Genomic DNA, 138,126 nt, shown 5'->3' with positions numbered 1-138,126 from the left:
AAGCCTGTGCACCACAACTACTGAAGCCGACGCGCCTAGAGCTCGTGCTCTGCAACAAGAGAAGCCACCGCAATGAGAAGCCAACGCACCGCAACGAACAGTAGCCCCCGCTCGCCGCAACTAGAGATAGACTGCACCCAGCAATGAAGACCCAACGCAGACAAAAATGAATAAAATTTATTTAAAAAAAAAAAAGCAGTGGACTGGGGCTACCCTTGCTTGCCACCACTCAGGTGGGTTCTGGTCACATAGGCTTAGAATGACCATATCATTTACTATCCAAACTTGGGGACTTCTAAGAGTGAAAGGGGTGCTCCACACATCTCTCCAGAACCACAAACCAGGTTGGTCTCGGGCAAACCCAGGGTGTATGGTTTCCCTGCTGAGACTCTCCCTTACCTTCAATTTCTTGACCTGCGAGTGGGGATGTGAACACGGTGTCCTAAGAAAGAAGGAATTTTCTGAAATAACTCAATTAGGAAAATGCATCAACATTTGAGCTAATTATGTGAAAACAATAACTAGTTGTGTAAAGGAAGGGAAAATAAAGCAGCACATTTTGAACTGGTGATGTCATTCACACCTGTCAAAGAGGCCCTAATCCAATGCCCTGGGGAGAGGTACAGTTTGTATTCAAGGGACAGGGTAGATTATCTTTTGTGAGGTTCACCAGAAAATCAAGCAGAGTGAGTGAGTTTGATCATTTACTAGAGTAACAGTAAATGAGGACCAAGAGAATAATAGGTATTAATTAGCACAAAACGTGGTAGAGTTTTAGGTACACATATACACACATAGATTGCATATTCTGGAACATTGCTAGAATCCACTTTTACAGCATAGAAATAGTGAGAAAGGGCTCCCTCTTGGCTAAGAAAGTTTTATGACTTAAGTACCCATAAATTGCTGAAGACAGATGCCGTGGCTCACACCAAGGTGAGGGTCTCCTTTGTAACTATGCGTGCACATGTAGGTGCTGGATCAGATTTTAGTATGAAAGACAAAAGACATCAGATGAAAGCTGGACACAGAGCAGGAGACAGCCTGAATTCAGGCAGGCATCGTGCCTAAATGTCCTGTAGCTCCACCCCTCCCTTTAGTCCTGAGTGAAAATGAGAGAGCCAGCCAAGTTATGCTAGAATGCCAGGTCTTTTCCTTAATAAGAACTTAAATAAACTGCAGAGCCCTGCTGGGAAAACAGACAGCTCAACATGCCCTAATGAAATACTCTTGCAGAAAGCTTCTGTGTCTCCCATTCCTTTCCCGAATTGGATCCAAACTATGACTAAAGTTCCTTCGACGGAGGGCAACCAGGGCTATTTGGGAAAGAGTGATGGAAAGTTTTCTTCTTTTTTCCAGAAAGGTCTGTCCCTTCTGTGAAGACTACAGCTAGCAGAGTGCCAGACTCTCAATGTCAAGGAACAAAAGTGGGTCTTGGTGAACTGGCTGGTGTCCAGAGCAGAAGATGCGCTGATAGTGAGAGCCTTCTCTCTCTTTTGCTGAGCCCTTCCATGAACTCCCTGCAGAAGCCATCTGCAGCCGAGGCCTCCTGTAAATATCCCTGCTCATCCTCAAACATCCTCAAAGCCAAGTGTTTCAGAATCAACCTTTTCTTCTGTGAAAATAAAAGTTCCTCTTTCTTCCATGTCACCTAACTTGTTTTTGTTGTTATTGTTGATTTGGGTATGTAATAAACCATCACGGAATTCATTTGTTCATGTATTCAGCAGGTATTTATTGAGAGTGTAGTGTGTGTCAGACACTGTTCTAAGAACTGGGCCACACTGGTGGATAATACAGCTGTGGTCACTGTTTTCAATGGTATTTGAGGTCCTGGAGAAGAAAGGGGAGAGAGAAGCAAATAAATGTAAAATTATACATTCTGTTAAGTCAAACAGGAAAAGAACAGGGTGACATGAGAGAATAATGGGGGGAGGAGAGCAGAGGAGGATTGTGGCAGAGACAACAGAGGCCTGAGTAGAATTTAGTCGCTCCTGGGCTCCAGTATCGAGGCCATCTCAAACACAGCAGTGCGCTTAATAGGCAAAAAAAACTAGTTTATTCTAAGACAACTGCTGGTTTCCCTTCCAACCAGATGGTCATCGCTGAGCCCCTTCTTTATAGAAATTCTGGACTGCGAATTGTCCTCAGCCCCAGAAGGTGACAGGGTCTTAAAAAGGCTGATGGACTGAGTCATATATTTTGGGCACCTTTTACTTGGCTGTTACAAGGAGGCAAAGAATAAGACAGACATGAAGCTTGTGTTGCTCTTCACCCAAATGAGCCTCTCCCACCAATTTTAGGCCATTTCTTCTGGTCCCCAGAGGCCCACCTCCCTCCCCATTAACAGAAGGTAAATCCTGTGTTATACCCCAGCAAAAAGAGGGTGACAAAAACATAGTCTGAAAAACACCTCACAAACACAAGGAAGTTACACTTGATAAAACCCTCTGCTAATTTCAGTTCCAAATAGTGAAAAGCAGACTTCAGTGCCACTGCCTAATTTTTATTTTATTATTGTTTGGTATTGCTTAATTATCGGTTGGTGTGAAACATATATAGTTCTGCCAGGCGTTGTTCTAAGCACTTTATAAATATCAACTCATTTAATTCTCAGAACAACCCCATGAGATGGATTCCATTGTCACCCCCATTTTACAGATGAGGATACTGAGGCACAGAGAGAGAAGGAGATTGCCGGGGTCACACAGCTAGTAAATGGCAGGGCACAACTTTGAACCAGCAATCTGGCTCCCGAGCCCATCTGCCTAACCACCACGTTGCGTGGCCTCTGAGTAGCATAGCTAGTATATTTAAGTAGTTACGTAAGTATTCGTAATATACTTTAAAAGAGCACACAAATTATATATATATATATATCTGTCATATATATATATATGACCAACATCTTTTCTTTTATAAATTGGCATCTCTCTCATGGTTAAATAAGTGATTTCAGGACGGGAGCATTTAAGGATCTTAATGCTGTCTGGTGCTTTTGGCAAGGAAAAAGGATCAAATAAGCAAGCTATAAAGAGAAGTGAAAACCTTCCGTTACAATGTTGCCATGTAGCTCCTAATTTTACCTCTGTTAGGGCAGGTACATACCTTATCATGCTGAAAGCCAGAGGGCCCAGAAGAGAAGCCCCTAATTCCCTACATTTAATTCTAAGCCTGTTTGTCTCCCCTTTTCTGTTACTCTGGGCTGTATTTCTATGAAGACAATATTCCATGTGTTTTACAAATGGTGCTTGAAAAAGTGTACTTTGCCTGTTTTGGATCCTTGGTGTGGGTTGAGTCAGGGATTTCCATTCAACTTTGGAAAAGACTGAAAAGCTGTCTTGCTGGAAAATTTCCACTGTCCCATTTTCCTTGGCTGTGTCTTTGCTGCCTGTTAGCAGCAAGATTAACTCATCCTGAAGTTTTGCATGAAAACTAATTTTGAGTTTCTTTTGCTCTTGTCATTTGCTTCTTGCCCCAGACCAGAATTCTCTAGTGGTCTCAGTCCCAACACCAAGGCACTGTCCTCTGTAATTTAACAGCAGAGGGTGCTGTGAGCCTGTGGTTGCCCAGGCCTCCGCCAGAAAAAGAAGATAAAAGAGCCTCCGCTGATTCAGCCAGCCTGAAAGAGGGCTTCTCATTGTCTTGGCCCCTTGTGGCTACTGAAGATCTTGCCTGGGAGACGTGGAGTAGTGAGACGTTTCTCGAAAAGCCAGCAGGGAATGAAGAGACAAGGTGTGGCCTTCTGGAAATGATTTGTCATTTGTGTTTTTGAGTTTTAACCCTTCTCTGGTCAAATTGATGCTTGATATTTTATGCCCTTACCTTCATGAAGACCAGAGATTCTGAATAGTGCTGAATCCTAACTTAATTCAGAAAACAGCATCCACTTTCTGGGCTCAGCCTTAGTTTGGAACGACAAGGCTAAATGCACTAAGAAGGTCAGAATCATCAGTAAATATGGGACCTGTTTTGATGCCTCCCTCAGGAGAATGGTGAAGAAAATTGAAATCCGCCAGCACGCCAAGTACACTTGTTCCTTCTGAGGTGAAACCAAAATGAAGAGCTAAGTTGTGGGGACCAGGCACTGGGGTTCCTGCGTGAAAATTGTAGCTGGTGGTGCCGGAACCTCCCAGCCCACTTCTGCAGTCACAGTAATGTCTGCCCTCAGAAGACTGAAGGCATGCAAAGGCCAGTAGAAGCTCCACCATTTGAAACATTGCTAGCCCATAATAAATAGCTTGATTTATGTAACAAACACACAAAACAGAAAACAGCATTCATTATTCCCATTTTCCAGGACCCCCTGGAAACTCCCCCTGAATTCCTCTATACTGATGCTATCAATGGCTGTAGTAAGACAACGGGGAACATTTTTTCATCTTTTTGTAAGCTGAATGCTACCTCCAGGTTATCTCTCAATTTTTTTCAGTCTTCCTGAAATTCTGCATCTTTAACTCTTTTTTTTTTTTTTTTCCAGCTTCTTGACTTCCTACAACGTTTTTCATGTCTTGATTATTGACAGAAAGCAATAGCAACGTTTTGTATTTCTGGCTATTTCAGTTACCTTTGCTCTAAGCAAATTTGCTTTATAAGATATATTTTTATAAAATCCTTCACACCAGGCTTTCATGGCAAGATAGGCTAAGTTCATAAAATAACCTGATGGACACACTCAATTTGCTATTTCTGACAAGTGTAGAATATATCTATCTCGGAGAGCTGGCTTCAACTGTTTCTATGTGATTTCACAACCACAGTGAGAGAAGGGGCTATGGGGATGCGGAGGGAACTTGGGCAATGTGTGAGAAAAGTTGTGGTGGCAGACTGGCCTCTGATGACATCAGCAGTCACCCACAATATAAACTTGTCAAGATTCTAGACCTGAACAAAGCAAAGATACTGCTAGACAGACAAGGACTCAGAAAGGTTATTGCCTGTGCTCCCTTTCCGGACAAACAAACAATATTTGATTTGATGTGTTGGATAAACTCCAGCCAAACAAGAGAAGAATTCAACAGAGAGGAAAACATAGGATATAAGAAACTGAAACTGAGAACTGCAGGGAAAGAAAAGCTGCTTTAAGGGGAAACGAACATTGAAGAGCTGATTAGAAACATCTAAACAATCACAAAAGGCACACTGTTCAAGAAAGTCACGATCTGAAAATAAAGCAAACTATAGATTTTAAATGAATCTGAGAACTGAAGAAGCAAAAGGAGCAGCATTTTCCAAACTACGAAGGCCGTGCCTCCTTTAGCTAGGTAATTCGGGGTGGGAGTGGGGAGTGGGGAGTGGGACTGACGGATGCTCTAATTTTGTGAACCATCATTTTGGATTTATAATAGTTGCTAACCACAATTGTTTCCCCATGATGCACTTTGTTGTTTCTTATAACTTTGACTGCCTTTTATAGGATAGTTTTATAGGATCTTTTTAGGTGATGTATTCAAATTATTTACCAATTGCTATGGCATGAGCCCTGACCAATTTCAACAAATATTTATTGAGTGCCTCCATGTGCCAGACATTATTCTAGGTGCTTGGAATACATCAGTGAACAAAACAATTCCTGCCCAAGCAGAGCTTAACTTATAGTGATGCAGACACATCAGAAACAATAAATCAGTAAGAGAAGACAAAAGAAAGGGAGCAGGAAAGAGAAGGAGGATTGGGAATGCAGAGGGTAGGAACAGGGAGAGGAAAGTAGTAGCGTGGATGGAAATTTAAAATCAGGTGGTCATGGAAGGCTTCATTGAGAAGATGAGACTCAAGCAAAGACTTGACAGAGATGAGGACATCAGGCAAGCGGGTATCTGAGGGCAGAGCGTGGGGGCAGAGGAGCAGCTGGTGCCAAGCCCTCAGGCTGGAGTGCGCCTAGTCTGCTGCAGGGACCGCAAGGAGCCACGGAGCCTGGAGTGGGGGCTGCAGTGGAAGGAGAGGAGCGAGGTAAGTGTCCTTGTCCCTCCATCCCTCCACCAACCCGGGAGGAGTGCAGCTCTTACTCTGAATGACATCTCACCCACTGAAGCATCTTAAGCACAAAGGCCAGGGTCTGACTTTCACTTTAAAATGATCACAATGGTTGTGCTGATGAAAAAAGACTGTAGGAGGCATGGGAGGAAGCAGGGCATCTGTCAGGAGGCTGATGCTGCCATCCAGGTGAGAGAAGATGGCACCTTGGATCCAGATGGGCAGTGGTGCGTTCTGGATATACTTGAAAGTTAGAGCCGTTGGGATTTCCTGACCAACTGGATGTGGGAGTGAGGGGGGGAGAGGGGTGAAGGACCACTCCTGGGCTTGGAGGATGGTGTCGATCCAGGAGGGGCTGGAGCAGGACCCTGGGAGCCCCTTGCTGGCCCTTCAATGCTGTGGCAGTGTTAGGGGAGTCCCCCGGGAGGCAGGAGGCGCCAGGACAGCAGGGGCGCTTGGGGAGTTCTGCACAGCATGTCTGTTTCCGTGCTTACCCGCTGTTGGCAGCCCTGGATGTTGTGCTCATGGCTCAGCTTTTCCTCATTCTTTTCTCTTGGAGAATGAACCTAAAAGTAGGCTTAGCTCTTAAACTTATTTTAAATTAAAAAATAGGTTTTTGATTCTCCAGTCAGATATCAGCGAGGTCTTCTGATTTTTAGGGGACAGTTGACTAAGTTTAACTACCTGAAAACAAATGTTACTCATTAAGAGACATTAGTTAATTAAAAAAAAATACCGAAAGTATACTAAACAAAAAAGAAAAAGATTAGGGAAAGCCTGAAACCTTTGGACACCACAGTTTTCTTTTTTTTTAATTTTTGAATTTTATTTATTTTTTTATACAGCAGGTTCTTATTAGTTATCTATTTTATACATATTAGTTTATTTTTGTCAGTCCCAATCTCCCAATTCATCCCCCCCGCCCCCCCACCCCGCCCCGCCACTTCCCCCCCTTGGTGGACACCACAGTTTTTATCCTGACATTTTGACTGGAAGGGTGTTGTAACTCAGGAGACATTTTCTCATAAAAGTACATACTTTGGGACTTCCCTGGTGGTGCAGTTGTTAAGAATCCGCCTACCAATGCAGGGGACACGGGTTCAAGCCCTGGTCCAGGAAGATCCCACATGCCGCGGAGCAACTGAGCCCGTGCGCCACAACTACTGAGCCTGCGCTCTAGAGCCCTCGAGCCGCAACTACTGAGCCCTCGTGCCACAACTACTGAAGCCCGTGAGCCTAGAGCCCATGCTCCAAAACAAAGAGTAGCCCCTGCTCACCGCAACTAGAGAAAGCCTGCACGCAGCAACGAAGACCCAACACAGCCAAAAATAAATTTAAAAAAAAAAAAAAAAAAAAAAAAAAAAGGATGGCTGGCTTCAGGAGGCTGCCTCCAACAAGAATTCTGGCCCTGGCCAGTGAATGCACACGCTCATGTGCGCATGTGTGTGCGTGTGTGTGCGTTGGGAGGTTGTGTTTCCTGCTGTTAATGGAAAGAGGACAGGTTGATCAACTAGAACAAAGAGACCAACCCAATGGACATCATTGTCAACAAAGAGACAGCATGACGGTAGTTGCCAAGGAATATGAGGAATAAAAAGAAGAAGGAAGTACGATTATATTGTGGGTGAAGGAATAAAACTTTAAGCAGAAATATTGTAGGTAAAATAAAATAAGATAAAAGATTTTATATTAGAAAAAAATGTAATTTTAATTGGAAAAATCATTGTGAACTCATGACCTTTAACAGAAATATGTTTTTCTGACTGCAGCCCATTAATATCAGCACTTCTGCCAACCCCTGACTCTCACTGAAAGGAATTGAGACTTCTTGAAGGAGGATTCTGCATCTTGGAACAAGGAAAATTTAGGATGGGCTTAGAAAACAAGGGTTTCAGACAGGTAATGGTGGAAGGATAAGGAAGCCATGGACCAAAATGCAACAATTTTGACACCAAAAGAGAAAAAACAATTATGATTGACTGAAATGAGTAGAGTGTGTGAAAAACCTCAAGATAAAGAAGTTGATATATGATTTCTTAAAAGGATAAATATACCAAAATATGTTAACTTTAATCAATCGAGTGTCAATAAATCTGGATTTTAAAAATTAAATTAGTAGCCTCATACATTTGTTACTGTGTAATCAGGAAAGTGTGACTACAAGAAATTAATGTGAGACAGATAGTTCTGGAAAAAGGTAGAAATTGTACCAAGAACAGGAAAGACTGATCAAGACTAGTGGTCACACATAATAAACAGAAAGTATATGTGTGGGGGTCTCACAGTGGAGCAACTCCAAAGTTTTCCAAGATGAAGAATTACCCGAATATTCTAAAGGGGAGAGGGGACACTTCCAGAGCTCACTGTTAATCATAATGAGATATGACAAAGCACACATACATTTTAAATATAATTGCAACAGACCCGGTCAGTACTGCATATCATCCAAATGATGAGACAGTGGGATTTGGCTAAGCAAGATTGTAGAATGCACTATTTTGGTGAGAGACACCAGGTTCCAAGGGATGAATTAGTACAATCTATTGATGTAGCAAGTCAAGTTTAAGTAGAAAACGGGATCTTGGGTTGGAAAGTACGACCAGATCCATATCCTGGTCCAGAAGGTTTAGAATGTGGAAACCTAATCTTGGCTGGTCAGAGATAGTATTTTTTTTTTTCTCTTGGTTCTGAAGATTACTGTAACCCTACGAAGACATAAGAAAAAAAATTGCTGTGAACGTATGAGAGTGCCAAATAATCCTAGAAAGGGAACCCAAGAAAGTAAGAATAATATATACAGCGATGATGAAGGTGAACATTGACACCCACAGTATTATGACTTATGTGACCACTTAAGTGTAACTGCCTAATAATGAGTTCTGCTATCTCTGTGGCGTTCTGTGGATGTTTTCTCTGCTTTTATGATATTCAAAGCATCATAAAGGGGACAGGGAACTGGAGTGTCACAGGGGCTGAGGCAATGTGGTGACTGCTGTTAAGACACTAAGAGGTCTGTGACCTTCAATGAAAAGATAAAGTCCCACCCTGAAAGCCCTGGGGTTGAAGCAGGATTCAGTTCACACTTTCTGCCTCACCCTAGAACCTTTGGGAGTCAATCTATCTTGAAAAATAAAGGCAAGTCTTAGTCATGACTTTCTCATCATCAGCTGCTTCAAGAGTTTGTTCCCCGCCTACTGGGGAGTAAACCTCTCCTGGGAACCCAGAGGCCAAAGTTTCTCCATAGCCTACCCTGGCCTTTGGGTTTTCAACCTCTTTCTAATTTTCCGTTGGGAGCCTAAGAATGTCTTTTTATTGAGTCATTTGTGGAACTCGAAGCTACTCGAATTTATAATTTGTTAGCTGGTTTTTCCAACTATTTTCCAGCAAATAGCTGTCTATTTTTCATGTATCAGTCAACAGAGACTTTCGGAGGCCACCTCTGTGTTAGGCCCTGAGGCATGGTGGTGATCAGAGCAGGCACGAGCTGCCCTCACGGGGCTTGTAAGGGTCTAGTGGGGAAGACAGACGTGGCTCAATAAATCACACACCTGACACTTGCTAGAGAGGAAGGGTAAAGGGGGAGCTATGCATGGGCTTATCAGGGGCTCTTGATCTAGCCTGGGGGTGTGGGGTGGTTTCCTTGAGAAACTGATATGGAATGGGAAGGAATTTTCTTGTGAAGTGGGGGAAGAGTGTTCTGAGAATAGGGCTGTGCAAAAGCCCCGAGGAACCAGGCTGTAGTACACAGACCGAGGCGAAGGTGGCGAGGCACCACCCAAGGTGCAGATCAAGCTGACTCCTGGAGGCCATATAAAGATTTTTTTTTTTTTTTTTGTGGTAAGAGCTTTATTGAGATCATTCACATACCATAGAATTTATTTATTTAACTTGTACAGTTCATTGGTTTTTAGTAGATCCACAAAGTTAAATAATCACTACAACCAATTTTAAAACATTTTCATCACCCTCCCGCCACCCCCAAGGAAACTTTATACCCTTTGGCAGTAATCCCCATTCTCCCCATTTGGGTTCTGGACCCAGTTTCAATGTGTGTATGTGGGTGTTTCCCCAAACATCCAACAAGCAATTATGGGGACACAGCCTGGGTGTCCTACAATTCAACTCAATTCTGACACCGTCTACCTGGACATTGAGGTTAAGGGCTCAGTTCTCCAAGACTGCCCTCCCCTCCAACCCTCCATTCAGAGGCCAGTCTTTTTTTTTTTTTTTTTTTTTGGCGGCGCATCATGCAGGATCTTCCCTGACCAGGGCTCGTCGAACCCCTGTCCCCTGCACTGGCGAGCAGATTCTTAACCACTGCACCACCAGGGAAGTCCCCAGAGGGTAGTCTTAAGCCCAGGTTGTCACCTGTGCCTCTGACCCACTGACTATAGATCAGAGGTTCCATCGACCCCCTCCTTGGGTTCGACTAACTTGCTAAGTGGCTCAGAGAACTCAGAGAAACATTTTACTTAACTAAATTACCGATTTATTATAAGAGGATATAAACTCAGAAACAGCCAGACAGAAGAGATGCCTAGGGCAATATATGGGGAAAAGTCATGGAGCTTCCATGCTCTCTCCACACACCCCACTCTCCCCAAATCTCTTTGTGTTCGCCAACCCGGAAGCTCTCCAAACCCCACCCTTCTGGGTTTTAGGGAGGCTTCATTACATAGGCATGACGGATTACATAATTGGCCATTGGCAGTTGATTCAACCTCCAGTCCCTCGCCCCTCCCCGGAGGTCAGGAGGGTGCGACTGAAAGTTCCAACCTTCTCGTCACGTGGTTGGTTCCCTAGCAACCAGCCCCCATCCTTAGGTGCTTTCCAAATGTTACCTCATTAACATAAACTCGGGTGTGGTTGAAAGAGATTTGTTATGAATATCAAGACACCTTTATTGCTCTTATCACTTAGAAACTCCAAGGGTTTTAGGAACTCTGTGCCAAAAACCAGGGACAAACACCACGTATATTTTTTATTACATCATATACTAGGCTGATATGTTTTGAGTTTGAGGCACTGTGAGAAATTCAGGTTAAATGGGTAGTTGAATGAACAGCTCTAGAAAGCCGTGGAGACTGGTCTGGAAGGAGATAATTTGACAGTCACTGGGAGACAGGCAGAGGCCCTGCAGGAAACAGATGTGTGCTCCAACTGCTTGCTTTGAGGAGAGTTTAAGAAAGGGGCTGTTGTAGGGTTGAAGGAAATCAATTAAAAAAGAGAGCAGGGACTTCCCTGGTGGTGCAGTGGTTAAGAATCCTCCTGCCAATGCAGGGGACACGGGCTCGAGCCCTGGTCCGGGAAGATCCCACATGTCGCGGAGCAACTAAGCTTGTGCGTCACAACTACTGAGCCCGTGCGCCTAGAGCCACCGCAATGAGAAGCCCGAGAACCACATCGAAGAGTAGCTCCCACTCGCTGCAATGAAGACCCAATGCAGCCAAAAATAAACAAATAAAAAAAAAATTTAAATGTGGCATGTTTTTAAAAAAAAGTACATAACTGGAGGGATTATATTTGCAGAACAGAAAGTAAATATTTAAAAAAAAAAAGAGAGAATGTCCTTATTCTTAGGAGCTATGTGAAGTACTTAGAAGTGAAGGAGTCCTGATGTCTGAAAATTACTCTTAAATGAATGACCAAAAAATAAGAATATGTATATATATCTAGTGAGAGAGAGTGATAAGGCAGGTAAGACAAAATGTGACTAGTTGGTGATTTAGACACAGGGCATATAAAAGTTCATTGCACTTTATTTTTTATTTTAAAAAATTTTCAAAATAAAAAATAGGGAAAAAACTAACACCTTAGTATAGAACAACTGAGAAAAAATAGAAACACGGAAAGAAGAAAATACCCATGATTCCACCACCTAAAGATAGTCAATGTTGACATTTTGGTGTATTTCCTTTCATTTTTCTTAGGCACTTAAAAACTGTATTTGATGTTAGTATATATACACACAGACCCACTGATAGTTTAAATTTAAATAAGACATGTTTGAATAACACATTGTTTCAACTTAGATGAGTAGAAGGGAACAGAAATAATTCTAAATATTCAGAAGTTTTTAAAAGAACCTAAAATTGGGGACTTCCCTGGTGGTCCACAGGTTGAGACTCTGCACTCCCAATGCAGGGGGCCTGGGTTCGATCCCTGGTCAGGGAACTAGATTCTGCATGCAGCAGCTAAGATCCCACATGCCCCAACTAAAGATCCCGCACGCCACAGCAAAGACCCTGCACGTGGCAACTAAGATCCGACACAGCCAAGTAAATAAATAAATACTAAAAAAAAAAAAAGAACCTAAAAAATTCGATATTCTAGTGCATCATTTAACCATGTATGAGCCATTTTTCTATTGCAGTATCTCAGGCAGTATGGTACGGTGGTCAGAGCCCAGGCATGGTGGTCAATTGCCTGGGTTTGAATCTGGCTCAGACTAGCTCTGTGACCTTGAGGAAGTTTCTTAGCTTTCTGATTCTGCTTCCTCCTCTGTAAAGTGGTGATAATAATTCGTGTTGGGAGGATGAAGCAAGTTATATGTGCAAAGTCTTTAGAAAAGTGACAGGCATCTCACCATCACCACCATCATCACCACCATCATCACCACCACCATTATCATCATCACCACCACCATCACCATCACCACCATCATCATCATCATCATCATCACTATTATTAGCTCGAGGAACCAGGTGGTAAGGATGACTCAGTAAGTTATTTTTTGTTTTGTTTTGGTTTTGATTCTTAAACCAAAGAGACCAAGGTCCTCAAGCATTCACAATCCTTAGAAGTCACCTACAGATAGTGATTAATCTGAATCTCGAAGGCACAGAATCAGCTTATTTCTCTCTCTGCTGGTGCCATCACCCCAAAGGCAGCAATGACAAGAGAGCAAGTCCTTCCTTTTTTTTATTTTTGGCTGCAACCAAGGATCGAACCCATGCCCCTCGCAGTGGAAGAGTGGAGTCCTAAACACTGGACCACCAGGGAATTCCCCTTTTTTTTTTTTTTTTAATTTTTTACCTCCTTTCTTTTTATTTTCCACCTCTCTCCTTATCCTCCTTACCAAGTCTTCCTGATCGCTCGTCACTTGCCAGCTTTAAATTCTCCTCAAAGCTATCTCAGCCTCAGATACCGTCAGCTGACATTACTTCCCAGAACCTTGGTGTCATTTTCTATTCTGCCTGGAATACAGCTGCTTCACTCCAGCACTTGTGGGGTAGCATTCTATCAAGTTAGCCTAAAAGAGCTCGTCTCTGGCTACACAAAGAGTGCTTCCATCCTTATTTTTGTTTTGTTTTGAAATTTTTTAACTGCCCTCCCCTACTGAAGATTATGGAAGAATAAGAGAAGATAAAAGTTAATCTTACTGTATAGCGTGGGAAACCTGGTTAGACATTTGAAATGCCCAAATATACCACAATCTGACTAGAGAATATTCTGGCAGTGGGTAACAACAGCTATGAAACTTTTCAAACCTTTGACCCAGTATTACCAGTTTTGGGAATATACCCCAAAGAAATAAACTAAAAGGGAAAAAATGTAACTCGTGCAAAGATGTTTGTGTGCTGCTATTTTTAAGAGTGAAGAATTGGAAATAATCCAAATGCCAAATAAGGGAATGGCTTGGCAAATTATGGTATAGGGACATAAGGAGAGAGACACCAGGGAACGATTTTCAAGGACAGGAGTATAGCCTCTGCTGGCTCTAGGGAATGCGTAGATTAAATTATTTTAAGTGACAAAGAACAACAAATGAAAAGTTTGCAACTGTGTAAAATGTGTGTTGTGCAGAAAAGTTTGGAAGTGAATTTTGAGGAAAGGAAAATGTAGTTCAGAGTTGAGTGTGATACCTCTGCTGTAAATCTGCGTGTGAATTACTGGTAAGTTGTTAACTGCCGTAAAGTTGCAAACATCTATTGCAGTACCTTCTGGGGTCTGACCCTTTTGACAGCTATAAGAGCACAGCAGGTAGATAATCGTAATATAAATCAACCAGTGGGCTTTGTTTTGCCCCTGCAGTAGAAGCGCGGAGGCAACATCTTCATAGTTCTGTGCCAAGGCCTGGGAAAATATGAACTCTGGCAACAGAAGTCTTTGCTCTAGAATCTAGAGACACCAAGAGCTGCAGAAAAGACATGCTGGGTATTAAAACCTGTTTGGAATCAGACCCCTGGCAGATCAATACTCAGACCTTGCTGAGGGCTCACCAATAACCAGGCAAGTGGCGGGGACCTATTTTTTTAACAGGGAGAGAGGAGAAATTTAGAGTTCAGAGGCCAGAATGTATGAGACATGCCAAAGAAACATTTACCAAAAAGTAACACAGACTCTTCAATTACTATGTACAGACTCAGGCCTACAGTAGACTCCCACTTCTTTTTTTAAAAACTAGGAATGCAAGAGTTCAGAATAGGAAACTGGACAGTCATAGCAAGAAACTAAGAGGACATTAAATCAAGGCGCTGTAAACAACAGGAAGGTGATGGATAGGTGTTTGTGGCAAGTTCAGGGGCATATAGAGTATTTTTTTAATAATATATCTTGGGTATGAGTTAATTTTTAACAACTAGAAAACAAGGAAACACGTTCACTGGAATGAATTGTTGTTAGTTAAAGTTTACACATCATTTTTAAAAATTTTTTATTTTATTTATTTATTTATTTTTGGCGTGTTGGGTCTTCATTGCTGTGTGCGGGCTTTCTCTAGTTGTGGCGAGTGGGGGCTACTCTTCATTTCGGTGCGCAGGCTTCTCATTGCAGTGGCTTCTCTTGTTGTGGAGCAGGGGCTGTAGGCGCACGGGCTCAGTAGTTGTGGCTTGCAGGCCCTAGATTGCAGGCTCAGTAGTTGTGGCACACGGGCTTAGTTGCTCTGTGGCATGTGGGATCTTCCTGGACCAGGGCTCGAACCTGTGTCCCCTGCATTGGCAGGCAGATTCTTAACCACTGCACCACCAGGGAAGCCCTACACATCATTTACAGTCATTTTTTCTAGTGAAGTTTTACCTTATCATCATCCGAAGGCTATTTGGCCTGGGATGGATGTTTTTCTTTCTCAGCCTTAACTTGGGCAGTAAGACACAATCAAACTTGGATTTTTTTTTCCATCAGCCACTAACAGAAATTAAAACAGGAGTTTGTACGAACACTATTGGACACTGAATTTTGTAGCGATGAGACATCAAAGTATCCCATCTCTTCTATCTTCTCCAAAGAAGCCAAGTCCAAGGTCAGCAGAGTTAAGCGCCCGTGTTATGCAGTGTGTCTTAACCAAGCTCTTTGTTCATCTAAGAATGTGTTTTGTTTTACTCATTCCTCTCCCTGGTGATTTAACAACAATGTTAAGTACATCCAGAGCCTTTGGGGCCGGGATGGGGTTTGTCTCCCAAACTCTTGCAATTGGTGGCTCCCTGCCAAGACACCACCCCTCTTTCTGGCTGAAACTCTCAACCCGTCTACACATTTTATCCTGTGTTTAATGATGCCCACATCTATGGATACCTAGAAAGACGTTCAACTTCAGGGTGTCTACAGAAGTCCTGGAGTCAAGAGTAGTTTTACTTATAGGAACCCAGTTGCAACGACTCCTGTTACTTTCACAAGTTGACCTCGCTGGAGGGAAAGGTTTTAGAATTTAGAGTGATAAATCTCCCACCTCGAACAGAACCGAAAGAGGGGCTGCCTGGCACACCAGAATGACCCCTTGGCACAGAGGTACTCTGACGCTGAGCTGAAAAACATTCACTGGAGGAAAGTTCTTTCAAGTAAACTGTGATTGAGCCGCTTCTTCTCTGGTTTGTCATAGTGTTTCTCAATCCTGGCGTTATTAACATTTGGGGCGGAATAATTCTTTGTTGGGTGGGGAGAGAGGGGAGCTGTGCATTGTAGGATGTTTACAACCTGTGTGGCTTCTACGTAGTAGATGCCAGTAGCACCCCCTCCAGTTATGACAACCAAAAACGTCTCCAGGTATCGTCAAATGTCACCTGGGAGGCAAAATCACACCCAGTGGAGAACTATTGGTTGATTAGATATTTTGTGCGGACATGATGGTATTTGGGCAATAGTGTGAGATTCTCCCCCATCTCTGAAAAGAATGGAACATTCCAACTTCATTTACTCTGCCCTTGGCTTCCCCGCTGGCTCAGCCCAAAATAAAACTTGTTTTCATTCCTGACTCTTCCTCTCATCAAGCTCTTCTCCAACACTTTTTTTTAAAAAATTAATCTGTTTATTTATTGGCTGTGTTGGGTCTTCGTTGCCCCACGCAGTCTTTCTCTAGTTGCCGAGAGCGGGGGCCACTCTTCCCGGCGGTGCGCGGGCTTCTCTTGTTGCGGAGCACGGGCTCTAGGCTTGCAGGCTCAGTAGTTGTGGCTCGCGGGCTTCACTGCTCCGCAGCATGTGGGATCCTCCTGCACCAGGGCTCAAACCCGTGTCCCCTTCATTGACAGGCGGATTCTTAAACACTGCGCCACCAGCGAAGTCCCTCCAACACTTTCTTATTCTTCCTCAAATCCATTTCCCCCAGTTAATCTTCCTCAAGGATTGAGTATTATAGGCATTCCTCCCCCCAAAAACCTGTAACTACTTGGAAACCTTGAGCTCTTTCAGGTGAGAGAGCCCAAAGTGAGCAGAATCCTCCCCAGGTCTTTTGTTTTTCTTAAAATGGACTGAGTTCAGCCACCCCCTGCAACCTGAGGAATTAACTCACCAGTCTGACAGTTATTATGTTTGGGGTCACTTGCCCTTTGGAATTTCTTAGAAGCATATCACGCAGCTGTGTGGAGCTTTGTAGGTAGGAAATGAGAAAGGGCAGAGTTCTGGAGATAACTGTTTGGCGGCCACTGTAAGTAGGGAGGCTGCTGACGAAGCTTGGGGAGCCAGATAAAAGCCTGGAGCTGCAGCGTCAGCCTTTCCTGAATCAGCGCTGATACCTGTCAAGAGCCTCACCTAAGGAACCTCACCTAAGGCTCCCCAGAGCAAGGGAGCCCTTTGGAGGCTCTGGTGCAGTGGCCATGGTGGTTTCACTGCAGTCTATAGGGAGACGCGATGCCATTGTCATTTCATTGCAGTCATCGTGTGGGACAAAATGGACTGGTAAGGAGGGCATTGGTAGTCTAAAGACATTGAGGCGGGCTGGGACCTGAGACCCTTTGCTGCAGTGCTACAATGCTTGCACCTGGACAAACGTCTCTTTGAGCAACAAAATACAAGGAAACTGTAAGGGACTAAAAAAACTGCGTGCAGTTGCAGTTGGGGCAAATTCTGGACAACAATATATAAAAGATACAAAAAGTCCAAGAAAACCCAACTGCCACTTCTGAAGAGCGGGGAGCAAAAACAGGGTGTCAGGAGCAAAAGCAGGGTACTGGGCATGACCCCTGTACTCAATACCACCCAAGGGGTGGGCAAACACCTAAGCCGCCCCTCTGGCCCGACCCCTGGAAACATCCCTACCCCTCACCCCATATAAGGAACCAGCTCTCCCCTCTTCTGGGAGTGAGCAAGGGAAACTGTTACTTGTTTTCATTCCCCCCTGCTGCAGCAGGGGCCCCAGTAAAGCCTTGCCTGAATTTCTTGTCGCGCCTCTAGTCAATTTCTATTGCTTGGGGAAAGCCAAGAACCTGGTCCGTTACAACATGATCAAAATAAACAAAAATAATTTATGCCACTTGGACTTCTAAGTTAGTGAAGCCAAATCACACTTGTACAAAAGCTCACTTAAGTTCATTACTAGGGTGGATCAAGTAGGGATCAGTGGCAGGGTTGCCTGTGGGGTGGGGTTGAAGGAGGAGATTAGAGAGAAAGACAGAGGAGCAAAGATGGAATTTTGGTGGCAGTCCTCGGCTAAAGAGTCCAAAATGGTTCACCATGGAGGAGAAGGAATTAGATTTTCATTCTTTTTGCTCTGGAGAGAAGAACTGCAGCTTTTGAAGACTGGAATCCCCAATTCTGTGATGGCACGGAATGAGAGAAGTCTGGCCAGCCTTCAGATGTTGAAGTGCAGTTGAGCTGATCGGAAGGCAATGACCATGGAATGTGAAGATCAAAAGAAGAAAGCCAGAAGACGGCAGAAAAGAAAACATTGAAAATTTGCTGACTGGAAAAATACTCTCATGCTAAAAAAACCCCAAACCCCATAAAAACATCAAGTCGTTTTCATGTTGTTGTCGTTACGCTCCTGCCCTGGAAAGATTTATGAAAGCAAAGGAAGAGAGGAGCACATGACATAATTAGGAACAGGCTACCTAGAACACAGTTATTCTAGCTGTGGCTTAATTTGGTTAACAGACTCTGGTCCTGGTTCAAATAAGCTGGCTCTGCTATTCACTTATGTCTTTCACTTCTGTGTCAACAGCTGCCTGTTGACCCCGCTGCCCAGGTAAATGACGGAGTCAGGCAAAGGGAAGATAGTTCTCTGCTAAGAATCAGGAGACCTGAGGACAGGTTACTCATGTGACTTAAAAGAGCTATTTTACCTCTCTAGGTCTTCATTTTTGTATCTATGAAATGAAAAAAAAATTTTTTGAACAGAATTAATAGTGAACAACTTAAAAAAAAAAAAAGGGGCCAATTCAGGAAAAAGAAAAAATATTAAAAGCTTTATTCTTTTTATTAAGAAGCCAGCAACCCAGAGGCAGCTTTTTTATCTTTCACTCTGAAATTAGATTTTGGACTTTGGGTTGCCCATCATTGGACTAGACTACTGCTAGTTTCTCTTCCAGATAAATTAGGTTCTTGGTTCCCTAATGGAAGTAACTTTTATTGACTGCTACTCATACTGTTTCTAGTCAGTTCTTTCCTTAACAACATCATCAGAAGGCTCTTTGGCCAGAGTGTTTTCTATTCTCAAGAGGCTCTTGAAAAACTCTTGGATACAAATTATATTCTGCTATTTGATTTACACATATAGGCCTTAAAGGCATCTGTCTTAGTTTGGCAATTACTACAGAGTGAAATCAATAAATATTAACAATTTAGCAGCTAACGTAATGATTTTCAGAAAACAACTCAGCAAAGTTTGACAAGTTACAAACAACTAGTCAATTGATAAGGACTGGAACTTCAACTATCCAGGTGTGTCTTCAAATGAAATGTTCTTGGAGCAATAAGGCCATTGCCAACGAAAGAAGGAGGCTCCCACTGATATTTCTTCATGTAAATCTAATCACCTGATCAATCTTGCTTTGAAACTCTTCCAAAGCAAAGAATTAGACAAAATTTTGATATAGGGTATGATCCTAGGAAACCAAAAGAGATGGCAAAACCAAAAACACTGTAAAACTTTTCCTTCCTAACCCCTTGGGAAAACAGTTTGGTAGTTCCTTAAAAGTTTCTAGTAACTTTTTCTAGTTTCTGCTAGTTTCTTAAACATAGAGTTACCATTTGACCCCGCAGTTCCACAACTAGGGATATACTTAAGAGAAATGAAATCATGCATCTACGTGAAAACTTGTACGCAAGTGTCCCTAGCAGTATTGTTCATAATAGCCCCAATGTGGGAACAATCCAAATATCCATCAACTAACGAATGGATAAACAAAATTTATCCATACAATGAAATATTGTTTGGCCATAAGAAGAAATGAAGTACTAATACATGTTACAACATACATGAACCTTGAAAACATCATAAGTGAAAGAAGCCAGACCCAAAAGGTTACATGTTGTGTGATTCCATTCATATGAAATGTCTAGAATAGGCAGATCTATGAGTCAGAAAATAGATTAGTGGCTGCCGAGGGCTGGGTGGGTTGGGGTGAAATGGAGGTAACTTCTAATGAGTGTGGGGTTTCTTTACGGAGTGAGAAAGAATGTTCTAAAATCGATTTGTGGTAATGGTTGTACAATTCTCTGAATATGCTAAAAACCATTGAACTGTTCACTTTATTTTTTTTTAAGATTTTTTTTGATGTGGACCATTTTTTTAAAAGTCATTATTGAATTTATTACAATATTGCTCCTGTTTTATGTTTTGGTTCTTTGGCCTCGAGGCATGTGGGATCTTAGCTCCCCAACCAGGGATCAAACCTGCACCCCACCTCCAGAACTGGAAGGCAAAATCTTAACCACTGTACTGCCAGGGAAGTCCCTGGACTGTTCACTTTAAATAAGTGAATTGTACAGTATGTGAATCATATCTCAATAAAATTGTTGTAAATTTTTAAAGCTATTATAAGTTTTGTTAAAAAAAAGCAAAAACAAAAATTTTATGCCCTTGGTTTCTCTGCAGTGAAGCAGTATTGGCCCAGGCAGCAGACGTTACATTTCCTTTTCTTTTTTTTTAAATAAATAAATTTATTTATTTATTTATTTATGGCTGCGTTGGGTCTTCGTTGCTGCATGGGGCTTTCTATAGTTGCGGGGAGCAGGGGCTACTCTTCCTTGTGGTGCATGGACTTCTCATTACAGTGACTTCCCTTGTTGCAGAGCACGGGCTCTAGGCGCGTGGGCTTCAGTAGTTGTGGCACATGGGCTCTAGAGCACAGGCTTAGTAGTTGTGGCACACGGGCTTAGTTGCTCCACGGCATGTGGGATCTTCCTAGACCAGGGCTCGAACCTGTGTCCCCTGCATTGGCAGGCAGATTCTTAACCACTGCGCCACCAGGGAAGTCCCAGAAGTTGCATTTTCTTAATGGGTCTGTTTTCCTAGGGCAATAATACAATTGTATAGTGTGTGTGTGTGTGTGTGTGTGTGTGTGTGTGTGTGTGTGTGTCATCCTCAAACCTATTTCCCTAAAACGGATAGACTGCTAGACCAATCTATCAAATTGTGCTATAATATAACATGGACCTTGGTTTAAAACGGTCATTGGTCACTTAAACTTACTTCCATCCTGAGGATTCACAAGTCATTTCTAAAGCAAACATACATCTGTAACTTGGGGAAAAGATCTGTGTTCAAAATGTGCTAATACATTGGCTATATTACAAATTGGTCATGGCCTGACACTCTGCTCGGCTTTACCCGTCACAAATTCTTAGCCCTTAGGGCTGTCCATTTCTAGACTTTGCCTGTCCCAGTGAAAGGTAGCAGCCCTGTATTTGTGGAGTCTCTGATCTAAATAATCTTCCACGGTGTCTCTTTACTTTCTACTCCTGTATATGGCTCTATACCAAAAGTTCTTTGTGGTAATTCTACCTTCTCGTGCTATCTCGATTGTAGAAATAAGTTACTTACTGTCTGACCCAGACAGGCTGAGCATGGCTTTTAAGCTCTTTCTTGAAAGAAAGAAAAGAAATAGCTAAGGTTGTTTTAGACACTGCTGTTAATCTAACATGGTCATGCCTGTTCCCATAGTTAGTTTATGAAATTAACTTTGAAATACGGTATCTTCATACTTAGAAACAAATACTAGCTCGCTGGGAGGATCACTCTGTGTTTTGTGTTTTTTTTTAATTGGAGTATAATTGCTTTACAGTGTTGTGTTAGTTTCTGCTGTAGGATGAAGTGAATCCCCTCTTGGACCTCCCTCCCTCCCCTGCCCCCTTCCCACACCTCTAGGTCATCACAGAGCACCGAGCTGAGCTCCCTGTGCTATACAGCAGTTTCCCACTAGCTATCTATTTTACACATGGTAGTGTATTTATGTCAAACCTAATCTCCCAATTCATCCCACCCTCCCCTTCCCCACTGTGTCCACATGTCCATTCTCTACATCTGTGTTTCTATTCCTGCCCTGCAAATAGTTTCATCTGTACCATTTTTCTAGATTCCACATATATGCATTAATATACATTATTTGGGGACTTCCCTGGTGGCACAGTGGTTAAGAATCTGCCTGCCAATGCAGGGAACACGGGTTCGATCCCTGGTCCGGGAAGATCCCACATGCCGCGGAGCAACAAAGCCCGTGTGCCACAACTACTGAGCCTGCACTCTAGAGCCCGCGAGCCACAACTACCGAGCCCATGTGCCACAACTACTGAAGCCCGCACGCCTAGATCCTGTGCTCCACAACAAGAGAAGCCACCGCAATGAGAAGCACGTGCACCACAACAAAGGGTAGCCCCTGCTTGCTGCAACTAGAGAAAGCCTGCACACAGCAAGGAGACCCAACACAGCCAAAAATTTAAGAAAAACAACAACGATATTTGTCCTTTGGCCACAAGAAATCAAAATCTCTGTGGTCTGAATCAAGAGTTGTATCTGGTATTGGAAGGATGGTTTGATGCAGCCATTAGTCTTACTGGCATCTGTGGGGTAGAGGATAGAGGATGAACTTGGAGTCAGACTGCCTAGCTCTTAAACTGGCTCCTCCATTCTGGGCAAGATACCTAATCCTTCCGTGCCTATTCATATGTAATGTGAACATAAATTCTAACACCCACCTCACAGAAACCTTGGGAGAATTAATGGAGTTCACTGTATAAATAAATAAAATACTTAGAACAGAGCCTGGTATATATTAAGCACAAATTTCATCTTTTATTATGTGTCTTTATTAACCTCACCAACTGCTTGGGGGCAGGGACATTATTTACTTTCTGCCAGAATCCTATTGCAAGGAACCTGGACTTGGTCCCTGAGGGCAAATAAATCATCCAGGATGGAGGCCATGCCCAAGCAGTGGGGTTCAATTCAGACAGAACAAGACCATTTCCCTTCATCCTTGGTGAGACCATTAGTGTCTCGGAGGGGCCTGGTGCCACCCCTGAAGACATAAAATTCGATAGGAGGACTCAACTTTCCCTAAAGATTCACATCCCAAAGTTCTGAAGCGAATGATCAGACTCACTCTCAGTAGATCCAGAGATATGCCGATGAGTCAAGGATTCTGGAGGTGGGACCCTGCACCCAGGATGAAATAAATCCTGCAGAAATACTTTCAGTAGCTCCCTTGAGCATCCCTCGGTGCTATCACTTGCCCTGTTCAGATTTTCTTTAACTATAACCCAAAACCTTGCTGACACTGGGTTACTGGATTCCACAGTCTGCTCAGTTTTATTTTGGCCAGGACCAGGGATTGAACCTGTGCCCCTTGAGGTGGAAGCGCAGAGTCCTAACCACTGGACCTCCGGGGAATTCCCTGCTCAGTCTTGTTCTGCTGCTATGACTTACATTCCCTGATTGCTTAGTTTGGTAATGATCTTGCCTGTCTGCCCTCAAGGTGCAGTTTTGTAACAGGAGAGAGCCAATCCTGACTCCACGTTGGATCTGTTTCTTTTATTTTAACCTTTGCTTCTGGTTGCTTTTGTTCATTAAAAGGTTACTGTCTATACACAGTGGCCTGCCTTAGGGAGCCGTGTCCCCTCTGCTTGAATGTTAAACCAAAGTGCCTTTGTTCAGGGAAACATCCTGACCCTGTCCACCTGTGGATGGCAGCAAGAAAGAAGAAATTAACACGTCCCCTCCCCAAGGCTGGCCATTCCAAGGGACATTCGCAAACCTTATGGCCTTTTTACGTTACTTCCTCATCTCCTCCTCCTCTGTTCTATAAAAGAAACTGGCATCCAAACCCTGATAAGATGGTTTTTTTGGAGACATTAGTCTGCCATCTTCTCTGTCTGCCAGCTTTCCGAATAAACTCGTATTCCTTGCCTCAGCACCTCGTCTCCCGATTTATTGGCCTGTCGTGCAGCAAGCAGAGCGAGCTTGGACTCGGTAACAGTTTGATTTCATAGAGCAACCCATGCTGCACTGTGGTCTGGTAAATAATGTTCAGCCTTGGCCAACTAGAATACGATATCGTGACTATGTTGATATGCTCGACTCTACCTGTGCCCCTGTAGACACTTTATAAGTCTCCGCAGCCCTACTGGGACTCCTGGGCAACAGAAGACAAAACACCTTCCTTTTGCAAAAAGGAAACATAAGTATATAGAAACCAAATTATTTGTTTAGTGAAATAGAGAAAGAGCTAGAAATTTAGCTAAGCCAGAATTAGAAACTTCAGAACACATTGCCTCTAAAATATAGTAATCAACAAGACTTCATTCTTAAGTAAAATGTTGTTTTAATAAAATACTGCACGTATATATTTTTCTTTGCAAAGATGTTATGACCAGGATGGTGGGTGTGAATGATACTATATGGTAAGCTATATAATTAGTAGAAAAAACAAGGACTCTCAAATAAATAGGTTTCAACATTTTTTTTAAAGGACATATTCTGCAAATCAGTTGAGACTAGAGAATAGGCAAAGAGGAGGAGTTGGCTTTTCCTCCAAGAATGCACTCTTGATTGGCTTGGGACAGAGAAAGGAGTCATATTTACCTCCAGGAATCAAAAGTAACATTGGAGTGACCTTCTGGAGAGAGAAATCCTGGCCCTCTCCTTGCCATTTTGCCCAAGATTTCAGAGCCTAACTGAAACATACAAAAGCACCACTATAGAGTCACTTTTAGGCATCTGAGGATCCAGCAGGGTGGGTGTGGAATCAGTGGAAAATTCTGGGGAAAGCAGAGCTGGGCTAATAAGAAGAAAGATCGAATGTTATGGAGGAGAAGCTGACTTTGCCTGAATATTCTGACTTAGTACAATATCCAGATCACTGCAGCCATTCAGAAATCCCAGTAAATACAACGACCATGGATATATAATAGAAAAATACAAGAAGCAGAATTACTCCACTAAGGACCTATTCATTGTACTTTAAGTTGGTCCCCCACCGTTGAGAGCCCTTTACCTAAAGATTCGTATATAATCAAAGCCATTAAGATATTGTTTGACATACAATTTGCATGATATGCAAGATATTTAAAAATCCTCCTTAATCAATCCTTCTTTCCCTATCAAATCCACTGCTACTTTCTCCTTTTCTGGGTAAGGATGAGCATGAGTGGAAAATTCAGTGTGATCCCCAGCCTGGCGTTATGAGCTGGCCCTCCCAAGAAGTCTTGCTTTTGTATATTGGACAAAAGAGTAAGTATATCTTTGTGGAAAAAAATCCAGAACAACCCAGCTCCAATAAGGCTTTCTCAAATAGCCTTATTAGCTTTTCAAAAACACATCACCCAATGCAATTAGAATTGCAAAGGGGGAAGGGGGTGTGGCCTGAGCTGACTCTATAGTACCTCTGGCCTCACAATGGGCTGGCAGAAGGCCCTAGCCACCTTCAATCCTTGGTGCAGTCATCGACTTGTAAATTCTGAAGACTCCACATCCCCTTACAAAGTCTTCTTGTTCGGCTGGCCCAGGACCTGGGCCAGGCAGTAGGGGATGAGACTGACAGACGCCAGGGGCACTGCCGCACTCTTGCAGAAGGACAGGACATAGAAGATCAGCTCGATTTGGGATGGGGGTTTCAAAGAGTCAAAGAGATGCAGGAGGACGAGGGAGACCACAATGCAGCTGAGGCGGAACGGGAACCACTTGCTAAGCTTGCCTTTGCAGCTCTCCCTGTACATGCTGGAGTTGAGAGCCAGACCCAGGCCAAAGAGTGTCCCCAGGTTCTTGAGGAGGCTGGCAAAGGGCGTAGTGTCAATGTGGACCCATTCTGGCCGCTCACACCTTCGCTTGGCTTTCTCTAGGGTCCACAGGAGGTCGACCCCCAGCCCCTTTAGCAGCAGGTAAAATCCAATGGCAAAACTGAACAGGAAGAAGGTAATGAGAAAATATTTCTTGAGACTGGCGTTGTAGATGCTCCGGATGTGGCGGAAAGTCTCAGCAACCGCAATGCCTGAGCGGAAGAAAGAATGACCGTGAGGACTGGGGAAGATGCTGGCCCTTCAGTTTGGAGCAATGGGTGACATGCCATCCACCCCACCATTGTGGAGTTAAATCACAGATGCCAGATTAGAGGGTCGTTTGGTTTCTTCCCATATGTCATTACAGCCTGTCCTCAGCCACAGATTCTTTCAGATGGAAGAGTCATGTCGCATACTTCCTCCCTCCACATGCAAGTTTCCTGTGTGTGTGTGTGTGTGTGTGTGTGTGTGTGTGTGTGTGTGTGTGTGTTTGTGGTCCTCCTGTCTCTACTTGAATACCCTCAGGGATGGAGAGCTCACTCCCACTCAGGGAGCCCATTTCATCTTTGCATGGATTTGATCATTAGACAGTTCTTCCTTGTGCTGAGCTAAATAAAACCTCTCTCCTTCTAATGATGTCTATTGGTCTCAGTTTTTTCTGCAGGCGTTAATAAGTGGTAAATCTAGAGCCTCTGTCAGCACATTTAAAGATACTTATTCTCAGCGGTGAGGGATAAATTAGAAGGTTGGGATTAACATGTACACACTATATAAAATAGATAACCAACAAGGACCTACTCTATAGCACAGGGAACTATACTCAATATTTTATAATAACCTATAAGGGAAAAGAATCTGAAAATGAATATATATAGTGCATGTGTATATATATAGGTATATATACCTGTATATATATCTGAATTACTGTGCTGTACACCTGAAACTAACATGATATTGTAAATCAACTATACTTCAATTAAAAAAATAATAAACTGGGGGAAAAAAAGAAGAGACTAAGACAGATTGGGAGCTCAAAAAATAAAATAAAGAAAGATAGTTATTCTCCTCTCTAACTTAAACATTCCCGGGTCATTCATGTAACATGAACTTCCAGGCTCTTTCTCAAACATGGAACCCCGTGCTAAATGCTGTGTTAATTTTGTGGTTGCCATGAAGCCATTATTTCCCTTGTTCTCAACATGCTTCTGTGAATGCTGCCCTGCTCTGCTTTTTCAGGTCTCCAGGGGAAAAATTCTACATTTTCCTTAAGGTCTTATATTCTAGTGCTTCCCACAAAGTCAAGAAATTCTTTCTTACACTTAACCAAAGTCTTTTCTGCCCCTTATTAACTGGATCCAAGAAAACAAAATATTCAAAATTCAGAACCTATAATAAAGACCAGCTGTGGGTATCTGTTAGGTTTGCAAATGAATTTATTTAAATAAAGAGCTTTCCAAGGACATGGTGTTAATTTGTTAAATTTGGTAGCTTTTCTTAAGGCTAAACTAGGGGCCACTTCCAGCTGAAGACCAGTAAGAAATAAAGAATGTAAATATCTTGGAGATTTCAAGCGAATTCAACTGGGTAAGTTAATTTTCTGTATTGCCATGTTTCTGGAACATACTTAATTGTGTACATCTGGGCACTCCTATAGAAATGAGTCATTTCAAATTGCTCACCCTTGACTTTCAACCCACTGAAATGCTAATAGCATTGATTATACACAGAACATGGCAGGAATGCTGGGATTTTGTCCTGATGAGGGAGGAATGGTATAGGTGGGGAGATGGAGGGAGGGAGCCAGAGCAGCTGGTACCTGACAAGACTCCAGCAACAACTTGATGGGGAAAATGAGCAGCAAGGTAGATTCGTGAAAGACAGACATTCAGCTGCACTGCCCAGAATCCCAACCACAAAATGATGTTCAAGCACCTGCAATGGAAGAAGCAGCCATAAGAGAACCCATATATAGATCCTTCAGCAAAGAGAACAGCCTCAGCAGGAATGTTGGAGCCTGGCAAACTCAGGTTTCATCAGTGGAATTTTTGTAAATTGAAGACTGTACTCAAAATTCAAAGATAACCATGGCAAGTGGTGAACCCCTGTGTATGTGAACTTTAACCTCCCTATTTTATGTTTCATAATTAAGGATTTGCACAGTGTCTGCATATCCAGAATTCCCCATAGAAGGAATGTCTTCTGCTTCTTTGTTTATTTTAACTTGGACGGGGCATCTCAATTGTTGGTACAGAAATGGGTTTTTGTTTAAAGCCTGTTTCTAGCTCGCTAGCTGATCTCGAGAAACCCCTCTGCTATGTTAGGCCTTTTTTACTGATCTCTAAAATTAGGTGTTGCCCATTCACAACATTCATTAAGTGGGTCCCTTCCAGCCCTAACATTCTGTGACTCTAATATTCACTCTCAGCAGAAATGCCACAACTCTTATCAGTACCAACCTAAGTCATGGGGTGGGCTGGGGGCATGTGAAGAAGAGCAAGTGGTGTGTCAGCTGCAGAGAGCCACCTCCTGCCCTCCACCACCCACAACCCAGAGCTGAGTTCTTACCGAAATCCGTAGGTTGGCTTTTTCTTTCCCCGAAAGATAGAGAGGGTGGACGTGACCATCACATAGTATACACCTGCCGTACCCATGGCATGGCCAGAGGGACTCCCTAAAGGATAGGAAAGAGATGAATGAATGAACCAAAGGTTAAAAGTCTCCATCTGGGAGATTGCTAGGGGGCATCATCTATCCATCCAACCATCCATCTATCCATCCATCCATCTGTCCATCTTTCCATCCATCCATCCATCCTTCCATCCATCCATCTTTCCATCCATCCATTCATCCATCTATCCATCCATCCATCTATCTTTCCATTCAGGAAATTTAATGGAAAAGCTACAAGATGGTGAAGTAGAAGGACCCTGGGCTCACCTCCTCTCATGAGCATACAAAAATCACAACTAACTGCTGAACAACTATTGATGGAAAAGACTGAAACCTATCTTTCCATCCATCCATCCATCCAATTATCCATCCACCCATCCATCCTTTCATCCATCTACCCATCCTGCCATCCATTCATTTATCCATGTAGTCATTTATTTAACAAATATCTATTGAGCTCCTACTACGTGCCCAGCACCATGCTAGGCTTTGGGAGTACAGTGGTGAGCAAAGTCAGAGAAGGTCATAGCTCTTGTGGTTATATACAATCTAGAGATTACACAAAGAATCAGCATGCTGGATATACAGTCACAAACCGATCTGCCTTCCATTACCTCTCTTCCACTCTCTTTGCTCACTCTGCTCCAGCCATGCTGGCCTCACGGCTCTCCTTTAAACACACTCCCACTTCAGTGTCCCTGTGATGTTGGCCTTTCTAACCAGACACCCTCTTCCTTCAGAAATTTACTGGCTAATTCCCTTGCCTCTTTCAAGCTTTTGCTCAGATCTCACCTTCTCAATGAGTCCTACCCTGACCACCTTATTTAATACTGCATTCAATTCCTATTCCTGATTCCTCTTCCCTGAAAGACGGAGGGTCCTGAGATGTGCCACTCAGATCCCCTTCTGGACTGAAGAGTTTATTTCCCATTTCTCTTGCTGAGAGTGTGGTTGCAGACGGCCCTCAGCTCTCAGACTTCCCTGGAAGTCTTGCCCTGGGCTGAAAAGAGCTGCCTTGATCACAGCTACCCTCTCCCTGGGGGGAACCTGCACCCAATCACTGGTCTCTATTGGGGTATAAGGGCCTGGTCTCCTTGAATCAATTCAGAGCTCCTATGGGGTTGGCTGAGACTGAATCGCAACTAGGTTCCTTCTGCCCAGGTGGCTTCTGTCCCTTTCTTCTATGAATGCTGCTCCCCAGAGTAGCTTACCTCCTGCGTGCTGATCTGCATCTGGGTCTGCTTTCCAGGGAACCGCATAGGTAAAGCCTTGCCTTTCTTTCTTCCTCCTCCTCCTTCTTCTTCCTCTAATATCCTAAATATTTTACTTGTGTATTATGATTTTTTTTTATAACACACACACACACACACACACACACACCCCATTCAAATGTAAGCTCCACAAGAGGGGAATCTTTTTTTTTTTTTTTTTGCCACGCTGCGTGGCTTGCAGGATCTTAGTTCCCTGACCAGGAGTTGAACCCAGGCCACCACAGTGAAGGGACCGAGTCCTAACCACTGGACCACCAGGGAATTCCCACGGGTAGGGATCTTTGTCTGTTTTATTCACTGAGGCATTTCGAGTACCTAGAACAGTGTTTGGCGCAGGTGCTAGATAAATAACATTTTTTTAAAAAAATTATTTATTTATTTATTTATGGCTGTGTTGGGTCTTCGCTTCTGTGCGAGGGCTTTCTCTAGTTGCGGCAAGTGGGGGCCACTCTTCATCGCGGTGCGCGGGCCTCTCACTATCGCGGCTTCTCTTGTTGTGGAGCACAGGCTCCAGACGCGCAGGCTCAGTAGTTGTGGCTCACGGGCCCAGCCGCTCCGCAGCATGTGGGATCTTCCCAGACCAGGGCTCGAACCCGTGTCCCCTGCACTGGCAGGCAGATTCTCAACCACTGCGCCACCAGGGAAGCCCAATAAATAACATTTGAATGAATGGATATGCTCTGAAGTGAATCAAGGATTTGTGAGAACAAATAACTAAGGGCCATGCCCTAGTCTGGGGGTCAGTGATAGGGTCTTTGAGGAAGGGACACTAACACTGAGACCTACGGGTGAGCAATGGGGTTGAGTATTCCTTTCCTTACTGAAAAATGAAATCTATCATGTGGCTGAAAAACGCCTGTCTGGGTGTACCTAGTAAAATACAGACAGGGTGTGGGATTGGACAGCCAGCTCGGGAGGCCACATCTCCCGGGCCAGGCCTCTGGGAAGGATAGCCCGGGGCCCAGGCCTCTACCATGTTCCCTTCCCTGGACAAAGGGCCACGGCGCAGTTACTCTCCTGAGCCCTTTGCCTGTGAGGGAGCCCTTGCCTTTCTGGACTAGCAATTTCAGTTCTGGAAAACATTAGGCAGATTTCCAAAGTGGCAGTCATGGACTATTTGGGAAGGCCTTGCTTAAGTGAATTCAAATGGAGTTGTACCGGACTTCCTTGGTGGTGCAGTGGTTAAGAATCCGCCTGCCAATGCAGGGGACATGGGTTCGAGCCCTGGTCCGGGAAGATCCCACATGCCGCGGGGCAACTAAGCCCGTGCGCCACAGCTACTAAGCCTGTGCTCTAGAGCCTGCAAGCCACAACTACGGAGCCCACGTGCCACAACTACTGAGCCCGTGCGCCTAGAGCCCGTGCTCCACAACAAGAGAAGCCACCGCAATGAGAAGCCCACGCACCACAACGAAGAGTAGCTCCTACTCCTCACAACTAGAGAAAGCCTGTGCGCAGCAACAAAGACCCAACGCAGCCAAAAATAAATAAATAAAATAAAATAAAATAAAATAAAATAAATGGAGTTGTACCAAATCCAAGACCATGACCAAAGCTTGCAAGAGTGGCTCTGCTCATGTCCCCCTCAAAGACAGCTTCATCCAGAACATTGTTACCAGGTGTCCACTGTGAGCAAGGTCCAACCAGTTTCTGTCTGGACAAGGGCTGCGACTCTCACCTGGGCCGGTCTCACAGGTGACCGGGAACTGCTTTATCAGCGGCATGGAGGTGTTGCTGTAGTAGTCGGTGTCCAGGACCCACCAGTATGGGCGCTGTCCAAAGAGAATCCTGTGAAAAAGCAGAACCGATATCTGGAGTTACTGAAGGAACACTTTGTCCCAATGCCACACCTTCGAGAAGAGAGAGTAGCTCAAGGAGAAGACCCATGTGATCCTACACAGAACACTGGTATCACGGGCACCTCCAAGAAGGGGAACTGGATGGCTGGAGAGGGGCAAGGGAGGGAGACTTTTTTTAAAAAAATTTTTTTTTTTTTAATGCATTTTAAATTTATTTATTTATTTATTTATGGCTGTGTTGGGTCTTCGTTTCTGTGCGAGGGCTTTCTCTAGTTGCGGCGAGCGGGGGCCATTCTTCATCGCGGTGCGCGGGCCTCTCACTATCGCGGCCTCTCTTGTTGCGGAGCACAGGCTCCAGACGCGCAGGCTCAGTAGTTGTGGCTCACGGGCCCAGTTGCTCCGCGGCATGTGGGATCTTCCCAGACCAGGGCTCGAACCCGCGTCCCCTGCATTGGCAGGCAGATTCTCAACCACTGCGCCACCAGGGAAACCCGGGAGGGAGACTTTTATGGTGCATCCATTATATATAACTTTTGAATTTTGCACTATTTGAAGGTATTATTTATTCAAACATAAATAAATAAATCCAATATCCTCAAAGCCGTATTAACGGCAACTATGTGACTTTTTTTTTTTAAACCCCAAGAAGAATTTGTCTTGGCAGGATGCATAGGAACTACAGTTTGCAACTTGGGCTTGCATATTCTACGGGTTCTCTTTCTGCTGGCCTCCAGAGTCTTGGGCTTCTTCCGGACACCAGAGAATGAGCCCCAGCCCCAAGGACAAGCCCCACCAGGAGATGTGGTCTCTGTTTCCATCAGAATCACCCTCTGTAAGGACATACATAGCTTCAGGGGCTTGTTCTGTATCCTCTCAGCTTTGAAACAGAATATCTCAGACAAACTGCTTTCCCTTTCAAAGCATGTTTTTCATTGTGGAAACAGGTGTGAAGGGTTGGTCAGGATGCCTCCTTTGCCCTGCAGTGGAGGAAGAGTGATTTCTCACTAAAATTAGCCACTAACTCTGACCTCTACCAACTCAGAGAAAATCCATGGTTCTTTACATGAAATTAGATGTTTGGAATAACGTTTTATCTTTTTATTTTTTAGAGTTATGCTATTGAATACCAGAAGTTACAGACAAAGTCGATTTTTCAACAGGAATTTCAGAATCCCATCAATACGCCTTGGGCTTCTGAGCCCAATAACGATGTTCTTTCCTACCCTAAAGGACTTTTCTTTTTTATGGCCAAAGAAAATTAGAGCTAGAAGAGATCTTAAGAATCACCTGCCAGTGAACAAAGATAATTTTAGGGATGGTAAAGATCTTAGAGGGCAGCTGGTCCAACCTCTGCAGTTTCTAGACGAGGCAATAGAGGCCAAACAAGTAATGTGTTAAGAGTCATCCGGTACTGGCTAACAAATGTAAAATATTCAGGATTTTTGCAAGCTGGACCCAACGGTAGCTTGAAAGTGGGATAATATACACAGTAGAAACTGGCAAATACTAAAATCAGGGCTTTTTACCCCCAAGAGTCAGATTACCAACACTGGATATAACATAGTTCGTAAGAGCCTTGCCTCTGAAACCAGCCTGCCTGGGCTTCAATCCTGCCTCCGACACCACCTGTGTTTTTCTAGTCGTTTAACTCAGTGCCTTAAAGTGTTTAGCACATGGCCTGGCACATACTACATGTTCAATAAATGTTAATAACTGTACTAATAAGGTCCCAGAGATAATCTAAGTTTACAGATTATAAAACAGAAACTCAGAGAGTTGCTATGAGTTGTCCAGGACATACAGCTGGTAGGTGGCTGAAAAAGAGAGTTCCCTGGATTACTTCTCATGACCCCACACAACAAGTTTTGAAATTGCCTATGTGTTTCCTTTCCTCATACCTCATTTTTCTTCCTTCGTACATCTATCTTTATGTCACCTGTGCTGTTTCAAAGTAATAAAACGGTGTTTCTTTGCTTATAGCCTATAATTCACAAGGTCCAGCTGGCCTTCCATCCATATGAAATAGCCTTTCCTGTATCTTCAGCTCACTGACAGGGTTTTCTCTGTCTTCCCTCATTCTGTAGAGGACCAAAGTCAGGAGGGGAGTAACCTGTGGCTTCTTGAATAACATGGAGAAGGCAACTTCTGATGGACAGACATTTCCAGAGAGAATGCCAGCCTCTTTCCTTGCCGAGCTCCTCTTTGTCTGGCTCTTACTTACCACTTAAAGACGAGGTTGAGCCAGTCTCCAATCACAGCTACCCAGAGGAGTTTGATGCCCACAGCTTCTCGAAGATGGAACCAGATGGGGAAGAGGACGTAAAAGGCATTCCTGAGGTCTGCAATCACGGACACCAAGATGAACCAATCCTGGGAGTTCTGGTAATTCACCTGGAGGTAGCGCGTTGACTGGATCCCAAAGTCATGCAGAGCATTCATTCCCTCCTCCATCCTCACTCAGGAAGCCTTTGGCTGTGCCCTTGCAGTTATTTCAGCCTTGGTGGTGATTGCTCTGCTATCAGCCTGTGCCTTGCCTCTGTTTTATACACTTTGTATCCAGCCTGCAGGTCAACCCAACCCTGATCTTTGGACTCAAAAACCACTTTTGTCTAAAATCTATTGATCAAAGGTGCATCACCAGTAGGTTGATGCAAACATGTTCAGCGTGATTTACGTAAAATAGAAAAACAGGCACACAAAAACAACCTGATCGTCCATGGGCTGGCACAGCCAATTATTAACTTTGGCATTGTTGCTTGACAGTGCAAGGGGCTGCCCTCCTGGTTCCGAAACCCGGCCAGAGACACAGGACAGAGTCTAAATCTGCCATGGTTCTTGCAAAGATGCCTGATTTCCTAATTCTGCATCTGCACTTATTTTGGAACAAAGAAAAGTCTTGGTGCTCTAGCTATTCAACTTTTAAATTATTAATTTTAAAATATAGTAAGTTCTATTGTACTGGGAACTGTCATGTTGCTGGGCATTTCTTAACTGCATTAGGGTCTAGGAAATGCCTCTGATTTGCGAGATCAAACCCTCTTCACAGTATTGGCTCTCTCTTAGGGCCAGAAAATAATCATCTTTGAATGCACTGATTAATTTTTTGTTGTTGTTGTTTTGGCAGTGCCACGTGGCTTGTGGGATCTTCGTTCCCCGACCAGGGGTCGAACCTGTGCCCCCTGCCGTGGCAGCGCAGAGCGCTAACCACTGGACAGCCAGGGAATTCCCCCTTTGGGGTTTTAACACATAAGTTTAAGCAACAGAGTGAATGCATGTTCGTGCAAAAACAATATGATGAATATGTGGTTCTAAATAAAAACACCAGCAAACTGGGGACTGGGGACTCTGGAAAGGGCTTTGTATTTTGAGCTTTCTTTCATTTGTACCTGGAGATTAGATATAGATATAGATATAGACATAGATACAGATACAGATACAGATATATCAATATGTACAAATAATCACCAGGAAGTAAATACAATGTTATTATAACCATGGATGTAGACAAGGAATAAAGTAACAAACACCAAGTTATGAGAAGAAATGCTGCCTGCTCACCCCTACAAACAGAAACCATCCTGCAGTAGCCTAGAGCCCAAAACCCCACACTCGGATGACCTAGGACTGTGAAGGGAGCAGGGGCTGACTCAGGTGACAGACTGATGCATTTTCAAGAATAAGAGCCAGTGGGAATAAAACTTGTTAAAACCCACACGAATTCCCCATTAGGAAGTCCATGATTGCTTTGTAAGGGGTAGTCTGGGGACAGGAAAAAGAAATTCAGAGCAAATGAGTTTGTAGCAAATGTTGACCACATTCCATGCTGGAAATGATTAAAACCTCATCCAGGAGGTATGATCTGGAGTCTCATCCCCACCTCCCCCGCTGGGCTCCTCCCCAGCTCAAGCAGAATCCAACTGCCCTTGACCGCATTGTCTCTGCTGCTCCAAGCAACCCTCTCCTGCCATGCCTTACCTGGAGAGCAGGGATGATGGTGGTGGTGGCCTGGTGGGCTGCAAAGGACACGTGTACTCGTAGTGTTGAGCGGGAGGGTGTTCTGTATCGTCGGGACTGCCTGGCCACAGGTAGTGGGCCCCGCAGAAGAGGTGACCCCTTCCCTCTATCCAGATAAGCCTTCCTAGAACGTATTGAGTAACTCCTGTGTGATCCCTGGGGACTGAAGTTTCTATGGTCTGAGGTGAGTCAAGGGCAAATAGGCCAGATGCTCTGACAGAATATTCAAAGGCCACTGTCTGGGTCTCCCCTGGACTGCTAGGAGCCAGCGTGTCTGAGTTGGGCGGGGTGCCATCACGTGCTCAGAATATAGGGAGCCAGGGGAAAACCCTGTCTTCTGGAGGAAACTCAGAGAGCATGCTCGTGTCGATAAGGAGTCCAGATGGAGCTGATATCCCATTCTGGGCACACTGGGCAGTGGGGGAGTCCCTCTGGCAGGCTGCCCGCCAGGCAGGGGGGCTCTCTTCATCAGGGCAATTGCATACATCATGAGACTATTTGCCAGTCCCTAACTTTCTAACTTCCACCCCCTTCCTGCTGCCTCCAGCAAAATTTTATCACGTGTGGAAAGAGGTGAGGCCCCAAAGGACTTGAGCCTACTAGAAAGCTGACTGAAGAGAGAAATTGTAGAGCTCTCAAGTCCTCAGAGGACTTATGGATATTTGTGGCGAATACAGTGGAAGAAGCATTTGAGTTGCTGGAGGTTTTGTTGAGAATTCTCTCATTTAAAGAACTATCTCCAGGACTTCCCTGGTGACGCAGTGGTTAAGAATCCGCCTGCCAATGCAGGGGACACGGGTTTGAGCCCTGGTCTGGGAAGATCCCACATGCCGCGGAGCAACTAAGCCCGTGCACCACAACTACTGAGCCTGCGCTCTAGAGCCTGTGCACCACAACTACTGAAGCCTGAGCGCCTAGAGCCCGTGCTCCGCAACAAGAGAAGCCACCACAATGAGAAGCCTGCACACCACGGCGAAGACCTGCTCACCACAACTAGAGAAAACCCGCGCGCGGCAACAAAGACCCAATGCAGCCAAAAAAAAAAAAAAAAAAAAAAAAAATCTGTCTCCGGAAGGGGGATTCCATCATCTCCCTCCAACTCCTGGCATCTTTCCTTTCAAGAAGTTCTCCAGGGACTTCCCTGGTGGTCCAGCGGTTAAGAATCCGCCTTCCAAAGCAGGGGATGCGGGTTCGATCCCTGGTGGGGGAACTAAGATCCCACATGCTGTGGGGCAACTAAGCCCGTGCGCTGCAAGTAGAGAGAAGCCACGCACCACAACTAGAGAAGCCCGCACACCACAGCGAAGAGTTCGCGCAGCCAAAATAAAATTAAAAAAAAAAAAAAGATTGAAAAAAAAAGAAGTTCCCCAGTTTAATTCAACAAACATTTCTTGAGCAAATCGCCTCGATTGGCTCTCTGAGGAATTCAAAGTTAAATCACAGTTGTCCTTAGGGATTTCCACACCCTCTCTAGTTGGGCAGGGAAGTCATTTACTTAACTATGTGGACTGGGGGATCCTTCAATGGAAACTGAATCCATTTATACAAATATCAGTGAGCTCCCTATTATTTTGTCCTAGTTGTAGATGACTCAAGACTTCTTAATGCCCTCTGGGGAAATGACAGCTGTCTCGGAATCAATGAAGATGGAAAATCATATGGGTCCCTCTTCACCAGGCACATTAGCTGGGCACTCTCTCCACAAACAGAAATTCAGAGGCTTGGGGATCTTGATTTGGGAAGAACATGAAGGCAAGGTTCCAGAAAGTACAGTCTGGTCTGCCATTAACTAAGTGCAGCTGGTTCCAGTGTATCTGGCACCTTCTTCTTCCCAGAGCAAGGTTGACTCATTCAATCAGACAAGCTTCTTTGCTGACAGGAAAGCAAAAGGGAGGGAGCCATAATTGACCATACACCTCATCCAAAAATTACATTTATTACCAAAAAGAAATTGTGACTTTATCTACAGCCAAATCCTCTATTCTGACTGGGGCTCTGGGTTCTATTGAGAGAGGAGCTGCCTTTCTGCTCAGTGATGATCACTAGAAAGAGTCTTGTCTGCACAAGGTAACAGGGAGGCCAAACCCAGCTTCAGTCCAAGGCTTCGTCTGAGTAACAGCATAGATGTCCCTCAAGGGTGACAGGCTGAACTGCAAGATGTATAGTTTTATTTTTTGAAAAATTTATTTTCGGGTGCTTTTTTTTCCTACGAAGTGATCAGTGGTGGGGTGGGGAGGTGGTGTTTAGGGGTAGACAGAAATTGGCTGGATCAGCTGCTGTCACCTTTGACGTGAGTGACCCAGATCATTTTTTACAAAAACATGTTGGTAAAAATAGGTGGAGGGAGAGGTGGATTAATCATTGTTAGCCAGTGAAAATGGCTGATTTATCTCCAGCGTGGTGGGAAAGTTCAGCTGCAGGACCTTGAACTGTGCATCTGTTGACCAGGTGGAAGGAGCGTGGTGCATGTCTCAAGATGAGCTGGACATTTTTTTTAAATTAATTAATTAATTAATTTTTGGCTGCATTGGGTCTTCATTGTTGCACGCGGGCTTTCTCTAGTTGCGGCAAGCAGGGGCTACTCTTTGTTGCTGTGCGCAGGCTTCTCATTGCGGTGGCTTCTCTTGTTGCGGAGCACTGGCTCTAGGTGCTCAGGCTTCAGTAGTTGCGGCATGCAGCCTCAGTAGTTGTGGCTCACATGCTCTAGAGCGCAGGCTCAGTAGTTGTGGTGCACGGGCTTAGTTGCCCGCGGCATGTGGGATCTTCCCGGATCAGGGCTCAAACCCGCGTCTCCTGCATTGGCAGGCAGATTCTTAACCACTGCACCACCAGGGAAGCCTGAGCTGGACATTTTGTCCACAGAAAAATGCTGGAGGGCATTTGCTTCATCATAAACCGTTAAGAATTCTTGGCTCATTACCTTCCTCTTGTCACCCCAGGGTCTGCCTTCTACTAAAATCAAATGAATCATCCAAGCCATTGTGGGAAGCACTGACCGACCATCTTCTTCCTCTCCTCCCTCTTCCTTAACCCCCTTCCCCAAAGAAGCTGTTGTTCCCTCCAGAGATTATCCTCTTTCCACAGGTGGTCAACCAGTTCCCTCACAACCAGAGAGTAGACATTTCTCCCACTCTCCATCAGCCCTTTGGGGGTGCCAAACCACCCTAGCAGCTGGGACACATTCTTGCTGTCAAATTCGATCCTTCCTGCCAGGAGTTAAACTTTGCTGATGGTGCAGGGCAGAGGCAGAGGCAAAGGAAGGAAGCCTCCAAAAACGTGCTTGGGACTGTTTGGAAAAAGCTCATTTTCTTCTTTGTCCTGGTCTGTACTCCAGAGACAAAGAGGCACTGGCTAAGGAGTGACAGGAAGGGTGACTCAAGCTAAGGGTCCAGCCTCGACCTGCTGTTCCTCCTTGCTTCAACTCATGAATTCTTTGGAAGAACTGGCACCAACTAAAGGATGGGAGGAAACTGAGGGGTCATCAGTTGCACAGCGCTAGCTCAGCCTGATGCGGGGGGTGAAGTGAGGTGGGGATTGTTGGGTGGGACTTGGGTGTGGGGCAGGAAGAGCATCTTGGTTTTCCTTAGAAGATTCAGAAACATCCTCAAGCTTCCAGCAGGCAACCCAGGAGACTGTCCCTCCTGCATTGCCATCACTAGGATTAAAAGGAAAAAAAAAAAAGAAGTTAAAGATCTGTGTGACCTTGGCCAAGTCACTAGACTTCTCTGGGTTTTACTCTTGTCAACTGTAAAACTGAGACTTGGTCACCCTCACCCGCCTTTCAGTTTTTTGGTTTTGGGGTTTTTTTTTTTTTTTGAATTTTTGAATTTTATTTTTTTATACAGCAGGTTCTTATTAGTTATCTATTTTATACATATTAGTGTATACATGTCAATCCCAATCTCCCAATTCATCCCACCACCACCACCACCCCCGCCGCTTTCTCCCCTTGGTGTCCATACGTTTGTTCTCTGCATCTGTGTCTCTACTTCTGCCCTGCAGACCGGTTCATCTGTACCATTTTTCTAGGTTCCACATATATGCGCTAATACACAACATTTGTTTTTCTCTTTCTGACTTACTTCACCCTGTATGACAGTCTCTAGATCCATCCACGTCTCTACAAATGACCCAATTTCGTTCCTTTTTATGGCTGAGTAATATTCCATTGTATATACGTACCACATCTTCTTTATCCATTCATCTCTCGATGGACATTTAGGTTGCTTCCCTGCATTGGCAGGCAGATTCTTAACCACTACGCCACCAGGGAAGCCCTGCATGTGTCTTTTTGAATAATGGTTTTGTATGGGTATATGACCAGTAGTGGGATTGCTGGGTCATATGGTAATTCTGTTTTTAGTTTTTTAAGGAACCTCCATACTGTTCTCCATAGTGGCTGTATCAATTTACATTCCCACCAACAGTGCAAGAGGGTTCCCTTTTCTCCACACTCTCTTCAGCATTTGTTGTTTGTAGATTTTCTGATGATGCCCATTCTAACTGGTGTGAGGTGATACCTCATTGTAGTTTTGATTTGCATTTCTCTAAAAATTAGTGATGTTGAGCTGCTTTTCATGTGCTTCTTGACCATCTGTATGTCTTCTTTGGAGAAATGTCTATTTAGGTTTTCTGTCCATTTTTTGATTGGGTTTTTTTTTTTTTAATATTGAGCTGCGTGAGCTGTTTATATATTTTGGAAATTAATCCTTTGTCCATTGATTCGTTTGCAAATATTTTCTCCCATTCTGAGGGTTGTCTTTTCGTCCTGTTTGTAGTTTCCTTTGCTTTGCAAAAACTTTTAAGTTTCATTAGGTCCTATTTGATTATTTTTGTTTTTATTTCCATTACTCTAGGAGGTGGATCAAAAAAGGTCTTGCTGTGATTTATGTCGAAGAGTGTTCTTCCTATGTTTTCCTGTAAGAGTTTTATAGTGTCCGGTCTTACATTTAGGTCTCTAATCCATTTTGAGTTTATTTTTGTGTATGGTGTTAGGGAGTGTTCTAATTTCATTCTTTTACATGTAGCTGTCCAGTTTTCCCAGCATCACTTATTGAAGAGACTGTCTTTTCTCCATTGTATATCTTTGCCTCCTTTGTCATAGATTAGTTGACCATAGGTGCGTGGGTTTATCTCTGGGCTTTCTATCTTGTTCCATTGATCTATATTTCTGTTTTTGTGCCAGTACCCTATTGCCTTGATTACTGTAGCTTTGTAGTATAGTCTGAAGTCAGGGAGTCTGATTCCTCCAGCTCCATTTTTTTCCCTCAAGACTGCTTTGGCTATTCAGGGTCTTTTTTGTCCACATACAAATTTTAAGATTTTTTGTTCTAGTTCTGTAAAAAAATGCCACTGGTAATTTGATAGGGATTGCATTGAATCTGTAGATTGCTTTGGGTAGTATCGTCATTTTCACAATATTGATTCTTCCAAACCAAGAACATGGTATATCTCTCCACCTGTTTGTGTCATCTTTGATTTCTTTCATCAGTGTCTTATAGTTTTCTGAGTACAGGTGTTTTACCTCCTTAGGTAGGTTTATTCCTAGGTATTTTATTCTTTTTGTTGCAATGATGAATGGGATTGTTTCCTTAATTTCTCTTTCTGATCTTTCATTGTTAGTGTATGGGAATGCAAGAAATTTCTGTGCATATATTTTGTATTCTGCAACTTTACCAAATTCATTGATCAGCTCTAGTAGTTTTCTGGTGGCATCTTTAGGATTCTCTATGTATAATATCATGTCATCTGCAAACAGTGACAGTTTTACATCTTCTTTTCCAATTTGTATTCCTTTTATTTCTCTTTCTTCTCTGATTGTTGTGGCTAGGACTTCCAAAACTATGTTGAATAATAGTGGCAAGAGTGGACATCATTGTCTTGCTCCTGATCTTAGAGGAAATGCTTTCAGTTTTTCACCATTGAGAATGATGTTTGCTGTGGGTTTGTCATATATGGCCTTTATTATGTTGAGGTAGGTTCCCTCTATGCCCACTTTCTGGAGAGTTTTTTTTTTGGCTGTGTTGGGTCTTTGTTGCTGCACGCAGGTTTTCTCTAGCTGCGGTGAGCGAGGACCACTCTTCGTTGTGGTGCGTGGGCTTTTCATTGCAGTGGCTTCTCTCGTTGAGGAGCACAGGCTCTAGGTACGCGTGCTCAGTAGTTGTGGCACGCAGGCTTCAGTAGTTGTGGCTCGTGGGCTCTAAAGCACAGGCTCAGTAGTTGTGGTGCACAGGTTTAGTTGCTCCACGGCATTTGAGATCTTGCCAGACCAGGGCTCAAACCCATGTCCCCTGCATTGGCAGGCGGAGTCTTAACCACTGTGCCACCAGGAAAGTCCCTGGAAAGTTTTTATCATAAATGGGTGTTGAATTTTGTCAAAAGCTTTTTCTACATCTATTGAGATGATCATATGGTTTTTATTCTTCAATTTGTTAATATGGTGTATCACATTGACTGATTTGCATATATTGAAGAATCCTTGCATCCCTGGGATAAATCCCACTTGATCATGGTGTATGATCCTTTTAATGTGTTATTGGATTCTGTTTGCCAGTATTTTGTTGAGGATTTTTGCATCTATATTCATCAGTGATATTGGTCTGTAATTTTCTTTTTTTGTAGTATCTTTGTCTGGTTTTGGTATCAGGGTGATGGTGGCCTCATAGAATGAGTTTGGGAGTGTTCCTCCCTCTGCAATTTTTTGGAAGAGTTTGAGAAGGATGGGTGTTAGCTCTTCTCTAAATGTTTGATAGAATTCACCTGTGAAGCCTTCTGGTCCTGGACTTTTGTTTGTTGGAAGATTTTAAATCACAGTTTCAATTTCATTACTTGTGATTGGTCTGTTCATATTTTTTATTTCTTCCTGGTTCAGTCTTGGAAGGTTATACCTTTCTAAGAATATGTCCATTTCTTCCAGGTTGTCCATTTTATTGGCATAGAGTTGCTTGTAGTAGTCTCTTAGGATGCTTTGTATTTTTGCGGTGTCTGTTGTAACTTCTCCTTTTTCATTTCTAATTTTATTGATTTGAGTCCTCTCCCTCTTTTTCTTGAGTCTGGCTAAAGATTTATCAATTTTGTTTATCTTCTCAAAGAACCAGCTTTTAGTTTTATTGAGCTTTGCTATTGTTTTCTTTGTTTCTATTTCATTTATTTCTGCTCTATCTTTATGATTTCTTTCCTTCTACTAACTTTGGGTTTTGTTTGTTCTTCTTCCTCTAGTTCTTTTAGGTGTAAGTTTAGATTGTTTATTTGAGATTTTTCTTGTTTCTTGAGGTAGGCTTGTATTGCTATAAATTTCCCTCTTAGAGCTGCTTTTGCTGCATCCCATAGGTTTTGGATCATCATCTTTTCATTGTAATTTGTCTCTAGGTATTTTTTGATTTCCTCTTTGATTTCTTCAGTGATCTCTTGGTTATTTAGTAACATATTGTTTAGCCTCCATGTGTTTGTGTTTTTTACGTTTTTTTCCCCCTGTAATTGATTTCTAATCTCATAGCATTGTGGTCGGAAAAGATGCTTGATATGATTTCAATTTTCTTAAATTTACCGAGACTTGATTTGTGACCCAAGATGTGATCTATCCTGGAGAATGTTCTGTGTGCACTTGAGAAGAAAGTGTAATCTGCTCTTTTTGGGTGGAATGTCCTATAAATATCAATTAAATCTATCTGCTCTATTGTGTCATTTAAAGCTTGTGTTTCCTTATTAATTTTCTGTCTGGATGATTTGTCCATTGGTGTAAGTGAGGTGTTAAAGTCCCCCACTATTATTGTGTTACTGTCGATTTCCTCTTTTATAGCTGTTAGCAGTTGCCTTATGTATTGAGGGGTTCCTATGTTGGGTGCATATATATTTATAATTGTATCTTCTTCTTGGATTGATCTTGATCATTATGTAATGTCCTTCCTTGTCTCTTGTAACATTCTTTATTTTAAAGTCTATTTTATCTGATATGAGTATTGCTACTCCAGCTTTCTTTTGATTTCCATTTGCATGGAATATCTTTTCCCATCCCCTCACTTTCAGTCTGTATGTGTCCCTAGGTCTGAAGTGGGTCTCTTGTAGACAGCATATATATGGGTCTTGTTTTTGTATCCATTCAGCAAGCCTGTGTCTTTTGGTTGGAGCATTTAATCCATTCACGTTTAAGGTAATTATCAATATGTATGTTTCTATTACCATTTTCTTAATTGTTATGGGTTGGTTTTTGTAGGTCCTTTTCTTCTCTTGTGTTTCCCACTTAGAGAAGTTCCTTTAGCATTTGTTGTAGAGCTGGTTGGGTGGTGCTGAATTCTCTTAACTTTTGCTTCTCTGTAAAGCTTTTGATTTCTCTGTTGAATCTGAATGAGATCCTTGCTGGGTAGAGTAATCTTGGTTGTAGGTTCTTCCCTTTCATCACTTTAAGTATATCATGCCACTCCTTTCTGGCTTGTAGAGTTTCTGCTGAGAAATCAGCTGTTAACCTTATGGGAGTTCCCTTGTATGTTATTTGTCGTTTTTCCCTTGTTGCTTTCAATAATTTTTCCTTGTCTTTAATTTTTGCCACTTTGATTACTATGTGTCTCAGCGTGTTTCTCCTTGGGTTTATCCTGCCTGGGACTCTCTGCGCTTCCTGGACTTGGGTGGCTATTTCCTTTCCCATGTTAGGGAAGTTTTCGACTATAATCTCTTCAAATATTTTCTCGGGTCCTTTCTCTCTCTCTTCTCCTTCTGGCACCCCTATAAGGTGAATGTTGTTGAGTTTAATGTTGTTCCAGAGGTCTCTAAGGCTGTCTTCATTTCTTTTCATTCTTTTTTCTTTATTCTGTTCTGTGGCAGTGAATTCCACCATTCTGTCCTCCAGGTCACTTATCCATTCTTCTGCCTCAGTTATTCTGCTACTGATTCCTTCTAGTGTATTTTTCGTTTCAGTTATTGTATTGTTCATCTCTGTCTGTTTGTTCTTTAATTCTTCTAGGTCTTTGTTAAACATTTCTTGCATCTTCTCGATCTTTGCCTCCATTCTTTTTCCGAGGTCCTGGATCATCTTCACTATCATTATTCTGAATTCTTTTTCTGGAAGGTTGCCTATCTCCACTTCATTTAGTTGTTTTTCTGGGGTTTTATCTTTTTCCTTCATCTGGTACAAAGTCCTCTGCCTTTTCATTTTATCTATCTTTCTGTGAATGTGGTTTTCCTTCCACAGGCTGTAGAATTGTAGTTCTTCTTGCTTCTGCTGTCTGCCCTTTCCTGCCTTTCAGTTTTAACATTGTTTAAGTTTTTGGGTGCTCCTTTGAAAGTAGCTCCAATGATGTGGTGCCTGACTTTTAATGATTTAATAGAAGTAAATGATTCATTATTGCCAGAAGGAAAAAGATAAATGTGTTCATATCTTTCTTTTTAATTAAAAAATTTTTTTAAATTGAAGTACAGTTGATTTATAATGTTTCAGGTGTACAGCAAAGTGATTCAGTTAAGAATACATATATATTCTTTTTCAGATTCTCTTCCATTATAGCTTATTACCAGATATTGAATATAGTTCCCTGTGCTATACAGTAGGTCCTTGTTGTTTACCTATTTTGTATACAGTAGTGTGTATCTGCATATCTTTTTTTAAAATAAATTTATTTATTTTATTTATTTATTTTTGGCTGCCTTGGGTCTTTGTTGCTGAGAGTGGGCTTTCTCTAGTTGCGGCGAGCGGGGGCTACTCTTCGTTGCAGCACACGGGCTTCTCATTGCAGTGGCTTCTCTTGTTGCAGAGCATGGGCTCTAGGTGCACAGGCTTCAGTAGTTGTGGCACGTGGGCTTCAGTAGTTGTGGTTCACGGGCTTAGTTGCTCTGCAGCATGTGGGATCTTCCTGGGCCAGGGCTCGAACCCGTGTCCCCTGCATTGGCAGGCAGATTCTCAACCACTGTGCCACCAGGGAAGCCCACTGCATATCTTTTTAATTAAAATATTTTCATAAGTAATGTATCCACATGGTTAAAAAAAAATATTCAGAGTTTGAAAGATCATTCAGTGAAGTCAGTTCTTCCTTCCACCTCTGGGCATCTTCCAAACATCGGTGCTCCCAAGACCCAGCTGAGACCTGAGGTACACCGGGAGTCAGAGAAGCCCCCCACAATTCTCAAGTGGAAGTCAGCTCCCTGCACAGAGCCTGGCATCCAGCTGTGATTCAGATTGGGAGCGGGGGTCATCCCTTCCACCCTCTTCTCTTCCACCTACTGTTTTTCTCCCCCAGCTCTGCCCTGTAGTCCTTTAATCAACTCTTTAATTTTCAGAATTTTCATCCCAACCAAAACACGCATGTTGTATAGTCAGTTATTAGTCCTTCCCTCTTCCGGAGTCCAGTTGGGGGATATAATTAGGAAATTAGTAGTCTCGGACCCTGTTAACCCATACCTTACCCCCTCTGAGAGCTCCCAAATGTGGACTGTGATGAAGAGAAAGAGGGAGAGGTGAGACCCAGAATTGTCATGAAAACAAACAGTGAGGTTTCCTCACCCTGCAAGGCTGGAGAGCGCCAAGGAACTATTCTGAGCTATGAAAACACAGCAGGGCTCTGCTAGGAAATAAACAGCTGTCTGTCCCGCCAACGCCTGTCTCCCTGGACACGAGTCCTGACAGTGTCTGATCTCTAGCCAGCAAATGGGAGAGACAGGGAGAAGGGCGAGGAGAGCCTAGTGTGCCTCCCTCCTTTAGGATAGAAAGGAAAGCTTGTTTTATTTTTAAGATTTTAAAGATTTTCTTCACTTTAGTAGGTTTGAAGTGGAAGGAGGGAAGTGCCAGGGTCATGTAAGTCCAGGGGATCTCTCCAGCCTTGAATTCCAGAGAGCAGGATGTGAGTTGCTCCCTCCTCAGCCTTGTGCAACTTCAGCCTCCTCTGCTCTACTGGGAAGGAAACATGACCTTCTTGCTGAAAGGTCTGCTGGTTGACCTTTTCTCACCCTTCTTCTTTGTTAATCTTTTGGCCACATCTGACACTTTGGACAGATGAAACACTCACACTCACCCTCACTGTTTCCAGTTTCCAGTGTCCCTCCACCAAGCTCTACTCTCCTTTCTCCCCTTCCTCCTCCCACCATCAGCATGATGTTAGGCCCCCCTTGGCCACCACCTGGCTGCTGTATACATGCCCCAGATCTATGAGTTCCTTCCAGACCAGTTCTTCCTCCAGACTTCCCTGCTTTGTAAATGCATCTCTTCCTCCTCTGCCATCCTACAGGCACTGAGCCTGGCAACATTTGAGTCATTCTTGATGCCTCCTTATCAGGTCTTGTTTGATTTTCTACTCTGGTGGCCACTCGTCAATCCCTCTGCCTAGACCTGCGAGTCCCTTTGTTACCTAATGATGGCCTACGCCCCTTCTCACTCTCCAACCTGAGCCATCCTACAGACCACTGGCAAAGGCAAAGGAGCCTTCTTCTTTTTTTAAAAAATAAATAAATTTATTTATTTATTTTTGGCTGCGTGGGTTCTTCGTTGCTGTGCACAGGCTTTCTCTAGTTGCGGTGAGTGGGGGCTACTCTTCGTGGAGGTGCGCGGATTTCTCACTGCAGTGGCTTCTCTTGTGGTGCAGCATGGGCTCTAGGCACACGGGCTTCAGTAGTTGTGGCTCATGGGCTCTAGAGCACAGGCTCAGTAGTTGTGGCGCACGGGCTTAGTTGCTCCGCGGCATGTGGGATCTTTCCAGACCAGGGCTCGAACCCATGTCCCCTGCATTGGCAGGTGGATTCTTAATCACTGCGCTACCAGTGAAGCCCCCAAAGGAGCCTTCTTAATACATTTCTTTCCACTTATCACCCGGAAAACATTCCGTGGCTCCCCACTGCCTTCAGAATGAAGTTCAAACTCAAGCTCACCCACAATCCGACCCCACGTTATCTTTTCAGCCTTATGTCTTGCAGCTCCCCTTCATGGACCCCTCATTCCAGATACACTAATGGTCTTGGATTTCCCAAACATGCCTTGGTTTGCCTAACCTGGCTCTTTCCTCCATCTGGAATATAATTCCTCCCATCTCCACATGTCCAGATTCTAAACATACTTCAAAGCCAAGCTAATAAAGCCTTCCCAACCCACTGATGCCCACCCCTCATCAGCTATAAAGGATCAGTCTGACCTGAACTCCCCTAGTCCTTAACCATTCCTACCTTAGGTCACTCAGCATGGTCAAACCTTGCATTACAGTTGTTTGCATATTTCTTAACCTTTTTCCTGCTATCCTGAGCCCTGAGGGCCAAGAAAGCATCCCTTCCAGCACCCAGAACAGAATTCTGCTTGCATATCTGGGGCCAGTATGGTAGCTTGGTTAGATGCCTGCAGTGGTTCCTCCCATTGCTGATATATATCCCTTTGCACTGTGACTTTGACTCTTTTCCTGTCAAGACATGAAGTTCATGTCTCCATCCTTTGAATCTGGGGTTGATCTTGTGTCTTGGCCAATGAGACATTAGCAGATGTGATGTAAGCAGAGGCTTGAAAAGCATTTGCTCACTAGGATTTGTTCTCTTTGGGCTACAGTTGGAACCCTGGATCACAAAGGGGAGAAGTCCAGGCTGGCGTGCTGGAGACACACTGCTGTAGTGTGTGGCATGTCTGACAACTGGCCCCCGCCCCAGACCTGTGAGTGAGGCCATCTTAGACCATCCAGCTCCAGTCCATCTGCCGGGTATCTGCAGCCACAAGAGTGATCCCAGGAGACTCCAGCAGAACTGCCAAGTGAGCCCAGCCCAGAGGGCCGACCTACAGAATAATGAGCAAATAAAATGGTTTGTTGTTTTAAGCCACTATTTTCCAGGGTGGCTTGCTGTGCAGTAACTGAAACACCCAATAGATGCTGGTTAATAAAATATCAAATAGGGGAAAATTCCCTGGCGGTCCAGTGGCTAAGACTCTGAGCTTCCATTGCAGGGGGCCGTGTGGTATGACCAAAATAAAATATTAAAAATATCAAATAATAACTAGCATTTACTGTATGTCAAGAACTAGTCTTGGAAAATTACATGAACTAATTCATTTAATCCTCATAAAAATCCTGAGGTAGATTTTATTACTGTTCCCATTTTACAGGTGAGAAAAGTGAGGCACAGAGAGGTTATATAACTTGTCCAAGGTCACACCTGCCAGTCCCAAACCCCAGCAATCTAGCTCCAGAAACCATACTACAAAACACTATACCACGTTGCAGAATGAGGAAAACTTTAACTCATTGCTTTGCTGCCTCAGAAATACCCTTCCTTACATACATGCCAAATTCTATAGCATTTTGGGGTCTAACGTCCAGTCTATGCTTCAAACCCTCCCATCCCATGCGCCCCTGGGCATACCCCAGGCTCCGGGTCCCTGAAAACCCAGTGTGGGGAACTGATTTACAGACCTGCCAATGTCCACCTACTCAGAAACTTTTCTGTCCCAACTCCTCCCTCCTGCAACCTTGGCTGGGCTGCTGGTTCCAGCAGTGCAGGTCTCATCTGGAAAGGAAATATTCAGGCTAGTGTGTCAGCGTTGCCCTTTGGCCCTGTGTCCCAGCTTAACCTGTGCAGCCAGGGTGATCATTCACTCAGGATCTTTGGGCTTCTTTAGATCTTCCTTTTTGAGGTAGTTAAAGGAGAAAATGGATATGAAATGTTTTTTTACAAGACAAAGAATTACCTGAATATAACAACTGTCATTGTTTCAACAAAGATGTATTTAAGCACCAATGGGCATGACACCATGCTGGGCATCAGGCCACCAAGGCCAACAGAACATGGTTCTTGCCCCAGGGAAGCGAGGGGAGGACGCATGTAGATAATGAACTAGAGTTCAGCGTGTGAACCTCCATTGCAGGGTTCTTTCCAAAGAACCAAGGGTGCAGGGAGAACAAAGCAACCAGCAGGGGAAGGGGGACGGGGATGATATTTGAGTTGGGCTTTAGAGGATGAATAAGCATTCACCAGATGAAAAAGGGAGGAAGGGGAAAGAGGAAGGAACCAGAGGAAGGAAGGAGAGGAGCACATGGGCAGAGGCATGAGTGGATGGGAACGGCCTGTTTGGGGAAGGTCCCATGGTTGGGGGCGTGTGGTGGGCAGGGCATCAGGATGGCAGGAGCTGCTGAACCTGGTCTGTGAATGGCCTAATATGCTCTGGAGAGAGTGGGAAGCTCTGAAGATTTATAAAGGGCAGTTGGCCAAGGAAAACTATAGGAGGGGGACGGAAGGAAGGTAGGAATTCGTTTACAGTGAGTCTGGGCTCGGGAATCTAGTTGCAGAGTCTGTGGCGAGGCTGGTGTGTGCTGTGTCAGGAGAGTCTGGCTGATGTCCCCCGGGACACCCCACAATGGTTTCATGGTGAATTCACCACAGTCCAAGGGAGGGGCCTAAGTCAGAAACCAGATTTGTCAGCTCACCAAGGGGGATGGTCTTTTAGGGAAGATCTAAATTTACCAGAGTAACACCTGGGAATTCCCTGGTGGTCCAGTGGTTGGGACTCTGTGCTTTCACTGCCGAGGGCCCAGGTTCAATCCATGGCCAGGGAACTAAGATCCCTCAAGCCTCACGGTGGGGTAAAAAAATTTTTTGTAAATAAATAAATTTACCAGAGTAACACCTGAAGGCTAATCTCCATTTCCAGTAACTGTCAAAGCAAAAGCAATTATCAGGATACCAGTTTACAGAAGATATATATATATCTTGTATACCTATATCTATATCTATATAATCATTTACACAAGAGCTATAACGGACTTGCCCATTTTCTTTCCATGACTGAGATGTGGTGGGAAGCTGGCCCACTGAGCTGTGAATCAGAGGCAGCAGTTGGTCATGAGTCATGAGAGAGATTTGAGAGGGCCTGGAGCCCTCATCCACGTGGCTCTTGTGCCTCCAGGGCTGGACAGTCCTGGCCTTGGGCCGGGTCCTCTGCTCCAGACACGGGTGGATTGTCACTGCCAGGGCAGGCTCTGTAATGCCCCTTTTCTGTGCCTTCTGACAGCCACATTCTTTTTTAGATTCTTGGTCAGGCTCCTCTGGCAGGTTTGGAACTGAACTGCTATCCCAGGGTTTTCTCAACCTTGGTTTCATGTTAGAATCAACTGGGGGAAATTTAAAAGCTGCTAATGTCTGAGCTTCACCCCCAGAAATTCTGATTTTATTGGGCTGAAATGCAGCGTGGGTGTGTGGAGTTTTACAAGCTCCTCAGTGATTTCAACGTCCTGTCAAGGTTGGGAGCCTTTGCTTTAAGGCAACTGCAGATCTCTGCTCTGGTCCACTGAATGCTGATTTTTCTCCTAGAGGGTCACTTACCATGGATCAGGTGCCAAGTACTTCTCAAGCATGACTTTGTTTAATTCTTTAACCCGGCCCGCCAGGCAGTGAAGAAGAGCAGTGGTGCAGAGGGAAGGAGTCAGGTATAATTCCACAGAGACCTGGGTTCGATCCCAGCACCATCGCCTCCCAGCCAGGTGACTTGGGGCAAGTTACCTAATCCCTCTGAATCTTCGTGCCCTGATTTATAAAGTGGGAATAATAATATCTGCTTCTCAAGGCAGTTGTGAGGAATAAACGAGGCAGCAGATGGAAATCAGCTAGCCCAGAGTCATCGCCACCATAATGGCTCCATTTCAATGCGAGAAGTGGGAGAGACTAAGACATCATATTCCTTGAGGGTCCTTGAGAAAGTGCGGGGGGGTTCCCTATCATATCCTGGTCCACAGACTATGGCCAAGGAGTATGTTTTTTTTTAAAATTATGAACATCAAGAATGGCTTTAATCATAGTGTTAATTTCATTTTTCTTCTGCTAATCAATTTTATGTACAGTAGTTCATATGTTAAACAATATGTGTACCAGAATTAGGAATATAAGCCCTGGGCTTCCCTGGTGGCGCAGTGGTTAAGAATCCACCTGCCAATGCAGGGGACACGGGTTCAAGCCCTGGTCCGGGAAGATCCCACATGCCGTGGAGCAGCTAAGCCCGTGTGCCACTACTACTGAGCCTGCGCTCTAGAGCCCGCAAGCCACAACTACTGAGCCCGTGTGCCACAACTACTGAAGTCTGCATGCCTAGAGCCTGTGCGCCGCAACAAGAGAAGCCACCACAATGAGAAGCCCGTGCACCGCAACAAAGAGTAGCCCCTGCTCACTGCAACTAGAGAAAACCTGTGCGCAGCAACAAAGACCCAACACAGCCAAAAATAAATAAATAAATAAATAATTTTTTTTTTTTTTTTTAAAAAGAGGAATATAAGCCCTTCCTAATGAGGTACACTGACAGTTGGTTAAAGAAAAATAATTTGCAGTGGGAAGGTGTCTGAGACTCAAGCTCCACTGAGAACACTACAGTCTATTTCCCTTCACAGGGTCCAAGGTGTGGGGAGGAGGGACGGGACAGAAGCTGCAGACACCCACCTGCAAGGCCTGAGTGGAGCAAACACTTGGCACAGGCCAAGTGGCAGGGCGGAGACACGAGGCGGGCACCACTAAGAGGCCAGGCCAGGGAGCTCACACTGCTTGTGTTTGTGTGCAGTGTGTGGTGCTTGAGGCTGTAGGTCCAACAGTCCCGGAGGGGCCACATTCCCAATCTTCCCTCCCGCTCGCCAGGCTCCCCTAGAACTTTGCTGCTATGACCCTTTGGATGCCTCAGGGCGGCATTCTTCAGGGTGTGCTTGCTTCTCTCTTGTGGCTGGAAGGGTATATTCCCAGGAGAGCCTTCCAACGGGGTCACGTTGGGGTCTATGCCTGAGCGTTCCCTGTGCGCACTCTCCCTTGGGGTGGCTCGAGCTATGCCTTTTGACCCCAGTGGGGAACCCCATCGCACACCAGTTGGTCAGCAAGTGAGCCTCAGCAGCAGAGCTCCCGATGCAGACATCAGCCTAGGACCACATGTCCCCTCTCTCTACCCATGCATGTGGACAAGCAGAGGTGGAACAGCCAAGAGAAGCATCCCTGACCCTCCCCCGACCCCAAGCATTTGTTTGGGGGGCAAGATGAGAGCATTTACACCCACCATGGTCCAAATTTCTTTAAACAAGAAAACACAAGAAAGTGAAAATATGATATTTATCTGGGTGAGAGGATAAAGAGACGTTAAATCACTGAGCCGAGAAGCAAAATAAAAATAAGAATCAGCAACAGCAACCCAGCTCTGCCTTAACCCCTTCCCCATCTGAGCACTTTTCACCATATGCTGCTGCTAGTCTCGACGAGAATGTGGCTCCTACTGCTTTTAGTCTTTAGGTGAAGGTCCCTTTGCCAGAACTTAATTCCTTCCCAGCTCACCTGGTTGAGCCTGGGTCCAGGCAGTTCCTGCAGGAAATGATGGGACTTCCATGTGGTCTGAGCTTCCGGTTTCCCTCTGGTCACAAGCTGAGTTGGACCCAAATCTCTGTGCCCTGAGCTCCCCTCTTGCCAGGGCCTGCCCACCCAGTGTCCTCCCCTAGCGCTGGGTCTGTGGCCCGGGCTTCCAGCTGGGGAAGAAACCCCCTCTCTTCCTGACCTCACAGCCCCCTCTAGAAAAGACACTGACAGGATAGGTCAAACTATAGAAGTAGACACCGCACTCCACGTGGGTTCCTTTAGCCTGGAGGCACCTGAGAAAACTCGGTCTTTGAGGTCTACTACCTCCCCACCCTACTCCTGCTCCCACACTCCTTTCTGGAAAATGTCCCAGTTCTTATTTATAGCCATCCAAAGTCCACGCCCCAGGAGGAGCAGCAGGGATGTGAGGCCCTGGAGGCTGTTGCCTGACTAGGTGGGGACTGTCCCACCGGGACACACCTGGCTCCACAGTGCCCTGCATGCCCAAGGCTTCCCCATCCCAGGGACAGAGGAGGACACCAAAACTGAGGGGACTTGGGGTGGGGGATTATAGGACCTGAGGCAGCAGGGACTTCCCCCCAGGACCTCAGAGGGAAATACCAGGGAGTAAAAGCTGAAGTAGCAAGAGGAGGGGAAGGAGGAGGAGAAGAAAGAAGAGAGAAGGAGGAAGCTAGGGTAACAGGGAATTGAGGGAAGCACCTGCCGAAGATCTGGGACACAGGCTTAGTGGGGACCCCGTCCTGGGGCTCCAGAGAACAGCTAGTCTCTAGATGCCTCACCTTCATATTCAATACCCAGGGCAAAGGAGGAGCTGGGGAGGCCCAAGAAAGCTTCTGAATGTACTTAAGGTAACTGAATTGTACATTTTAAAACGGCCAAATGGTACATTTTATGTTGTGTATAAGTATGTTGCATAAAAGTTTAAGTTTTATGTTATGTTATGCAAAAAAAAAAAAAAAAAAAAGAAAGGAAATGGTACAGTTACTTTGGAATGGTGTCGGCAGCTCCTCAAGACGTTAAACATAGATTACTATATGACCCAGCAATTCGGCTCCCAGGTACATACCCAAGAGAAATGAAGGCATTTGTCCACATGAAAACTTGTACACAGATGTTCATAGCAGCACTATCAGTAACAACCAAAGAGTGGAAACAAAATATGGTCTATCCATACAATGGAATATTATTCGGCCATAAAGGAATGAAGCACTGATTCATGCTACAACATGGATGTCCCTCAAAAACGCTACACTGAGTGAAAGAAGCCAACCACAAAAGACCACTTATTGTATGAATATATTTATATGAAATTTCCAGAATCTAGGCAAAGCTGTAGTGACAGAAAGTTTAGTGGTTGCCTAGAACTGGGAATGGGTTGAAGGGAAATAGGAAGTGACTGCTAACAGATTTTGGAGTTCCTTTCTGGGGTGATGAAATTGTTCTGGAATTAGATAGTAGTCATGGTTGCACAACTTTATGAATATATTAAAACCCATTAAACTGTACATGTTAAAAGGGTGAATTTTATGGTATATGAATTACATCTCATTTGAAAAATAAGATTAAAAAACTGTTAAAAAAAACAGGAGTCTTCTGGGAAAAGTATGGCCATCACTTTAGACTCCCGGCTGGCCATTCCTCTCTTCTCTGTGACAGGAACCCAGGAGGTTTGGGGTCAACAAAGCTGAGAACCCCCTGTGTCAGGCATCACAGACTCAGGATGCTCCCAGCAGGGAGGGGGAGGGAAGGGAGGACTGCCCCATCCAGTGCCCATCCCCTCCCCTCCCCACACTCCCTGGCCCTGGGGTCCCAGCCACATTCCCCATCCCAGGAACCACCTAGCTGTGGGAGAAGCCCGCGTGGGAGAAGGCAGGAAGGTGGGCGGCACAGGCCGCAGCCTGGGGGAGGCAAGCCAGGCGGTTGACTTCACAGGTCCCAGCATCCTGGTCCTCCCGGAAGTAGACGGAGTCAGCAGAATCGATGGAGGGGTCCTGGTCAAAGAAGTTGTAGGGTCGGAGGAAGAAGCCCATGCCGTTCTCCACAGTCACTGTGTTGGGAATGTCCTCTGCATGGGGCATGTGCAGGAAACCGGCTGTCACCCAGGCCACCAAGTCCTAATGGGGGCGAAGAAAGAGGATCATGAGGTCTGGCTTTGCTAAGGACACGTCTGCCTCCCCCAGTGGCCTTGTATGGGAGGACTGAGTTCAGCAGCCCAGGAAAAATGTGAAATCATAGCGCTTTCTTCCTTAGTGGGCTCTAAAGACCCCTAGAGGAATCTGGCCTGGGAGAGAGTGAGAGGCTCATCCTTGCTCCCCCTGCCTCCCCCCTCGTGCCCACCTCCTCCCTCTCAACTCACCTGCCCAGCAATAGTCTCATTGCTGATGAAGTCAGTGAAGTCCAGGGTGGGGGTCCAGGGGTCATTCAAGTTATAGATGCTGATGCTTCTGGGTTCCTCCTCCTTCCGCTGGGTCACAGCCAGCTGGCACCTGCAGGGGATTTGGATTAGACCCACAAGGTCATCGACTCATCCTGCTGCCTGAAGCTGCACTGAAGAGAGGACACAAAGGGGAAAGGAGCATAAAGGTCTTACGTTGTCCAGCCTCTGTATCGTTCTCTGTCCACTTCCCTCTCTCTCTCTCTCTCACAAAGTTCCCGCATTTGCTCAATATCCCGTATCTCAAACATCTACCGGCCCATTGTTCAGACTTCAGGTGGGATTGTCGCTCACGCATCCATGCAGATGGGAGTCTGGGCCTAGATGCATATGCACAGACATGGCCTGATTGCCATCTTAGGTGAATTTCAGTATCTCATGTGCCTGCATTTTAGGGAATATTCCCTCAGATCTGTGCTCCTCTCTTTGTTTTCCCCTCCAACCTTGATTGTGAACATTTTAAACATACAGAAAAGTTAAAAGAATAGTCTAGTGAACACCCACATACCCACATCCTAGATTCTACCTGGAGCATTTTGTCATATTTGATTCAGCATGTATCTTTCCATTCATTCATCCACGCAGGAGGCTTCATTTTTTTTTTTTTTAATTAATTATTTATTTATTTATTTTATTTTTTTGACTGTGTTGGGTCTTCGTTTCTGTGCGAGGGCTTTCTCCAGTTGCGGCAAGTGGGGGCCACTCTTCATCGCGGTGCGCGGGCCTCTCACTATCGTGGCCTCTCTTGTTGCGGAGCACAGGCTCCAGACGCGCAGGCTCAGTAGTTGTGGCTCACGGGCCTAGTTGCTCCGCGGCATGTGGGATCCTCCCAGACCAGGGCTCGAACCCGTGTCCCCTGCATCGGCAGGCAGACTCTCAACCACTGCGCCACCAAGGAAGCCCGGAGGCTTCATTTTGAGCGGCCTAAGATTGTGGCTGCAGGAATGTGTGTGTGAATGTGTGATCGTGAGTGTGTATATGTACACACACCCATGGGAGGTGGGGGAACCTGGGTTCCCAGCAACATGGAGCCTTTGATACAGTCCGCCTCCCCCAGTGCCTCTCTGACACCCCATCACCCACCTCGCCCAGCTGACGGCTCTCTCCATGGAGCTGTTCTGGGGCAGGGGCTCCCCAGCAAAGCTGACTGTCTGGATGCGGTAGCCCCTCGGGTGCCCCCACTTGTTGCTGTGATTGCTGGCCAGGTACAGGTAGCGAGGGGAGGGACCTCCCAGGGGGAAGGCGGCCTGCTCCTCCGTCTCCAGCAGCTTCCGGGTCACCTGCAGCCTCTGTATCTGGTGCTTGGGGCTCCAGGGTACCGCCGTAGGGACAAAAGCCATGTCCTCAGCCCAGACCCAGTTCTCCAGTCCTGCCAGGGTGAAGCGGAGATGGTGGGGGGAAGGGGGAAAAGGGAGGACTGGTCATGCAGCTGCTCTGCCCCCTCTGGACTCTGTTCCCACCTGGCTTCAGAGTGGGGGCCAAAGAGAAAGCCAGACTGAGTGTGCCCCCTCTTCCCTCCCCTCTCCCCAAGATGTTCCTGATCCAGAGATTTGGAGAAGATCTTTCTTCTTGATGTCATCTCTGGTAATAATCCCAGATGCTTTGTGACTGGGCTTCCACTGACCTTCCCCCTCTGAGGAGCTGAAGGGAGGGTGGTTTACCTGAGGTTGGAGCAGTCTAGCAGGCAACGTGCAGGGCCAGGTTCTTTCTGACCTGAGGCAAGGGTCTGCACCTCATATCTGAAGCCCTCTGGCATCACTAGAACTGCCTTCTCATGAAAATAATCACAGCAGTAGCTCATATTTGTTGAACTTGGAGGAGCTCTGCACAGGCAGTGTGTTGAGGGCTTTACATGGATTGATGCTTTACTTGCACAACAACCTGATGAAGGAGGAACTATAATTGTCCCCATTTTACAGATGGGACAACTGAGGCTTAGAGAATTTAAATAACGTGCCCCGGTTTGTCACCAAGGGCATGTGGTTAGTTTCATGGCAGTGCCGGGGACCCAGGTCTCAGTCTGGCTCTACACTGCCTACACATCAGTACCCAGAGGAAACCAACACAAAGGGGCTCCATCACACATGGACAGCAGACATGCAGGTCAGAGGGAAGGATAGTCAGACCCCAAGCCCAACACTGCTGGAGCTTAGCGGTGTTTTCTATTGCTTGGGGATTGGCAAGGAATAAGGGGCAAGGCCAAAGACACAGTCTGTTGCCTGAATATTTGGAGTTTTGAATGATTTTATTGGAGTCCAACTAGGTTCCATATTAGGACTCAACTTAAGTGATCTGAGACCAAAGAGCAGTAAACCAAAACATGCCAGAAGCTCCCTCCATACCTTCCAAAGATCAAAGAGAGCAGAGACTGATTAAGCAAACCCTCAGTTTCCCTTTGTGAATTACTGCTCCTAGGCCACACTCCACAGTTTCTACTTGTAGATGACAATTAAAGGCCAAGAGTTCCCTTTCCAGTACATCCACACAAGCAGGCTCATGTGGATAATAATAATAATAATAGCTAATACTTCTCTGTGTGTGTCAGGCACCGCTCCAAGTGCTTTAAGAGTTGCCATAGCTTAGATGTAGAGATAAAGAGAGATGTGTGCGTCAGTTAGAATACATACATGTATTTTCTAGCTAAGTCCGATGAGAGAGCCTAAAAGCAATGACATCCCAGTAATAATGAGCACACCTGGTACCCAGATCTTGGTTTCTAAATACTATTCTCCAATAAAAGGAACCAGAGATTCTTGGAGAAGTGGTTGATTTCAGGGCTGGAGCAGGGAAAATACAAGATGGAACTGGAACATCTTGCGGTGCCAGAAAGAAAAGAAGTGCTCAAAAAAGGATGGAGGCATGTCAGCAAGACACAGGAACCAACCTGAAGGCTCTTCCAATGGCCAAAGCTGAAACAATTTAAGGAACAAAATAAATGATAGTGTGGGGTTATAACCCTTAGAATAAAATATCTATGAGTCCATACAGTTATGAATAAATAATTACATACATAAATAAAGTAAAAAGGAGGGATAACACTTTCTTAACGGAGAATTCCAATTCATAAATGTATAAAGAATAAGAGAAAAAATGTAAATGACACAGCAATAATAATTGTTGCAGGAAAAATCCACCACTAGATGCTAAAATTCGTGGGCAAGAGTTTGAGAAGAAAGAGTTTGAGATGAAAAGAAATAGTATATTTGCATAGCATCAAAAATTTCCCCCCAATATTTCTTAACTGAAAATGGAAAAACAGTAACTTTTGCAATGGAGGAAGCTGGAAAACACCACCTTACCAAGTGCTTGAGGCCAATATCACTGGTAATAAGACATATGGACATCAAATACCCCTTGATATGATGCTCTGAGAAGGGTATAAAGTCATTTCTATGGTTTTCTTACCAAAAAAACCTTCACAGAAACAAAAACACAAGCTCAACCCAATCATGAGAAAATATCAGAGAAACCCAAATTGAAAGACATGCTACAAAATGATTGACTAGTATCTTCTAAAGTGTCAGTTCCTGGAAGACAAGGAAAACCTAAAGACCTGCCAGATTGGAGGAGACCATAAGGAGATAGGACATCTAAGTGCAATGTGGGTTGCTGGTTTAGATCCCGGAACAGAGAAAGGAAATCAGTAAAGAACTGATGAAATTCTCATAAAGTCTGTAGTTTATAGTATTGTAACAATGTTAATTTCCTGGTTGTGATTGTCCTGTGGTTATGCAAGATGTTAACATTAGGGGGAGCTTGTGACGGGTATATGAGAACTCTATATAATGTCTGCAACTTTTCTGTAAGTCTAAAGTTATTTCAAAAGAAAAAAATGTTTTTAAATAGCCATCATTAATTCTCACAACAGTCCTATGAGGAATGCACTGTTACACCATTTTTACACTTGAGTAAACTGAAATACAGAGAGGTTAAGCATAAAAATGTTTCTCTCAGGTGTGGAGAAAAGGGAACCCTTTTACATTGTTGGTGGGAATGTAAATTGGTGCAGCCACTGTGGAAAACAGTATGGAGGTTCCTTAAAAAACTAAAAATAGAGTTGCCATATGTTCCAGAAATTCCACTCCTGGGCGTATAGCCGGACAAAACCGTAATTCAAAAAGATACATGCATCCCTGTGTTCAGAGCGGTACTATTTACAATAGCCAAAACCTGGAAGCAACCTAAGTGTCCATCAACAGATGATTAGATTAAGAAGATGCGATATACACATACATACATATATATATATGTACATATACATACACACACATGGAATACTACTCAGCCATAAAAAAGAATGAAATAATGCCATTTACAGCAACATGGATGGACCTAGTGATTATCATACTAAGTGAAGTGAGTCAGAAAGAGAAAGGTAAATACCATATGATATCACTTATATGTGGAATCTAAAGTGCAACACAAATGAACATATCTATGAAACAGAAACAGACTTACAGATATAGAGAACAGACTTGTCGTTGCCGGGGGGAGGGATGGATTGGGAGTTTGAGGTTAGCAGATGCAAACTATTATATATAGAATGGATAAACAACAAGGTCCTACTGGATAGCACAGGGAACTGTATTCAAAATCCTGTGATAAATCTTAATGGAGGACTTCCCTGGTGGCGCAGTGGTTAAGAATCCGCCTGCCAATGCAGGGGACAAGAGTTCAAGCCCTGGTCCGGGAAGATCCCACAGGCCGCGGAGCAACAAAGCCCGTGCGCCACAACTACTGAGCCTGTGCAGCAGAGCCCACGTGCTCCAACTACTGAAGCCCGTGTACCTAGAGCCCGTGCTCAGCAACAAGAGAAGCCACCGCAATGAGAAGCCTGCGCACTGCAACAAAGAGTGGCCCCAGCTCGCAACAACTAGAGAAAGCCCGCACACAGCAACGAAGACCCAAAGCAGCCCCCCAAAATTAATTAATTAATTAATTTAAAAAAATCATAATGGAAAAGAATATGAAAAAGAATATATATATGAATAACTGAATCACTTTGCTGTACAGCAGAAATTAACACAACATTGTTAAGTCAAGTAAACTTCAATAAAAACAAAATGTTTCTCTCACGTTTTCCAGGAGCCCTCCACGTTCTCTCCACTCCTCCATCACAACCTAAGCCTACTGAGAGCAGGGATGTTGTTTCTTTTGTTACATTGTTTTAGTGCAGTGCTTGGCACAAATATGCATTCGGTAAATATTTGTTGTTTGAGTGAGTGTAATATGTTGTTATGTGAGAAATTAGAAGTGACAAAATATATGTACATTATGATTGAAATTTGGTGGTAAAATTCTAAATATGTATATCAGTATATCATATATACATAGTATACACTGTAATATATTCTAGATTGCAGATGCACGATTTTAAAAAAGGAAAGACTTTTTTTAAACATGAGAGAATAACCATCTAAGGGTGAAAATCTCTGACGAATTTGATGACTTTCACATTTACTTCTTATACTTTTACATTTTTAATGTTTCAATGACAATTTTTAAATCTAGACATGGAGACTTCAGCCCCCTCTACTGGAATCCTGGCCTCCGCCAGGATGTCTTACCTCCCGCGTCCAGATCCACCTTGTAGTGGGCACTGTGGGTGTGGACCGTGCCCAGCGTGTGCTTCCCAACCTGGTTTCCGTATCTTCGGGCAGCACCAAAGAGGAACGCTGAGCTGATGTAGCCTGTGGCATGGAATTTGACTTCTATGGCTCCACTGGGGTGCAAGACCATATCCCACACGTAGTCATAGTTGAGCAAGGTCGACACAGATCTGAAGACCAGCACTGTCTCCACAAGGCCCCCAAAATAGTGGGAATGAAAATCTGAGTGGTGTCGCCTCAGGGGCAGGCCCTGGTTCTGCTCAAACACACAAAAGGCATCATGTAGTGTCTTGGGGGCTTGGGACTCCAAAAGGACGTGCCAGTCCACGTAGGTGGCCAGATAGGGGTAGTCCACCCCACGGGTCAGGGGCGTGGAGTACTTGCCCATGCCAAAGCTGCCGTCCATATAGTGGGTCAGCATTGCTGCTGGGGAATTTCCACCATGGACAGCCAAGGCCTCCTGGACACTGACTTCATAGGCGACTCTCTCCCCTTGGAAGCGATGTCAAAGATCCCTGGGCCACTGAAAGCTCCGAGGCCAAAGGAGAAAGTCCACAGTGAGGAGGCCACTCGACTCCCCTGGGCACTGAAGCGGGGGCCCTGGGGATGGAACTGCAGAGGGGGAGCCGGACCCGGAGGCACCTGGGACTTCAGGGACCAGGACCCACCTGTGCCGTTGTCTGCGATCACCACCACGTTCACCAGGCCGGCCTCAAACTGCTCCTCCAGATGGGCCAGACTCTCATAGTAGCGGCCTTGAAAGAACACCTTCTGGATGGTCCAGCGAGCAGGGTCCAGAGCCTTGTGGTCTACCAGAAGCTCCAAGCCTATGGGGTGCAGGAAGAACCCAGCCCCTGAGATGTTGTAGTAGAGGCCAAACCAGGTGGCCCTGTCCCCTGATTGCAAGCCACGGGGGACTGTGGTCATGGTCACCAGGTTCCCTCCTTGGTGCTTGTAGAAGCAGCAGTGGTGGAGGAGACCAGCAGCCTGGGGCAGCTCTCTGTTGAAGATCATCTGGTCTATGTCCAGGTACTCTCGCATGAGCACGGGGCGTCGGTGATAGGGCAGGGAGCCCCCGTGACGCTCCACAGTCACATCTCGCAGGTAGGAGGGGTGCAGCAGGGCCCCACCAGCAGCTCAGTCACATTGAGCTGGGCTTGTCCACCAAAGAAGACGATGACCAGTGCCTCCCAGGCAGGCAGGGGGCTCGCCCTGTCCAGGTGGGCCAGGGCTGCAGCCTTGGGGGGCAGCTCCAGCTCTACCGAGAAGATGCAGTTGTCTGAGGGTCTGGCCTGAGCTGCATCCACCAGGCCTGGCCCCAGCTCCTGGGTCAGAAAGCCCATCACAGCCGTCAGCTCTTCTCGGCTCAGGTCTGCAAACAGCTGGCTTTGGCCAGGCTGTGTCCAGGGCTGGGCACTGGGAGATCCGGAGGGGCAGAAGGGAGGCAGGCCAGGATGACACTCCTTCCCAACTCCTTCCTCACTCCCAGCACCACCTTCACCCATGCCCATCACCAGAACACTCCACAGGGACAAAAGAATAAAGACAGCCATAGCTAAAGCTCCTGGCTGCCTCCAGGCTCTTGAATCGGAATGCAAGATAGAAAGACAGACAGATAGACAGGACCTGGGTGCAGAATGCCCCTTTCAGTCTCTGGAGGTTCCTGGCTCTGGGTGGGGCTTCTGGGCAATGGCACGATGGGTACATTCAAGACAAGCAGCCAAGGGCAGAAGGTTGGCAGGGGGTGGAGGTTGGGGGAATCAGGGGTCAGGCCAGGCTCGGGAGGTGGGGCTGATGTAGGAACGTGGACTTTAAGTGGCCCATGTAAGCCTCTGTCCTCCTTTTCCAAAACAAACACACAGGTTCAAGGTTGGGGAACGAAGTGGGGGAGGGATCAGTTTGGGAGATACAGCTGGAGAGAGGCAATCGGAAGAAGTGACAGGGACAGAAAGGGACTGTCCTTGGGCTCTTCCTCCACTCTCCAGATGCAGCCTTTCTCCTGGCTACAAGGCTGCAAGCAAAACTCACCTGTGCACACCCCTCCAGCCGGATTCCCTCCTTCCGTCCTCTAGCTGACGAAGCCCTCATCACAGTCTACGGCTCCCCCATCAACCAGAATCCTACTGGCACCCACAGGAGACTGGAGAGTCATGCTGAGAACATAAAGCACCTGGGAGGAGCTGGGGGGCTGAAGGGCTGAGCCAGGTCAACATCTTGGAGGCCCTGAGCACCCTAAATCACTGGAGGGGAGCATGGGGGGGTGGAGCCAGTCCAAAGTTGGAGGGGGTGGGGAGCTTCAGTGTAACAGAGATCCCTCCCCACTTGAGCAGGACTGATGGAGCACGGCAGAGGTCAGGGTGCCCGGAAACTGGCTGTGAACATAACCTAGCTGCCCACAACCCTCATTTCCGGGAAACCCGCCTCCAAAATATTGCAGAGGCAGAGAGCAAAGTTGCCTCCATTCTTGGGCAGGTGATGTGTGGGAGACTGCCATCCTCTGTGCAACCAGGTCCTGAGGGGAGCTAGGAGAGACTGAGGGATCCGGAGAGAGGACATGCATCCCTCGTGAGCTTGGAGGAGAATCCTTTGCAACCTGGACATGTCCAAGAGCACTTCCCCAGGAAGCCATGTTGGACCGACCTTGTAGACAGAGTGCGTGTGCCTGCAGGAGACTGGACAGGGCATTCCAGCCGAAGGGAACAGAAGGTGCAAAGGTACAGAAAGTTGAAACAGCCTGGGCCTGGGCAGGGAACGGCCAAGGCCAGCTTATGGGGTGTGAGGTGGGGACGGGAGTGGGGCAGGCAGAAGAGGTCAGGTCAGGAAGCCTTGTGAGGTGTGTGTCTAAGCAAAGTAGTAATTGCGGGAAGACAGTGAGAAATCTCAGAACATGTGAAGCCAGGGAAATCAACACCAGAAAGGTCAGATTCTCCAAATATCATCTGGTTATGCAACCAGCTCTATTTTGATATGGGAATTCCACATAAGGGGTCATTTTATTACTGACCTGTGTCCTTGGACTCTTTAATCAATAGAATTGATAAGAAGCCAGAGGAGGAATTCAGGCAAGGCTTTACTGGGACTCATGCTGCAGCAGGAAGGAGTAAGAACAAAACACAAGTTCCCAGGACTTCCATGGTGGCGCAGTGGTTGAGAATCCGCCTGCCAATGCAGGGGACACGGGTTTGAGCCCTGGTCCAGGAAGATCCCACATGCCTCAGAGCAACTAAGCCCGTGCGCCACAACTACTGAGCCCACGCTCCTAGAGCCCATACTCCGCAACCAGAGAAGCTACCGCCATGAGAAGCCCACGCACCGCAACGAAGAGTAGACCCTGCTGGCCGCAACTAGAGAAAACCCGCGCGCAGCAACGAAGACCCAATGCAGCCAAAAATAAATAAATTAATTAATTAAAAACAAACAAACACAAGTTCCCTTGTTTGCTCTCTGTGGAGGTTGGGTTGGTTCCTTATGTGGGTTGAGGGTGAGGGTGAGGGTGACGTTGGGGGCAGATCGGTGGGTCGGGTCCAAGGGGTGGCTGAGGTGTTTTGCCCACCCCCTTGGTGGTGCTGTGTGCAGGGGTCATGCCCAGTACCCTGCTTTTGCTCCCGGCACCTCAGAAGTGGCAGTTGGTTTGTGGCTTTTTTGTATCTTATGGTTCATAATTGCCCCGATTGCCCACGCATGCAGGTATTTTTAGTCCCTTGTAGTATCTTTGTGTTCTGTAGCTCCAGGAAGCATTTATCCAGGTGCAAGTGCAAGTACTCCGGTAAAGGGTCCCAGGTCCCAGCCTGTCTCAATTTGAAATGGGCCATGTGGACTTTATAATAAGGGGGAGCAGAATCTAGGGTCAAACCCAGCCCTGGCCACAAGGCAGGCATTTCCAGCCTGGGAACTTCATTCTGGGCCCTCTCATAAGTGCTGGTCTTACCTCCCAGCTAAGAACACACCTTTAAGAGAACGGCTAATGTTTTATGTCCCGACCCGTGCTACCAAGCACAGGTCAAGAATGTCCACTCTGGGGCTTCCCTGGTGGCGCAGTGGTTGAGAATCTGCCTGCCAATGCAGGGGACACGGGTTCGTGCCCTGGTCTGGGAAGATCCCACATGCCGCGGAGCAACTAGGCCCGTGAGCCACGGCTACTGAGCCTGCGCGTCTGGAGCCTGTGCTCCGCAACAAGAGAGGCCGCGACAGTGAGAGGCCCGCGCACCGCGATGAGGAGTGGCCCCCACTTGCCACAACTAGAGAAAGCCCTCGCACAGAAACGAAGACCCAACACAGCTATAAATAAATAAATAAATAAATAAATAAAATTTAAAAATAATAATAATAATAATTTAAAAAAAAAAAAAAAAAAAGCGGCATAAGAATGTCCACTCTGGTGGGGCATCCCCAGGCTCTCCTATGGGAGGTGGGTAATGATCAGGGAGTGGGAGGGAGAGCCTTTGCCTTGCCTGCTGGGGGAACTGGTACAGAAGAAGGTGTCCCCTCTGCCCACCTTCCCTAAGTGTCTCACTGTCACATCGCTTCCTCTGATATCTTTTCATCCTAGGCTTCACAATCATCATGTCAAACACCCTAAAAACGTGTTGAAAATGTGTCCCTTTTGGAGAATTACTCAGGAGACAGGACCACACGTCCTGCTCCCCCCACTAGGTCTTATTTTCATTTGGACCAACTTGGCCCCTGCCTCTGTGAATGTGCTGAAGATGCGTTTATCCCTGGGAGCCGGAGCGCACCCCCCAGCCCACAGGCTGAGGACTGGGCCCCAGGATGTGGTGCCTGAGTCGGGCTGCTGCCCCAGAGGCCCTGTGAGGCCAGCGGGACCATCCCAGACACCCAGGTCACTGCACTCTGACCTGCATTCTGGGGACATGGCTCTGGCTCCAGTGTGCAGTGGGGCTCGGGTGTGGGACAGACAGGGGGGAGGACACTGGACAGGAAACAAAGGGCCAGGATGAGGCCAGTGACCTCGAGGACAGAGAGGAAGGGAGGGGTCTGAGCGATGTGGCGGGTGGAGTTGACAGGACTCGGTGTCTGATTGGGTGGATGAGTGAGAAAGGGCACAGCCTCGTAGGTGACACAAGGACACAAAGGTTGCACTGGGTGACTTGGGATGGTGGGAGACTTTCCTCAGAAGAATGACATACAGGGGACTTCCCTGGCGGTCCAGTGGTTAAGATTCCGCGCTTCTGCTGCAGGGGAACTAAATCCCGCAGGCCAAAAAAAAAAGAAATAGCAATGTTCCTCCGTTCAGGAGGTCAGGGGCTGCACAGAGGCAAGGACCAGAGTCAGTGACCAGGCATCCTTTCTTACTTTCCCTGTGATCTCAGCAGTAGTTGGGAGGTGGGAGGGGGTCATCCAGGATGGGGTTCTGATCCGGGCACTCTGCAAACAGGGCCTCCTTGGGCCACATTCTCACAGGAGTCCTCCCCCAGCCTCACCCAGAATTCAGGCCACCATCATTTCTTACCCCTGACCCATCTCCCTGCGCCTAAGCCTTCTGTCAACTCTATTCTTTGTATCTGGGCCAGAGGCAATGTCCTCAAAGGTAACACTGACCCTGTCACTCCCTTGCTTAGAATCCTTCCATGGCTCCCCATTTTCCTTACGGTAACTGTGGCTTGCAAGGCCCTGCCTCCTCTGCCCCCTGCTTGGCCCTCCAGGCTCTGCTCACAGCCCACACACATGTCAATGAACTTGGGTACTTGGATGGGGCCACTTTGTCACCTCCTGGCCTCTGAACATGCTGTTCCCTCTTCCTGGAACCTTATCTCCGCTCTCTTCCTTCTCCCTCGGCCAACTTCTACTCCTCTGCCAGGATCAGCTTAGACATCAGGTCCCTCAGGGAGCCTTCCCCAATCCCTAAGTCCGGGTTAGGAGCCCCTGCTATGTCCTCCTCCTACCTCCCCTGGAAAATTCCCTGATGCAATGGACCCTTTACTGGCCCCTCTCGTCCCTGAGGGTAGACATTGTGCATCTTATTCCATAACGTATCCTAGTGCCTTTCAAGGCACCTGGCATGTAAGAGGCACTGGGGAAATCTTTGTTGAATGCATGTAGGAATCCTTCTCCTGCACCCTCAGAGCGAGCCCTTCCCGGGGGCTACCGGAGGAGAGCAGAGGCAGGCGAGCACATCTTGCCCTCCTCACAGGGGCGTCCCATGTCTACAGTCCTGGAAGTCCCAGTTATGCCCCTGACCTAAGCCTCAGGCGTCCCCTTGTCCAGCTCCGCTTAGGGCAATGTGCCCAAGTCCTAAAGATCTTGGCCTTGGAGACACCAGTTCTTTCAGAACCTGACGTCCTGGGTTACTATTCCCTCCTATGGCTTGACCAGAAGTCTGAGGCTAACAATCCAGCCAGCCTCAGGGGTTTAGGAAGAGAGCAGGTGGGGTAGGGGGCTGGAGGTCCACCTTGCAGCCCTCCTGACCCCAGCTGGGCTGATGAGCTCACGATCTACATGTCCACTGACGCCTGGGCCAGGGTTGTCATCTCCATGGAGGGTTGTCATCTCCATGATGTGACTGAGAGACACACCACAGTCCCTTTTTCAGATCAAAGCTTGTGAGCGAGCATTCACACACACTCACACGCACACTCACCGCTTGCAAACACTCACACTCTTGGTCTGGAGATGGGTTTCAAGGCGATGAGTGTCATGTTATAAAAACAGGATGGGATGAGGGGTGGACACCAGTATTCCTTTATTCCTTTTCCCTCCAACACTGACTGTTGTGCAACTGACCATAAACAGGAGCCAGAAGGAGGTGGAGACAAAATCATAAGCATGTCATGGAGAAATGAAATTACTCAGGTCAGAGAAAGTAGAAGCATAAACTCGGTATCAGAGCCACGGTGGCCACAACACGCCTTTTTCTCCTCGGTCTCAGTCTTCAGTCTCTCCTTGTCCTCAATCTCTCTCTGTCCTCTGTCACCCTGGCTTCCACCCCAGCCTGTGTTATAAATTCATCCAGCCATCACTGGCCCTCCCTCCTGACTGAAGTCTTTCTCCCTGTTCTTTGGAACCTAGTTTCTCTCCAGCTCACTAACTCGTCTCTCTCCGCTGTTCTACTGACTCAGAAGTGAACCTGGGCTTGGGGCAGGACAGAAGGTAGCAGAAGCTTCTGTGTTGTCTGTGCTCCCTGGATATGATTTCCCTCTGGTCAGAAGCTGAGCAGCGTCCGAAATCTGTTTCCTGCATTTCACCTCCTAGCCTGGCCTGGGCTTCCAGCAGGCAGAAGTCACCCCTCCCCAGTGCTTCTCATTGCCCCCACTTCTAAGAGAGAGAGAGAGACAGGGAGAGGGAGTGAAAGAGAGCAAAAGAGACATTGACTGAGGTTTAACATTTTCTTGGAGATGTACAGGCAAGAGGAGGCAAAGCAGTTACCAGAGGCCACACCCATTTCTCTGGGTCTCAAATACTTGAGAAAATTGAGTCCCTGGGGCTATCTCTTAACTCACTCTACCCTTCCCCCCTATCCCAACCCCTTCCTAAAAGACAAGTCAGTTTAAAAAAAGAAGTCAGGTGTTGTTTGGGCCCATTTATTATTTGAATAATAATAAATGAATAGGTAATACAGTCACATGGTTCAAAATTCAAATGTACAAAAGGGTATATAGTACTAAGTCTCCTCCTTCCTCTGTCTCAACTTCCTGGTTCCCCTCCACAGAGGCAACCAGTGTTACCCGTGTCTTCCGAATATGCATCTATAAGATATGAAAATGTGTATTTATATGATCCTTCCCTGTAAAACACAAATGGAAGTGCCCTATACACATTTCTGTGCCTTTCCTTGTTCATTGGAAGATTATTCCCTATAAAGAGATATAATTAGTTTTACAGCTGTGTAGTATTGCTTTGTAAGGCTGCATCAGAATTTATTTAATCAGTCTTCTAGGGACGACAGTTCTGCTGCTTCCCATCCCTGGCTATTTGTAGAGGGACCCCCAATCCAGACTGCTCCCACCCCCCCCTCCACAGGGACAACCTGCCGGGGAGGCTCCACCCCCAGGCCTTGGCTCATTTGCATGCTCACACGTGATTGAACCCCTGGCCCTATGACTGGAGTCCCTGGTCTTCCTGCTTCTCATCCTTGGTGCCCACCCAGCTTCCCATATTGGCTACTGCAGAGCACAGAGGGCACTGGTCACGCACAGACTTGGCACAAAATGCCCACTCCTCATTACCACTGTGCCCGCAAAGGCATCTAAAGTGCTAACTTGAGCTGCTGCTGTCTCCATGACCATCCTCTGCCAGAGAATGCAAGACAGGCCTACACAAATGGGCAGAAAGAACTGTGGGGAAACACATTGTGCCCCAGGACGGGGGGTAGGGGCAGCTCCCAGACACAGGGACACAGACGGGGATTGTCCTCTCAAACTAGATGTCCCTTGCATTTTGAGACTTCCAGAGGTCTAGAACCAGGAGAGGAGACCAGAGGTGAGAAATGAGGGCTGAGTAACATCCCCTCAGGACTGGGAGGGAAATCCCAGGATTTCATAAGAACAGGTAGGAACAGGAGGAGGCTAGGTAAGAGGGGAGAAAGAAAGAAGGAGGACTAGGATGAGTGGAAACATGGGCCAAAGAGCCCCTTCCAGCTTGATTCCTAGATTCACGGGCCTGGCAGGAACCCTGCCCCAGGGCCTCCTGGCGGTTATCCCCATAGCAGAGCCCCCATCCTCACCTCCCAAGTGAGGACTGAGGAGTCTCAAGAGAAACCTGGGGTGGCTAAGAAGATTTGGGAAACCCAGAAAGCAAAAATAAGAGGAAACAAAACAAAAAACACCAAAAACAGGAGTCTTCTGGAAAGTTTAACCATGACTCCAAGCTCCTGGCTGGCCATTCCTTTCCTCTCTGCAAGAGGAACTTAGTAGGTCTGGGGTCAACAGAGCTGAGAGCCCCCGGTGTCAGGCATCACAGACTCAGGATGCTCCCAGAAGGGAGGGGGAGGGAAGGGAGGACGATGGGAGAAAGAGGACCCCCGGGATGTGAGGAGGGAGAAGACATAGGCTGCCCTGCCCAGTGCCCATCCCCTCCCCTCCCCACACTCCCTGGCACTGGGGTCCCAACCACATTTCCCATCCACCTAGTTGTGGGAGAAGCCCGCGTGGGAGAAGGCAGGGAGGTGGGGGGCACAGGCCGCAGCCTCGGGGAGGCAAGCCAGGCGGTTGACCTCACAGGTCCCAGCATCCTGGTCCTCCCGGAAGTAGACGGAGTCAGCAGAATCAAAGGAGGGGTCCTGGTCAAAGAAGTTGTAGGGTCGGAGGAAGAAGCCCACGCTGTTCCCCACAGTCACTGTGTTGGGAATGTCCTCTGCATGGGGGATGTGCAGGAAACCGGCTGTCACCCAGGCCACCAAGTCCTAATGGGGGCGAAGAAAGAGGATCATGAGGTCTGGCTTTGCTAAGGACACGTCCGCCTCTCCCAGGATTCACTTTGGCAGCCCACCTTTGCTCGAGAGGATTTTAAGTCTTTAAACATTTTTCCTACTAGTCCAGAAATCAACGCATAAATGGTCAATTTCATATTCGGAGCAACACCTGCCCCCCATCCCAACCTGCACCCTCCATCTCTGACATTCCCCATGACATCACCATCAGCCTACACACCCCCAGAGGAATGATGACACCCACGGGCAACTTCAGCTCCTTTCCCCTGACTCAACGAGAGCTCCCAAACTCTGACAGAAGGAGGATGAGGAGGGAAGATCAGGGTTTGGGAGGCAGAAATTAACTTGGAAATTAATGCTTTAATGGTCAAGCCAGCAACAGAGAAGCTTTAGATATAAGACATGTGGTCTTCCCTGTCACTTCCAGCCCTCCTGAGTCCTGGGGCCCTTAAAGGACTCAGTCCACGACGCTGAGACTTAGAGAGCTGTAGAGTCTTGAGGATAGGCTGGAGCCTCAGCCACTGTCTGCAAATGAACTTCCAGCTTGGGAAGATTCCCTCAGCAGGTAATGATCAGATCCACAAAAGCACAGAAGGCAGGAGTCAGCTCTGTCCTTGAGGAGATGGTTTTCAGGGACCTCCCCGAGAGAAGGTGGGGCTCATCTCTGTGTCCCCGAACCCCTCCCTCTGCCTCCCACAGCCAGCTGACCTCTCCAGCTATGGTCTCATTGTTGATGAAGTCAGCGAAGTCCACGGTGGGGGCCCAGGGGTCATTCTGATGGAAGATGCTGCTGCTGCGGGGCTCTGCCTCCTTCCGCTGGGTCACAGCCAGCTGGTACCTAGAGATGCTCTGGTCAGGCCTCCATGGTCACTAAGCCCATCCTGCTGCCTGATCATCATGGAAGGGAGCTGAGCCCATGGACCTCAGCATTCCCATCTCATTCACACAGTCACTCTGACGCCACCCTGGTGGGTGGCCCAACATCATTCCATGTCCTCCTGTTCATCCCTTGCCATTTCACAACATGCCCCCCCCCCCCAAACAGAAAAGACTTTTCCCACCTGGGCTTTAGCCTTCCAAGGGGACCATGTATCCACTGTGGGCCTTTGGATAACCAGGAAATCCTTTTTGAGCTCTTACCTCACTCACTCACCTCGTGTACAGTTTGAACTGAGTTCCCAATTGCCCCTCCCAACACTCCCTTCCCACTCTCATCCCCTCCCCGGCCCCACATGCATACCGCACCCCATCACCCACCTCGCCCAGCTGACAGCTCTCTCCATGGAGCTGTTCTGGGGCAGGGGCTCCCCAGCAAAGCTGACTGTCTGGATGCGGTAGCCCCTCGGGTGCCCCCACTTGTTGCTGTGATTGCTGGCCAGGTACAGGTAGCGAGGGGAGGGACCTCCCAGGGGGAAGGCGGCCTGCTCCTCCGTCTCCAGCAGCTTCCGGGTCACCTGCAGCCTCTGTATCTGGTGCTTGGGGCTCCAGGGTACCGCCGTAGGGACAAAAGCCATGTCCTCAGCCCAGACCCAGTTCTCCAGTCCTGCCAGGGTGAAGCGGAGATGGTGGGGGGAAGGGGGAAAAGGGAGGACTGGTCATGCAGCTGCTCTGCCCCCTCTGGACTCTGTTCCCTATCTGGCTTCAGAGTGGGGGCCAAAGAGAAAGCCAGACTGAGTGTGCCCCCTGCTTCTCTCCCCTCTCCCCAAGATGTCCCAATCTTTCAGCCAAACCTGTTGACCTGTGAAATATTTCTTCAAGGATTTCATTCCTTCATCCTTTCACACTCATTAGTGGAGAGGCCTGTGCTCAGCGCTGGGGACACACTGATGAATGAGACAACGTCCTTACCCTCCTGCTCTCACAGAAGCCCCAGAGAGGCCAAGCCCTGAAGGGACTGTAGTGTGAGAGGAGCACATTCAAGATTGAAGGGTAGAGGAACACAGGTCCAGGCAAGAAGAGAGGCCTTCCTGGGCCACTTTTCAGCCCGGCCTTAGGGGATGTCACCAGCAGAGAGACCACGGCAGGGCGTTCTAAGCAGGGGCAAAACAGGAGCAAAAGCAAAGAAGCGTGACTGTCACATGTGGTGTGACATGGGCAGGTGTGTGGCTTAAGCAGCACAGGGAAGAATGGGAAAGGCAGGCAGTAGCTGTCCTCTGAAGGGAAGGGCCTTGTAGGTCCTTCTGTGGACAGGATCCTATAGGTGATGGGGAAAGTGGGAAGCGTGTAAGGGAGCAGGCTGGCATGGGCTGCTAGGTCCCTCTGAGCGCAGGGTGAACCATGGATCTGAGAGGAAGAAGAGTCGAAGCAGCAAAGAGAGGGCTGGCGCCCACAGGGGACCGGCAGCGGGGCCAAGCGAGGGGTTGGAGATATTTCAGAGGCAGAAAAAAGTCTGGTGATGAACTCAATGTGGGGAACGACAGTGAAATGACCAGGACTCCGAGGCATCATGTAACCCTTGGCTCTCTGTGACCACCAACTGCAGGAACTATCTGGAATATTCCACAGTATCCACTCTACCCCTCACACTTAAATGTATTGTGCCCAGAGATGGAAACTCAGGGAGGAGAAAGGTCCACCTCCCAGGGAAATGTATACCCCGGGGGCGTTCCACGATTGGCCTGCAGGTGCCAGGGACTCTGCAGAATGCAAACAGATCCTCCCCAATACCTACACTGCAGGCTAGACACAGATAAGCTGAAAAGCAAATGGCTGCCTCACTGAAGTGGGACCCATATAAGTGCCAGGGAGGGAAGAGGGCAAAGGGGACCCTTAGCCTGGATCCTGCTTCTTCTCTGAGCTTAGCTGTTTCCCAAGATTTTCTGATGAGGTCATGTGGAGGGTGGGTGGCAGCTCTGCACCCAGCCAATGAGCTACGATCTCAGTAAAATTCAGCAGCTAACTCTCTCCCAACCAGCAAAAGAGGAAGCATGAAACTCCAAAACATATACTCAGATCTTCCTTTCCTGGAAAACTTCCATCAACCCCAAAGCAAATAGAGGCAACCCTTCAGCCCCCTATCCGGGATCCTGGCCTCCGCCAGGATGTCTTACCTCCCACGTCCAGATCCACCTTGAAGTGGGCACTGTGGGTGTGGACCGTGCCCAGCGTGTGCTTCCCAACCTGGTTTCCATATCTTCGGGCAGCACCAAAGAGGAACGCTGAGCTGATGTAGCCTGTGGCATGGAATTTGACTTCGATGGCCCCATTGGGGTGGAAGACCATATCCCACACGTAGTCATAGTTGAGCAAGGTCGACACAGATCTGAAGACCAGCACTGTCTCCACAAGGCCCCCAAAATAGTGGGAATGAAAATCTGAGTGGTGTCGCCTCAGGGGCAGGCCCTGGTTCTGCTCAAACACACAAAAGGCATCATGTAGTGTCTTGGGGGCTTGGGACTCCAAAAGGACGTGCCAGTCCACGTAGGTGGCCAGATAGGGGCAGTCCACCCCACGGGTCAGGGGCGTGGAGTACTTGCCCATGCCAAAGCTGCCGTCCATATAGTGGGTCAGCATTGCTGCTGGGGAATTTCCACCATAGACAGCCAAGGCCTCCTGGAGGCTGATCTCGTAAGCCAGCCGTTCTCCCTGGAATCGGATGTCAAAGATCCTTGGGCCACTGAAAGCTCCGAGGCCAAAAGAGAAAGTCCACAGTGAGGAGGCCACTTGACTCCCCTGGACACTGAAGCGGGGGCCCTGGGGATGGAACTGCAGAGGGGGAGCCGGACCCGGAGGCGCCTGGGACTTCAGGGACCAGGACCCACCTGTGCCGTTGTCTGGGATCACCACCACGTTCACCAGGCCGGCCTCAAACTGCTCCTCCAGATGGGCCAGACTCTCATAGTAGCGGCCTTGAAAGAACACCTTCTGGATGGTCCAGCGAGCAGGGTCCAGAGCCTTGTGGTCTACCAGAAGCTCCAAGCCTATGGGGTGCAGGAAGAACCCAGCCCCTGAGATGTTGTAGTAGAGGCCAAACCAGGTGGCCCTGTCCCCTGATTGCAAGCCACGGGGGACTGTGGTCATGGTCACCAGGTTCCCTCCTTGGTGCTTGTAGAAGCAGCAGTGGTGGAGGAGACCAGCAGCCTGGGGCAGCTCTCTGTTGAAGATCATCTGGTCTATGTCCAGGTACTCTCGCATGAGCACGGGGCGTCGGTGATAGGGCAGGGAGCCCCCGTGACGCTCCACAGTCACATCCCGCAGGTAGGAGGGGTGCGGCAGCGGCCCCACCAGCAGCTCAGTCACATTGGGCTGGGCTTGTCCACCAAAGAAGACGATGGCCAGTGCCTCCCGGGCAGGCGGGGGGCTCCCCCTGTCCAGGTGGGCCAGGGCTGCAGCCTTGGGGGGCAGCTCCAGCTCTACCGAGAAGATGCAGTTGTCTGAGGGTCTGGCTTGAGCTGCATCCACCAGGCCTGGCCCCAGCTTCTGGGTCAGAAAGCCCATCACAGCCGTCAGCTCTTCTCGGCTCAGGTCTGCAAACAGCTGGCTCTGGCCAAGGTGTGTCCAGGGCTGGGCACTTGGTGATACGGAGGGGCAGAGGGGAGGCAGGCTGTGTTCACCACCATCTCCTCCCCTGCCAGCTAGTAAGACACACACCAGGGCAAAGATGGTGATGACAGCCAGAGCGAGGAGCACCAGGGTGGTCTTCTGGTTCATTGTCCCATGAACATAGAGACAGAGGATTGAACCAAAGTGGAGACTTGTATTCTCAGGCCAGCAGAAGAGGGTCTCTTTTGCTCCCTGTACTGGTGGCTCCTAGACTCTGGCTGAGGTTCTCAGTATTCCGACGCAATGGAGACTGAGGATGGGAAGAGCATGGGAAGGCTGGGGAGGGGGGCGGAGCGGGCTGGGGTTGGGAGGCGGGCCTAAGGCAGGGCAGCAGTGATTTCCACAGACCTTACATGGCTTTGTGTTCCAGGCTCCAACTCATATTCTGCTCTCTGGGTCAGGGTTGGAACAGGGGAGAGCTGGGGTAGGAGGAAGGGGTGGTGGGGATTTCAAACTAATGCAGCTGACCGGCCTGAGCACAGACATGCACTGACATGCGCAGAAACGCTGGGGAGGAGGCAGCCCCTCTTTCCCCTCCGCCCCACTTCTTTCCCCTCCACCCCACTTCTTTCCCCAGCGCCCATTTCTCAGGGCCAGATGTTCCCTTTCCTGCAACTTGGAACTATTGTCCTCCTTCCAAGGAAACCCCACCCCCAGCCCTTCAGCTTCCCAAGCAGCATTTCTTGGCCAGGTCTGTCCCCCTTGCCCCCTCTCCTCCATGGCTAATTTCCTTGGCCAGCGTCCTTAATATTATCTGGGGGATTCTAGATACTTCAAAAGTCAAAGAGAAGAAATTCAAGTAAAAGTCTTGTAATACTTTTTATTATAAATTACACACACCATCAGTTTTTACAAAATTCTATCTATTCTTCCATTTCAATGCACATGCATTAAAGAAATGTCTGGTATAACATTCACCAAATGTGAATGTTAGCTGTTTCTGAGTGGTAGAATTTGTGGTGTTTTTGCTTGAGTATTTTAATAACAACGCCATTTGTATAAATTCATCATTTTTAAAAAATGAACTGGAAATAAGAATTAACCAAAGGATATATGGGGGTTTATGTGGTAGGAGGTGGTTTCCCAAGGGTCGAGTGTCAGGGGAGCAGAAAGTGGGAACAGAGAGGAAGGTACATGTCTCGGCACCCCCTCTCTGCCCAACCCATGTCCCACCACACACTCAGCGCTACAAGTCTTGGTAAGAGAAAGGGGGCAGGTCCGGCACACAGGCCGCCAGGTGGGGGATGCAGGCCACATGATTGACACTGCAGAGCCCAGCATCCTGGCCCTTCTCAAAGTAGACGCTGCCAGGGGAGAAGATGGAGGGGTCCTCATCAAAGAAGTTATAGGGTCGGAGCAAGAAGCCAACTCTGTTCCCCAGAGTCACTGTGTTGGGGACATCCTCAGCGTGGGGGATGTGCAGGAAGCTGGCTGTAACCCAAGCCACCAGGTCCTGCAGGAAGAGGAAGAGCTGGAGACTTTGGAGGCGAGACCCAGAGAACCCCCCCCCCCCCTCAGCCACAATCCCCAATCTCCAGTCTCAGCCCTGCTTCCACCTCTGCCCAGCCACAGGCCCAAATAACAGGCGTGGTAATCCACGTGAGAAGCTGTAGGGTGGTCCCAGGGCTAATCTCACCCCCAGGAGGGATGACCCATGCTGGTCATCAGGGAACTCCCTGGCCCCTAATCGAAGAACTGGAAACCTACCATTCCCTCCATCCTACAGCCAGGGGCCGGGCAGCCAAGATACCAGGCTTAGGGGAGCTCCTTTCCTCTGCCCCTAGGGCTACCAACCTCTCCTAAGAGGGTCTCATTGTTGATGAAGTCAGCAAAGGCCGTAGTGGGTGTCCAGATGTCATTCTGGTAATAGATGCTGCTGCTCTGTGACTCCTCCTCCTTCCTCCGGGTCACCACAAGCTGGTATCTGACCAGGAATGTTGTAGGAAGGTGGTGTCAGAAAACGTCAAGGGCCTTTACCAGCCCAGAAGTCCTTTGGATCAGATTCTGTGTGAGACCATTCCCGTCCCATATCTACTTGGATCTGAGAAGAGGTCCAGGGGTGAATGATCGAGGTTAGTGAGTTGGGGTCTTCAAGAGCTGGGATGGGGAGGGGACCAGTCCTTCCCTACCACCCAGTGCCCGGGGCCCTCCTCACCTCCCCCAGCTGATGGCCCTCTCCATGTCGCTGTCCAGGGGCATGTGTATGCCAAGAGGGCTGTGGATCTGGATTCGGTACCCGCGCTGGTGACCCCAGGAATTAGTCTGGTTGCTAGCCAAGTAAAGGTAGCGGGGAAGGGGGTTCCCCAAGAAAAAAGCTGTCAGGTCCTCCCTTCCCAGGACCTGCCGAGTCAGCTGTGGGCGCTGCAGTTGGTGCTCCGGACTCCAAGGGGCTGCCACAGGTTTAAACACCACGTCTTCAGCTACCACCCAGTTTTTCAGCCCTGCCAGGGTGAGGGGAGGGAGAGGAGTTCCACAGCAGGTGAGACAGGTCCCTTGTTTTCTCCGTGATGCCCCCTGCACTGGCCTGCCTAAGGGCAGCAGAGCTCATCAGAGAGCACTCTGCGCTGGGAGCCGGGTCTGGACTTGAAGGCTAGCCCGCCTTCTTTGAACCTGCCCTGTCCAACAGTTACCACCGGTCACAAGTGACTCTTTCAATTTAAAAATTCAGTCCCTCAGTCACACTAGCTACATTCCAAGTGCTCAATAGCTGCACGTGGCTAGTGGCTAACATATTGGACAAGGCAGACATACAACATTCCATCATTGCAGAAAGTTCTATTGGCACTGGTCTACCCAATAGACTTTGGACCAATTATTTGCTTCTCTGATTTCTCACTTGGTGAATAGCTACAATGTGCATAAGAAAAGCTGTTCTGTGGCTGAGCTCTATAAATGGAAAAGCACACACAGGTGGCTAATAACATTCTTCTAACTATGAAAGGGATATTTGTCTTGGAGAAGCCGGCTGGAAAAACCCAATCCCCTTCCGTGGTGCCCTGCATCCTCCTCCTGGCTCTGAGACTTTGATTTTTTTCTCAATATGGCAGGTACCACTTTGTCTTTTTTACAAAGGAAGTAGATTTATATCTTTAAATTGTCTGGGAGATCCCTGGAACACTTATACTCTTTCTGCAGGTTCGGACTGTTAGTTCCTTTTGGCATGACTCATATGAATGTGCTGGCACACAGGGAACTCTCCTGAAGCCAGTGCCCCTGCCGGTTGTCCTGTGTGCAGGGGCCTGACACAGACTCTCTGGCCCACAGCACCAGCCTGTGCTGCACGCTGGTCCAATAAATGCTATTTGATTTTATGTCCTAAGACAAGGCTCTTCAATGCCAAAATGCTGGAAAGAAAACTTCAAATCAGAAAATAGTCATATTCCAAATATGTCAAAGAATAACCTAGTTAAAATGCATGATTTAAAATAGCATTTCAATCATGCTGTTTTCTTAGCTCTCTCCCCTCCACCCGCACAGCGCACACACACAGAGGCACACACATGCCATCTTTATACTCAAGAGAATATGGAAATGTTTCACAAGAAATATGCTGAGTTACAGTGCATTATACTTGGGCAGCCACTTCCTGACCCATCTCCCCCCACCCTCCTTAGTTTCCGTAACTGTAAAATGGAGAGGGTCTGATGGATTCCTAATTTTCTTTCTGGGCCTAATAGTCTAACTTGATAAGTTAATTATTTTCTGTCCTGGACAAAAATCTGTCAGGAGCTTTAAGTCCCCTTTGTGCTTAGAGCCCTACTTGAGAAATCCCTTTCTACACTTGCAGCAAGCCTATTGCATGCCTGCCATGTCACCAGAGCCCACTGTGATGATATGTGCTGGCAGGAATGGGATGGTCCTCCCCAGGAGGCGGATGGGGCCCCTGTCTTGTATCCTCAGTTGTCTGAAATCCTGTGGAGCAGCCCCCAGCTAGCACCTCCTTTTCTCAGGCCCCAGGACCACCTCCACTCTGAGAAGCTCTTTAGACAGACTACTCCCTATCTCTGTTCAGGCCCCTGCTTTCCCCACCTCCACTGACTCTCAGAATTAGGAAGAACTCAGAGCCCCGACTCCAGCCGTGTCCAGCCTCAGACAGGCCAGGCAAGTTCACCACCCACAGACAGGCTAAGGCAGCCAGCTAGTACAGCGCAGCCATTACGTTTGGTTTCACAATTGCAGCGGGTCAGAGGGGCTGGGCGGGGGAGCCCTCTCTACCTTTTGCCAAATACCCAGTAAGCCCAGTATTTAGGCTGACTGCAGTTGAATACACTCAGATCAGTCCCTGTTGTTACCACAATAAATTGTGGTGCTGGAATGCCACCCTTGCCTCTTCTGGCTTGATGTGCGGGTCTCCCTTCCTTCTGGCCCACCCCAACTCTCAATCCTCATTCCCTGGGCACTCACCTGCCACATCCAGGTCCAGCTTGAAGTGGAAGGCATGCGTGTGCACCGCCCCCAGCACTCGCTCCCCAACGCGGTTCCCAAAGAGGAGGCTCTCCTCGCCCCCGCTCAGGAAAGCTGTGTTGATGTAGCCCGTGGCATGGACCCGCCCTTCAAGCGCCCCATTTGGGTGCAATACAAAGTCCCAAATGTAGTCATAGTTGCCTACAGAGGACACAGACCTGACTACAAGGGCCGAGCCAGCCAAACCACCATAGAAATGACTCTGAAGGTGATTGTGGTGCCTGCGGAGGGGTAGTCCCTGGGCCTCCTCAAACACACACACAGCCCCCGGGAGCAGCTGGACTGCCCCTTTGCCCACTAACACGTGGATGTCCACCATGGTAGACTGATAGGGGCAGTCCACTCCCCGCACCAAGCCCCGGCTGTGAAGGCCAAGTCCATAGCTGCTATCCAGGTATCGGGTCATCATTGTCTTGGGTGAATCGGCACCATAGATAGACACACACTCCTGGACACTGACTTCGTAGGCCACTCGCTCACCCTTGAACCGAACATCAAAAATCCTCATGCCACTGAACACCCCATGGCCAAAGGTAAACGTCCAAAGGGAGGACGCCACTAGGTTCCCTTGCACACTGTACCGGGAGCCCTGAGGTGAGAACTGAAGAGGGGGAAGAGGACCTGGGGAGACCCGCGATCGCAGCGATGAGGCCCCAACTGGCAGGGGTAGAGGAACTCTAACCACTTCCAGCTGGCCAGCCTTAAACTCCCATTCCAACTGACCCAAGTCTGCATAGTAGCGCCCAAGGTAGAAGACCTGCTGGACAGCCCAGCGGGCAGGGTCCAGGGCCCTGTGGTCCAGCAGTAGCTCGAGCCCCACAGGGTGAAGGAAAATCCCAACACCTGAGATGTTATGGTAGAGGGCTATCCAGGTAGCACGGTCCCCTGAGCGCAAGCCACGAGGGGTGGCGTGCAGAGCTGCCAAAGTGGAGCCACTGTAGTTGAAGACAGAAGCCAGGAAGACTGGTGCCTTGGGGAGCTCCATCTCTTTCAAATGCTTCCACATCTGGGCAGACTCAGTTCCCAGCACGGGGCGTCGGTGATAGGGCAGGGGGCCCCCGTGACGCTCCACAGTCACATCCCGCAGGTAGGAGGGGTGCGGCAGCGGCCCCACTACCAGCTCAGTCACATTGGGCTGGGGTTGTCCACCAAAGAAAACGATGGCCAGTGCTTCCCGGGCAGGCGGGGGGCTCCCCCTGTCCAGGTAGGCCAGGGCTGCAGCCTTGGGGGGCAGCTGCAGCTCCACTGAGAAGACGCAGTTGTCGAAGGGGTGGGCCTGAGCTGCATCCACCAGGCCTGGCCCCAGCTTCTGGGTCAGAAAGCTCATCACAGCCGTCAGCTCTTCTCGGCTCAGGTCTGCAAACAGCTGGCTCTGGCCAGGGTGTGTCCAGGGCTGGGCACTGTAGGATACAGAGGGGCAGCGGGGAGGCTGGCTGGAGCTACCTTGGCTGGTCAGCAAGACATAGGCCAGGGCAAAGACGGTAATGAGGGACAGTGCCAGGAACACGAGGACTACCTTGAGATTCATGGTGAACGCTGAAAGCCGAAATGAGAGTCCCACCAGCTGCTCCTTCAAGTTACTGACATCAAGTCAGGGTTTATATTCAGTAGGATGGATCGGAACAGTGAAAACTCCACCCTGTGGGCTGGACGGGAAATTTCTGACCTTGATTTATATAATTCTGCTCCAATTTTCTGTTCTGTGGTTTGGCTCAAGGTACCACTTCCACGTGCATAGCCTCTCCCCATCCCTGAACTCCTCCCGGCAGCACGGTCAGTACCCACTACCAATCTCCATCATTTAGACCAGATTAGAGGGCATTTGTATATACACTAAACTCTACCTTCCACCCAGAATGGGTCTGAGGAAGAATGCAAATCTCAGACACCCAATCAAACCCCATGTACTATATGCAACCACTCTAACTGTCCGCTTTCCTACCTCCTGGCAGGCACTCCCCCCCCCCCCCCACAAGTATTTCCAGGATCCACTACCCAGTTCAGCAGTAAGCACTGTGTTCTGCCAGATGCCTAAGACCAAGCCCTTGATCTGTAGTCTCAGGCCTCTACCATCTAATCGGTGAGAAAGGAGTGGTGAAGGCCTGGGCGCAGCAGTCAGATTTGTACACCAATCGCAGGTCCCTAAGCTGTGTGACCTGAGGGGAGTTACTTATCATAAGTCTCAGTGTCCTCACCTATAAAGAAGGGATAAAACTACCCTAGAGATTCATGGAGAGTAAATGCGATCAGGCATGTAAAGTGCTTAACAGTCTGACGCGGGGTAGGCATTCAAAAATTGTCAGCTACTCGTACTGATCTCTGAAACAGAATTGAGCAGATGTTCCTCCGTTGTTCAAGACCTTAAATCTTTTTTTGCAGAGACAACAGATACCAGATCATTGGATACCAAAATGCTACTCTGCAAGGTGGAAGTTAAGGAAACTTTATTTCAGAGGGAGCTAAGGTCCTAGATAGCCCTCCAATTCATTTGAAAACCAAAAACCAGAAGTCCCTGGCATCTCCGCAAGAAACTTAAGACATTATTCAGATGGAACTTTTAGTATAGAGCAAAGAAAATGACGGGGTCGGGTGTGCCTTGAACCAGGTAATTCCCCACACACGGAACTAGAGCAGCCTCTACTGGCAGTTCATGGGTATCACTGGGGAAGGAAGGAAGGAAGGAAGGAAGGCAGGAGCTGGGATCTTGTGAGGGTAGAAGGCAGCTTAGGTTTGGGAAGAGCTAACTTTCATTTAATTCAGACTGAAGACAAATGAAGGACCCACCCTTGCCTCTTGGTAGGCAGAAGCCTCAGCCTTTCCATTATTCCAGAGAAAAGAGGCAGCTCAGTTGGTATAAAGACACCCAATAGGGTGGCTGGAGGTATATGCGGAGGTGGGTGTCCCAATGTGCACACATGTAAGTGTGGGTATGTCCCTGGCCATCAGAGCATCGCACCAGGGTCTGCAGCTTTAGAAAGAGGTCAAAGTACCTGTATTTTTAATAATTTCTTGACATGGTAAAAGAATTTTACATTACGATCCAAGGGTGGTAAGGTGAGGAGGAGGGACATGGGAACAATCCAACAAACAAAAAGGGAAACTGAGAAACACATGGTGGGAGGACGGAACAGTTTTAGCTGGAAGGGGTCTGAGGGTGGCTAGGGGCATTGCCCAACTAAAATGCAATTGGTTTGTTACTGAGTACTATTCATGGGAAGACAGCATCCTAACTCCTTCTCTATAGCATACTGGGAGGAAAAATGATGCATCCAGATGGAAATATGATTGGGGGTTGGAAGACAGAGACGGGGGTAGAATAAAAGTCAGAAACAGACACAGAGAATCACCAGCAGACTCTCCAGTAGTGGTAGAATAAAAGTGGGGGTTGATGAGGGTTAACACAAAAGCTGTAACAAGTGACATCTCTGGAAGATTTGAGAGATAAGAGGCAACTCTTCTATGGTTTTGACTTGCCCAGCAGATTTCCACATACACACAATGTGTACATGCATGTGTGTGCATGCACACACATATACACACAAGTGACCGCTTTCCCTGGAAGCACAAAACTATAAATAAGAAAACATTTTTCCCAAAGGGAAAACCCAGTAGGAGCAGCAGCATCTGGCCTCACAGCTGCAGACACCCCCACCCCAATTTACAACTGGCCTGGGAAGAGGAAACCGGGATTCAGAGGACCAGCCTTTGCAAAAATGCCCCAAAGGACCCGAGTCACAGAGGAAGGGGAACCCACTACCCCTGCTTCTCATCTCTCAGTTGTCCTCCAACTCACCAGCCTCGGGCACCAAGAGGCTACAATATCAGGAGACAATGGGCCCTGGTGGATGAGGACTAAGACACCTAACACCTTCTGAACGGGGGGTGGGGGGGTGGTGTGTGTGTGTGTGTGTGTGTGTGTGTGTGTGTGAGTGTGACAGAGACAGGGTTTGGGGGGTGGGCAGGGCTGGGGGGAGGGGAGGGCATCAAGTAACAGAGTAGGAAGGCATGTGTGTGCTGCATGTGTGTACGTGTGTGTATATCACGCACATATGTGTATGTGAAAATCCTAGTTATAAAAACATCTGAAGCAGCTAGGGACTTGGCAGAAGGTCTAAGGTGTACCCAAAGTCATCACCAGGGCAACTGTGGCAGGGAGGATGCAACGTCCCACAGTGTCAAGGGACACTAACCTCCCATCAGGAAGAAAGGAGCTGGTCCCCCCCACCCCGCCCCAGTTCCTACAAAACACCTAGCACTCTCCTTCCAGTTCCCTCAGCTTCTAACCAACTAATCATCAAGAGGAAGAAAATACAAAGCCCAAGACACAGGAGGGAGCCAGGGAGAAAAAACACAAGTATTCTTGTGCCAACATCCTGTGCACACAAACCTGGAGGTCTCCAGAAATTAGGACGGGGGGCGTGGGGTATTAGGGAAGGAAATAGAAGAGTTCCTGAGGCCTGAAAAAAGAGGTAAACACGTCACAGAACTACATGAGAGTTTCATTAGACTCTAACTAAAAACAGAGAGAGGTGTGATTACTACTTCCAGCCAGTTTCCCCATCACGATAGTCATGTAACAAACCAAGGCAATGTCGGTCTTGAGCCAGACTCACAGAGTCCCCTGGCCCTGGCCCTGGCCTCAGTACAGTGTCTCTGCATTGCTGCTCCGGGGCCGTTTGATCTTCTCGATATTTTTCAGGATCATGTCATGTAGAGTGACCTGGGAGAAGAGGGATCAGGGACTCACATGTCTGCTGTACCCCTACCTCACTAGGAAAATAAGACACCGCCACAAACTCCCAAGCAATCACTCACATAACCCGGATCTCACTCACTTGAATCGGAATTCAGCATGGCTGCCCTACTACCTCTCTTATACCCCAGGCACATCTGGGTATATCCAGGGCCCAAGAGTCTAATAAATAACATTTACTGAGCACTTAACATACCAAGAATTGCACTGGGTCCTTTAATGTGTTAGAGATGAAGAAACTGAAGTTTGAGGTTAAACTTGCCCAAGGCCACACATTACAGGTAGGATTGGTTCTAAACCTAAGCCTGACTCTAACGTCTACATCTTCACCCCTATTCTATGTTGTGCCCCTTCTCATCCAGGTAGAAAGAAGAGAGATGCCCAGCTAGATACCTTCAATGACCTCATAGCTCTCAACACTCGGCTAATGGGCAGAATTTGTTCCACTCATTTTACCTCCACCCCCCGCCCCCCATCTCAACCCCCAGAGAGTGGCAAGAAAATGGTCACCAGAACTAAGAGAAGCCAGAGCAACTGTGGGCAGGGACCAAGGTTACTTACATATTGATTCCTTAGCTCTGATATGATGAGCCGAAGGCTGATATATTCTTTCTCATCAATCTCTGTCACGGTGCGGCGATAGTCCTCCTGAGAGTGGGGCGGAGAAAAGGCTAGTTCCCAAAGCCTGACTGTCCCCACAAGACTCTTCCCAGGAACAGTCACTCCTCCCTGTCCTACCACTTCCACCCTCGGCCCACAAAACCCTTACTTACCACATGGGGATATTTAGCTATTTTAGAAACCAATTTGGCTCTTGTAATATAATATCTGGAAGGAGAGAGAAGAGGAGGAAGCTGCAGGAGACCCCGGACAGTGCTTACCACCTCACCAGCCCGCAATTCCTGGGCCAAGCCCAAGCAGCCCTACCTAGATATCTGGTCCAGATAAGATGCAGCTTCACTCTCAACAGTTCTTAGTTCTGCAACTGTCTCCTCCTGAAAAAACAACTGAGTCAAAAGTCACTTCCATATCACCCCAAGGCAGACCAAAGAGAAAGGGAAAACAGAAAAGCAGGGGAGATGAGATTATCTCCCAAACCTTCCTCTCCAGTTTCTAATGCAAGCACATTACCTGAATGGACACCCCAAAGTTGTTCCCATCTTCTATCCTAGGAATCAGAAGTTGTACCCACATTTTGACCTGGAGAGTGAGGGGACCAAAATATACATATGAGGACCTTGGCCTTTTCTACTGAAGCCATGAAGTATACAATTCATGCTGCTGGGGCCAGATGTCAGGAGCACAGGAGCCAAGATAGTCTTCCAATTCCCACATCATCTCCATGCCTCCAGCCCCATATCCATCATCTTGCATAGTTCAAGCCAGGCTATTTGGGGTCAGCCCCTGCCTCACCGTGTTGCATTTCTCGATCAGCAGCCGGATCTCAGGCTTCACTTTTTCAATAATGTCCACCAGCTGCTGGTTGCTTTTTAGCATCCCATTGGGCATCACGAACACCTTGGTTCCTGGCAGGGACATGAGGAAGGTTAAATGATTTGGATGGAAGGGCAGGACATAGCACTCCACCCCTTTCTCTCTTTCCCAGACCCATGAGATGCTATGACCTCTGCCTTTTATCTGTCACAACTCTATCTATAAACCTTGACACCCCCAACGAAATCAAAAAAAGAGAACGCATGGATTAACAAATGGGTGTCTAAAGTATCCCAAAACTCTGAAGAATAAGGAAATTAAAATATGCTCTATAGACTTAATGTACCAATATTACTGAAGAGGAAAAAATGATATGGAACTGTGACTTCTGTGAAAAATCTGTGATGTGTAGCCACCTCCAACCTCTCTCCCTTGGCAGTCCACACTAAGACAAACCCTCCCTATTAACTGGAAAATTAGGTTTACAGTGCTAAATAATGACAATGCTTGGAGGACTTGGGAATGCTAACATCTGGGAAATAAATTCAGATCCTGCTTCCTGGCCAGGAGGACACAAGATTCATCCTGCATCTCAGGGCTGCAGGCCAGGAAAGACTGGGGTGGGGTATAGTGAAGGGAGCTCTCACCCTGGAAGGCCTCTTCGCATTCATCCAATCTTCGCTTCTTGTAAGTGGGCTAAAGATACAAAAAGATGGGAATTAGCCTGCTCGACACCTACATCTCCATCATAAGCTACGCTTCGAGCAAGTTTAATCCCTTCCTCGACCCCATTATTAATTTACACACAATTTACTAAGTACATACAAGGCTTTAAGAGAAGATTCTTGGGGCCTCCCTGATGACGCAGTGGTTAAGAATCCGCCTGCTAATGCAGGGGACATGGGTTCCAGCCGTGGTCCGGGAAGATCCCACATGCCACGGAGCAACTAAGCCTGTGCGCCACAACTCCTGCACTCTAGAGCCCGCAAGTCACAGCTACTGAGCCCACGTGCCACAACTACTGAAGCCCACACGCCTAGAGCCCATGCTCTGCAACAAAAGAAGCCACCGCAATGAGAAGCCCGTGCACTGCAAAGAAGAGTAGCCCCCGCTCGGCACAACTAAAGAAAGCCCGCGTGCAGCAACGAAGACCCAACGCAGCCATTAATTAATTAATTAATTAATTTAAAAGATTCTTGCCACAAAGCAACTTAAACTCTAGTTGGGAAGACCAACCTTTCAAGAAATATAACAAATTAAGCAATTAGGGGGAATTCCCTGGTGGTCCAGTGGTTAGGGCTTGGTACTTTCACTGCCAGAGGCCTGGGTTCCATTCCTGGTTGGGGAACCAAGATCCCACAAGCCGTGCGACATGGCCAAATAAATAAATTTTAAAAATTTAAAAACTGAGCAATTGGGCAGGGGGGATACTATAAAAAACAGGAAAAATGAAGCACTGAATGCAGAGTTACGATAATTAAGGGAATAAGTACAAATCCGCTGGTTCCACAAAAAAATGCAATATTCAATCAACAAACATGTATTTAGCACCTGCTATGTACTAGGAACAATGCTAGGTGCTGGGGATACAAAGATAATTAAGATAGTTTCTGCTTTCCAGAATTGCAAGTTCTATCAATGAGACAGTAATGCAGACATAGAACAATACAGTACAGTATCATCACTGTTATAATAGAATGTGGATATATAGCTGATAAAGACTAGGCACTAAAGATACACAAAGACTAGGACTGCAGTTACACAGCAAGAACTGTTCATTCCATAACAACACTCAAGACACTGAAACGGGTAAGAAAAGTCTTGCCTAGAGCCCTGGGGACAGACCAGATCACCTGAGGGAACCTGCAGCTATTTGTCCTATTTTTAAACTCACTCTAACAGAGTAGCATTAACATATTCACTTCATACTACAAATGAAAATCAGGATCTAAAGGGGGTGTACTTTAGTCATAACATCTGTAAGAATCCTCATTCCCAGATCCAAATCTCACTGTTCCCTCTGTGTATGTTCAAACTGAGCAGGGAATAAAGAACAGAGAACCTATTGCTTCCGAACACAAAGATAAATATAGTACACTTACACCGTCCAGTCCATCATGGCTATTGGTGAGAAGAATGGGGTCAGGGACTGGGAGATTCATGTCTGAGTGGATCTGAGTTAGGTCATGGATGTTTAGGATTGGTTCCTGAAAGAGAGAAGCCCACCCCCAAAACATTAGTTTTTTCAAGATGAACAAAGAAGTATTTCATTTAAAGGGCAAGAAATGAGAGCGCTTTACAGTACAAAACAAAACAGAATTAACACATGATTTGTCCCATTTGACAGAAAGACCGGGGGCAAAAAAATGGGGGAATCTGAGGAAAAGAAAAGCGTCTCTCACCTTCAAAAAACTATCAAGTTCTAACAATTTCTTTGGGAAAAAATTTGCCACCAAGTCTTCTGCCTAAAGATGAGGGAAAATACAACCGAATTAGTAACTGTGGGAGGAAGGTCTGTCTCTACAGGTATCTCTCCTCTGGGGAACTCCCGACTATTAACTAACACTCATTTTTCTATTTATTTCACTCACCTCACTTGTGATCCGCTCCCTGAAAGAATCAACCTAAAATTAATAAAGAAAGCAATTCACTAAGAGTAAGTCAGTACCTGGCAACAGAAGTATGGGCAGGATGGGGAAACCCAAATCCAACTGTCTTCCCCTCACCTTGTAATTGTAATGAGAAGCTGAGAGGCCCCCAGACTGCAAATACTTTCTTTTTCTGAGGATCCATTTCTCCATCTCAGGAGAGGGAAGCCGGGCTTGAGGGCAGCACCCGCCTGTCTTCCCTCCCTCCCTCCCTGTGTCTGAAGCTGTCTGACTTTGAGAGCAGACAAAAGACAGGTAGGTGGGGGAGGTGTGAGCTCACAAACGTGTCAACCACCATCCAAACCTGGCCCAGTCTACGAGGCAGGCATGATGCCAAGGGCAGGGGCAGCAGCAGCGCCCGGAGGCGGGGACGCTGCTGGGCTGGGGGACTTCCAGCTGTCACTGGCCTAAAGAACTTAAGTCCACCACGTGTCCGCGGAGGTCTCCCTGGGCTCTCCACTATTAGACGGGGTACAGAAGGCCATCCCATATTATCCTCTCCCCCGATGCCGTTCCGGGAGTGGGGGGCTGGGCTGAGCCGAGCGGAAGCTCAGGGCTGGTGTCCCCAGGGAGACAAAGACGCCATGGGGAGTGGGTAGCCGGTCAGACTGCTCGGGGATCGAAGCGAGGATTAAGGAGGCCCAGGCCGGTGCCGTTACCTTGAGCTTCACTTCCTGATCCACCTTCAGCAACGAGGCCATGGCCGGGCCGGGCCGTGTCCGCTCCGCTGGAGACCGGAGGCGCTGTGGGCTCCGGGGAGGGCGTCAGAGGCAGGCGGGAATGTCGGCTGCTTTCGGGACGCAGCCGCCCTCGCTGGCTCACTCACTGCTCTCTCGCTCCCTCCCTTCGTGCCGGCCGTCCGTCCGTTCGCCCGCCCGCCCGCCGCCTGTGCGTGCCGCCTGCTCCCTCTCTCGCTCGCCCTCCCGGCTTTCGCCTCTCACGCCGGAAGTTACGTCACAGCCAATCGCCGGGAGCCCGGCGAGGATGCGCACATGCGCTGCGCAGCCGCGCTGAGGTTCGGCTCTGGACATTCTTATCCCCCGGTTCCTGTGCGTTCTACGGGTGAAATAAAAGGGAGTGCGGTCAAGGGTGGTTTCGTGAGATCTGAGGCTCAAAGAGACTCGGGGATTACTTGCGTCTCTGTTATCCCGGCACTCGCCTTCTCCGAAGGGACCTTCGGAGCCGCTGCCGCCTCGAGCGGGGACCCGACCGATGACGCCGTCGCGCCCCAGTGACGTCGGCCTGAGGAAGCTTGACGGTCCCCGCGCTAGGTTTGGGGCGTCTAGTCTGTGATTTCTGCCGCATCCTCCTCTTGGCCGAAGCTCTAGTGTTAGGCTGGAGCCTAACAGAAGACAAGTCCTGTTGCACCAGGCTTCCCCACCTTTCTCTGCCATTTAGCCACTTAATCTCATACACTTCCAGACCTCAGTGACCAACTGCCTGATGGATGGGCAAATTGATGCCTGGAGGCCGGTAGTGCTTGTCCAAGGCTACACAGTGTTTCCAGAAAACCCAAGACCAGAACTCAGATCTCCTAACTTCTAGGGCAATGCTGTATCCATTTTCCTCATGGAAGTCAGAGACTCTAACTCTTAATTCACCCACTCACATGGTCTCTTTTTTTTTTAAAGTTTGATATGTACATATGTTGTTCATATCACCGGCATTTATTTATTTATTTATGGCTGTGTTGGGTCTTCGTTTCTGGGCGAGGGCTTTCTCCAGTTGCGACAAGCGGGGGCCACTCTTCATCGCGGTGTGCGGGCCTCTTCACTATCGCGGCCGCTCTTGTTGCGTAGCACAGGCTCCAGACACGCAGGCTCAGTAATTGTGGCTCACGGGCCTAGTTGCTCCGCGGCATGTGGGATCTTCCCAGACCTAGGGCTCGAACCCGTGTCCCCTGCACTGGCAGGCAGATTCTCAACCACTGCGCCACCAGTGGGGAGCCCCCTCATACGGTCTCTTAACATTGGTTATTTCTCTCTAAAATGGACTAGGCTCTGAGACAGCAGTGTCTCAGAGGCTAGAAATAATGTCACTTACATAAATTAAAATCTTCTAGCAGCCACATTAAAAAGTGAAACTGGTGAAATTCGTTTTAATCATATATTTAACCCAGTTTAACCAAATATCATTTCACCATGCAATCAATATAAAAAATATTAATGAGATCTTGTACATTCTTTTCTCATACCAAGTCTTTGAAATCCAGTATGAATTTTACACTTATTGCACATCTCAGTTCAGAGGAACCACATTTGCAGTACTCAGTAACCATATGTGGTTAATGGCTCCTGTATTGAACAGCACAGTTCTGGGAAATCAAAGGTAAACAAGACTCAAGTTCTCTGGTCTCTTGGGACTTAATACTTGGGAAAGACACCAGAAAGTAAACTGACAACATAACTGCAAAATTTGATAAATGTTAGGGAAAAAATGACTGACATAGAGAATGCCAGGGGTCTATTTTAGTTCAAATGGCCATGAAAGGCCTCTCCCATGAAGTGACAAGCTATAAGGGTGTAAAAGGGTTAGCTTGGGAAGAGTGAGGGGAAGAGCCTTCAAAGGTATGGGTGCAGCACAGGCAAATGCCCTGGGGAAGGAAAGTGGTTGTCCAGTTGAAGAAATTTTTTTAAAGAGCGTATTTATTTATTTATTGGCTGCACTGCCACCAGGGATTAAACCCGTGACTCCTGCAGTGGAAGCGTGGAGTATTAACTACTGGACCACCAGGGAAGTCCCAGTTGAAGAAACTGAAGGACTAGTTAGTTAGTTGGGGGTGGGAGTCGGCTGGGGAGGTTTGTTAGGAAACAATTTGGATTAAGTGCAAAGGCAGGTCATCTGATTTACATTTTATCCTGGGCACACCTCTGTGTTAAGAGCAAGGGAGGGACTTCCCTGTGGCGCAGTGGTTGGGAATCCGCCTGCCAATTCAGGAGCCACGAGCCCTGGTCCAGGAAGATCCCACATGCCACGGAGCAACAAAGCCTGTGCGCCACAACTACTGAGGCTGCGCTCTAGAGCCCATGAGCCGCAACTACAGAGCCCACGTGCCTAGAGCCCATGCTCCGCAACAAGAGAAGCCACCGCAATGAGAGGCCTGCGCACCGCAAAAAGGAGTGGCCCCTGCTCTCCGCAACTGGAGGAAGCCTGTGCGCAGCAACGAAGACCCAACGCAGCCAAAAATAAATTTATAAAAAAGAGCAAGGGAGATGGTGGGAATACACAGTTAAATGAAGTGTGACTGACTATGGCCTCTGGAATCAGAGAAACCTGCCTTCAAATCCCACCTCAGCTCCTTGCTAACTGTAATATCTTGGGAAAATTACTGAAATGCTGAGTCTCAGTTCCCTCATCTGTAAAATGGAATTTTAATTATCATTAATAAATAGTATGCAATTTTGTAGGGTTGTTATGAATATTGGAAATCACATATATGTAAAATAACTAGCACAGTGCCTGGATACAAGGCAGGCACTAAATAAACAGTAGCCATTATCAGATAAGCTACCTGTTCATGCTTAGCATGATAAGGTTACTCCTTAAACTGTATAGTTATTATCAGCCCCATTTTCAGACTCAAAGTTCTTTTCCACTTATTCAAGAACACATACAACATAGCCCATACTACCCATCTTGTGTATTAACATCTAACAGTTTTCCCCCTTTTACCCCTGCTTTCTGTTAACACTTGTCCCTAGTAACTTTTCAACTCTGATCTGGAACATAACTTCAGGAATGCTTTCTCAAATTAACTACATCCTATTTTAAGTGTGCCATTACCCTGCATTTCTTTCAGAATTAATAACTTCAGCTTGAAAACTTAATGTGTTTCTGCTTGTTGAAATATGGCTTTGTTCTCAAATAATTGTATTTTGGCTTCTTCAAGTAGGGTTGTAAGAAGACAGATGCACATTCCTTTTTTATTTCCCTTTCTCCTCCCTTATCCAAGTATTTTATGTAATGTGCACTCATTTGTTTATTTATTCAGTGAACAATTGCTGAGGGCACCACTACATTTAACAAACTATTCATTCCTGGGTGCTTATGAATCAAACATGATCACTGATGACTGGTCTTATTTTAAATTCAGGTCCACAACATTCAAATGGGTGCTCCTGGGAGTCTCAGGTGTTCCTTGGCTTGGAGACAACCATCTTCTCCCTGTGTCTCTTCACATGTCTTCCCTCTGTTCATGTCCACTTTTGTGTCCAAATTGCCCCTTTTTATAAGGACAACCAGTCATACTGGATTAATGACTTAATGACCTCATTAACTTGATCATCTGCAAAGACCCTATTTCCAAACAAGGTCCCACTCACAGGTACTGGGGGTTAGGACTTCAACATCTCCTGGGAGAACGCAATTCAACTCATAACACCTACCATTATCTGAAATCACCTTATTCATTTGTTTATATGTTTATTGTCAAATTCTCTCCTCAAGAATATAAACTATTAGAGCAGTTCACCAGTGTATCCTCCCAGACCGAGACGAGTGACTGGCACATAGCAGGTCTTCAATAAATATTTGTTGAATTGATGACAATATGTTGATTATTCACAATCCCTCAGGCACTACACATACTGATTGTCATATATTCTCCAAGCAGCAAAGCACACAGAGAGTTTACTACGTGCCGGACATTGCTCTTTGTGCTTCATATTATTAGTTCATTTAATCATCACACTACCCTATGTGACGTACACTATTATTCTTATTTTAATCTTTTCTCTTTTTTTTTCTTTTCTTGGCCATGCCGCGCAGCATGTGGGATCTTGGTTCCCCAACCAAGGATCGAACCCATGTCCCCTGAAGTGGAAGCATGGAGTCCTAACCACTGGACCACCAGGGAATTCCCTATTAATCTCATTTTACAAATATGAAAACAAGGTACAGAGTAGATGAAGAACTTGCTCAAGGTCAGGGTTGGTAAATGACAAAGACAGACTTCCAAACGCACAGTTGTCGTCTCTATAGGCCCTACCTCTCTAGAAGCCCTTTACGTCTCCACGCCTTTCTGAGATGGTGTTAGTGGCAGCCACACAGGAAGAAATGTAGGACTATGAATCGGCCACACGAGGCCTAGGTGAAAATTCTTTGAGGATGATTCCACCCATCTCCTCTAGAGGGGGTCTCATGCTGAAAGATCCAAGAGGAATAAGGGTTGTAAAGACCATCTCTAATTAGCAATACCAGGAGAAAATCAATCTAGTCCCACATATTACATGTGATGCTAATTATAGGAGGATCGTACACATTTAAAATATTAATAGGAAAGTCACTTCTGGAAGTGGGAACAACTTTCTAAGCAATATAAGTCATTAAGAAAAAAAGCAGATTTGAATTCATAAAAACATAAAACGTCTGCACATCTGGAAAACACCTTAGTTAAACAGACCATTCATACAAATTAATGAATCATACTGAGAAAAATACTAAGAACCTAATAGACAAATGAGCAAAGGACACAAACGAATTTCACAAAAGAGGAAAACCTTCACAAAAGAGTCAATATTTACAAGTAAACAATGATATATCAACTAAAATAACAAGGAAGTGCCATTTTTTGCCCTCGTTCCTCAACTATATGATAACTAATACTGGCCAAGGCATCATGAAATAGGCTCTCTCATACATTACTGGAGGTAGAATATAATTATGTGCAACCACTTTGGAAAACAATTGCTAATGTTAATCAAGAGACCTGAAATAGCCAAACTCAGTAATCCCAGTTGTGAGGTTCTATCATTAGGAAACAGTAAGCTCTTCACTGCAGCATTATTGTAATCACCAAAACTGGAAGCAATGGAAATTTCCAGCAACTAAGAAACACATTAAGGTAGCGCACTTGATGCAGTGTAATGCAGTCATGAGAATGACAATTACAAAAACCGTGTAGCAACATGGGAAAATATTTATTATGTAATGTTAAATTTTAAAAGCAGGATACAAAAACTACATATAGATTACAAACATAAATACAGCCTTGTTAAAATACATAGGGAAAAAAACATCGTAATGGAAAACATAAAAATTATAGTGTGGTGAGATTACGGGTAATTTCCTGACACTATTGCCCTAACTTCCTGTATTGTTATATTTTCTTTCTGTAAAAAGTTTAATTTTGCTGTAAATGAATTATAGGCTTGTTGTTAAAAAAAAATCTAACAGTACAAACTTGTATGCAGTAGAAGTCTCTGTCCCGTTGTTCAGTGAAGGACACTGCTTGCTGTACGTCATTTCATATAACATTTAACATGTCATGTTATATACCACATATGTTACGTTGTTTTTTGTACAAATGGAATCGTATCATGTTTACTGCCTATAACTTTTCTTATTTCAATTGATAATCATCTCTTGCCTCAATTCAGGCAAAACCTCCCAACTGGTCTCCCTGCTTCTACCCTTGCCCTCCTTCAGACCATTCTCAAAGTAGTCAGAGGAACCAAGTAAAAAGCAAGTTACTTCATTCTTTCTAATGGTTGCCTAGTATTCTGCTGAATGAACAATACCATAATTTATTTAAACAATCCTATTACTGAAGGAAATTTAGCCGTGAACTTTCTTGTACATCTATATTTGATCACTTGCGTATCTATGAGGAAAATTCCTAGAAAGAAATTTTATGAATCAAAGACTATGAACATTTAAATTTTTGAAAGACATTCCCAAATTGACCTCCAAAAAGATTATGCTAGTTTACGCATGGAGTTCCCCAACTGCTCATCAACACTCGATGTTATCAACTGGTTCAGCCTTTACAATCTCATAAATGAGAAATGCTGCCTGACTTGTTTGATTTTCACTGACTTAAGTACAAGTAAAATGAAATATCTTTTAATTTTTTTAATCAACCATTTGTTTTTCTGTGAGCTTTTTCATATTCTTTGCCCATTTCATTACTGGCCTATCGGTATTTTTATTGATTGAATAGACTTCTGTATATTAAGAAAACTTACCTTCTTTCTTATGAGCTGCAACTATTTTCCATATGTTTCTTTCATAACTTTTTTTTACAGTGTCTTTGATAGTTCAGAAAGTTTTAATTTTTGAGTAAAATTCAGTAGTTTCCTTTTCAGCTTCTGATTTTCATGTCATGCTTAGACAGACCTTCTTTACTTCAAGATTATAAAAAATATTCACTCATGCTTTCATCTAGTACCTTTAATCACTGTATTTTTGACACTGAAATTTGTGACTAACTTGGTATAAAGAGTGAAGTAGAAGATTCAGCTCACCACCATTTACATGGCTCTTTGGCCCCACCCATCACTTACTAAGTAGTTCATTTCCCCACTGATTTGAAATACTAGCTTTATCACATACTAAATCCCCCTGTACACTTGGTCTATTTTTGAACTCTATTCTGTTCCACTGATATTCCTGCACCAAGACAAAAATGGTTTAGTTTTATAATTTCATAATACGTTTCAATATCTGAAGTGTTCGGCTTTCCCTAATTATAATTGAAATTTTAAAATATAAAATGAAACAATAAAGTTTACCTCCTCACTTTCCCCTCTAAGTGTGTCTACCACTCTCTCGGGCGCCCAGCTCTCCCAACGAGAAACTTTAAAAACTAACACAGCAGTGAATAATGAAACTGGCTCCGCTCTGAAGTGACAAATCTGAAGAAAAGTCACTGCATTAGAAAACGGGAGAGTGTCCTGACTCCCTCCCAACTCGGTCCTTCCACTTCCCCTCGCAACATCAGCCCGCCGGCCGACGCCTGCCGGGATTCCCAGCTCAGCCTCCAGAGGTGGCAGCCGGTCGGAAGCGAGTGGACCAAGATTGACTCCCAGAGCAGCTGCAGCCGTCGTGACGTCACGTCCGGTCACGGCGGAAGTCCTCCGCTGGCCGATCGGGAAGTAGCTGAAGGCTGGGCGATGGCAGTCCTGGAGGCCCCGCACCCGGACAGACCCGAGGCCACAGTGCCCCCGCGGTAGGCCGGACCAGGGTGGCGGGCTCCGAGTCCCGAGATGAAGAGCGTCGGGGGCTCTTAGAAGGGATTTCAGAAGGGCCCTCACGGCCCCTATTGCAGACCCTCCCTGACTTTGAGCTGTAAACTGCCTTTGCCGGGGCTGCCCCGGAAGCAGGTCCGCCTGGTATCCTACCGCTCCTACAGGGAACGGTGCGGGCGGAGATTTTACCCCTTCACCATAATAGTTAGGCTGGTGGTAGCCCCGGGCCGGGGGTTCAAGGCCGCCGATTCTCCCTAACATCGTCTCCTTTCCACCGCCGTAGGGATGGAGGGGTCTAAGACATCCAGCAGCACCATGCAGGTGAGCTTCGTGTGTCAGCGCTGCAGCCAGCCCCTGAAACTGGACACGAGCTTCAAGATCCTGGACCGTGTCACCATCCAGGAGCTCACAGGTCAGCGAGACCCTTAGAGGGTGGTCAAGATCGTTGAAAGTGGGCAGCTTTGGAGATGAAGGTCTTAAAGACTGCACATAGCTTGCCACAGACACGCCCTGTGAGCCTCAGAAGTCGCGTCATCTCTCTGGCTTCTTGTTTTCTTATCGAGAACATAAAAGAATTTTGACACTGTGTGCTTCTGAGAGCTTTCTATAGCAAGGAAACGTCCTTAGTTTTCTGCTTCTGTTGTTTCAGAGTAAAGGAATATGTACATTTAAAAATAAACGGCAATTGTTGAGGACTTATATACCAAGTGCGTTACATGCATTACTTTTAACCCCTATGGAGTAGTACAGTTATACTCCCCTATGGAGTAGTAGTAAAATTATCATTTTATCCATGAGAAATTGAGGCTTAGAGAGGTTAAGTGACTCACCCAGTGGCCAACAGCTGATAAGTAGAGGAACAGAGTCTCAAAGTCCCAAGAAGTGAGATGAAGCTAGAAAAAAAGAAAAGACTGAATAGACAGTTAAAATAAGCTCATGGGTCTAGAGTCAACCTGCTTAGATTTAAATCCTGTCATTTACTAGCTGAATGACTTTTTGCAAGTTACTTCACCTCTCTTAACCCTGGTCTCTTGGTTTTCTTTATCTGTAAAATGTAAAACAATCTCAAGGTAGTTGTAAGGATCAAATATGACAGACCATAAATACTTAAGAATATGCTGGGGAAAAGTACTCAGTAAATACCAACTATTATTATTAATACCTGATTTTTCTTTTCTGAGGGGAATTATCTCTTTAATATATTTTAAACTTTTTATTATGAAAAATTTCAAACATACAGTCAAGAGAATAGCATAGTGAACTCCCTTGTATCCATCATCCAGCTTCAACAATTAGCTACATCCTGCCATTCTTGTTTTCTCTATACCTCCATTCACCTCCCATCTCCACTCAGTTACTTTGCTCTTTACTTCCTTTTTTTTTTTAAGGTAAATTGTCATGAATTGACAATTTTTAATTGTCAAGTTTTTTGGGTTTTGGCCACGCCGTGCAGCATGTGGGATGTTAGTACCCCAACCAGGGCTGGAACCCGCGCCCACTGCAGTGGAAGTGCGGAGTCTTAACCACTGGACCGCCAGGGAAGTCCCTAATTGTCAAGATTTATACATTACAAATCTTAGCTTTTTTTTTTTGGCTATGCCACACAGCCTGTGGGATGTGGGATCTTAGTTCCCCAACCAGGGATTGAATCTGGGCCCTTGGCAGTGAGAGCGTGGAGTCCTAACCACTGGACTGCCAGGGAATTCCCCTTAGCTGTATGTTTTTGACAAGTGTATGCACTCATGTAACTTAGATTTCCATTGTGATGTAGAAAGCTTTCATCTTCCCAGAAAGTTCTCTCATGTTCCTTCCCACTTATTCTGAGGGAAAGGGGATATTAACTTTTGTTATGGAAAACTTCAAAGTTTATGATGAACCCCCATGTACTCATCACTGATCTTCAACAATTATCCATACAAGGACTTCCCTGGTGGCGCAGTGGTTAAGAATCTGCCTGCCAATGTAGGGAACACGGGTTCGAGCCCTGGTCTGAGAAGATCCCACATGCCACGGAGCAACTAAGCCCGTGTGCCACAACTACTGAGCCTGCACTCCAGAGCCTGCGAACCACAACTGCTGAGCCCATGTGCAACAGCTACTGAAGCCCGCGTGCCTAGAGCCCGTGCTCCGCAACAAGAGAAACCACTGCAATGAGAAGCCCGCGTGCCACAGCAAAGCATAGCCCCCGCTCGCCGCAACTAGAGAAAGCCCGCATGCAGCAACGAAGACCCAACACAGCCAAAAATTAATTAATTAATTAATTAATTAATTAAAATTATCCATTCATATTTAACCATGTTTTCATCTACAGCCCCATCCATTCCCCTCCCACCCCAAATTATTTAGAAGCAAATCCCAAACATATAAATACCATAAATATTTTAGTAAGTATTTTTGAAAGGTAAGGTGTCTCTTTAAAGACATAATCATACCATTATACTGAAAAAAATTTAACAATCCCTTAATCCAACTTAATGGGTGTAAGGGAAAAAAGACAACAGATTCTTCTTTGTATAAATTGTACTTTAAGAAAAAGGTGGAGGATATTTCTGATTCTTATACTGTCGTACATGCTTCTGCTCTGAGAAGACTCTTTCTGAAAGCTTCGATATTTTCCTTGCTCTTAGCTCCATTACTTGCCACAGCCCAGGTGAAACCAGGAGAGACCCAGGAGGAAGAGGCTAACTCAGGAGAGGTATGGAAACACTGGAATGCAAGGTGGATTTCTGCAGGGTACTTGGTGCTCTTAGAGCCCCCAGATGTTTCGGATCTCTGGTTAACATGAGACATTCTGCATGATCAGGCCACTGTGGATCATTGGAGACACAGAAGTGCACCTGAGGTCACAGGGTTGCTGAATGAGGCCTCCATTCAAAAATGTGAAGAGAGGCTCTTCTTTATTTGAAGTGGAATTATAAGCCATTATAGGTGGGAGATGGGATGACCTGGATACACAGGTCATCCCAGGGCATTCCTGGTTTACCTGGTGTTGTCCTAGCTAATTATTAATATCCACTCCTCTCTAGTCTCAAAAGTATCTTGGTTTGGACATTGAATTGTGTGATTACACTAGTTAGAAAGGGTTGTCAGTGTTAGAGAATGTGTAATTTTTTTAAACGTGATAACATGAGTGATAATTTTCATTGTCAGAGATCAATGTCATAAGATTTTGATCACATATAAATTATATCAAAGTATGGAAAACACAAAGTATCTACTTTGTTCTATGCCATGGTAAACTTCATTGCAGTCTGCTCTGGCTTTTTCCTTGTGCCATGATTTAGGGCATTCTCTCCCCTACCTTGACTGGTAAATGCAAATATAATAGAGTATAACATAGTTAGGAAATGCTGTTCCCCACAAAAAATCAAATGGGACTTGGGGTTTGTCTGTACCAAGGGTCCTTTCTTAGTGCAAGTATCCAAGGATTGGCTATATAACACCCATTTCTTAAGTCTCTGTGGTTTCTCAGGTCTTGTAGTTATCAATCAAGGGTAAAGCCAAATAGTTCTGAGGCCACTGGGGAAATAGACTCCACCTCTAAGCTGTCAGGATTCTAATGCTCTCTTATTTCCTCCCCAGGAGCCATTTATTGAAACTCGCCAGGATGGTGTCTCTCGCAGATTCATCCCCCCAGCCAGGTGCCTACTACTCCTCAGCCCCCTGTTCCTTGCCAAAGGCCAGTAGAATTTTAATTAAACCCAGAATTGAGACCTGGAGCCAGGTGATGAAGATGAATCATCACCTAGCCTTTTGGCTCTTCCAGAAAAGACATATTCCCTTATACCTGGCCCATCACTTTCCAGTATTGATTGAGTTTTTCCTGTAGCCATTCACACAGTGGGAAAGGACAATATCTTTCATGATGAAGAATTGAGAAAAGTTGAGAGCGTGATTGACTAATAAAAGAGATGGGCCCTCGAAAAGTTTTAAGGTAGCAAATGTTGTTAGATGTTCAGGTTCTTAGTTATTGATGCATGTGAAGGTGGCTGGCAAGGGGTGTAATATTAAGAAATGGTCTTTCCTGATTCTCCTTACTCTTCTGCTATAGACACACACATATCAGTTTTTGATGCCCCGTCTCCCCCCTTAGTCCATCCAGGCCAACCTTCGTGCTGAGTGTCCCTGTGGAAGACTAGCATGGCCTTCCCTTGGGAGAGAGGTACCCTTGGGAGGTCAGTCGGGCTAGGAGTGGGTATGTGCCTTGAGGCCCCTCAGCCGGTGCTTGAGAGTCTCTGCCACTGGCACTGCAGTAGGTGGAGGAGGCCTCTCTGCTCCCTCATGAGGCCCGTGGGCGGGGGGCTGTCTGCAGGATGATGTCTACAGAAAGTGCCAACAGCTTTACTCTGATCGGGGAGGCATCCGACGGTGGCACCATGGAGAACCTCAGCCGAAGACTGAAGGCAAGTCTGCCTCATTCTGGTGTCAGGCAGTGGGCCTGGCTGGTAGAGGGGGTGCCTGGGCAGGTAGCATGGGGCAGGCCCTACCCTGACTCTCCCACACTTCCAGGTCACTGGGGACCTTTTCGACATCATGTCAGGCCAGACAGATGTGGATCACCCACTGTGTGAGGAATGCACAGATACTCTTTTAGACCAGCTGGACACTCAGCTCAACGTCACTGAAAATGAGTGTCAGAACTACAAGTGAGTACCTCCAGAGCCTGGGCCCGGGAATGGAGCTCTGAATCTTAGAGCTCTCACTGCTCTGGGGCTGCGTGGCCCTTACCCAGGAGCTGTGCTCCACACAGATAAAAGGAATAACAGTTTCCCTCTGATAAGCTTTCCCTGCCTGTGTCCTTGGCAGACGCTGCTTGGAAATCTTAGAGCAAATGAATGAAGATGACAGCGAACAGCTCCAGACGGAGCTAAAGGAGCTGGCATTAGAGGAGGAGAGGCTGATCCAAGAGCTGGAAGATGTGGAAAAGAACCGTCAGATAGTGGCAGAAAATCTCGAGAAGGTCCAGGCTGAGGCTGAGAGGTTGGATCAGGAGGAAGCGCAGTGAGTGATCACCCTGTTCTTCTACCTTCCTGCCCTCAAGGCTCCAGGAGCGGACATGGCTTCCAGCTGAATGTGTCTGATTAGTTTGTAAACCACAGTGAGCTGTCATTCAGCAGCATGTCTGCTCTGGATCCTGCATATTGTTTCCAGGCCCTGTTTCTAGAGGTTGGTTGGGAGGATTACGTATGAAGGGTCAGCATGATTAAGTGGCAAAAGCATTGGTTAAACAGAGAGCCGAGAACCAGGCCTGTAGTCACAGCTCTGTCCTGTAGGGACCTGGGCTCGTTTGTCTGAGTCAGCCACTGAACCCAGCATACTCCTCTGGAGAGATGAACCTGTTGGCCCACGTTCGTTCTTTTCCAGCTCAGGAATTTCAGTGGTGCTCTTGACCTGAGAGAACCCTCTGTCTAGTGGAGGAGGCAGTGTCCACAGTAACTAAGGGTGGGCAAGTGAAAGACATTGAACAAAGTTAATTTTTTCATGGGATAGTGTAACAAGTTCCATTAGAAATGATGTATACTAACCATTTAAAAGTCAATAGGGAGGGGGCTTCCCTGGTGGCGCAGTGGTTGAGAATCTGCCTGCCAATGCAGGGGACACGGGTTCGGGCCCTGGTCCGGGAAGATCCCACATGCCGCGGAGCAACTGGGCCTGTGAGCCACAACTACTGAGCCTGTGCGTCTGGAGCCTGTGCTCCGCAACGGGAAAGGCCGCAATAGTGAGAGGCCCGCACACCGCGATGAAGAGTGGCCCCACTTGCCGCAATTAGAGGAAGCCTTCGCACAGAAACGAAGACCCAACACAGCCAAAAATAAATAAATAAATAAATAATTTAAAAACTTAAAAAAAAAAAAAAAAAAAAAAAGTCAATAGGGATATAGAGGTGAAGTGATAGACGCTCAATTATGGCCAATTCAGGGAAGAAACCACCATTGACTAACTCACCTTGTTTCTGGAAAAGATCAGAAATCCAAGAGGTGTCTGGTCCTGGTTTGGGAGAGTCCTGTTTTCCTCCCCGTTTTCCATATGGGCAGCTGGAATTTGAGACATTTCTGTCCCTCCCAGGCAAAACATCTAGGGCAAGTATGTTCCTGTGAGTGGGATCTTTGCCAAATGTAAAAGATGCTGTAACTAGAAGTGACCATAATCACTAGAAAAAATCATTAAGGGGGGTGGTGGGAGAGAAATTTTAGCCCCCAAACAGCCTTTCATGGTCACCTTGGCTGTTCACAGGTATCAAAGGGAATATAGTGAATTTAAACGACAACAGCTAGAACTGGATGATGAGCTGAAGAGTGTAGAAAACCAGATGCGTTACGCCCAGATGCAGCTGGACAAGCTGAAGAAAACCAACGTCTTTAACGCAACCTTCCACATTTGGTAATGAGGGTTGGAGGGTGAGGAGCGTCTGGGAAGCACCACGTACCTGGACGTTAGCTGCTGGCTGCTACGCCAGGGTGCCCACCTCCCACGGAATAGGGGTCTGTGTCATTTTCACCCCATCTAGGTTTTCACTCCTTGTGACGGGATAGGCACAGTCAGGGGATTGGAATTCTAGAGCTTGGTGACTTCCATTCTTCCACGGAAAGGGAAAGATTGGAGCTCTCCAGCTACGTGAAAATCTGGTCATCTGCCTGGTGCTGATTTCTTGCCCCCCAGGGTCATTTGTTTATTCATTTATTTGACATTTTATCCATTTCAAATGGTATCTTTTGAGCATCTACTGTGTGGTGGCACTGTGCTAAGCACGAGGAAGGCAACAGCAAGCAATATCCATTTTGCCTGGGCGAGATGGCTTGGTAACAGGCACTTGTAATGCAGTGTGGTCATGGTGAACCCTGGGTGCTGTGAGGACACATAAGGGCACTTTACCCAATTTGAGGAGGCTGCGTGGAACGATTCCCCCAGAGGAGGTTGATGTTTAAGCTGAGATATGGAGTATAAGTCTGCAGAGGAGGGGCGTTGTTCCTGGCAGAGAGAACATCACGTGCAAAGAAACAGAGGAAAGTGGGAGTGGTAATCTCCCACTGAACTGAACGGAGCTTATTGTGACTGGAGATTGAGGGTGAAGCAGAGAACAACAGGATATGAAACTGGAGCGTTACCAATTCCTAAAGGATCTTGTAGGCCTCATTAAGGAATATGGACTTTGTCCAAAAGGCAGTGGGAGCCACTGAAGCATTTTAGTCAGGAAAGTGACATAAGTACAGTTGCATTTGTGAATGATGGCTTTACCTGTAATGTGAGAAATGACTTGGGGTAAGAGGGCAAGATTGTTGGTAAGGAAACTTGTCAGTAGGAATCTAAACAGGAGAGGGTAGAGTCGTAGCATTGAGTCTGAAGAGAAGTGGACAGATTTAAGAGGTTTAGGAGGTAGACTCAACAGAGCTTGGTGGTGTTGGGGGGAAGGGAGCTGAGAGAGAGAGCATTCAAGGATGATGCCCAGGTTTCTACTTTGGCGTCTGAGCAGCAGGGAGAAAGATGATGACTCACGTTTTAGACATGTATTTAAAGAACCAAGTAGGGCTTGGATATATGAATCTGGAGATAAGGAGAGAGATTTATGCCAGGTTTTAGGTGAGAGCAGGAAATTTCAGAATTTGCTAAGTTTTAAATTCTGTCTGTATTTTTCCCTGCCCTTCTCCTGTAGGCACAGTGGACAGTTTGGCACAATCAATAACTTCAGACTGGGTCGCCTGCCCAGTGTCCCCGTGGAATGGAATGAGATCAACGCTGCTTGGGGCCAGACAGTGTTGCTGCTTCATGCCCTGGCCAATAAGATGGGCCTGAAATTTCAGAGGTAAGAAATGTAGTCCTTTCTTGAGTGTGGTGTGTCTGTGATATAATCTGTATCTCCCACCTGGTACTCTTGTCCACTATGGCAAGAGCCCTTGCTCCCAACGAACTGGGAGTATTCTGTCCATGGAGACTGTCTGCTTCTGGTTTTCCCCTCACCACAGGCCCTTTCCAATGACTGAGCAGTCCTTGAACTGCACGACCACAGCAGTGGTCCCCAACTTCCTGTCTCCATAACCTTAGTGTTCCTAAAGCTGTTTTTCAGTTTTTGCTTGTAAATCTAAACCAGGACATACATGCATCCATAAAAGGCCCCTAGATAATTATCTAATAAATGTAGTTTGTTCGGGAAACAAAACCTTTTAAACATGGAGCCCATGGGGAGGTGAGAGAGGAGTGGAAATAATAATAGAGGTCCTCGGGTAGCTGAAGACTGAAAATCACTGGGTTATAACATCCCAGTAATCACTTTAGGAGGAGTCCTGTATCCATCTCTGTCTGCATCTCCATTTTAGGTATCGACTTGTTCCCTATGGAAACCATTCGTATCTGGAGTCTCTGACAGACAAATCTAAGGTACCCAGGAAGGTCCACTTTCACTGGAATACAGAATCCTTGTACCTCCTAACGGAATGGTTTAGTTTTGATAATGGCATTATTTAGTTTCTTTCTTAGACTGAGATATCTCATGTTGAGCCAACATCTGGTTCAATGTCCTGTCTAGTTCAGGATTAGTTCTTTGAGGCCTGTAGAGAAAATTAAATTTTTACAGTTTGTTGAGAAGGGATATGGGCAGATCAGAGGAGAATGTGTGCACCAGGATGGGGAAGGCATCACTGGGCGGTAGATGTTTAATACATTTCCACTGATGGTGAAACAGTTTCAGGTGCATTGTTATTTGCCCAAGGTTACTGTTGCCAGTGGAATACAAACATAACACGACTTGAGAGATGGATAGGATTGGGAACAATCTCCGGTAGCCTGTGTTAGGGCCACACCTATAGCCAGTTCTCTTTTCTCGGGCAGGAGCTGCCGCTGTACTGTTCTGGGGGGCTGCGGTTTTTCTGGGACAACAAGTTTGACCACGCAATGGTGGCTTTCCTGGACTGTGTGCAGCAGTTCAAAGAAGAGGTTGAGAAAGGCGAGACACGTTTTTGTCTCCCTTACAGGTCAGTATCCCCCAGTGCTGAATGAACCTAGAGCAGGACCAGCGTGAGCAGAATTGAAGGGACAGTAAGGATGGAGGCAAAACTAGTACACATAGTGGGAAAGCAGAAAATGGAGTAAGATCACATTGACACTGATGGGCAGAGACTGATCCAACACTGCAAACAGGACAGAATGTAACCACCTGGTCCCTGGAGAAAAAGAATGTTGACTTAGATGGTGTGGGGGATTTCCTTGGTGCAGAGCTCAAGCCTGCTCTCCAATTTCAGGGAGGTTTTTCCCTTACACCTTTGGAAATACACAGGAGTGCTTCCTTTGATCAAATTTTGTAGGAGCCCAGAGATGGATGGACGCCTTAGTTAAGAGAGTAAGGCTGAGCTGCTTCCATCACCCCAAAACAAAGCATTTCTTTTCTTCTGCCTCCCTTCTCTCCCCATAAGTGAGGAATGCCTAGGAAAACAGTGAGGAGTACTGTAACCGTCACTTACCCTCTGCTCCAGGCTTCTCATCTGTTTGGGGGTGTGTCTTGTCCCTGTACTCCGCAATGACAATGAGGCTCTTGTGACAGCCTTCTTGATATTGGGCTTTCAAGCAAATCCAAAATACACTACCATTCCTTGCCAAGAGTTCTTTAGTAGATAAAATGACGTGAATGGTCCCATGATCAAGTCCCTGCCCATTTGCCTGAACTGACTTAACTCGGATTTCAGTTACTAATGAGTTCTGCTGTGTTCATTTGCAGGATGGATGTGGAGAAAGGCAAGATTGAAGACACAGGAGGCAGCGGTGGCTCCTATTCCATCAAAACCCAGTTTAACTCTGAGGAACAGTGGACAAAAGCTCTCAAGTTCATGCTGACGAATCTTAAGTGGGGTCTTGCTTGGGTATCCTCACAGTTTTATAACAAATGACTTTCTTTTTTCCTTAGGGGTTTGTTTGCCTTAAAGGCTTTAAATTTTGTTTTGTTTGCAAAAAAAAAAAAAAAAAGGGTTAAATTAAATTCGGGTACTATTAAACAGCACATGTTTACAAATACCAAAAAAGAAAAAAAATCCACAAAAGCCACTTTATTTTAAAATATAACAGATACTTTCCAGAGCTACAACATGCCATGTATAGTAACTGGCCTTTGTCACAGTTTTGACTCTTAACCCCATGCCTTCCTTTCCCTTTGTCCCCGCAAAACAACTAATTTAAGTTTGCTTTTTTTTTTTTTTTTAAACTGAGTTGAATTGAGATTGATGTGTTTTCACTGGATTTTATCTCTCTCAACTTCCTGCACTTAGAATATGAAATAGAAACTTTTGTCTCCACTGAGACTACAAGATGTGTGAGATGCACAGTTGGATAACGTGAGAAAATGACATGTAAGCTTTGGTCACCATGTGAGGTGATCATGAAGCTTGAAATTTAACACTTCTCACTTGATTCTAGTACTGAATGCCTGCTCTGCTCTGTGTTAGAGATATGAAATTGTGTTTGATACTGTTTGAGACCTTATGGAGAGATTTAATTATTTGTAATAAAAGATTTACTGCAGTCTGATAACTGCCCAGAGGTGCACTGTTGGGTTTTTCTTTAACTAGAATAGAGTACTTTGTATTCTGGGAGAATTGAGTTCAAGTGCAGGTATGTGGAAAGTCTGTTGAAACATGTTTAGAGATGGGTGTTAGTTTTTTAAAAAGACTCTAATGAAAAGTAGACAGCTGTAGAGAAAGCCCTATTTGTGTAGCTCTCAGTAACAGAACAGAGATGTTTAACTTTAAGGGGAAATAAAGGCTACCTCCTTGATGCTCAGTCAAGGTCACCCAGATGGTCTCAGTTTTTGAGCCCCTGGTTAATACTAATCTCCATGTCTGATGTTCTCCCTTAATAAAATGAACAGTTAAGAGGAAAGCCATAAATATCTTGTTAAACGAAAATAAACTAATTTCACTGATATTCTAATATCTTGTCCCAGCTCTTGGACATTTTCAGTCTGGTACGACGAAAAGGACATGCTTATTCACCTTAACTCTTTCTCTAATGCAGAAAAATAAGCATCAAGTTGGAATATAAAACACAGCTCAGAAGATAACTTGGAACTCCTGTACCCTGAGTATGAAAGTAAGGAAAGGGAGAGATGAGTGCAGTGACAGAAGGCCGTTTATTTTGGGTGGATTCCGCCTGCCTCATGTGTTGGAGAAGTAGCAGCCCTCAGTGCTCCGGCCACCAGGTGGGGAGGAACAGGCCGCTGTCGACCTGGAGTGCTGGCTCCCACGCTGTGAGTCAGGATTGCATAAGAGAGTTCGGCAATGCTCTCCAAGGCAATGCCAGTGATGCTTTGCAAATGCCCCGCAACCTTCAGAAACAGAGACAGATTTCTTATTACTAAATAAACATGTGTTAGTGCACAGACACATTGCTGGGGCTGTTTTCTCAAGCCAAATGTAAATTTTTTCATTTCTCTGAGCTTACAGAGAAGATTAAATCCAGATCCCAGTGTTTGCCGATGGCCAAATTACACTAGGATACCTTTGCCCTGATAGTGTTAGCATGGAAAGTTTCTGGTAGACATTTCCCTCTGCTGGAGATAAGTTTTGTGAAATATGAGAGGGATATTTGGGTCTTGACATTTTTTCTATTTGGGAGGATACACTTATTGGACTCTAACATAGTAGCAGATTATCATAATGGGAAATGAACAAGCTGAACTTGGGCCTCCATTTCCAATTTCATAAGAGGAAAACTGGAGAACATTTTTCAGTCCCACCGTAGTTTTTTCTCTCCCAAATCCTGCTCATTCATCCTAATCCTGGGTCTTGGCACTTACCTTTTATAGCTTGTCTTCTGTTTTCCTTTAACTGAGGGGAGAATGCTTTCTATTAAATGAATTCTGACCATGCTGGTCCTGCTCATTGGTGCATACCTGGCTCCAACACTCATGGTTTTGGATGAAAGCACTTGCTGCAATGATTCCTACTGCCAACAGCATGAAGTCTTCCTTCACGGAAATAAACTTTTCCCTAAGTGATTAAAACCATATTAATTTTGGAGCTAGAATGACACTTGATCTTCCAAATCCTAGGGTTATGGGACTTCAACTATGAGTTGTTTATGTTGATCATGGAATTTTTTGGTCAAATAATAGCTAATTGATTCCCTCTTCCAACCTCCCCCAACTCAGCGGATTAAAACATGAGCCTCCTGTCGGAATGGTTTACGGACCTTTTGTTGTTCCATCTGTCTCCCTAACAAATGTAACTGTGAGGCTTTTTACCATTCTGACTTTACAGTAATCAAACACTTTTGTCCAAGTTGCAACCCTGTGACTGGCTTTTTTTCCTAAGTGGCTATAAAAGCAGTTCAGTAATCTCAAATTATAAGCAGCTATAAAAGAAGAACTAGGAATGAAAGTATGTTAATTACTAGAAGTCATTTAAATTTTAAAAGTAAAAGCCTTTAGGGCTTTGCTGATTGGGCTCAGTCATCCATCCAAACAACATACTGGATGTTAATTAGAACAAGATAACCCGTGCAGGTTATCTGCGGACTGGGTGCCTTGCTAGGTAAATTCCATTTCCCAAGTTCTTGTGGTATGTTACCGACTCCCTGTTTCTGGAAGGAGCCTACAATAAAGGAGTTGCCTTACCCTTGCAGCTGACTGGGTGTGGAGTTCTCAATTGAAGCCCTCAGCAGGCTCTCATATACAGGTTCATGGAGAAGATAGACTAGGTCAAGTAGGGTCAGGCAGGTTGCATACAGCTGTGTGGCTGGCACCAAACAGCCGTTGTATCCTAGATGGAGTATGCGCATGGTAAAGAGCATTATGTACCCTCTTCTCTGATCATAATCACAGTTGTCATGTGACACAAAGCTGTTGAGCTGCTCATGTGCTTCCTGGTTGCCGTGTTCCACTGTAAGAAACCTCTGTAGCTGGAGGTCGATTTTAAAGGACAAAGGGAGAGGTTGAAAAACCTCCAGCTACAGTATATATACAACTGGAGTGTATTTGTTTGTTCCCCTCTTATCTCACGCCTCTCTACAAAGTCAACTCTTTGATGCTACAATAAGAGTGTGCTTAATGAGGCCAAATATAAACCACGTGCGGAGACTGGCGTTCGTTTCCCTGACAAGTACTAGAGGAAACTACTTTCCTCAGTCAATGCGCGCTTCCTGCTGTTCCTCATTGGCAGGTTCTGCCCACTGCCCTCAAACCCCTAGGCACATTCTTACTGCCTTCTATGGAAGACTCCAACCCACATGCCCGACACACTTAATAAAGTACCTAAAACCTCCAAGAGCATCTCCACATATGCCAGGGGAGTAGGCAGATTGATTTGGAAGTTCAGGGACTTCAAAACATCAAGCTCTGACTCCAGCAGTTCTTCTTTAGTGTGTAGATACCCTAGAGCCTGGAGGAAATTCAGGACTGCAACGTTGCTGATTTTCTGAGCAAAGAAAACGAAAACAGAGTGAAAGAGCAGGGTGTCAGAATAGAGGTCATATATCTTGGCATAGTAAACAAAGCCCTTCACAATCCAGTCCATGCCTTTATCTCATCTTCTCTCTTGGTAATTCCCCCTTACACTCTACACTTGTCATATAGAGTTACTTGCACTCCCCAAACCCACATGCTCTCCAAGCCTCTACACATGCTCTTTCCTGTATCTGGATCTCCCTCCTCACCCCCAACACCCCCAACACCCCCACTGCTCTCCTTACCTCTTCTCCCTCTTTCCTTAGGATCCACCCATCTCCCCCACCCTCCCCTACAAGAAGTCTTTTTCTCTATTGGTTAAAGTGCACGTACCAGGGACTTGCCTGGTGGCACAGTGGTTAACAACAGGTGGAAGATAATGAATAAATATTCTGTTGTTTGTTCCCCAAAAGAAGTCATTTTCTCTAAATACACTTCCTTGACTCTCCAAGGCTGATTAGGTATATTCAGAGCCCTCTGTATTTACACTAATCAGAACACTTGCTCACATTATTTGCCTGTGTGTCTTCTCCCATTAGGTAATAAATTCTTTGAGAGCACAGACAATATTTTTACTCTTGTAGCCATGGCACCTAGTGCAGCATCTGGCCATAGAAGACAATAAATATTTGTTGAATAAATGATACTATACAGACATCACATAGTGATGTGGAAACATTTTATCCTTTATAAATGTAATAGTTTGCCTTTAATACTAATAGGTATGTTGGCAATTCAGGCACCTTAACTGTCCTTGAGTCCAAGGGGAGGAAAGGTGACCTGTATGAATGATGGCATCCGTCCAGCAATTATACTTTGGGAACAGAACTTCAGACTATTTAATAACTGCTTCTGTGTGACTCGTGTGTGTGTGTGTGTGTGTGTGTGTGTGTGTGTGTGTGTGTGTGTTTAGGAGGTATGCTTAGGAAGCATAATTACACTCCGGAATTTCTGCATGAGTAGTATCACCTAGCCTAGGAGTGGGTTTCTCAAAGCCACCTTTGTATGAACTGGTTTCTCTCTAACACTCAGGTGCCCATGCGCAACCCCAGCTCCTTACTTTGTAGTGGAAGGAAAGTTTGCTTGCCAGCTGAACACATGACACAAGACGCAGGATAAACTTGTTGAAAAGCTGCTCTTTCAGAGCCCTCCAATTCTGAGGCTCTGTCTTCTCTCTCAGCTGGATTGAGGCTTGCCTGCAGATGTTCTCTGCCTGCTTAATCATAAACCTATAAAGAAGGGAAAGGGGAAAGGAAACAATCCACACTCAAACTAAATGGAGTTTGTGCTTCAAACCATGTTACACCTCATCTTCTCCAATATCAATCGCTGGCTAAAAAATTTTACATTTGCAAGAAAAAGAGGGTGCAAACCAGGTCTCATGGTAAGGGGCAACTAGCTTTTTTTTTTTTTTAAAGGTCTGGGTACATTAGGCATTCTGAGAGGTACCCCTCACAAAGGCCTTATGCTCAGGGCTTTACCTTTCTAGGATTTCTACAGCCTGGTAGCTCACGGATTTCTCCAGACACCATTGTTCAGACAGGAGAAAAACAAACTCTGCCAAAACAGGAAAGAAGAGCTTAATTCATAAGGTGCAACCAAAACGACTCTGTGAACCCTTGGCGTTGTGTAAAAGCCATGATGGGGCCCAGGGAAGAGGGTCAGGAGGTGAGAAAGATGAGACGGAAACAACCCAAGCTGAACCTGTTTCCCTTTGTTGCCAATAGGCAAATGAGAGGCATGAAAAGGAGGCTGACTGCGTGCAAAAACAAAGGCTTACTGAGCCCCCTCAGGGCCCCTTGAGCCTTCCTATGGGTCTCAGCTGATAAAAGGCTTGGCCAGCTACACACAAACAAACCAGCTGGTCTAGTTGGCCTTTACACCATGCTGGGAACCTCCAGCTTCAAGAGAGATTCTTGGATGGATAAAAACCCTAACCCCTATATTCTGTTTTCAGTGGAATGTTGATAGGAACAGAAAGGTCCCTCCTGGAGCTTTGATATTCTTTATAACACTGTTTGTTTAGTAACCACCCACTGGAGAACTCCCATTGCTTTACAAACACAATTTACCTTACAGCTGGACACCACTTATCCACCACCAGTTTGTTGGGTAAATCTGTGGTGGCTGAGCCTCTCCCCAGGAGCAAGCTTGTTACTCTGAAGTGGCTTGTTTGGAAGCAGCATCCCCTAAATCAGGGAACATAGCCCAACTTGGGTGGGGGAAGTCATTGGGAAGGTGGGAAGGGTAAGATACCTTGGCAAGATTTTAGGCTGCCTGTGTTTCTCTTTGAAAGAACAGCCCCAGATAGAATTCTATTTAGTTAGCAATATCATTAGAGGGTGGAAACAAGGATAAACGTTAGTTCTCAAAGCTCCTGCAGAACTAGGAACTTTTAGCATTGATCAGCAAAGAATTACATATAGTCAAATTTCCATTACCATATGTCGTCAGAGAAAATCTGACTTAGAGGAAAAAAAATCTGTAGAAGTTAAGCTAGCACAAGACAGTTTAACAATCTACTTGACAGAGGTTACACATAGATACATGTACAAAACCTTATCATTACAGAGGCCAAAGCTCTGCTAACAGTGTCCAATGAAGAAGATAATTAGTTTAAGCAATTAAGCAAAGTATCCTAGAACACATAATGTGTGTTATTAGCCAGTCCTTTTATTTGCTGGAACTTAGGTTTTATTTCTTTGTTTTCGTGTGCGTGTGTGTGTGTGTGTGTGTATAGTTGTTTGGTTTTATTTTGTTTTTGACCTGAATCATCTGAGCAATTGTTTCTATTTTCCATTTTAATTTGCCGAGAAAACAGTTTGGGTTAGGTGGAATGGATGAGGGTTACACCTCTCTCCTGCTACTGGCTCCACCTCCGTACAAACATACTCAGATCTATTAACTAAAAGACCCTCCCGTTCTATTCTCTTAAGCTAGGGCTCTATCTCTCTAGCTTCCATTACTGTGAAATTTCTTGAAAGCCTAGCTTACACCTACTGCTTCCACTTCATCATTCACTCCCTAATGTTCTGCAATTTGGCTTCTATTTTTTACAACTTGCAGAAATGATTGTCTCAAAGGTCAGAAAATACATCCAAATTGTTAAATATCATGGCCCTTTGGCAATCGTCATTCCTGGTGTTCATATCTGTGAAGTATCTGAAATTGCTGACCATGAAACTCTCCTCTTGCTTCCAAAGGTCTTTAGGTTCTGTTCCTAACTCCCCAACCATTCCATTTATTTCCTTCATGACTCTTCCTCCTACTCCACTTTCCTGAACACAAAATGTCTCCCAAGGAACTGTACTGGACCCGCTTCTCTACTCTCCCTCTAGGAGCTCATCCTCTGCCACAGTTTCAACAGTATCATTATGGAGAGAACTCCCAAACCTTTATCTCTAGTTTGACCTCTCTTCTGACTTACTCTTTAAACAGCTTGCTAGAAACCTTCCTCTAGATGTCCCACAAGCACTTGAAACTCAGTAGATCTCAAATCAAAGCTATTTTCTTGGGCTTCCCTGGTGGTGCAGTGGTTGAGAATCCGCCTGCCAATGCAGGGGACACAGGTTCGGGCCCTGGTCTGGGAAGATCCCACATGCTGCGGAGCAACTGGGCCCGTGAGCCACAACTACTGAGCCTGCACGTCTGGAGCCTATGCTCCGCAACAAGAGAGGCCGCGATAGTGAGAGGCCTGCGCACCGCGGTGAAGAGTGGCCCCCACTTGCCACAACTAGAGAAAGCCCTCGCACAGAAACAAAGACCCAACACAGCCAAAAATAAATAAATAAATAAATAAATTTTAAAAAGATGACTACTATCTTAAAAACAAAACAAAACAAAAAACCCAAGCACTCTCTAATGACTAAAATTAAAAAAGCTATTTTCTTTCCCAAACAAGTCACATTTCCTCCCGTTTTATTTATTTTAATGTATGTGTGTGTTTCTCTTAATGGCACCACTATATTTCTAGGCTCAACCCTTTGGCATAGTCATCTTCACCTTCTTCACTTCTTAAAATTCATCCATTGCAGAACCCTAGATTTTACCCTGAAATGTTTTTAATCCAAACTCCCTTGTCATTCCCTCTGCCCTATCACCTAAAAAACTACTCACAAAGACTACACTGGTCTTCCTACCTCCCATCTCTCTCTACTCCAGTCCACCCTTTACATCACAGCCAAAATAATTTTTTCTAAGGCAAAGGTTATATCACTCCCATATGAAAAAAAAAAAAAGACAAAAACAAAAACCCTCAGTGCCTTCTTGTTTTCCTATTAAGTCAGGTATAAACTCCTCACTTTGGCATTCAAAGTTCCACGTGGAATGTCTCCAAACCACTTTCTGGTCTGGATTTCAACTACTCTTCCACAGGTTCTGGCCAACCTGGATGACATGGTACCCACATTCACCCAAAATGTCCCTATTTCCATAGCTTGACTCATGTTATCCCCTTTTAGTAGAACCATGGTCCTGGGAGTTCCCTGGTGGTCTAGTGGTTAGCATTTGGCGCTTTCACTGCAGAGGCCTGGGTTCAATCCCTGGGTGGGGAACTCCCACAAGCCGCCTGGCGCAGCTAAAAAAAAAAAAGAGAGAGAGAGAAAGAAACACAGTAAAAAGGAAGGAAAGAAGGAAGGAAGGACGGGAGGAAGACGGTCCGTATCCACCACCTTCACCAGCCAAAATGTTATCCTTCCTTCAGGGTCTACCTCAAATGCCACGATGCCTGGAGGACTCCTTAATTCATCCTACCCCCACCTCACTCCATCTCTCCTTTCAATCCCCATAAAAGCTTGTTTTATCTGGTATGTCACTTATCTAACCATACTTGTACCTAGTCATTTGCAGATTTGTCCTAATATCCTCCAAAGATTATACACATGGTTTGAAAGCGGGGACTAGATCTCTCGTTCATCTTTCTAACCCAGGAAGCAGGGAGAATAAGTACTCTATATGTGTTGAAATAAAGGGTAGGGTGCTGGTGAGTCTTGCTCATCACTGTACCCCCAGCGCCTGGCAAAGAGTAGGTACTAACGAAACTTATTTGAATGAATAAGGGACACTGAATCTCAAGGTCGGTGCCTCAAAGAGAGGTGGCCCAGTCTCCCATAAGCCCAGCTCCCCGGCCTGCATCCCCACCCACGATCCGGGTCTCCCTGAAGCTGCCCATCCGGCCCGCAGACTCCTGCACGGCTTGCTCATTCTGATGGGCGAAGTGGAGCAGAGCGTCTTCGATTGTCTCTGCGGCAACAGCTCCAAACTGAAAGTCACTGAGCGAGGCCAATCTTGGCCTCACAGGTCGGTCCATTTTCAGAACCTTGTTTGTTGCTCCCGACGTCTCGCTGGATCCGTCCCCCTTAGCTTCCCTTCAGAGTCTTCTGCCACACCCTGGATTCTTCGCCCCCTTCCGCGTGCTTGTCCTCCTGGCCTCAAGTCTGACGAAGACTCATTTCCCAGCACAGCCTCGATCCTTCCACAGCCTTTTCCCCGCCCCAACGGACGCGGACCCTTCAGCCAATCGGAAAGCACGGCCTCTTCCCGCCTGCCCCGCCCTTTCCCTTGGGCCGGGAGCCGCACTCTTTGTGAAAGGAAATGCGGACTACATCTCCCAGCGTTCCCTGCGGCGACCATGGACTGCTATTCCCAGCAAGCCCCGCGCCCCGGGAACTGCGGAGGGCGGAGCGGTAACATGGCGGCGCCGGGAGCTGGAGACCCTCTGGATGCTAAGAGCGGAAAGGGCCCCCTGGCCCAGCGCATCGACCCGACGCGGGAGAAGCTGACTCCTGCGCAACTACAATTCATGCGGCAGGTGCAGCTCGCCCAGTGGCAGAAAATGCTGCCACAGCGGCGGACCCGGAACATCGTGACCGGCCTGGGCATCGGGGCCCTGGTGTTAGCAATTTGTATCCGTCTGGACTCTAGACTCAGGGAGACCGCATTTGGGGGCAGGAGAAGGGCAGCAGAGGCGTGTAGGAGTGCAGTGTGGGGGTGGCAGAAAGAGCCCGAGCTGTGAAAGTCTTGGCTACTTGTAACGCTGAGCCAAGCGTTTAAGTGTACCTTACTTTGTCATTTTAAAGGTGCTCTTTTAATATAATTTATTAATGATAACGGAGTCGGGGTCAGGGCTCAGAAGAGCAGAGGGCAGAAGATCTAATCACTGATTTGGGAGGATGAGAGATCAACAAGGGTGGTTGAGCAAGTCTGGGAAAAGGGAATGTGCATTTTCCACGTGGTTTCCTGAACCCACCTCCCCAGATGGTTACACCTTCTACTCGGTGTCCCAGGAGCGTTTCCTGGATGAGCTGGAAGATGAGGCCAAAGCTGCTCGAGCCCGAGCTCAGGAAAGGGCATCAGGACACTGATCCAGATGGGTATCCTGCATCTCCAACCTGCTGGAGTCCCTTCACATGATGGATGATGCCCCACAACCCTGTAGAAATGGAAGCCTGCTCACAGCATTGCTTTCCTTCTTACTAACTTTGGACGATGATAGAGCCCAAGTAACCACGGGTTTGTGCATTTGGCCATTGTCAAGGGAACATGCCCACCTCGCACTCACTGTGTGTGGCCACTGACTCCTTTTCCTAGTTTCCTTGTTCGAGGTATCTGACCTTGGCTTTTCCCAAGCTTTCTGACTTTGTGGTTTATCCCCTTCAGGGTCTGGCTGGGAGGGTGGAGGACAAGAGGTGGGCTCTTAATGGGGGTGAGGGTGGCAGCTCTGTGCAGTGTTGGAGCCTAAAGTGGCAAAAATGGGGTCAGGTTGAGAGCAATAAACTGAGTCATCTCTCTCGGAGTCCAATGAGTGTGTTGGGGCTGACACTTCATGCTGGAACGCTCCACAGGCAGTAGCTGCAGCTGTGGCATGGCCCCAGGGAGCCGTAAATGTTTAACTAGAATTGCTTTTTCCATGAGGTCTTTCCACCTGATTTAAGGGAGAGATCGTGGCGGGTCACTGGGCTGTTTGAGACTGAACCAGGTCTTGGGGGGAAGGAAGGTCACTCACTCTTCTGTCCTCTACCCTGAGGAACACACTACTCCAACTTTACTGCCTTTTCCCATCTCGAGAGAGAGAGGTAGATGAAGGATGAGGGACAAGCAGCTTTCATTCTTTTAACTTCCACTGGGGCCTGCTTGTGTAGGCCTAAGGTGGGATCTGGGTGGACTCTTAGCTTGGTCAGGTGGATTATTGACCTTGCAGTTTCCTCATGAACTGCTGGCAGGAAGCCAGAAGGCTGGGCTCCACCCCTGCCTCCCGTTGTGAAACGGGAATTCCTTGTAAATCCTCCCCTGCCTTACCCCCAGTTCCTAAGGCCCGACATACAAATTCACCAGGTTCTAGGTTCCAGCATTTTTATTGGCTGCTACTAATTCTGGTGTGAGAACACCCCCTCCTCCTGCCCAGCTGGGAGTGTGCCTTCTAGAAGCATCCGGGCTCGGGTGGGACTGCTTAGTGGTTCACTCTTGGCTGGAGAGGTGGCAGGGATGAGGATGGTAGGCTGCAGAATTTATGCCTTCTACACACAGCAAACAGTTCCCACATGTTTGGCTCTTCCCTATAATGGAACGGCACTCTCCATGCCCCTGGGGCCTCCTACTCCCTCAGTGTTGAGGTCTTCCTTGCAGAGTTGTGTTGGTCAGCAGATTCTGAGAGCACAAGCTCCACGGCGGGCCCTGGTGTGGATGAGACACATGGCTTCTGTTCGGAATTCACTGGAGGGAAAAGAAAAAGTACTGAAGAAACCTCCAGGGTGGGAGGAGGGTGAAGCTGCAGCCAGTTATCTTTCCCTGGGCTCTCCCTCCCTTGGGCCCGCCCTCACCATCCTGCCAACATCCCTGGCGAATGTCACCCCCTTGCTCGCCCGCTGCTCCTGGGAGCCGGTGCTGCTGCCACTCAGGGAGTTCCTTCGCATGATGCCTGGGTGCAGGATGGGGAGGGAGAGCACTGAGTGAGGGAAGGGGCCATGGGGAGAGGGGGCTAGTCCCCCCCAAACTAAGGGGCAGACCCCCAGGGCCTGAAAGAAAGATCACTAGGGACGGGTCTCCAGAAAGATGGGAGTGGGGCAACTGCTGTCTCACCAGGGCCCAGGAGCTCAGAGCGCTGCAGGCTATTGCGCCGGGAGGTGGGGAAGCTGCCCTTGGAGAGGCGGCGCTGGCGGCTAGACAGCATAGCAGCAGGGGCCACGATACCCGGCGGGGGCTGCTTCCCGAGCCTGCTGTACAAGTCCTCAATTTCCTGTTTCTGTAGTGTCTGTAGTGCCTCCACCTCTGACAAGTGCCTGAGGACACATCAGGAGCGTGAGAGGGCTAGCCAAACACTTTGCTCTCCCAAGTCCACCTCTTGACCTCCATCCTCCCCAGACTCACTTCTGCCGAAGACTCCGCAGCTCAGCCCAGAATTCCTCATCCTCCCCACTGCTCTCTGATTCCTCACTGCTCAGACACAGGCTGCTGTAGGAGTAGTTCATCCACACTGGGCTGGGATGGCTCAGGGGGGGAGGGCTGCCCCCGACTCTGGGTTCCTTCCCATCGTCCCCTTCCTCTTCGGCTCCAGCCCCCAGGCCCTCGGCTGCACGGTCACTTTCAGCCAGAGCCTCCCTGGCCTCTGGCCCGCCTCCAGCACTATCCTCCGTGTCTGAGCTCTCCGAGGTCAGCTGAGGGGTTGGAGCCTTCAGGGAGCCAGAGAGAGTGGGGGATGTCGGTTGCAGGGGAAGAGGCTCAGCTGGTTCCTTGGATGAAGTCACTTGGAAGCGCCCAACAAGCTGGGGCTTTCCCTCTGTAGTGAGACAAGGAAGGAGTCATGGAAGAAGGAAGAGAAATCAGTGGCAGGATATAAAGTGACTGAGGGACTTCCCTGGTGGCGCAGTGGTTAAGAATCTGCCGCCTGCCAATGCAGGGGGACACAGGTTCAAGCCCTGGTCCGGGAAGATCCCACATGCCACGGAGCAACTGAGCCCGTGTGCCACAACTACTGAGCCTGTGTTCTAGAGCGCACGAGCCACAACTGCTGAGCCTGCATGCCACAACTACTGAAGCCTGCGCGCCTAGAGCCCGTGCTCTGCAACAAGGGAAGCCACCACAATGAGAAGCCCGTGTGCCACAACGAAGAGTAGCCCCCGCTCGACGCAACTAGAGAAAAGCCTGTGCGCAGCAACGAAGACCCAACGCAGCCATAAATAAATAAATAAATAAATAAACGAATAAATAAATAAATTTATTTATTTAAAAAAAAATGTGACTGAGGATAACAGGCAGGGGAAGGTCAGTGGTCAGAGGCCTCACCTTCAGAGATGGGAGCCAGTCTGGCTTCACCCAGGAGTGGCCAACCAAGATTTGGAGAGGCCTAAAAAGTGTGGATCCATGAGTAGAGAAATGATCCAGAATGGACCCCACACACACACCCCACAGTCATCCCTCTTGGTTCTTACTCACCTCACTCTCCATCTCAGCTGTCAGAGGTGAAGGCCTCTCCTGGCCACAAGGAGCAAGGGGAGCTGGAGGGGGCAGGCTGGGTAGGGGACCAGGAGGAGCTGGAGGAGACTGGGACAGGAGCCCAGGGGAGGGGGACAGCAGGGACTGAGCCACAGTCATCACAGCCAGTGAGAACGCACTAGCCAGAGACAGCAGAGGGGCTGCTGTGGTGGAGGGGAGGGGAGAAGCAGAGGGACAGGGGGGAAAGGAGGCAGGAGCAAGAGTAACCTGGGAACAACTGGGGAGGGGAGAATTCAGTGGAAACTGAGCAGATGGGACTGGAAACTGGGATGCACTGGGGGAGAATGGAAGTGGGGAGCTGGGGGGGAGTGGAGAGAGATCTGAGGGGACCTGGGGAGAAACTGGAGAGAATGAGGAGGAGCTGGGATGACATGGGGGAGAAGTGATGGGGAAGATGGCACTTGGGAAAGCAGGGGACCCAGGAGAAAAGGGGTTTCCAGGAGATGAGGGGGTTCCAGGAGAGGATGGGGAGGCGGAGAAGGCTGCCCAGCTCCTCTGCTCTAGGGTGCTGCTCTGGAACTCTGCTGGGAAGGGAGCGGATGTTGAGATTCCAGTCCTCCATTCCCTATGCCCTTCCCCGGAGCAACCCCAGGGGTTGGGATGAGTAGGGACAGAACGTAGTACATACCACTGGATGGGTCTGGGGGGTACCCTGGGAGGGCAGGCAATGGTGCTGGCTCCTCCTGAGAGAGAGAAATGTCACAGTGGGAAGAGCTGAGTCTTAGGACTCATGAACCTCTAGGAGTCCACAGATGAGTTTCAAGGGATTCAAAAGTGTATTTGAGGGACTTCCCTGGTGGTCCAGTGGTTAAGATTCCGCGCTCCCAATGAAGGGGGCCCGGGTTTGATCCCTGGTCAGGGAACTAGATCCCGCATGCCGCAACTAGGATCCTGCATGCTACAACGAAGATCCTGCGTGCCACAACTAAGACTGGTGCAGCCAAATAAATAAATAAATAAATAAATATTTTTAAAAAACTGTATTTGAGAAATATGTAGTGGTAAAGGGGCATGATGTCTGCATCTTACTTAAATGGTTCCCCCCAAAAATGCATGCACACACACAGATAGGGGAGAGAGGAAGAGAGAATGGTAAAGCTCATGTGGCAAAACACAACTGGCAAATCTAGGCAGAGTATCTAGGAATTCTTTGTTCAATTTTTGCAACTTCTCTGTAAGTCTGAAATTTTATTTATTTTTGGCCACACCGCAAGGCATGTGGGAATCTTAGTTCCCCAACCAGGGATCAAACCCACGCCCCCTGGATTGGAAGTGTGGAGTCTTAACCACTGGACCACCAGGGAAGTCCCCTCTGTAAGTCTGAAATTGTTTCAAAATAATGAGCTAAAAGTATGCATTGAACACATTTTTCTAGAACAAGAGTCTGTGGCTTTCATCAGATTTCAAATGGGGGAAGAGCCATTGTTTTGGGGTCCCAGAGATGAAGACAAGTTAGATCCAAGGGGACTGGTAAGGACAGAGACTAATGAAACCTGGAGCAGAGTCCCTTCCCCCTGGAGGTGCCCAGAGGGGTCTGACCTGGGGGCCCAGGGGGTCTTCAGCAGCCTCCACAGGGCCAGTATCTCTCTTCAACAGGGTCTCCACTCGCTGGATAATCTCCCGAATCCGGTTCAGGAATCCAGCTCGCTCCGAGGGCAGAATGAACTCGTTATACACCTGGCGAGAGTCAGCAGGAAGGGGAAGGAGGGCTCTGTTATTCCACTCATCCCTCTCTCCCGGCCCCAGTCTTTAAAAACCAACCCTTCACCCCACCGCTTGTGCTCACTACCAACCTAAAACAAGTATTTAGTAAGCATCCATTGTGTGCCAGGCACTGTGTGGCGTAAGGAGAAATACAGCTTAGAGAAAAGGAGGTAACATTCACAGCGTGCATGTATATACCAGATCTTTACATATCTTATCACATTTAACACCAACAACAGCTTTCTGGGGTCTACATTAACACCGCCACTTTAGAGTTATGCTAACCAATGCTCAACGAGGTGAAGTTCAGTCTGCCCAATATCAGGGGATTTGCACCCAGACCTGTCTAAAGCCAAAGTCTGAGTTCTTTACACTGTTGCCTCACATGCTTTTGGACACAATTCCTCCTCTCATAGGGTTTATAAAGTATGCCCCACAGATCCACATACACACACAGCCCCACAAAGTTAAGTAAAAATAAGGCAATAAATGGTAAATGTAACATTCAAGTCCGCAAATGCTTACTGAGCACATACTATGTGCCAGGCATTTGCTAGGTTCTTTGAGGGAACAGGGAAGTATGAAACAAGGTCCTGGTCCTGAAGAAGCCCAAAATCTAGTGGAAGAGACACACACATACATAACTCAATAGACTGCAAGTCAGCCCATGGCAGGTAAGGCATTTTTGATTGGCGTAGAGATAAAAATGCTATTCCAGGAAGGGGAAAGGGAAAGCTGCTGTTTAATGGGTAGAGATTCAGATTTGCAAGATAAAAAGGTTCCAGAGATCTGTTGCCCAACAGTGTGAATATACTTAACACTACTGAACTGTATACTTGAAAATGGTTAAGATGGTACATTTTATGTTATGCGTTTTTTAACACAATTTTTAAAAATTCCATTCCAAGAAGAAAGCAGTTCATACCACCTCAGGGGATAGGGGGAAGCTGGGGTGGCTCCACAGCTGAGGCTTGAAGGATGAGTAAGAAAAGCAACCCTTTACTGAGGACCTACCACGTGTGGACACTTCCCATACTTTTATCATCATTTCACTTCTTGTACATGCTGTATCACTTCGCATAAATTATATGTTACATCAGAACATCTTTGCAAAATAAGTATTATCCCCTGCGTTTTACTGATGAAGTTCCGAGAGGTTAAGAAACTTGCCCAAGTTTGCCAAATCAGTAGATAACAGAGCTGAAGTTTGAACTCAGGTCTTATGTGAAAGTCCACCCTTTCCTCTGTTCCATGCTGTTCTGAGGCAGGAAAGGGCACAGCACATTCACAAAGGGCACAGCACATTCACAAAATAGCGAAGACTGGAGTATAGCTGAGAGTGCTGTGAATTTTAAAGGCCGTGCTCCAGAGTTTGGACGTTACTCTGTAACCACAGGTAGCCTCTACAGATTTGGCGGCAAAAAAGCAACAAGAGGAGATCTAAGTCTCAGGAGAATTCTGCTGCAGAGGAGTGGAGGGTGGGCTGGGAAGAAGAGAAAAGAGGGTAGTGGACCCTGGGTTCAGGGACAGGGTCCCTTTGGCTGTGTGGGATCTGAGTGGGGCTTGAAAGCCCAGTAGAGAAAGCACCCAGGGAGAGACCCCCGAGGAGATGGAGCCAGAAGCTGAAAGGCACCCAGGCCTCTTCAGAGGACCATTCAGAAACCAGTGTGGCTGGAGGAAAGATTCTTGAAGGGCTGAGTGGCTTGACAGAAGCTGATAAGCCTGCACGCCAGGTGATAGTTTGTCTTTGTCCCCGACACAAGCTGAATGACATGATGGAGGAGAAGCTTTAGAGAGAGTTCCTGAAGTCTGACGTGTCTTCCATTCCCTTCCCTCTTTCATCCCAGAGGCTGGCATCCACTGCCCCCACTCCACTGAAACTGGTCTCCCACAAAGACCTCCTCCTGACAAAAGCCAGTGTGGTCTTGCCTCAGGCTTCACCCTATGCCTCCTTGAAACAATCTCCTTACTCAGTTTTTAGTAACATCTTCCGGAGCTCCTCCTACCTCTCAGGCTCCATCTCTGTCCTTCGATGACCTATCCCCACCCCCCCATTCCACAACTGGGGATATCCACTAAGACAAACCTCTATGCCTCAGGCTTTGCAGGCCCACCTTCTCTCACGCTCAACTCTGCTGAGACTCCCAGATCCACCGCTCTCTCCAGCCCTGACTTGTATTCTCTCCGAGAGGATCTTATCTTGCCTGTCTCTCTGTCATTCAAGCCCATCATGATCCCTAAAAAAAAAACAAGCCTACTTTCATTTTCTAACTTCCTCTCTCCTTTGATGGCCTATTGCCATTAGTTCCTCTAAGCTACAACTCGCCCTTGATATCCCCTCTCGCTAACTCCCTCTCGTATCAACTCAGCAAATATTTATTGACCATCTACTATGTACACTGTACCATGTCAATAGATGACTGGATTACAAAGTAATTTATTTTCCCAAAATGACCCTCAGATTCACCCCTTTTCTTCCTCCTCCCCCATAATCCATTCTCTCCTTGGACCACATCCAGCTTCTTGTATCCACCTGCCAACTGGATTCCCTACCCCCAACCCTCTCCCACATCCCACAGCAGAACAGTCTTCTTAAAACCTATTCTCACCATGTTACACTCTAACTCTTAAGACTGTCTATGATCTGGGCTCAACCTCACTTCTACAACTCTCCTACAGGAACCCTTTTCTTTTTGGATTTTTTAAAAATTGAAGCATAGTTGATTTACAATGTTGTGTTAATTTTTGCTGTACAGCAAAGTGATTCAATTATACATATATACACATTCTTTTTTTTTCATATTCTTTTCCATTATGGTTTATTACAGGACATTGAATATAGTTCTCTGTGCTATACAGTAGGACCTTGTTGCTTCCTATAGGAACTCTTCCAATGACAAAGTCTCCTCATGAAGCCCTCCTGGCCCCATATTTCAAGCCACTCCCTATTTCCATGCCTTTCCTTTGCCATACCTCCACTGCACATGCCCTTTCCACTCTTCACTGCCATTCTGACCCATCTGTCAAGACCTCACGTAAGTCCTACCTCTTCCCCTGCTGCCCTCAACCCATCCTTTACTTACAGCCACAGTATCACGTGTCTAGCGTGCACTTCACTGCACTTATGTATACCCTAGGTTAGTCTCAAATTGCTCCAGCTGAGGATCAAAACCTCACTGGATAAACAGAAACCTCCCCCAAAACAAGGGCAGAGATGTCTTCAATGTCACTGTGCTGAGGGCCAACCAGCTTTAAAACCCTTGCTGTTGGATGGGGTTGTGGGGGGGAGTTCAGCAACAGGGGACATCAGGAAGGAGACTCTTGTCCCAGATCCAAAGACTCTGTCTTCATCTCTCTCCCCCTCACCATGGCAGCTGCAATCTCTTCCGGGCTGTCCCCATCCAGATCAAATCGGAAGGTCACCATCTTGCTGTTGTGCGTCTGTAGCTGGCACTCAACCACTCTGTCATTCTGGTCTGAGACCTTCAGAGTCAAAAGTCAGCAGAGGGAGGAGGTCAAGCTCTCTGTCTTCATCACGTGTCCCCACCCCACTCCAACCAAATGACAGTGGCCAGACTGCAACTGGAGAGAGGCTGATTCTGCCCCCATAGTCTTGTATTAAAAACATGACTGGCTGACTCTTGGGTACCAGTAGCACACTGCTTCTCCCCTTTTCTGGCTGACTTCCCCTATCCCTCTGACAGTTCCCTCCAGGCCCTGTAGCTTATTCCCCAACACCTGTGCCCCTTCCTTACACTTGTGACCCGAAGCCGGGATCGGGGTCTGCGCCGGAGGTTTTTCCCTGGGGGTCTCCTCATCTGTTCCATCCCTTCTCCCATGTCACTAAGGCCTGATGCTGCATCTGAGGCATAGCTGGAAAACAAGGAAAAGAAGACAGGATTGTCAGAGTGGACACTGGGAGCCCAGAGCTCCATATATTTCACCCTAACACCCCAACTCAGACCAGAACTTACCTGTCTCCAGGGGAAAAGTCATTGCCAGGGCCAGAACGTGGAATGGATAGGGCAAAAGCCTGAAATAGGATATGGGTTCATGAGGTCAGGGGAGGATAAATGCTGGACTCCAGGGACATGGTGTCAAGGGTGCTGGGGTACTTGGTAGAGGGAATTAAGAAGAGGACAAGAGGGGTGGATTTCCAAGGACACGGGGCCATGTCAGGGGTTTGGGTTTTACAGGATGGGAGATAGGTCATAGGATTGGAATGGCTGGGAGCCCCCCATGTGACCCCCTCTCACCGAGGGCAGGCAGAGATGGGACTCAGCGGGGCTGGATGGCACACCCCTAGGGGGCTGAAGGGCAGGGTCTGAGGCATCCAGGAAGCCGGAGGAGCTGAGGTAGCCATCAGTCTCGCAATCCGCTGGTGGGGAGGGAGGGGATCAAAAAGTGGAAATAAAGGGGAGTGGTGGCCAAGGAGGGAGGCTGCCTGAGCAAGGAGGGGCCTGGAGCTGTGGCAGAGTTCTTTCCCAGAAGGAGCTATGGCTAGATGTGGAAGGCCGGGTAAGTGACAATGCTGTTGGCTTGAACTTCTGGGTAGGGGGCAGAGGCCAAGGGTTCTGGGACCTGAGTCCCAAGGTCAGAGGTGACTTACAGGTGGTAGATGAGTAGCTGGCATGGCGGAAGAGGAAGGGCTGGTGCTGGTCTGCCTCTGGCTCCTCGGGTTCAGGGGGGAAGATACTGGAGGGAGCAGGAGTCATGGGGACAGCTGCTGGTAGGGGCCCTGGCGCTGGGGGGAAGGCCTCCAACTCCTTCGCTTTGCGCAGCTTCTCACGCTTTCGCTGGATGGCAGCAACCCGTTCACGCACTGCACGGGCCACTGGCTGGTAATCAGCTTCGCACACTAAACCCAGGGCCACCTGGAGTTGGGAGGGTGAGGAACACAGTTTGAGATGAGATTCCCCCTCCCCCAACAAAGACCCATCATGACACCTTCTTGAGGCCTCCAGGACATGGGAGAAAGGGAACCAACATTTATTGATTACCCACTGTGTCCATTAACTGGCAGCTCTTCACATTATCAACATTAAATCCTTCCAGCAACCTTCTGAGGTAGGTCTTATCAGCCCCATTTTAGAAATAAGTAAACTAAGTGACCAGTTCATGGTTATACAGTAAGTCAATTGCTCTTGGGGGCTGGGGGGGGACACTTGGCAATATCTGGAGACATTTTTAGCTGTCACAGCTTAGGGGTAGGTACCACTGGCATCTACTGAGTAGATGCCCCAATATCCTACAATGCACAGTACAGTCTCCCAAACAAAGATGTTAGTAGTGTCAAGATCAAGAACCTCTGTATGTAATGGATCAGGATCCGATCTCAGGTCAGGTTTGAGCTATGCTTCGGAGACCCGCTCCTATGCCATATTTCAAACACATTCTCAGGTTCCTGACCCAGACCCACCAAGAGATGATCCCACCCTTTCAACTGCATTTTTCTATCAAGAATTTCATACTCTTTCCCTTCCCCCCTCAGGCGTTCCAAGACCAGCCCCACGTCTTCTGTCTCCCATATATGCCTCTCCTGGTCCACCAGCTTCTGTTCATCATGTCCTTATTCATTTCAATAGCAAGCTCCGCTGGGCATGTAAAGGCAGTGGGGCAGGGTGATCTGACCTAAAATCTGAACAACCTGAGTCAGTTCTGCCACTTACTTGCTTGGGACCTTGTACAAGATATTCAGCCTCTCTGAGCTTTTATTTCCTCATCAATAAATCGGGATAAAGTCACTCCATGCAGGGTTGGTAACAACCATCGAATGCATGGGAAAGGGCTCTAAGCTGTGTACAGATGTGGGTGATTAACAAGCTCCCACCACGTGCTAAGCACCGTCAGGGATAGAAAAACCAATACACACAGTCCCTGCCCGCAAGACTTTATAGTCTAGTGGAAGAGAAAGACAGGAATGTATCCTGGTATAAAACAAGACCAATGGGGGCCCCTCCAGTAATGGAGGACCTGCTGAAGTGGGAAAAAAACATTTAATTTTGACTCTAGAGGGGACAGGCTTTCTGAAATGGATGGTTCTGAGCATGAAGGAAGATCGAGAAAAAGACATGGGGGGGATGGGGGATGAAAAAGGGAAAAACAGATAAGCTGGAGAGAAGGGCATTTCAGGAAAACCGGATCAGCAGGAAGTAAAACAGGGAGGTGGAAGGACCCAAGGCTGGAAAAGGAAATCTCCAACTTGTGGAGAACACTAGGTGTGCACGCGGGTGGGGTGCGTTAAGGCCGGAGCTGCAGGGTGACCCTTGCGGGAGATGCCGAGAGGGCTGGGTTGAGCCCCCCTCCCACCACCCAGGCACCACTCCAGCGAGGCACTGGCCCCTCCAGTCGACGTCCAAGTCCAAACGCCCCTCACATGCCCAGCCGCAGGGCAGGCAGTCTGTCCTCCGCTCACCATCTCCTGCGCCACCTCCTCGGCTGCGTCCCGGCCCAGCTGGAACAAGAACTCAATGGCCTGGTTGTCCCGGCGGCGCCCCCCTCTCCGCGCGTCCTCCATGCGCAGCCAGAGCTTGAGGTCCGGCTTCTCTCCGTCGTCCTCCTCCGCCAGCTCCACGTGGACGCCGCGCTCCTCGCGGAAGAAGGCGTGAGCCAGAAGGTCCTGGATGGTGAACCTGAGGGCGGCGCCACCGTGAGCCGAGCCCCACCGTGAGCCGAGCCCCACCGCCGCCCGCCCCCCAACCGCCCCCACCCCCATCCAGCCCCTCCACCCACCTCTCGTTCTTATCCGTGCGGATGCAGCCTTCAATAATCTCCTTCACCTCGGGCATCTTCACCTTGTAGAAGCTGTTCGGCTTTGTGCCCTGAGGAATGGGGTTGCATGAGGCCTCCCGCCCTCTGCGCCCCAGCTCTCTGCTTTACGCACCCGCCCCTGCCCGAGGCAGCAGGGCGTGCAGAGGCAAAAGCACCGCGACTGCTACTAGAAGATGTGATTTCAAATCCCAGTCCCCCCACGTATCGACAGTGTGACCTTGAACAAGTCTCTCGCTGAGCCAGTGTCCTCATTTGTAAAACGCAGGGCAGAACGTTTGCCCTGCTCACCCCGCGGGGCAGCAGGAAGGATTTCACATCGATTGGATGTGAAATCGTTTGTAAGCTCTAGAGAGCGCTACACACGACATTATTCTAAATAGCTTGTATTGGAGGGGCCTTGTGTGCATCCAATATCCTTCAGCGTTCACCAGGGCGTCTTTATGTCCAGCCTGTTTTCATTAAGGGAAAGGGCACTGACCGCGGGGTGGCTGGAGCAGGAAAAGTGTAAAGGGGACCTGTAATTCCCTCTCCTCCCTGCCCCCTCTCACCGAAGTGACCTTGCGGTAGATTTGCGCGGCATTCTGGCACTCAGAGTAAGGGTACTCCGAGGTAGCCATCTCCAGCATGCACATGCCAAACGCGTACACGTCCACGGCCTCATCGTATTTTTCCTCGTACATCTCCGGGGCCATGAACTCCGGGGTCCCTGTAGGATCCACAGCAGGTATCAGGCTGCAGTGCCTCCTTTATGGCTTCGTCCCTCCCCTTGAGCGTACAAAAGGCTAGGCAGTTCTGGAGTGCAAGTGACCGACCCCTCCCCGTCCTGTGTGTGAGGGTGGGGGATTGGGGGAGGGGTGTGGGGAAGAGGGAATGCCATAGGTCTCCCCATCTTCCCTGTGGGCTTCTACCTCCATGGATCCCGAAAGACACTGCTAGGGGGAGAGGGTCCCCAGGCTCTCTCCTGACATGGGGAGGGCAAGAATGGCAAGGACCCCCGGGAGGGACGCACCGATGACGCTCTTGGCGAAGGAGGCGCGTTTGAGCGTGGCCAGGCCCAGGTCCCCAATCTTAACGGAGCCTGTAGGGCCCGTGATAAAGACGTTGTCACACTTGAGATCCCGGTGCAGGATGGGGGGTACCCGGGAGTGTAGGAAATGAAGCCCCCGAAGGATTTGGCGGCTCCAGCGCTGAAGGACTCGCGGCTTCATCTCGCGGAACCGCCTCAGGTATCTGGGGGAGGGCGCATAGCCACGGTCTTGGTGGGGGACACATAGGCTGGGGAGGGAGACCACCACTGGGAAGTTCCCCGTAGCCCCACCCACTCCCCCGCCTACGCATCTTTTGCCAGCCTCTCCTAACCTAGACCGGCGCCAGTCCTCAAGCAGAAACGCAGTCGGGGGTGTGGTAGGTAGACAGGAGGTTACAAAACGGAGGTCGGGCGGTAAATGCACAGACAGGGCCGCCCCCAAGGTGCTGTGGAAGCGCCAGAAGGGATAACTAACTGCCCCGGGCGTGGGGGAGGGCTTCAGAGAGGAAATAACTTTTATGTTGAGTCTTGAAGGCTGAGTAGGCGTTCAAGGGTGAAAATGGGAAGGGATGAAGACTTTCCAGGCAGAAGGGACACCCGTGCTCAAAGGCACGGAGACAGCAAGTGATGGGGTAGGGTGCGAGGAGCTGCTGGGAATTTGGTTTGTCCGGAACGCAGGCTGGATCCTATAAGGACTTTGTGAGCAGTCCTTAGAGAGTGTGGACTTTATCCTGAGGGCAGTGGGAAAACTCGAAAGGATTTTAAGGAGAGAAGTGACAGTGCCAGATCTCTGCAGGCTGCAGGAAGATAGGATAGCTTGCAGAGGAGAGAGGCAGCGTGGGGGAAGACTCCTTAGGGGGCAGCTGAGGCCTCCAGACGCTCAAGAGAGGAGGATGAGAGATAGTGAGCCTGGCTTTGGACCTGCCTGCAGCGTTTGAGGAGGCTGGGCTCCTCCAGAAGCAGTGGAGACCTCCCACCACCAGTCCTCCCACCAACTCCCACCACCAGGCGCAGAGCTCACGTCTTGAGCGTGCCCGAGGTCATGAGTTCGGTGACCAGCACGATGCAAACCTGGCCCCTCAGCACCGACTTCCACGAGTCGTAGAAGCGGACGATGTTGGGGTGCTGCAGCCCCTTGAGCATCTCCACCTCCTCCGAGAATCGCTGCCGCTCCGCTCGAGACAGTTTCCGAGTCTGTGGGGTAGGGGGTGGGGGTCACAGTCACATCAGGCCCAGGACCCCCACGGAGAGGGGGAATGGGAGCACACGGGGCAGGGCTGAGGGAGAAGTGAGGGTAGGAGCCAACGGATGGGGCTGGGTGGGTGGGATCATTTGTCCACCGATTGTAGATCCCTAATTCCCGGTGTGCCCCCCTGGGCTGCTCCAAGGACACACCCACCATGGGCCTGGGGCCGCCCCCTGGACCCCCTCCTGGACACAAGCGCTTTTATGCAGCCCTGTCCAGGAGCCCTGAAGTCAATAGCGCCTTTGTAGCCGCCCAGGCCGGCCGTGGGGTGGGAGGGGATGCCCAGGGGCTGGCAGCGGGCAGGCAGCAGGCGGGCAGCAGGCAGACGGCAGGCAGAGAATTGGGGCCGGCAAGGGGATTGGCCTCAGAAACTGGGAACTGCTAGATCCAGGCAGGAGGCAGGAGGGCTGCAGAGGGAGGTACAGAGAAAGAGACAAAGGATCCAGGACCAGGTGCCAGGAGACTGCCCCCTGCCCCATGGCTGTCTCGCCTCCCCCATCTCCCTCCTCCATCTCCCTCCTCCATCCCCCTCCCACCCCAGTTTGGCCGCCTTGCCTTGCCTGGCTTAGAGCCTGGGGCGTGGCACTGGCAGGCGCAAGGGGCAAGCCCAGTGCCAGGGCTGGAGGGGAGGACCCTTCCCCCAGGCCCTGTCCTCCCAGTCTGAATCCAAAGCTGCTAGCTCAGACTTAACTGGGTTCTTCCCCCGTGGGAAGAAGGTCCTTCAAACCAGCATACCCCTAAAGCCTATGGGGTTCAGCACCTTTGGATCTGAGAAAGGAGAGCTCAGGTAGGCAGCGGGATGAGGAGCAGGACTGGACTCAGGCCAGGGCTGGAGCTCCCTGTCTCCCCTCCCCCAGCTGTGGAGAAGTCCAGAAGTCTGACTGCTTCAGAAGGGGTGTGCGAGGGCCCCGTCCTGCCACAATAGCCCTAAATCATCTGGAAGTGGAGAGGACCCTGCCTCAGCTGCTGGCCTCCATCATTCCAGCCTCCTAATCTGCAAAGATCCAGAGTGAGGGAGCAGGAAGATCAGGGTCACACTGAGGGTCTCAGGACTTAGGGGAAAGGGAGAGAAAGGGAAGAGATAGTAGGTAACCACTGCAGGAAAGTGGTGAGGCCAACCACCCCTCAGGTCTGAACTGGCTCCCTACCCAATTCCCCATCCTATTTTCCACCTCTCAGGGTTGAGTATAGAGCCCGTAAAGTGAGAATGTCTAAATCCATAGGGGAGCCACCATACACCACCTGCCTCAGTTTCTCCTTCTGCAGCCCGGAATCAGCCAGGTCCATGGATCATCAGAACAAGGGGGACAAGAGTGTCTGGATATTTGACTGGAAAAATACATCCCTCTTGCTGCTGTCCCCTGGGTCTCCCATCCCAAGACCTCCAAAGGGTCCCATCCCGTGGCGTCACCGAGGGGGCTCCCAGCCGCACCTGCAGCTCACACCAGGCCACCTCCACCGTGGTGTCGGTGTCCAGCCCTCGATACACCGTCTTGAACGAGCCACGTCCAATCTCGATGTCAAACTTGAGGTATCGGCCGTCCGGGGACGTTGCCACAGCCTGAGTCTCCGTGTCCTCCTTTTCCTCCTGCTCCCGCCGCCGCTCCCGGGCCGCCGCCTCGGTGATCCTCGGCGGTTCCCGGGACCCCGACCCTCCTGCGGAGCCCGCGAGTTCCGGACGCTCGGAGTCTGCGGCCTTCACCGGGGCGCCCGCGGTCCACGTGCCCTCAGTGGGCTCTTCAGAGCTAGGCGGTGGACTCATTGCGGGGCCGGAACCAGCGGAGTCCGGAGGAGCAGGGGGCTCCGGAACGGGTGAGGTTGGCTGGGACCAAGAGCTCAGCAGCCCCAAGTCGACTGAGCTGCGGCGGCTGAGACGGGAGGAGCGCGGCCGGGGCTCAGCCTTCCCGGAGAAGCGGCGCGCCCGGCGAGGGGGCCCGAGGCGGGGCGGCCCCGCCGCGGCGAGAGGCGGCGGGGGCCGCAGGGCCAGGTCGGCCTCCGCCTGGGACATAGGGACCTCGGTCTCTGGGGCCGGGGGTGCCAGCATGAGGAAGGGCCGGGCGCCGCAGGGCGGTAAGCCGGGCGGCTGGAAAGGAGGCGGCCTGACAGAATCACTGGCTGGGTGCGCAGCGCTCCGGCTGAGCTACTGGGGCCCCAGCCCAGGGTCGCCTGCCCCGCAGCCACGCCCCCGCCACGCCCCCGCCACGCCCTACCCCCCCCGAGCCGCCCCCTTGGAGCTGCTAGCGCACGGGAGCCCGTGGCGCAGCCCCTCACCTCGGCCACAGCGCTCCGGCTGAGCTACTGGGGCCCCAGCCCAGGGTCGCCTGCCCCGCAGCCACGCCCCCGCCACGCCCTACCCCCCCGAGCCGCCCCCTTGGAGCTGCTAGCGCACGGGAGCCCGTGGCGCAGCCCCTCACCTCGGCCACCGCCCCGCCCCCGGCCGCTGGCCCTCCTCCCCCCGGCCTCCCGAAGCACCCGCCCTCAGTCTCATTCCGAAGCCGGAGCCGGGTGCGAGGCGGCGGTGTGTCCTCCCGTACTACCAGTGCGCAAACCTGTCTGGGGGAGCACGGTACTGGGACAGGGAGATGAAAAGTGACCGCGGCTCCCCGGCCCTAGAAAGGGGGGTGGTGAAGAGGAGGCTACCACCAGCCTGCACGACCCAGATAAGGTAGCGCCACCCCCTCCTAATCGTCCGGAATGGCCCCAGGCCGACAATACAGAGGTCAATGGAAAGATCTGGTTTTCTCCAACGTCGCAGTCCCTCCGGGCTGCACAGGGATGGGAGTGTGAACCCCAAAGCCAGCCCCTCCCCCAAACCAAGGACCAGGTCACCCATCCTCTCCACCTCCCCACCTTGACCGCATCCTGGCCAGAGTGGCTGTTTTTGCTATGTGGGCTCTCCTTCCTCCCCCTCTGTTTGCCAAAGTTTCTAATAAACCGAAGTCCATATCCGGTTTACTCCCCCTCAGCTCCCCTTGGCCTCAACTACCCCACCCAGAGCAGATGGATGGAGGGAGGGGCTTCAGAGTAGTTCAGGACTTCCACAGGGAGATGGTGAGGGAGGGGGAAGTCATTAAGCTACTCCATTTTAGAGACAGAAAGCAGTCTGTCCCCAGGCTGTGTGCCATCGGCACTCCCCCGCACAGCCCACCCAGCAGATGTAAAACCACAGACTCACTGGAGCCCGCCAGCACGAGAGGACCTTTTCAAAGGCCATAGGCCTTCTCTCCCCTCTCCTAGGCTGGGATTCACTCAGGGGGTTAACACTTCACAGCCCTCCCTTTGCCCACTCCAGTAATAACCGCAGCAGCAGGCAGTAGGGTTAAGCTTTTTAATATCATAAATCAGTGTCCGGCCCCACCTCTCATTGCCAGGCCCCTTCCTGGGCCTCCTATCTTCACATTGCCTGAAAGGCTGCCTGCAGCCAGGGCTTCGCCCATCCCCTAGGAAAGATCCAGCACCAGCCTGAGAGAGGAGGCAGCAGCAGCAGCTAAAGGGGTGGGAGGGGGAAGAAACAGAAGCTTGTGCAGGTGCATGTGTGTATGTACTTACGTGTGTGACACAAATGAAGTTTGTGTTTAGGTTTACAGACCCCAGCTCACGAGAGGAGGTGAGGCAGGGAGCAGCACATCTTTTTTCCCTGGCACCTCAGCCTCACCCTATCCCAGGGACAGACACATGGGATAAGTGGGAAACCCACCCCTGGACTGCAGCCCTTTGGAGTCTGGTGGAGTCACGGATCCAGTCTGTGGGGACACTTGGTCTGTCTCCCTTTGAAAGCCCTGGAAGGGTGGGAGGTAAGAAGTAAAGGGAGACAGGTTTCTGCTAGAAGAACTTGACGCCTCGGCCATCGCTGACAGTGATGATCTCGGCCTTGTGCTCCTGCTGTAGAGCCTGCAGAGCCCGCAGTAGGGTTGCCTCATCCAGCCCGTGGAACTCTGGACAGGGAGAGACGGGTAGTCAGGGTCACTCAGCTCCTTGGGGCTCAAGGCCTCTGAGAGGAGCAGCCCAGCTGGAAACTGAGAACTTTCCAGGACAGCTGTACTGCTACAGCTGCCCCCACCCACCCTTCCTGGGTATTCCTTAGGAGTAAGGAGTGGAAGAAAGCCTGAGTCAACATGAAATGAGAGTTCATGCTTATTCCCCCTTCCTATTTCTTCTGTCAGACTCAACCCACATGCACCCTCGCACTAACCCCCCTGCCCATTAGTGTCTGATATACAAGAGTAACACCGTTTGCTTGTGGGCCACAAAGAAGGGGCCCTGACAATCAAGTGTAGGGAGGTCAAGTCCCTTGTCATTGTACGCTGACCCTAACTGCATCTGTACCCATTGGGAGGACCTGTTCTAACACAAAGAGGTATAGCCATGCCTCTGGCCAGGAGACTGTTAAGGTCCAGCACAGATATCTGCCCTTTCCTAGTGAAAAGGAACAAGGCTGGGAGCCAAGGGCCAGCTGAGTATCTGGAGATATGGCAAGATACTGCAGGGAGATGTGAGAGGCAGGAGGCAAGCCCTAACAGGCTTGCACACCTCACCCCCTGCGGGGGCCCAGCTCTTGAGTCAGGGAGCTTGCTTTCTGAGGAAGCCTCCAGCTTTGCCTGGCCTGAGTGGTGGGCTGGGCAAGGCTGCAGCACTGAAGTCATGGCATGATGGTGGGAGTAGCAAGCAGAGGCCTGCAGGAAAGGGGGGGGGGGGGAGCCAAGAGCTGTAAACTCTGTTGGGGCAGCCAGGCCTGGCAGAAAGGGGAGGTGCCCCTTTTTCCCCAGCTCAGATTGGTACTTTTGGTGATCCTGGGGATTAGAATATGAAGTCAGAGATAAAAGAGCTGAGAAGAGTATTTACACTATGTAAAAATCAAACAGTATACAAATCCTTGTCTGGCCAGAAACCATAGTATTCTAAAGGGCAGGGGGTGGGGTTGGGGGTGTTGGCCCAATCCCTTCAGCTGACAACCACAGATCTTGAGCCCTCCATAAGAATAAAGGGTGACAGAAAGCCTGAGTTAGCAAGGAATGAAATTTCAGACTTAATCTCCTTCCCTAGTTCCTCATTCGGCATCTCTACTGATAATTCTTAACTTCTCATGGGTCACAGATGCCCTTCAAAATCTTATAATATGGACTCTATGCCGAGAAAAATGCACATACAGCCCCACAAACAAAATCTGTGGGTTCTCTGCATGTGAATTCAGGTGGTTTATGGAAATCTTGGACATGGGTTAAGAACCTTTGTATTATTTAGTATTCGGAATTTAGAGGCAGAAAAATGGGAAATCTGAATGTCAAGTAAACAAAAATTATCTAGACGGAGGAGGATTCAGATAACAAAACTGGGGAGAAAGGGAAAAGCATTACCCTCATCCTCTGTGTCTTCCCCATTGGTCAGTTCGTATAAGGTGAACACGGAGTTGTTCTGGCCACTCCTGGAAACCTATGGACACAGAAAACGGACTGAATAAGAACCAGGAATTTCCTGGGAGAAGGTAAACTCACCAGCTCCACCTCTCTGACCCAGGAATGATACTTGTTCCCAAACGAGTAGCTGTCACCTCAGCAGAGGAGTGGCCTAAAACCCACAAACCCTACAGGTGCTATATTTATACATGTACACACATGCTCGGAACCACTAAACCACAGGCCTTCACGTGTCTGAGGAGTGACCTCTCATTCTGGTTGTTTTCCTGTTCAAGAATGGGTGGTGTGTGTTTGTTATATTTGGGTTGTTGATGCTTCTTCCCCTCCTCTCTCCCTTGGGAATGTTTAGGGCTGGTGGTGACAGGGAATGCAGGGGAGAGAGTCTGTCCCCACACCCACACTGTTCAGAAAGTCTCATTTATATTGTGGACAGCCCCATAAGGATGTAATGGGGGAGGGGCTCCAGGTTTTTGTGTTTTTTTCCCTTCCTTTCTCCATTTATCTCCTGTGGCCAGAGGCTCCAGCCAACAATAGTACTCGTGGTTTCCAGGACTGCATTCTCCAAACATGGCCTCACACAGCCTCTGGCCTCCTACAGGCAAAAAAAGGAAAGTTCTTTCCAGCCAGGGAAATTGAGTCATTGAAAGAGGCTTGCCTGGAAGACCTACACTTCCTCTTTCTGCCCCCTCCCACTCTGCTCAGTCTGGATCTGAAAACACCAGGCATCTGCTGAGCACAGATTCATTCTCCTTTGCCATGGGTCACTGAGTCAGAATAGTCTCACCCACTGATAGATGAGCTTCCCCCATTCTTCTGGCCTCCGCCACATGATCAGGAAGCTAGACTTGTTCTTATCCAACCACTCGAGGTTCCCTGCAAAACAGATACTTATGAAAGCACCATGCTCTAAGAAGAGACAATGAGGCAAAAACCAAGGTGGAAGAGAGTGTAAGAGATTCAGCTTTCAGAAAGAGAAATTCAGGAATTGTTTTACTATTACTATCTGCAAGGCATCCATTCTCCTCTTCAGGTCTTGGGGCACAGATGGAGAGATTTCAATTTTGTATACCAATGGGGGAAAAGAACCCAGGGAATTGAGCTATTGTACAGAAAACTCTGGGCTCCAAGCCAGGAGAGGAAAAAAAAAAAAGTTCTTAAAAGAAAAGACTTGTGGGGGCTTCGCTTGTGGCGCAGTGGTTGAGAATCCGCCTGCCAATGCAGGGGACACGGGTTCAAGCCCTGGTCCGGGAAGATCCCACATGCCGCGGAGCAACAAAGCCCGCGAGCCACAACCACTGAAGCCCGCGCACCTAGAGCCCGTGCTCTGCAACAAGAGAAGCCACCGCAATGAGAAGCCCGCACACCGCAACGAAGAGTAGCCCCCGCTCGCCACAACTAGAGAAAGCCCCCGCGCAGCAACGAAGACTCAACGCAGACAAAAATAAAAATTAATTAATTTAAAAAAAAAAAGCCACTGAAGGGTTTAAAAAAAAAAGAAAGAGGGGCTTCCCTGGTGGCGCAGTGGTTGGGAGTCTGCCTGCTAATGCAGGGGACACGGGTTCGAGCCCTGGTTTGGGAAGATCCCACATGCGGCGGAGCAACTAAGCCCGTGAGCCACAGCTACTGAGCCTGCGCGTCTGGAGCCTGTGCTCCGCAACAAGAGAGGCCGCGACAGTGAGAGGCCCGTGCAACGCGATGAAGAGTGGCCCCCGCTCGCCGTAACTAGAGAAAGCCCTAGCACAGAAACAAAGACCCAACATAGCAATCAATCAATCAATCAATCAATAAAAATAAATAAATCTTTAAAAAAAAAAAAAAAGAAAGAAAGAAAAGACTTGTGCTAATCTGCCCTCAGGAAAACCCAACTAGGATGAAAAATAAGGAATCTGGGGAACTGAACCCACCTTTCTTCCTCAGTTCCTCTAATACAACCTGGATTGATTCCACGGGCAGCTTCCCTGGTTTAAGGTTAAGGGAATGGTATTAATGGAATGAACTGGGTGGGATAAAATTTCTCAGAGCCAGGCTCATGCTACAAACTACCCTTCTTCTCCCACCTACACACATTGACGTGCAATGCCCCAACAGGATATAAACTAGCATTTTCTGCATATTGGGGGGAGGAAGGTAAAGAGAAACTAGTGTAATTAAAAGGAAGAGCTTTAGAGAATGAAAGGTACTATCATTTCTCACCCTCTGTCCTCTCTCCTTCCTCCAGCCATTCTCTAGATATTTTAGGGATGAATCAGGCAGCAAAAGAAAACAACCCTTACTTCCTGGGACAAGGAGAGTAGGCAGAGAAAATTACTAAAGGTAATGCCAGAGTTTGAGCCTCATACAGAGGACAAAAGTTTCAACGAGTCAAAAAGGCTCAGGTTGAAAAACTTGGTACTTGGCTTCAGGGCAGAAATTCTAAGATCTGAATGACACCTGGGTACTCATCACTGCCGCGAACAAGAGGGCTTGGTGCTACATTCGGGTTGGAGTTGTTGGTAAAATGGATGTCAGCTACACAGTCTGGCTCTTTCCCAAGGCCAGTTGGGGTGGGAACCTGCCTTCTGTGGGTGAAGAGGAGTGTGAAGTCTGGGCATGTGGGAAAGTGTGGAAGTGCATGTGTGTGGGGTGTGGAAGAGCCTGAGGGAGGATACGCTGTAGCTTCACGTTGTTGAAGAGCGGGCTCTCCTGAGCTTCCATCACCGTCATGCTGGACTGTTTGTGCAGGCGACAGAAGGACAGGACTAGCGAGCACCAGGCGGCCAGCTGCTTCTGCCGAGTGTCCACGTTCGGCTGCAACCTGCCGGGTGAAGCGGGTGGGGCGCAGAATTAGAGGAAGTGAGAGGGCGAGCGGCAGCACTTGCCAGAGGCGCGTTCCCGGGAGAAAGTGAGGGACTGAGGGTGGCGGCGACCGGATCCGTTCTCCCCCTCCCCATTTGAAGCATCAGTGCTGAGCCCGGGGTCCGAGGGAGGGAAGGGAGGCCCAGCGGGGCTTCTCGGGGTCTGAGCCTCACGTAAAGAAGGGCGGGAAGCGATACTGCCACGGCCACTCGAAACTCATCGCCATCGCAGTAGCCCAGGAAACCCGGAACCCGCCGGCAAAGGACTTCCGGTCTCCTCTCCGGCACGTCCGGGCAGAAAGCACAGCAGAAAGGTTCCGGGCTCCTCTGGGGAGAGGGGCGGCCCAACGGGAGGGATCGTCCTCGTCAACCCGTCCCTTGCTATTATCCCCAAATCCTTACCGTCTAGAGCAGAAAGGGCCCTGAGAAGTCTTCTGATTCCACCCCAGAGAAGGGCAGTCACTCCCCCAAAGTGGCACAGTTAGTAGAACAGCAAATAGAACCCAGGTCTCCAGAACCCAGCCTAGGCTTGTTTCCACTATACTAGGCT

At 47.7% G+C, this 138,126-nt stretch overlaps 11 protein-coding genes across 17 annotated transcripts; 3 read left to right on the top strand and 8 right to left on the bottom strand.

The window, feature by feature from the left end:
- Positions 1–3,722: 3,722 nt before the first annotated feature.
- LOC132355915 (large ribosomal subunit protein eL43-like) lies at positions 3,723–4,199 on the top strand. The gene is given in 2 exon segments (XM_059908471.1): positions 3,723–3,735; positions 3,877–4,199. Coding segments are annotated over 2 exon segments (336 nt in total).
- A 19,866-nt stretch (positions 4,200–24,065) lies between these two features.
- On the bottom strand, positions 24,066–33,786 carry G6PC1 (glucose-6-phosphatase catalytic subunit 1). The gene is made up of 5 exons (XM_059907292.1): positions 33,357–33,786; positions 31,015–31,124; positions 27,961–28,066; positions 27,212–27,327; positions 24,066–25,607 (listed from the first exon to the last, which is right to left on the bottom strand). Exons 1-5 carry the CDS (start codon positions 33,584–33,586, stop codon positions 25,096–25,098), a joined length of 1,074 nt encoding a protein of 357 aa, XP_059763275.1. The 5' UTR covers positions 33,587–33,786; the 3' UTR covers positions 24,066–25,095.
- A 20,484-nt stretch (positions 33,787–54,270) lies between these two features.
- On the bottom strand, positions 54,271–62,028 carry LOC132355084 (primary amine oxidase, lung isozyme-like). The gene is given in 6 exon segments (XM_059907276.1): positions 54,271–54,546; positions 54,789–54,918; positions 55,950–56,235; positions 60,434–60,979; positions 60,982–61,593; positions 61,596–62,028. Coding segments are annotated over 6 exon segments (2,283 nt in total).
- A 5,971-nt stretch (positions 62,029–67,999) lies between these two features.
- Positions 68,000–74,627, bottom strand: AOC3 (amine oxidase copper containing 3). Its single transcript, XM_059907272.1, has 4 exons — positions 72,911–74,627; positions 71,118–71,403; positions 70,569–70,698; positions 68,000–69,833 (listed from the first exon to the last, which is right to left on the bottom strand). The coding sequence occupies exons 1-4, from the start codon at positions 74,508–74,510 to the stop codon at positions 69,558–69,560; spliced, it is 2,292 nt and encodes a 763-aa protein (XP_059763255.1). The 5' UTR covers positions 74,511–74,627; the 3' UTR covers positions 68,000–69,557.
- A 617-nt stretch (positions 74,628–75,244) lies between these two features.
- On the bottom strand, positions 75,245–80,819 carry AOC2 (amine oxidase copper containing 2). Of its 2 annotated transcripts, XM_059907273.1 has the most exons (4): positions 78,807–80,819; positions 76,558–76,843; positions 76,197–76,326; positions 75,245–75,855 (listed from the first exon to the last, which is right to left on the bottom strand). In XM_059907273.1, the coding sequence occupies exons 1-4, from the start codon at positions 80,392–80,394 to the stop codon at positions 75,589–75,591; spliced, it is 2,271 nt and encodes a 756-aa protein (XP_059763256.1). In that variant the 5' UTR covers positions 80,395–80,819; the 3' UTR covers positions 75,245–75,588. The 2 variants fall into 2 exon arrangements, with proteins under 2 accessions (XP_059763256.1, XP_059763257.1); XM_059907274.1 differs by lacking the exon at positions 75,245–75,855 and having other exon boundaries at positions 76,234–76,443.
- Positions 80,820–81,293: 474 nt separating this feature from the next.
- PSME3 (proteasome activator subunit 3) lies at positions 81,294–88,731 on the bottom strand. Its single transcript, XM_059907299.1, has 11 exons — positions 88,361–88,731; positions 87,645–87,677; positions 87,456–87,518; positions 87,156–87,260; positions 85,701–85,749; positions 85,033–85,145; positions 84,751–84,819; positions 84,547–84,614; positions 84,393–84,447; positions 84,181–84,267; positions 81,294–83,586 (listed from the first exon to the last, which is right to left on the bottom strand). The coding sequence occupies exons 1-11, from the start codon at positions 88,400–88,402 to the stop codon at positions 83,506–83,508; spliced, it is 765 nt and encodes a 254-aa protein (XP_059763282.1). The 5' UTR covers positions 88,403–88,731; the 3' UTR covers positions 81,294–83,505.
- A 6,811-nt stretch (positions 88,732–95,542) lies between these two features.
- On the top strand, positions 95,543–106,180 carry BECN1 (beclin 1). The gene is made up of 12 exons (XM_059907311.1): positions 95,543–95,649; positions 95,952–96,080; positions 98,296–98,363; positions 99,251–99,309; positions 99,981–100,071; positions 100,178–100,314; positions 100,475–100,669; positions 101,903–102,049; positions 103,320–103,469; positions 103,981–104,041; positions 104,492–104,634; positions 105,375–106,180. Exons 2-12 carry the CDS (start codon positions 95,954–95,956, stop codon positions 105,541–105,543), a joined length of 1,347 nt encoding a protein of 448 aa, XP_059763294.1. The 5' UTR covers positions 95,543–95,649; positions 95,952–95,953; the 3' UTR covers positions 105,544–106,180.
- On the bottom strand, positions 105,604–114,556 carry CNTD1 (cyclin N-terminal domain containing 1). Its single transcript, XM_059907293.1, has 7 exons — positions 114,231–114,556; positions 110,573–110,648; positions 110,152–110,320; positions 108,900–109,062; positions 108,264–108,408; positions 107,541–107,637; positions 105,604–106,973 (listed from the first exon to the last, which is right to left on the bottom strand). Exons 1-7 carry the CDS (start codon positions 114,397–114,399, stop codon positions 106,779–106,781), a joined length of 1,014 nt encoding a protein of 337 aa, XP_059763276.1. The 5' UTR covers positions 114,400–114,556; the 3' UTR covers positions 105,604–106,778.
- A 178-nt stretch (positions 114,557–114,734) lies between these two features.
- On the top strand, positions 114,735–115,884 carry LOC132355105 (cytochrome c oxidase assembly factor 3 homolog, mitochondrial). Its single transcript, XM_059907310.1, has 2 exons — positions 114,735–114,994; positions 115,347–115,884. Exons 1-2 carry the CDS (start codon positions 114,781–114,783, stop codon positions 115,451–115,453), a joined length of 321 nt encoding a protein of 106 aa, XP_059763293.1. The 5' UTR covers positions 114,735–114,780; the 3' UTR covers positions 115,454–115,884.
- Positions 115,885–116,424: 540 nt separating this feature from the next.
- On the bottom strand, positions 116,425–131,495 carry WNK4 (WNK lysine deficient protein kinase 4). 6 transcript variants are annotated; one of them, XM_059907268.1, is made up of 20 exons: positions 130,761–130,822; positions 130,089–130,657; positions 129,482–129,735; positions 129,104–129,276; positions 128,065–128,285; positions 127,604–127,761; positions 127,017–127,105; positions 126,700–126,916; positions 124,894–125,158; positions 124,541–124,662; positions 124,259–124,317; positions 124,040–124,157; positions 123,651–123,767; positions 120,120–120,257; positions 119,209–119,263; positions 118,521–119,104; positions 118,371–118,431; positions 117,456–117,864; positions 117,168–117,367; positions 116,425–116,801 (listed from the first exon to the last, which is right to left on the bottom strand). In XM_059907268.1, the coding sequence occupies exons 3-20, from the start codon at positions 129,482–129,484 to the stop codon at positions 116,683–116,685; spliced, it is 3,108 nt and encodes a 1,035-aa protein (XP_059763251.1). In that variant the 5' UTR covers positions 129,485–129,735; positions 130,089–130,657; positions 130,761–130,822; the 3' UTR covers positions 116,425–116,682. The 6 variants fall into 6 exon arrangements, with proteins under 6 accessions (XP_059763251.1, XP_059763250.1, XP_059763252.1 ...); XM_059907267.1 differs by having other exon boundaries at positions 130,089–130,851; XM_059907269.1 differs by lacking the exon at positions 130,089–130,657 and having other exon boundaries at positions 130,761–130,834.
- Positions 131,496–132,642: 1,147 nt separating this feature from the next.
- VPS25 (vacuolar protein sorting 25 homolog) lies at positions 132,643–137,848 on the bottom strand. The gene is made up of 6 exons (XM_059908087.1): positions 137,751–137,848; positions 137,391–137,536; positions 136,647–136,700; positions 135,527–135,615; positions 134,683–134,758; positions 132,643–133,263 (listed from the first exon to the last, which is right to left on the bottom strand). The coding sequence occupies exons 1-6, from the start codon at positions 137,801–137,803 to the stop codon at positions 133,151–133,153; spliced, it is 531 nt and encodes a 176-aa protein (XP_059764070.1). The 5' UTR covers positions 137,804–137,848; the 3' UTR covers positions 132,643–133,150.
- Positions 137,849–138,126: the final 278 nt, after the last annotated feature.

This window comes from Balaenoptera ricei, chromosome 20, assembly GCF_028023285.1.
Source record: "Balaenoptera ricei isolate mBalRic1 chromosome 20, mBalRic1.hap2, whole genome shotgun sequence".
NCBI classification, from domain to species: Eukaryota; Metazoa; Chordata; class Mammalia; order Artiodactyla; family Balaenopteridae; genus Balaenoptera; species Balaenoptera ricei.
The sequence above is the reverse complement of the archived record's forward strand: the minus strand, read 5'-3'. Positions and strand labels throughout refer to the sequence as shown.

What these genes read in the sequence shown, in the direction of transcription:
- G6PC1 (XM_059907292.1), bottom strand. Translation starts at nt 33,586, where the DNA reads ATGGAGGAGGGAATGAATGCTCTGCATGACTTTGGGATCCAGTCAACG. An exon ending in CTCAACCTCGTCTTTAAGTG is followed by an intron (nt 31,125 to 33,356) that starts GTAAGTAAGAGC and finishes GCTTTTTCACAG; the next exon opens with GATTCTCTTTGGACAGCGCC. An exon ending in AAGCCAACCTACGGATTTCG is followed by an intron (nt 27,328 to 27,960) that starts GTAAGAACTCAG and finishes CTTCCATTGCAG; the next exon opens with GTGCTTGAACATCATTTTGT.
- AOC3 (XM_059907272.1), bottom strand. Translation starts at nt 74,510, where the DNA reads ATGAACCAGAAGACCACCCTGGTGCTCCTCGCTCTGGCTGTCATCACC. An exon ending in GGTGGATCTGGACGTGGGAG is followed by an intron (nt 71,404 to 72,910) that starts GTAAGACATCCT and finishes TCACCCTGGCAG; the next exon opens with GACTGGAGAACTGGGTCTGG. An exon ending in ATGAGACCATAGCTGGAGAG is followed by an intron (nt 69,834 to 70,568) that starts GTCAGCTGGCTG and finishes CGCCCCCATTAG; the next exon opens with GACTTGGTGGCCTGGGTGAC.
- AOC2 (XM_059907273.1), bottom strand. Translation starts at nt 80,394, where the DNA reads ATGAATCTCAAGGTAGTCCTCGTGTTCCTGGCACTGTCCCTCATTACC. An exon ending in AGGGCCATCAGCTGGGGGAG is followed by an intron (nt 76,327 to 76,557) that starts GTGAGGAGGGCC and finishes ATTCCTGGTCAG; the next exon opens with ATACCAGCTTGTGGTGACCC. An exon ending in ATGAGACCCTCTTAGGAGAG is followed by an intron (nt 75,856 to 76,196) that starts GTTGGTAGCCCT and finishes CTCTTCCTGCAG; the next exon opens with GACCTGGTGGCTTGGGTTAC.
- PSME3 (XM_059907299.1), bottom strand. Translation starts at nt 88,402, where the DNA reads ATGGCCTCGTTGCTGAAGGTGGATCAGGAAGTGAAGCTCAAG. An exon ending in ATCAGGAAGTGAAGCTCAAG is followed by an intron (nt 87,678 to 88,360) that starts GTAACGGCACCG and finishes TATTAATTTTAG; the next exon opens with GTTGATTCTTTCAGGGAGCG. An exon ending in ACTTTGGGGTGTCCATTCAG is followed by an intron (nt 84,615 to 84,750) that starts GTAATGTGCTTG and finishes TTGTTTTTTCAG; the next exon opens with GAGGAGACAGTTGCAGAACT.
- BECN1 (XM_059907311.1), top strand. Translation starts at nt 95,954, where the DNA reads ATGGAGGGGTCTAAGACATCCAGCAGCACCATGCAGGTGAGCTTCGTG. An exon ending in ACCTCAGCCGAAGACTGAAG is followed by an intron (nt 100,072 to 100,177) that starts GCAAGTCTGCCT and finishes CCACACTTCCAG; the next exon opens with GTCACTGGGGACCTTTTCGA. An exon ending in CTCTGACAGACAAATCTAAG is followed by an intron (nt 104,042 to 104,491) that starts GTACCCAGGAAG and finishes TTTCTCGGGCAG; the next exon opens with GAGCTGCCGCTGTACTGTTC.
- CNTD1 (XM_059907293.1), bottom strand. Translation starts at nt 114,399, where the DNA reads ATGGACCGACCTGTGAGGCCAAGATTGGCCTCGCTCAGTGACTTTCAG. An exon ending in GATGCTCTTGGAGGTTTTAG is followed by an intron (nt 108,409 to 108,899) that starts GTACTTTATTAA and finishes TACTCCATCTAG; the next exon opens with GATACAACGGCTGTTTGGTG. An exon ending in ACCATGAGTGTTGGAGCCAG is followed by an intron (nt 106,974 to 107,540) that starts GTATGCACCAAT and finishes CTGTTTCTGAAG; the next exon opens with GTTGCGGGGCATTTGCAAAG.
- LOC132355105 (XM_059907310.1), top strand. Translation starts at nt 114,781, where the DNA reads ATGGCGGCGCCGGGAGCTGGAGACCCTCTGGATGCTAAGAGCGGAAAG. An exon ending in GGCCCTGGTGTTAGCAATTT is followed by an intron (nt 114,995 to 115,346) that starts GTATCCGTCTGG and finishes CCACCTCCCCAG; the next exon opens with ATGGTTACACCTTCTACTCG.
- WNK4 (XM_059907264.1), bottom strand. Translation starts at nt 131,372, where the DNA reads ATGCTGGCACCCCCGGCCCCAGAGACCGAGGTCCCTATGTCCCAGGCG. An exon ending in TGGCCTGGTGTGAGCTGCAG is followed by an intron (nt 129,277 to 130,760) that starts GTGCGGCTGGGA and finishes CCTACCCCACAG; the next exon opens with ACTCGGAAACTGTCTCGAGC. An exon ending in CAGCTGAGATGGAGAGTGAG is followed by an intron (nt 118,432 to 118,520) that starts GTGAGTAAGAAC and finishes CACACTTTTTAG; the next exon opens with GCCTCTCCAAATCTTGGTTG.
- VPS25 (XM_059908087.1), bottom strand. Translation starts at nt 137,803, where the DNA reads ATGGCGATGAGTTTCGAGTGGCCGTGGCAGTATCGCTTCCCGCCCTTC. An exon ending in CAACAACGTGAAGCTACAGC is followed by an intron (nt 136,701 to 137,390) that starts GTATCCTCCCTC and finishes ACCTTAAACCAG; the next exon opens with GGAAGCTGCCCGTGGAATCA. An exon ending in GGAAGCTCATCTATCAGTGG is followed by an intron (nt 134,759 to 135,526) that starts GTGAGACTATTC and finishes CTGTGTCCATAG; the next exon opens with GTTTCCAGGAGTGGCCAGAA.